General features: G+C 46.9%; 1 protein-coding gene and 1 pseudogene across 1 annotated transcript; one reads left to right on the forward strand and one right to left on the reverse strand.

The window, feature by feature from the left end:
* Positions 1-48861: 48861 nt before the first annotated feature.
* LOC120840282 lies at positions 48862-49560 on the reverse strand (annotated as a pseudogene).
* A 6444-nt stretch (positions 49561-56004) lies between these two features.
* LOC120840578 lies at positions 56005-114331 on the forward strand. Its single transcript, XM_040211152.1, has 5 exons — positions 56005-56030; positions 62866-62918; positions 70255-70270; positions 112288-112663; positions 113972-114331. The coding sequence occupies exons 1-5, from the start codon at positions 56005-56007 to the stop codon at positions 114281-114283; spliced, it is 783 nt and encodes a 260-aa protein (XP_040067086.1). The 3' UTR covers positions 114284-114331.
* The last annotated feature ends 29848 nt before the right edge of the window (positions 114332-144179 follow it).

Consider the following 144179-nt stretch of genomic DNA (forward strand, 5'->3'; position numbering starts at 1 on the left):
TCGAGGTTCTAGGCATTTGGACGAACATAATCATAATTGAAAATGTATATTTGGATTCATATAACATACTTTTATCTTAGTTAACAGGCAGTCGAGCTGATTAAGAATAGACGTGGTAACCCGGGAGCGTGGGGACAAAAAGGGACAGACAGACAGGAAGCTCCCGAGCTTCGTGTCTTCACGTTCCTTTTAGAGCGCAGCTCTTACGCGCCCGTTTCCGGCATGAGGGGCGTCGCCGTCGGTGTCGGCGTCGGCGTGACCGTAAGGTCACATCACCCCCAGGTCACGTGACCCCCCAGGTCACGTGACCCCTCAGTACCGTTCACCTAAGTACCCTCCCTTCAGTGCTCTTCCCTCCTCCTCCTCAAGAGCTGGGCTCCAATTCGGCGTTACAGCGAGTTGTAAACGGCTGTCATTTTGTCGCCCCGCTCCAGCGTTTATAATTTTTATAAACACTAAAATGCAAGGAACACACTGTTGCAAGGAAACTTTAAGTGCATAATTGTGGAAAGTCACACTAGGTCTTTTCGATTGGCCGATCTAGGTCACATTGTGCAAGAACTGACGCATTAGATTCAACCGGAATTTCCATGGACGCTGAGCTGGGCTGTTCGATTTATCCCAGTGCTGCACAAGCTCAGCCTCAGTTCCGCAGAATCCTGCGCTGGCCGAAGTCGGTTGAGCGTTCATGCAGTAACAGACGGCAACTCTTCGGTCTTTCGGAAGCCAATTACTGCGTCGTTTGTAACGCTACAGCTTAACGTCACGCAGCCCGGCTTGCTCACTGCTTCTGCGCTCCTCCGAACTCAGTCTGAACTGGTTAAAACCTTCTGGCAGAATCATGCCTACCTGTTGTTTTAAGCAGACTGCGTAATCGTAAGAAGTCGCTCTTGGAGACTACATGGTATCACAAGATATTGAAAAAGCATAAATTGTAGTGGAAATAGCTTTCTTATAATTACAGAAAGTAAGATACTTAATTTTTCAGGAGACTGTAGATATATATCACATTCTGTTGTATTGTTTTCCCCTGCTGATGCCTTCAACGAGTATATACGGAGGCATCCTCGAGAGGCCTCTCCAGGCAAGAGGACGGCTCACGTCAACCACTACGTGCGGGAGGTGCTGCAAGATATTAACAAGAAGCTTGACTTCTAAGCTTGCTTGGCGGTTACGCTTCTTGTTGATGTTCTGCAGTATGCCAATTTGCCTTCTCTAAATACACATATAACCTGAAATGACCTGGCTCATGCTCATTCTTTGCATGACAAATGCATGCGAATCATTGAAGCTGAAAAGATCCACACGTTCAAGCGCTTAACACGATGTTGATTCCTATTACTGCGTCGGAACGGGTAAACCCGTAAAGATATATGTTTCTCTATCTGAACAGGTGAACCTGTACAAATATTGGTTCCTATATCTAAGTGGGTCAACCTATAAGGTACGGGTTCCTATATCTATGGGGGTGAACCTGTACAAGTACGGGTTCCTGTATCTGAATGGGTGAACCCATACAGGTACGGGTTTCGATTAGCATACGGGAGACACGTATCCCATAACACCGTATGATCTATACGGGTCAACCTGTATGCATTTTTATACAGGTTTTTTCAGCAGGGTATGAACCTCTACGGCAGACTACACGGTTGTTTTCAATAGCAAAATAGTCAGCAGAAATTATCTATGCCCTGTGAATTATGCTCCAGTGCACATTCTTTTGGTTCCCTCTGACGGAACACTCTGACGACGACTACAGGATGCAGCTGCCCCAACTCCCTGCCCAAACTGCCCCAACTGCGCGGGAGGCCGTACAGGACCCAGGGCTTCGCTGAGGCGCTGGAGGAGACCGTGGGCATGAAGCACGTGGTGGGGCTGGGAACCTTCCAGTACAGCCACGTGCTGATTTGCACACTCGACACGGCCGAGGCGAACGAGCGCCTCGCTGCATTTAGGGAGCTCACCGTGAAGGGAAGATGGTGCGTCATCATCGACCCTAACCAGACGGAGGTGACGCTGCGAGTACATTGGCTGCTTACCTTCGTGACGGACAGCGAGGTCGAAGGCGCTCTTGCCTCTCTTGGCAGGTTGAAGTGTTCTACGCGGGAGAAATGGCGCGCACAAAACGGCGCATATGAGGTGCACAGCACAACGAGAAGCGTCGTCCTCGTTCTCTGTGAGGGGGTCAACAAGGAAAACCTTCCTCATCAGGCCTCGATCGCTGGCTACCCGGTGTTGCTCTCAATGCCTGCCGACCGCCGCTGTGTCTCCGCTTCAACCAGCTGGGGCACATGCGGAGGCAGTGCCAGGCTCCTTGGTGCCGCAGGTGGCGTGGATATAGCCACGTCGAGATTGAGTGCGTGCCGACAAACGCGGCCAAAGCCAGGGTCCAAGTTAACGCCACCCCCGAAGACGTACTTCTGGACGACGGTGACGAGCCAATGCAGCTTGCCTTCACGGAGCCGCTGCCGCCGCTCGACCCCGATGACACATTTCGGGATTCAGGCGAGCATCCGGAGGTGACGGAAGGAGAGTGAGATGCCAAAGAAAACAACGGAAAAGTGGCCCAGATCGACGACGTCGTTCAGCTGACAGACGGGCTGGCGGCATCCCCTGAAGCAACCGGCTCGAGGCCGGCATCGAAGTCGGCCGCCCCTTCAGCGGAGGCAGCCGCTCCGCGCAAGTCTCCCCAAGCGAGCAGCCCAGGTGCAGCGGAGCAGCCCAAGGTCACCAGGCAAAGCCAACGGCAAAAACTCAAGAAACCGGACAACCCCCCTTATAATAGGGATTAGCATCTCAGCATCTCCCTCATTCTGGTAAGCTCGCCCGTCACATCCCTCAAAGCTGCCCTGTCAAGTACCTTTTTCTTTTTTTTTTTCCTTTCTTATTTTTTTTTTGGGGGGGGGGGGGTGGTAGGGTGGAGAAAACGCAAGTTTGCTGCAGATGAACGTTTTAGAAAATAATGTGCCATGAACGACGATCAGTGCTATTATGTGCAGAGTGATGTTGACCAGCTTGTGTCTGGGCTGCCACCTGCTTTTTCTGAAATGTATTCATTTAAATACGAGCTCTGTAAAGAACAAGCTAATTTGTTTGGAAGAATTCTTTACTGAATTTTTATTTCAACTTTATGCCATTATGTTAACTGAGACTTGGAGCACGAGTGAACATGATGTGCTCAGGTTACCAAACTATACGACTTACTACTTAAACCGATCCAATGGACGAGATGGTGGAATTGCGTCACTGCTCTGCGACAATGCTGAATGTCTGTTACTTGATTGCTACAGTTTGATTACGCCTGACTACGAGATACTCCCTTTGTGTTCAAATAAAACAGTATATTCTGTTTGTTACCGGCCACCTAATGGAGATATGTCGACATTTTTAAAATTTTACGATCGATTTCTAGCTTTCGTTGGTGAAAACAAAAACACCTTAATTGCTGGAGGAGACTTCAACATCGACATGAGTAACAATAGGCAATCTGCCTGGACTTTTCGCACTGCAATAACATCTAATGGTTTTGTCAACATGATTAATGTTCCGACTAGAGTCAGCCGAATGCCAATCCGTCCTTGATCTGTTTATTACAAATTATTTGCAGTCGTACGCTAAGGCTGGAGTTATAACCTGCAGCGTTAGTGACCATCTCCCTGTGTTCCTTTGTGTGGAAAGAACTCAACTAGTAGCTAACAAAGGCCCTAAAAATCTATACCAATCAATTACGGAGAAAGCCCTTGATTTTTTCCGCGTTGCATCGCTGCGAGGAAATTGGATCAGAACAGATACATTCAGTGAGGCGAATGATGCTTACGATAAGTTTATTGACATTTTCAAAAAGCTATATTCCGACCACTTCCCTACTAAAGAACGTAAACACAGTCGAAAAAACAAGGAAGCCGTGGATTACCATAGAGCTGCGTAAAGAAATGAAATTAGAGACAAGCTATTCAGATGCTTCTTGAATACTCGTGCACCTGATGATTTGAACACGTTTAAACAGTACCCCGAAATAAATTGAACTAGAAGCTGCGATCTGCGCGGACAGAATACCACTCCTCTACTTTAAGCCATAAAAACAATCGCCCATGACGTGTTATGGTCCAGACTAAACGAACTATTAAATCGTGGTTCTCCGCATGCTCCTATCTCGAAACTACGAGTGAATGGAAGGGAATTGTCTGAAGCCGAATTAGCTGACGCTTTTAATGATATCTTCGCAAACCTGACTACACGTGGTAACTCGTCGGCTGCTCTCGAATGTCTGAGCATTCGAAATGACAAATCAATGTTTCTACAAACGGTCACCCCGCCTGAGGTGATATCAGTAATCAAAAGTCTAAATAATAGCAGTAGCTGTGATATTGATGGTCTCCAGATACGGCCCGTAAAGCATGTAGCTGATATAATCGCGCCTATCCTCACTGATATATTTAACACCTTTTTAGAGACAGCTGACATCCCATCAGGGTTGTAAAGTACCTAGGTACAAGTAACTGTAAATCGGTATCTAGGTATTTTCGTTGTACCTGAGGTACAAACCTAGGTACTTTCATTACAGTATCTGTATCTGTATCTTAGGTACATTTTCCAGTAACTTGTAACTAAGTGAAGTTACTTTTTACAGGTACTTTCCTATTCACTTCGTCAAAATCGTTGAAAATACAGTATAACATATAACTGAAAATAAATTAAAATTAGAGTCGTAAAGCAATTTAACATCACGTAGTGTTTCCACGCATTAAATCGAACTCCAATTATGCACTTTACAAATCTGAAAATGTTTGTGAAGAAAAAAAAACAAAAAAACTGGGAGGACGATTAACCTTCGCCTTTAAGCGTTGAACGCGATAGGGTTATCGGGCCCCATTCGCATGGCCTTCTTAATCGCTTCTCATGCTCTTGAGTCACGCAACGACCTAGTCCTTATGATACAACACTCCCGGCGTGATCAAAAAGCTTTTGCCAGTGCTTCGATGCCATTTTACCCCGCAAGGTTTATTTATATGTTTGCTCGGCACGCGCTAACAACACTCGGTGCGATAATGCCTTTACGCTGACACAGACATCGAGGCACTCTAATGATGGCAGGATCGCAGTGTCATTTCCAAGCCCTCCGTTGCCTAGTCGGTAGCGTGTCTGGCTCGCAACCGAAGGGTCGTGAGTGCGATCCTCCGTAAATTCTTCGAATTTTTCTTTAAGGCGAATGAATTAGTTTGTCAAGTGGAAGTTTGAAGGAAGTTTGCGAGAATTTTAAAATTCCACGATTCACGAAGTCAGCCATCGACTTTATTGATGAGTATATTCAGGTATTTACACCTCTCGCACAAGCCATAACTCTTCTCCAGCGCGAAAACGGCATGATCATGATCATGGCATATCTCCTGCCTACAGTGGCTTCACTTCGCAAAAAATGTTCGCGTCTGCCGTATGCCATCCAATATCTGCCGTATGCCATCCAAAATTAAAGGTTGCATGGATAGACAACGAAGTGGAATGGAAGCGGGCCTGGGATTATCTAAAGAACGAACTTCTGCGAACATCAACTATAGAAAAAGCGTCGTCAGGCGAACAAAGTGGTGAGGATGGAGAAGACTGTGAGCACTTCTTTAACTGCGAAACATCGTCCTCATCTGCTTCATGGGAGCAGGAGTTTGTACAGTACACCGAGCTTGCTCCGACAAGAAGTCTGGACTGTGCCAAGCACATGCCGCTGCTGAAAAACGTCTTCTTAAAATTCAACACAGGGCTTCCAAGCAGTGCGGCGGTGTAGCGCGTTTTTAGCATAGGAGGAACAATTGTTACCAAACTGCGATCGTAGATGTCGGATGAACATTTCGAAGAAGTCCTGATTCGGAGGTCAAATCGAGCACTCAAGTGAAAAAGACAAAGTCTTCGAATGCTCTGGTGAGAGCGTTTTGCTTTATTTCTCCCATTGACACCAATAAAGCACGTTTATCAAACTTGTTTTTGTGTACATCCCAGTATACAAAGAATTTAAAAATACTTGACGTGAAAATAAAAAGTACCTTTGAAGAAACTGTACCTGTACCTAGGTACATTTTTAAGCCAGTAGCTAGATACGCACCTAGGTACATTTTCGTATAAGTAACTGTAACTGTATCTTAGGTACATTTTTGAAGTAACTTTTACAACCCTGCTTCCCATCAAATATGCAAAAAGCAAATATTACAGTACTTTACAAAAAGGGAGATAGAAATGATCTGGGAAATTATAGGCCTATTTCCAACCTGCCAGTTTTTTCAAAGGTATTTGAAAAACTTTTTCAGTCGAGACTTTTGGGATTTATTGATAAGTATAACTTGTTGACGCCACACCAATTCGGCTTTTGTAAAAACAAATCAACTGAACTAGCATTACTTGAACAAAAAGAATATATACTCACACAATTTATATTTGGAAACAACTTTCCGCGGCAATGGATCCAAAGCTAGAGAGCCAAAGCACGCCGTTTCACTGCGCAGCTGAATATAGTTCAACCATAATAAATTCGTGGGTGAGACTTAACCAGTTAAAAATATATAAAAAAGTTCCGTTTACCTTGGATTTTAAAATATTAGCAAACTTGCAAAAGGCAAATGCCAAACAAAACACCACAAAAAGGCACAGAATGCACGACCGGAGTTGTGTACGAAATCCGAATGTCATACGGTTCTGTATGCGTTGCTCACACAGGTTGATATTTTAACGATTGCGCTCGCGAATGTGACGCGGCAACACGAAACACCCCCATCAGGACATCTGGCAAGGCACTGCAGATGTCCTGCAGTGCCTTGCCAGATGTCCTGCTGGGCCGCCAGGTCCAATCCCATTCGACGCTAAACTATGACACGCTTAACATTGGTTAGGGGTGGACCAATAATGCCCCGAATCCAAAAGCGCCGCATCATTGCTATAGCTTCGACGCTGTGCAAAGAGCCTATTAGTCATGGCTTTCTTTGCGATGTAAAATTGTTGAGTCACTCAGTGCTCTTCGATTCGAGCCATTCTGCACCCACCCCCTGATCAGTGATCCCAGACGGCGGATCCGATAGGTGCATCGAAGCGAAATACCGCACAATTTTAAGGGGGCTCGTGATTGGATCTGGCGGTCCGTAGCCTTTGCCTTTAGTCCATCGTAGGGTGAGACGAAGTATAGTTGCGATTTCGCCATTGTTTACATCAACTTCTAGTCCCAGTCTATTTATTCGGCGTCTGTCTACGACGATAAAGTTTGCAGCATTTCCTGAATCGACGCTGCCCCTCTGCAGCAGTTGCAAGACAACCGATGCAGTTGTCTTGCAACTGCACCATGGTGAAATTTACCTTGCAAGTCTCTCTGAGTGCTTCAGTCAAAGTGTTGGCTTGCGTCCAACAACATGGAACGTTGGCAGGTACCTAGAATGTGAGGAACCAATGCGGCTTTTATCTTATTCTGGGCTCGCTTTTGTTTTTGAGTGTTTTTACCTGTGTGCTTGTGTTTCTTGTTTCTTTTTTTAACATATACACGCGTGTATTTCTAACTTCACGACTCACTATATACCTCCCTTCCCCCCCCCCCCCCCCCCGCCTGCAATTATGCGTTCGGGCACTGCAGGGTAACCCAAAATTAAGAGATATGAATGTGCTTGCGTGCTCAGCAATCCCAATTCAACCCCCTCCACTGCGATTCTCGTACAAAAAAAAAATGCACTCTAGCAACTGCGTGGTTGACAAGCCAAAACCCAAACTGAAACCGAGACCAAAAGATGTTCAGAACTACGAGGTGCGCTAACATAAAGATTGCCTGCCTCGCCCCGCTCCCCACCCCCTCCCTAGCTTTCTTTTTAGTGCCACAGAAAGTTGTGCCCAAAAAATGATCGGTTGCTCTTCTGTTCTAAATCAGAAGAGTAAATTGAAGGCTTTAGTAACAGAGACAAGGCAATGCTAATCGAACACGTTTTAAAATGCTTCATTGTAAAAAAAAATAAAAAAATTGTCGCTTTGGTTTTTGTGTTTGCGCAAATAACTAGCAAGGCAACACCTGACCATGGACACCTTCGCTATCGTACCTACCAAGTTGGCATCCCCCAGCTCTCCATGATTATCTACAGTTTAGAGTGGGCGCGTGTTCGGTATTTTACAGTTTGCAATGTTGTTGTTCATTTAGAAAAACAAAATGTCAGATAAATCTAGCAGGGCCCTGCAGAAGCAGTGCATGGGCCCCGTTTTACCTTTTACAAAGCATCTTGTCTCGAATGGCAGAAGATAAACGGGTGGGGCTGATACGCCCGCATGCCCTTGCCAAGTTGATTGCTGCTATCCGGACAGGTGGTTCATCCGCACCTTCTAGCCACCTGCAGTTTTTCCATCATCATACAGACTTCCTGCAACACCATGAATAAGACTCCGACTGACATTCTTGAACGAAAAAAAAACCAGAACTTGCTTCAGAGATCAACAAAAGAACAAGTGCAACATTACGCTTCTCTCGTCGTCGACAGTGCAAAGAATATATGATGACACCACCATTAAACTCAATCAAATAAGAAAAAAATTAACTTCTGCACGAAGTAATTATATTAAGAACAGTCTGCATGTGGAGCTTAGATACCTACTGGTACCTTAAAAAATACCGGCAACTTCAAAATAAATTAATCACCACTTAGAAATAGCACAGCCCGCTTGATAGGCACATGCACAGCAATCAACAAGCCTCTTGACATGATCTGTAGTGCTGGGATACAAATCAAGAATCAACACCGGAGATGTGGGCAAAATACTTTGGAGTAGTACAATGCGCAAGTATATCCTGAAGCTACTGTTACATGCACCTAAGAGGTGTTAAAGCTGGTTCACACTGCTGCAACCGACTATGACCAAGTTGAACAAAACAGGGTTTTAAGTTGCTTGCGACTAACATTGCTGCTGCGCAGCACGGTCATCAGCTGTCACAAGAGGCCTAAAGACTGGTTTTGTAGGACTCAGTCCTATCCTGTAGCAGCAGTGTGGACCAGCCTTTAGACTAAAATTGTAAACAGCATTGGGTCTTCGACATGGATCTAAAAATGTTTTAAGAGATTCCCTTCAACTTTAACAGTACCTAAAGTATTTGAAAGTTGAAGTAGGGAGCCTTCACATTTAAAGCTGGATCTCCTTGATTATGAATGCGTCTCCACTGTACAAGCGAGAGCGCCTGGAAGGTGAGTGAGTTTCCACTGTAACCCCTCCACTGTAAAAGCGAGAGCACCTGCCAGGTGCGCGAGTTTTCACTGCAAACTCTGTACCACTACACATTCTATACCAGATCAGAGCATTTTAATCAAATCATTTAAACTCTTCCTCAGCCGTGTAAACCACGTGTCACAAATATGACCGGGGTAAATTAAAACGCCACAAAGCCAAACAATAATAATCTTTATTAGAGAGAGTAGTAGTACCCTGGGTGGCTCGCAACGCTAGGCAAATATGCAGAGGCCCATAAAGGAAAAAACAACGGAGACGATGAGCTTAACAGGGTCCTCTCAACACTTTTCAGCAACTTTAGGTCCAGGCGCCTGAACACCGACGACACGCAGAGCAGGCCGGCGCGGGGCACAGACCGTACGCCAGCGCTATGACAACGCCCAGCTAGTAGCGTGTTATTTTTTTTTATTTAGGAAATACTGCCGGCTGCAAGCCACTATACGCCAGCACCACACCGTGCCCAAACCGAGCCATCCCGCTGAACGCGGCGCAAAACGCCAGTGAGCGCTGACCGAGAGATACGCTATCGCTAGCGTGAGAAAGGACGAGACGACACCGTCAAAGTAAAAACTATCCAATTCTTCACGCGTGTCGCCGTCCAGAACAGATTCAAGGCGTTCGTTCTAAGATCCGTATCCAAGCGTTTGACAGCACAGCTCAGTTTAGCGCGCCTGGCACTTACAGCGTGTCCGAAGGACTCGCCGATAGCAACGCGAACTTCCGAAACAATCTGATCAGCGTCTCTGGAGTGCTCCGGTATCGCAGAACATACGCGGGATTCTCAAGATAGCGGCAAGCATTTACGCAAGGTTTCGAAGAACAGCCTCCACAAGTGGTATCGATCGTTTTCCTAAAGGCTGCCAGCATTTCTCAGAACTGTGACGCGACAGGAAATCGCGGAGACCGCTCAAGCGTCGAGAAAACTTAGATAGCATCCGAATTACGGTGGCAACGTGAGCTACGGTGCTCGGAAGATCATCCAGCACATGTAGATACTCTCCGGGCAAGCATTATGAATATGAAACCGGCAAAACCTTGCCTAAAATTTGATCCACGCACGTTGATAGTTGAAACAGGCCTGACCTTTGTCTGCACGGACGGATAAGAATCCAGGAGGTGCTTGTGGCTTTGGATTGGGGCAAAGTAATGGCTGCGGCTTTGGATTGGGAAACTATACGACTGAAGCATATAATTAAACATGAGGAAGATACATGGAAAGTGGGGGGCGGACAACGAAACTCCCCCCTTTCTATGTAGCTTCCTCATATTTAATTACTGTTACCAACACGCTCGTCTTGCACTTAAAGGAACACTGACAGGGTATTTATGCTCGCCGAGGTTTTTAGTTGTACGTGACATATGAGAGCTCAACTACCCAGAACAGAAGTGGCGGCTCGAAATTCGGTTTCTTTCCGCCCGAAAACCGCCGATCAAGAATTGGCCGGTTCGAGTCTCGCTCACTCTCTTTTTCGCGGTCACGGGCCGTTTTCTAAGGTATCGATGCGACCACCAAATTTAATCAAAGTCGTGGGTCACTGAAGGCACACACTCAATGTTAAAAATAGAAAGAAATATGAAACCCATTTTTTGTGGCTTCTAAAGAGCTGTAAATACGTTGATTGAAAAAAAAAAAGTTCCACAGACAACCGGAAGCATTCTGTGCGTTCGTCGTTTCGCGTATCGTGGGACTCGCGGGGACGGCGATGGCAGCGGACGACGGGCGTGGGACCTCTATTTCAGAACTGTCGTTCGCGGTACCGGCGAATTCTGTCTACCGTTAAAAGAGAAATTTGGGACTGATAAAAAAAATTGGTATTCATCTCGTACGACACGCCCGGCCACCAAGCCGATTTGCACGAAGACGTCGCCGAGCCGTCGCTCCCTTCTCGTGGCTGAAGACAACGCTCGCGCAAACGTCAAGCACGACGCGTCTACTTCGAGTTGAATATGCGCGCGTACGATTTCTTTACTAAGTGCGAATGTCCCCAAAGTGTGGTGCTTCCCGACTTCGACCCGGGAGTGCTTTTGCTAGAGAAAAATCGACAGCAAACTTTCCAACTTACAGTTTACCGGCTGAATTATTACTAAGGAAAGAGATCCACCAGAAACGAGAGCTCAGTGGGAAAGACGTCCACTTCAAACGCGGTAAGACCGGGTTCAATCCCCCGTGAATTTTTTTTTTTCAAGCATTTTCCGATGTTTACAAATCTTTTTCTTTTTTTTACAATCATCACTGAAGAAACGAACAAAAAAATAACAAACAAATGTTGTGGACGATGCTTCGCTGATTTAAACGGTATGGGATTTCCGTTTTGACACCTGCGAACTCAATGTAATCACTTTCCACAAAATGCAAGGAGCATATAAATCAGGTAGCGTCCGCTCTCCGAGTTGCCCGTAAATGTTCTACAGGAATTGCAGCCAGCCATTGGTCCCGATCCCGTTGATCTTTCGACAATGCCACTTTTTTTCGGATGCAGGACATGTGAGCCAGCTCTTCACGCAACATCTTGGGTTTATTCTTTTCGGAGCCGATCATGGAAATTCACCACGGGGACTCACTACTCATCTCCAACTCCTCAATGTACAGAACAACTCATCTTGGGCTACAGAACAGCGAGCGGAACAAACATAACTGCAAAAGAATCGCACGGCAAGCAGTTCCCGCACGCCGCATCGCACGCCGCATCGCACGCCGCATGTCGTGTCGTCTGCTACCGGAGAGGAGGACAAAAAAAACAAAAAAAAACCCGCACGGTCGGGTGTAGCCACGTGACTTCCGCTAGTCACTCTCTTCTCTCCACGTCTCCGACCTCCGTCGGGTTTCGGTTTCGGTTTCGAGCAGTTGCGTCTTTTGGCTTTATTAAAGAAATACGCTACTCTGTTGCAAAATATTAATTGGGTAGTCCTCCGACAACATAATGAAGCGCCTAGCAAAAAATGAAAAACATTTTTTGGGGTGTGTCAGTGTCCCTTTAAGCAGCTTATAGTTTCGGTTCCGACCCAACTCTATTGCAGTTTATATTTCGGTGGCCGGTTTCACTACCGTGGTCATTACTGGAGTTATCGTGTTCTCTACGCAGTTCGAAGTCAGTTTTTTGGGCGAGCAGACATAATGTACCAGCTTCTCCTGTTACACATTCCATGATAACCTTTGTTTGCTGATCGAAATCTACATCAACTTATATGCAAAAAAACAACACAAAAAAACAGGGTGTTCGACATGTCAATTTAAGTTGATTTTTTTTTTTTTTTGAAGACATGCAATTGATTAATTAATCATTGAATATTTGTTTTAAATTTTTATTTTTTGCTTAAAATTATTTGTATCTTTTTCCGGTTTGGTCTGAAACTTTGGTCGTGTTGCGCGGCTCAGTAAAACCGGGTTGTTTTGAGATTTTCAAGATACCGTACAGCCAAGGGGGTTATAAGTAATAGGAGGGGGCACGTTGCAATATGTGTGAAGCCTAGTCATAAAAAGTTTAAACGATGTTGCGCCCAACGTGACTCCAGATCTCTCTGGCAATTGGTGCGCGTGAAATTGTCACGTGCGAGATGGATGGCTGATTGTAGTAGGATTACTTGCAGACTTGCGCGCGCTCCGTACGGTAGGTTTTATCAGATCGAAGGCTAGACGTGAAGCAAAGCAGCTCCGTCCGGTAGGTCACCTGCTGGGCCGATAAGTGAGGAGGGTAAGGAGGAAAATGAGAAAGACGCGAGGCGTCAAGGGAGCTTGGTTTTTGGAGACTACACGGCTGACGTCATGCCCCCTCCTACCCTCCTAATCTCCTTGCATACAGCCGACAACGCACCAGTGACGTAGGTAGAGGGGAGGCGGGGAAGCTTTCAGGGGGAGCTCTCTTCCTCCTGCCTTTTCTCCTCCCCGTTCCTCCTCCTCCTCCATCCTCGTCCCTCTTCTCACCCTCCTCCCTCCCGCTTGGTGCATTATGGGAGACGTCCCATAATGCAACGCGCTCGTCACCGCGGTGCATTATGGCACGTTTCCCGTTATGCACCGCGCGGTTACGCCGACTGCGACGGGTCACGGCTACCATCGCCGTAACGCGTCGGCGTAACCGTAAAGGTACGTTTATAGACCGTTATACTGAAAGAGGGCGAGAGAGAAAAGGGGAGAGGCTACCGGCGCTTTCCCCCTTTCTGATTGTGTAGAAAGAGTGAAAGTCCCGGATGAGAGGCTTGGCCGGTGTTGGGTGTCTGCTATGCCCAAACTTCGTTCGCGCTTTCTTTACTGTTTTGAACTCGCAAGCTTAATTAGAGTAACGGGTTTCGACGGCAACAGTTCCCCGGTCATCGGGACACCATTGCTCGGTCATAGGGTGCAACAATAACGAGAGAAAGTGTCGATTACTGTCCGAGGACCTTTGTAGCTTGCAATGAATCCGGCAAGGCGAGAGCGGCTGCGATGTCTTTAAAGGGGCACTGACACCCCAAAGGTCGTATTTATTTTTATTGTCTAAAACGATGCAAGTTGCAGTCATAGACACGCAAAAAAAAAACCGCAACGCGAAAAAAAATTTTCCCGCGCGCGCGCGTGCCTTTTTATTTTTGGCGTTTGATTTTCCCGCCTCTCGCCTCCTCGCTTCTTTTGATCGGTGACGTCAAGGATCATGAAATTTAGAAGCTTTGTAGGCGACATCTCCATAACATTTAATTACGGCAATCCTAAAACATGTTTTTTAACGCAATTGCGAACGCACTACGGCCCTTCTTTTTGAAATACCGAAAATCGGGAGTTCGTTGTGGTGCCGTCTCCTGGATTTGTATCCTCCAACGGAAAACAGGCGACACCGCTCAAAACCGGTCCGCCGGAACGCCGCCGCTCGCTCCTTTCCCCCTCGCTTTGGGTCGCCATTGCAACAGCAGGGAGTGGTGAAAGAAAGGGGACTCTCAGGTCTCCGCAATTTTTGACGTCAAGGCACCGGCGCCGATCGCGCGGGAACTTCGAATTCGGCATTTGGAAATTGTTTTTTTACTTCACGAATACCGAATTCCCAAATTTCAGATTTTGAGGGTAATGTCCCGGCATCGTTTTCAATCGTTTCGGATAATAAAAAAAAATATGATTTTGATGTGTCAGTGCCCCTTTAAGCTCCATCGCTTTCTACATGACCCCGGTCTTGGCGGCAGTGTATTGCGTTCGTAAACCGAAAAGACATTTCCTCAACACCATCTCGACTGTGCTCGGAACAGCTTGTGAATGGAGCGCGCACCGAACGCTGTACCGCAGGTGAACATGGGGTACGCTCGCAAGGTGCGTGCCAGTTTTCTCGTGATAATTGCTGTTTCAGCTTGTAAAATTTTGTAACTGAATTTATCTTAATATTGTTAATTTGCAGTGGTGACTGACTTGATTTCATCATTTACAACACTTAGTTGAAGGCTTATTTCCGCTGCCGGGTGAGGCTAGAAATTGTTGAAAAGGTAGTTCTATCGGTTTTCCTGAATAGCGATCCCCTGTGCGATACCAGAGAGCCGACAAGAGCGCTCCTTGGAGTGCCGCTGGTGGGTTGTTTGGGTTGTTTCCGTTGATTGGGTGCTTTGAAGCGCAGGATAGTCGCTCCAGGGTACGACTCGTGTGTTGCGATCTGCGTCTTCGAGCCAGTGTGTACGTCTCTTTGTTCGAGTCATGGCATCCGGGAACAGCGGCAGCGAACGTGTCAGTGGTAGAATTTGGAGGTTAGTACTCAAAATATTGCATCAAATAGTAAAATAATTTGTGGCTGGTTTGACGCTTTCTCCGGTTCAATATAAGCACATCTAGAACGTCTTCGTCGTTCATCCACAATGAAACATGAGAACACGGACACGCAAGATAAAAGCAGCGCAGCAAAACGATATGTAGCAGCTCCGGGTGTTTACAAAAGTTAATTGAGGTTCCCGTTTCGTGTATCGCTTGTTCATTACTAAAAACGGCTGCGTTGAAATAGGCTTATTGCAAGCAAAACTTTATGAATGGTTCATCATTTTCGGTCACGCGGATAGCGGTGGAGCTTCGAAACATTGCAGCCGCACGTGCCTTGCCGAATTCCATGCAAGCTACGAGGTCCTTGGGCGGTATTCGACACTTTCTGTCGTTATTCGTGCAGCCTATGACCGAGCAATGGTGTCCCGATGACCGGGGGACTGTTGCCATCAAAGCCGGTGGCTCTAATTAAGTTGGCGAGTTTAAAACAGAGAAGAAAGCGCGAAAGAAGTTGGGGCATAGCAGACACCCAACACCGGCCAAGCCTCTCATCCGGGACTTTTACTCTTTCTACACAATCAGAATGGGGGAAAGCGCCGGTAGCCCTTAACCCTTTTCTCTGTCGCTCTAAAAATGGCGCTACCCACGAGAAAACGGTCTATACTCCAACGCAACGTCGACAGGCGCGGCGTAGCGTAGCGCGCAGAAATACTGATTGCTCGCAGATATCGAGTTCCTGGTAGCCGGCCAAGTAAAGTCGCGCGTTCTGAGATACGCTGCGCTCACTGCGCTAAACGTCGGAGTATAAACAGCCCTTAACACGTCGACGTAACGCGTTTCGAGACGCGTCGGCGGCGCGTAACGCTTTTGCTTGACGGGTCGGCGTTGCGTAACGCGTCGGCGTAACACTTTTTCGCGACCCGACGACGTCGCGTAACGCGTCGGCGTAAAGGCCCATACGCACATTCGCGTTTGAGCGCGGTGCGTTCCGGCCAGCGGGCGCGTTGCGTTGCGAAGACCGCTTGCGCCAAACTTGTACGCACAGTTGCGTTGACACGCAGTCAACCGCAGCCAAGAGCCAATAAGAACGCGCTATCGTCGCTAGTGGCTCACCAATAGTAATTGAAATCCAAGTCAACATGGCGGCACACGCCGACAGCGTCGAAGTGTTCGATCTTGGGAGAATCTCGCCGGTTTCCATGACGTTTTGTCAAGCTTGAACCATCGCAGCCTTGGAAAATACAGTCCCCACCGCTCCCCAAGACGAAAAAGCAAGCACTGCGACCGGCGAACCGGATACGTCTCGCCGAACCGGCCGGGTGGGGCGAACGAACACGTCACCCCCTCTCCTCTTTCGGCTTCTGATTGGTCGAACGCACCCGAACGCACCGCAACGCTTCGGAAAGTTGAGCGAGCCTCTACTCGCTTGCGTCGCGCCACCGAGCGTTGCGGGCAGGCTCGCGTCGCTCCGCAAGCCACCGCGCCTGGCCGCAAGGACTCCTCAACGCACTCAAACGCGTTTAAACGCGAATGTGCGTATGGACCTTAACGCTTTTTCGTCACGGGCCGGCGTCGCATAACGCTTTCTCGTGGCGCGTCGGCGTCGCGTACAGCGTCGGCGTAACGCTTTTTCGTGACGGCCCGGCGTCGCGTAACGCGTCGGCGTAACGCTTTTTCGTGACGTGTCGGCTTCGCGCAACGCGTTGGCGTCCGCTTTCGCGTGACGCCTCGGCGTCGCGAAGTGCGTCAGCGTAACGCTTTTTTGTGATGCGTCGGCGTCCAGTGACGCGTCCGCGTAACGCTTTCTTGTTTCGCCTCGGCGTCCCATAACGCGTCAGCGTAACGCTTTTCCGTGACGTATCGGCGTCGCCTAACCCGTCGCCGTAACGGTTTCATATGACGTGTCGGCATCGCGTAACGCTTTGTCGTGACGCGTCGGCGTCGCGTAACATGTCGGCGTAACGCTTTTTCGTGACGCGTCGTTGTCGCGTAACGCTTTGTCGCGACGCCTAGGAGTCGCGTAACGCTTTCTCGTGACGCGTCGGCGTCGCGCAACGCGTAGGCGTCAGGCTTTTTCGTGATGCCTCGGCGTCGCGTAACACTTTCTCGTGACGCGTCGGCGTCACGTAATGCGTCGGCGTAACGCTTTTTTGTGACGTGCCCGCGTTGCCTAACGTGTCGGCGTAACGCTTTCTCGTGACGCGTCGGCATCGCGTACCGCGTTGGCGTAACGCTGTTTTGTGACGCCTCGGTGTCGCGTAACGCGTCGGCGTAACGCTTTCTTGTGACGCGTCGGCGTCGCGTACCGCGTCGGCATAACCCTTTTTCGTGACGCCTTGGTGTCGCGTAACGCTTTTTCGCGACGCCTAGGAGTCGCGTAACGCTTTCTCGTGTCGCGTCAGTGTCGCGTAACGCGTCGGCGTTATGCTTTCTTGTGACGCTCCGGTGTCGCGTAACACTTTCTCGTGACCTGTCGGCGTCACGTAATGCGTCGGCGTAACGCTTTTACGTGACGTGTCCGCGTCGCGAAAAGTGTTGGCGTAACGCTTTTTCGTGACGCGTCGGCGTCGCGTAACGCTTTCTCGTGACGCGTTGGCGTCGCGTACCGCGTTGGCGTAACGCTGCTTTGTGACGCCTCGGCGTCGCGTAACGCGTCGGCGTAACGCTTTCTTGTGATGCGCCGGCGTCGCGCAACGCGTCCGCGTAACGCTTTCTCGTGACGCGACGGCGTCGCGTAACGCTTTTTCATGACCTGTCTGCTTCGCCTGACGCGTCGGCATAACGCTTTTTCGTGACGCGTCGGCGTCGCGTATCGCTTTCTGGTGACGCGTCGGCGTCGCGTGTCGCTTTCACGTGACGCGTCGGCGTCGCGTACCGCGTCGGCGTAACGCTTTTTCGTGACGGCTCGGTGTCGCGTAACGCTTTTTCGTCACGCATTGGCGTCGCGTAACACGTCAATGTAACGCTTTTTCGTGACGCCGCGGCGTCGCGTAACGCTCCAGCGTAACGCTTTTTCTTGACGCCTCCGCGTCGCGTAACGCGTCGGCTTAACGCTTTTTCGTGACACCTCGGTGACGCGTTACGCGTCAGCGTAATGCTTTTCCGTGATGCCTCGGCGTCGCGTAATGCTTTTTCGTGACACGTCGGCGTCGCGTAACGCGTTGGTGTAACACTTTTTCTTGACGCGACGGAGTCGCGTAACGCGTCGCCGTAACGCTGGTTTGTGACGCCTTTGCGCCGTGTAACGCGTCGGCGCAAAGCTTTTTCGTAACGCCTTGACGTCGCGTAACGCGTCGCGGCAACGCTTTTTCGCGGCGCGTCAAAAAAGCGTTACGCAATCGCGTTACGGTTACGCCGACGGCGACGCCGCTCAAGCCGGAAACGGGCGCCTAAGAGCTGCACTGTAAGATGAAAGAAACATCAATCAATTAATCTTTTAAAGTCTGATGGTTTAGGTTTTATGGCAAAAATGCTTTTGTGTCTAAATATTGCTAGAACATGGAAGCATCCCGGCGATGTTGCCGCTATTTGGCTGGTGCGGTGCCGTCATTCGCAGTTGCAAAGCAGAGCCCGATATACCCAGATATACCAAGGATAGAATATATATTTCCAGCAATATCGTCTATACTCGGCGACAACTTTTCTTGGCAATGCAGTGGAAGCTAGTACCTTCCAGTGCATTGCCAAAAAAAGTTGTCGCGGAGTATTGAAGCTGGCAGAAACGGCAAACGTTGCCGCCATGTGGCCGTCATGTAGCCGTCATGTAGCCGTCATGTAGCCGACATGCAGGAATATCTTTTCGAAGGTGGCAGAAACGGGAAATGTTGCCGTCATGTAGCCGGGATGCCGCAATATTGGTTGGACGCTGGCAGAAACGGCAAATGTTGCCGTCATGTAGCCAGTTCAGTGCCAGACTCATGAAATGCTGGCTCTAGACTGGTCAAGCTTGCACCATATTGGGACACTTTAACCATGCTGAGACCAATGTTGGCAGAATAGCTTGTGCTGCCTGGGTTCCGGTGATGTATTTATTTGTTCATCTGCAATGCATTGCGTGCTTCGCGTTACGGATTATACCCTTATATGAACATGCTTGCGTTCCGAGCTCTACAGGAAACAAAAGGACGCAAAAGATGAAAACCGGAAGCGCGCAGGGGTTTGCCAATATTGGGTGGTCGTGAGCATGTTTACGAACAGACAAATATATAGCTGACACGATTATCCCACCGTTTCACGGCCAAACCTATACATCGCCTCATCTCAGCATGGAAAATAAATAAGGGTGTACGTATACAGCATAGAACTCTGTCTCCCTCAACGGGCGACGAGTTTTCCAGCTGCAGATGAGAAATTTAGCCAGAGCAGTACAACCGTTAGCTTTGAGTCTTTAACGTGCATCACGCTGTAGTGATGCACGACCGCACGCCGGTACGATGCTCATCCAGATGTAAACGGGCAGTGGTGGGGATTTAACTCATGATCCTGGGTCCACCGATCCCAGTTTTAGAGAGCAGCTCTTGGGCGCCCGTGTCCGGCTTGAGCGGCGTCGCCGTCGCCATCGGCGTAACCGCGCGGTGCATTATGGGTAAATTTCCCTGCAAAAGTTAGCGGAAAATTTTTCCCGCTAAATCTAGCGGAAAAATTTCCCCGCTAAATTCAGCGGAAAAAGTTTCCCGCTAAATCTTGCGGAAAAGATTTCCCCGCTAAATTTACCGGTAAAATTTCCCCGTAGAACTAGCGGAAAAATTTCCCCGCTAAATCTAGCGGGGAAATCTTGGTCACGTAACCGGGGGGGTCACCTGACCTGGGGAGTCACGTGACATCACCCCCTTGGTCACGTTACCCGCTCCGGAGGTCACGTGACCACGGAGGGGGGCACGTGACTCCCCCCCACGTGACCCCACTAAGGTCACGTGCCCTCGGCGGGGGGGGGGTTCACGTGACCCTTTCCCAATCTCACGTCACCCCCCCCCCGATAACACGTGGCCCTTAGTACCCTTCCCTCCTCCTCGTCAAGAGCTGCGCTCTAATTCGGCGTTACAGGGAGTTGCAACCGACCTTTCACTTATTGTTTTCTTTTTTTCCTTTTTATTATACGGGAGAAGAAGTCGGCCACCACAGCATGGACTAACTCCAAAGGCTGTGCACGCGTGCGTGCACTCTCAAGAAAAAAGGGTGTCAAAAGGTGTATTCTTACACCCTTTGTCCCATATAATACACCCCCAAACTTCAATTCGACGTACAACGCCCTACAGGCAAACAGACGGCGCGAAATTTTACGAGGGACTTGATGGCCGTGTGGTACAACTTATTAAAATAGCTAATATACGTTTTACTGCCAACAAAAAAAATAACCGGGGTTTTCTTGGCCCTACTGTAAAAACTCGGTGTTTTCTTTATGTGGTCTTTGATGCGTACTTTAGCTATTTAAAACGTTGTACCACACGGCTATCAAGCCCCTCGTCAAATTTCGGGCCGTCTCTTCGACTGTAGGGCGCTGTACGTCGAATTGAAATTTTGTGGTGTATTATATGGGACAAAGGGTGTAATGATACACCTTTTGACACCCTTTTTTCTTGAGAGTGTGGGTACCATTGGCCACCCCGACTGGCCCTCGCTGCACGCGCCTTTACCATGCATGGCTAAACATAGTCAATGCTAAGGAAAGACGAACTTCAGCTCAATCCAGAAGACCCTGTCTAACACACTCCAAAGATAACAATCAGAAAGCCCAGCCTCACACAGACGTCTGCACATTAAAGCACCCTTAGCATCGTTTTACTATACAGTGTACTAGAATACGGGGTAGTGTTTGGACCACGGTGTAAGATAGTGGTTTGGACTCAGCATGTGAGGCTACGCGCGTAGACAGCAATCGCTGCGCTGCAGTCGATGAGGCTGCAGAAAGTCACTGCAGTCCGCACGTTCCGCCGCACGTGTAGGTGCACGCGGCGCACGCGCACAACAACCACCATATTGACCTTACGTCGATGCGCCGTTGTCAACACCTATCGCGATCTACACCACACGCCTCACACGAGCCGCTCCGGTCCCAAGACTACATCAAATTCTAGTACACTGAAGTTTTTACCACGGTGTAAGATACACTCTTTAGGTGAGGACACGGCGGGGCTAAATGCGCGGCGCGAGGAGTCAGATAGCGTTCGTTCGACGGGCATCCGAAAGGCTGCATCATTCCGCGGCCACCGTGCCCGCGGCTGACAGTGTCGCCGGCGGCCAAATGGCGAAACTGTGTGAGAGCGGAAAAAAGTCGCTGTCATGAGACACCGTTACACTGTTGTCTTTCTGCACGAGCGACAACCTCGCTGGAGCTCTGCGCGTGTGGAGCATGAGGCGGCACGAGCCGTCTTGTGCACTGTTGCCTGCCTCCTGTGTCTTTCACCGTGCCCATAGGTGCCCACGGGGCGACGAGTCACCTGCCGGCGCCGCTTTAAACCATAGTGAGAGAGAGCAAGAGAGAGAGTGAGAAGCGAACTTAATCGGCACGTCGCGAGGAGCGCGCTATCATCACCTGAAGAGTATTATCTTACACCGTGGTTTTTACTTTATGTGCGAACGAAGCCGAAGCTACTCGCGCAATCATGCTTCGTGAAACAATTCCTGCACGAGCGGGTGTGCGAGGTAGGAACATCCAGCGCGTTCGGCTCGCGCTCCTAGCTTCAACTTCGCTCGTACATAAGACGAAATTCTCTATGGTGTATATTTTTCGCTAAAAGTGAACATTTAGTGCTTCTGCGCTATACGCGCTCAGCTCTGGCCTTGGAAGGTTCCGAGGTCCCGAGCCTGCTTTAGCATAGTACGCCCTTGCGGCATTACATGCTGCCTCCTCTTCGGATCCGAAGATTGGCGGACCCACGGAGGAGGCGGAAAGAAAAGGAAGATAGTAAATTGGAAACCTATTCCTCTTAAAGAGGAGGGAGGGGGAGGGGGGCTTGTAACAATTTCCGGACTTCGGTCAAACATTTGTGGAAGTTACCCTCTGACACTTCTAAAGTAAACAACACAAAACCGATTTTGCCTGCGTGTCCTAGTTGTTGTGTGAAAAAAAGATAAACATTGGCATTTCTGCCACCCCTCCAGTCCCTCCCAGTCTTCAGGGTCACACTTGGTCCCCCTCCTAGTGACATAATTCGGGGCGCCGTGCAGCTTCCCGTAAGCTCTCTCGGAGAACGCTTCCTCTCCCTTCCCCTGCTGACATTAGCGGGCTGCAGCTCAGAGCCGAGCGAGGTCTCGTAAGCTTGTCGCTGTAGTTCCTTCGGCTGCCACTCGCGGCTGCAGGTGAGGAAAAAAAATCGAATTTTTTGGCTTTGCGATTATGCAGCAGAATCGCGACGTTTTTTAATGAAGGAGATGTTTTCTGCATCCTCCGGGACACGATGAACAACGTAAAAATGACGAGATGAAAAGTGCGTCGATGAAGGAGACACGTGCAACGTGCAGCCCTTTAATGATCATGGCGGCACAACGCACCACTGAGCTAGATTTCAGGCGCCGTGTTCTTCCCAGCAGTGGCGTGCGGCACGTGCTTTGAGCATTTCTAACACAATGCATGGCCCCACGTTCCCCAGGATTGAAGGGCTTTAATTCCGATCGGGCTTGGACGCCACGTGTCGTCGCGCAATGGAACTAAGGCGAATGTCTAGGATTCCTGGCCATGTCAGTTTCCCCGCCATAGTTAGCGGAGAAACTAAAAGGATCTAGGTCTCCTGACGTCGATTTCCCTCTATATTTAGCGGAAAAGGTATAAATTGCTCTGTAGGTCTTGTGACATTATTTTCTACTCTAGATTTGCCAGGGGAGCTAAATTCGTGTTTACGCCTCGTGAGGTCAATTTTCCGCTACATTTAGGGAGAAATGAAAGAAAGAACGGACGGGCGGACTAAATTTTGGCATTGAGCGGTTTCAGCCAGAAAGCATTTCAAGCTTTAAAAACTCGGGGGACGCTTAACGGACAACTCAGCTTCATTTTTGTTATTGAGAAAACCACGCAGACCTCTTCAGTATCATCTAAGAAGACCCCTTGTCAAATATTACGATCTAATTCAGCCCATATATTTAATAAACTGGTCATCAAACTTTCAAATGAGCCAAGCCGCCGAAATCTGCTAACTCTAGCGTGCGACGTTAGGCGCAATCATCAGCGCAGTCAATGCCACGGAGTTGGAGCAGCCAACATTGAGCCACTACGTCAGAGACTGCCTACGTGATGCTCACGTTTTGTTTGTTTTTACTTCCCAGAGAGGAATTGAAAGATGACATCATGAGCGTCTCCTCCCAAAGTTGACTCAACGGTGTCCACGTTATCACCGAAACCCGGATGCGCTAGTTTGAACTGCCCTGCGCGCATCTCGGAGCTGAGAACTGGGAGCTGGGAGCAGTCTTTTTCGTCTCGCCGCTGTTTTAGTTAGAGAACAACGTTTTGTTTACGATACGAGTGCGGCCCGTATCTCCGATGCCTAGCTGTGATGCCTGGCGAAAGATCCGATCACGATGTTGTGTTGCTGCCTGCTCGAACTACCAGTTGACCAGCCTGGGAGTTGTCTTTCACAAGTTTCCACGCGGCACTGCGCATCTAAATGTATAGACGGACATCCCGTGCCGGTGGAAATCCGGGAAGCCGTTGTCGCCAGACTGCAGGACAACGATCTGTTCTTTCTGCTTACGCTCATGACACTAACTAATATGCTGCTACCAGCCTAAAAGAGAAACGTGCGTGAAAATATCAGTTAATAATAATAATAATAGCTTTATTTACCATGTAAAGCATGGTGGGGGCTGAGGAAAAAAGCTGTCCAAGCAGCTTAACTGGTCCTCAGCCCCCCTCAGGTACATACAGTGGCGAGAAAGACATTTAAAAGAACATAAGAAATTATATAATAATACAAGGTACTTTCATCATAACAATGAACACCAGACAACTATCAGCAATGCATCAAACAAGAGTAACACTCGCCTATAAAAGAAATCGGGAAGTTGTACACAAGAAAGGGAAAACTATCCAAAATATTCTAAAATGCTTCTACACAATAAATATATTTACATATATATGCATACATACACACATATACGCACACATACATATATATGCACACACACATACATACAAACACACACATATATGCTATGCACACGTACATACACGTACAGATACATACATACACATAGACGCACATATATATATATATATACACGTACACACAGACATACATATGTGTGTTTTTATGCTTCGTACATTGCGCGAAGTTGACTATATCTGCAAGTGTACAGATCAAAATGAACGTGGTGATAGTTGTTTAAAATGGATGGTAAAAGATAACGGAGACATTCTTTTCCGGAGTTTAGTCGAGTTGTAGGGACTACCCAGCTCTCTTTGTGTCTTGTACAGTAACTAGAGGTTTTTATTTGCAGTTGGGAAAGATTGCATATATTACTTATATTTCTCTGTGTTTCCAATTTATAGCGAGCACTCAAACGATATCTGTACAAGTTGTGTGCCCTGATAACGCGAGAACGACGAAAGAAAATTGAACTTGGTGTTCCATAAGGGGTGTTATAGATGTGGCGAACATATTTCTTTTGTAATAAATAAATACACTGTAAATTTGAAGATGTAGTTGTCCCCCACCCTAGTTGACAATAGTTTAAGTGTGAGTAAAAGAGTGAATTGTAAAGAAGCAATTTAACGTGTACGGGAAGGAGGTATCGAATGCGTCCAATTATGCCAGTAATTTGCGCTATTTTTGTTAGCAAGTAGTTTACATGACGTCCCATAGCATGTCGGCGGAAAATATAATACCGAGACACCTCAAATTATCTACCTCTTCTATACGACGTGAATTAAGGAAGATTTCTGGATGTGTAGGAACGGGCTTGTTTTTGGGTCTGAATATAACCGCCCTTGTTTTTCTTTCATTTACTTGCATAGCATTAGCTGCCGACCAGTTCTCGAGTCTTTTCATTGTATTATTACATCGATCTATAAGTTCATGAATGTCATGAACAGAGAAAAATATGCTAGTATCATCCGCATATACTATAAATTTGGCTATGGGGCTAATATTTACAATATCGTTAAGATAAACGTTGAAGAGTAGTGGCCCTAATATGTTGCCCTGTGGCACACCACAAAGTACTGGTTGCGCCTTTGAGCGCATATTGTTAATCTGGACAACCTGTTTCCGATTAGATAAATAAGATTTTAGAAGCAATAAAACCCGTCCTCGGATACCGTAGCAGTCCAGCTTTTCAAGCAAAATGTCATGATTTACTAAGTCAAAAGCATTTGAAAAATTCACAAATACACCAAGAACGATGGCTTTGTTTTCAAATTGTGTGAGTATATATTCTTTTTGTTCAAGTAATGCAAGTTCAGTTGATTTGTTTTTACAAAAGCCGAATTGGTGTGGCGTCAGCAAGTTATACATATCAATAAATCCCGAAAGTCTCGACTGAAAACGTTTTTTCAAATACCTTTGAAAAAACTGGCAGGGTGGAAATAGGCCTATAATTTCCCAGATCATTTCTATCTCCCTTTTTGTAAAGAACTGTAATATTTGCTTTTTGCATATTTGATGGGAAGTCAGCTGTCTCTAAAAAGGTGTTAAATATATCAGTGAGGAGAGGCGCGATTATATCAGCTACATGCTTTAAAGGCCGTATCTGGAGACAATCAATACCACAGCTACTGCTATTATTTAGACTTTTGATTACTGATATCACCTCAGGCGGGGTGATCGGTTGTAGAAACATTGATTTGTCATTTCGAATGCCCACATATTCGAGAGCAGCCGACGAGTTACCACGTGTAGTCAGGTTTGCGAAGATATCATTCCCTTCCATTCACTCGTAGTTTCGAGATAGGAGCATGCGGAGAACCACGATTTAATAGTTCGTTTAGTCTGGACCATAACACGTCATGGGCTATTGTTTTTATCGCTTAAAGTAGAGGAGTGGTATTCTGTCCGCGCAGATCGCAGCTTCTAGTTCAATTTATTTCGGGAGTGTTTAAACGTCTTCAAATCATCAGGTGCACGAGTATTCGGAAAGCATCTGAATAGCTTGTCTCTAATTTTCTTTTCTTTACTCAGCTCTGGCGTAATCCACGGCTTCCTTGTTTTTTCGACTGTATTTACGTTCTTTAGTAGGGAAGTGGTCGCTATATAGCTTTTTGAAAATGTCAATAAAGTTATCGTAAGCATCATTCGCCTCACTGAAGTCCAATTTCCTCGCAGCGATGCAACGCGTAAAGAATCAAGGGCTTTCTCCGTAATTGATTGGTAGAGAATTTTAGGGCCTTTGTTAGCTGCTAGTTGAGTTCTTTCCACACAAAGGAACACAGGGAGATGGTCACTAACGCTGCAGGTTATAACTCCAGCCTTAGCGTACGACTGCAAATAGTTTAATAAACAGATCAAGGACGGATTGGCATTCGGCTGTGACTCTAGTCGGAACATTAATCATGTTGACAAAACCATTAGATGTTATTGCAGTGCTAAAATTCCTGGAAGATTGGCTATTGTTACTCAGGCCGATGTTGAAGACTCATCCAGCAATTAAGGTATTTTTGTTTTTACCAACGAAGGCCAGAAATCGATCGTAAAATTTTAAAAATATCGACATATCTCCATTAGGTGGCCGGTAACAAACAGAATATACTGTTTTATTTGAACAAAAGGAGAGTATCTCATAATCAGGCGTAATCAAACTGTAGCAATCAAGTAACAGACATTCAGCATTGTCGCAGAGCAGTGACGCAATTCCACCATCTCGTCCATTGGTCGGTTTAAGTAGTAAGTCGTATAGTTTGGTAACCTGAGCACATCATGTTCACTCGTGCTCCAAGTCTCAGTTAACATAATGGCATAAAGTTTAAATGAAAATTCACAAAAGAATTCTTCCAAACAAATTACCTTGTTCTTTACAGACCTAGTATTTAAACGAATACATTTCAGAAAAGCAGGTGGCAGCCCAGACACAAGCTGGTCAACGTCACACTGCAAATAACAACACTGATCGTCGTTCATGGCACACTATTTTCTAAAAAGTTCATCTGCAGCGTACTTGCGTTTTCTCCCCCTACCACCCCCCCCCCCCCCAAAAAAAAAAGGAAAAAGAAAAGAAAAAATGTACTTGACAGGGCAGCTTGGAGGGATTTGACGGGCGAGCTTACCAGAATGAGGGAGATGCTAATCCCCATTATAAGGGGGGTTGTCCTGTTTCTTGGGTTTTCGCCGTTGGCTTTGCCTGGTGACCCTGGGCTGCTCCGCTGCACCTGGGCTGCTCGCTTGGGGAGACTTGCACGGAGCGGCTGCCTCCGCTGAACGGGCGGCCGACTTCGATGCCGGCCTCGAGCCGGTTGCTTCAGCGGATGCCACCAGCCCGTCTGTCAGCTGAACGACGTCGTCGATCTGGGCCACTTTTCCGTTGTCTTCTTTGGCATCGCACTCTCCTTCCGTCACCTCCGGATGCTCGCCTGAATCCCGCGATGTATCATCGGAGTCGAGCGGCGGCAGCGGCTCCGTGAAGGCAAGCTGCATTGGCCCGTCACGGTCGTCCAGAAGTACGTCTTCGGGGGTCGCGTTAACTTGGACCCTGGCTTTGGCCGCGTATGTCGTTACGCACTCAATCTCGACGTGGCCATATCCACGACACCTGCGGCACCAAGGAGCCTGGCACTGCCTCCGCATGTGCCCCAGCTGTTTGCAGCGGAGACAGAGCGGCGGTCGGCAGGCATTGAGAGCAACACCGGGTAGCCAGCGATCGAGGCCTGATGAGGAAGGTTTTCCTTGTTGACCCCCTCAGAGAGAACGAGGACGACGCTTCTCGTTGTGCTGTGCACCTCATATGCGCCGCTTGGTGCGCACCATTTCTCCCGCGTAGAACACTTCAACCTGACAAGAGAGGCAAGAGCGCCTTCGACCTCGCTGTCCATCACGAAGGTAGGCAGCCAATGTACTCGCAGCGTCACCTCCGTCTGGTTGGGGTCGATGATAACGCACCTTCTTCTCTTCGCGGTGAGCTCCCTAAATGCAGCGAGTCGCTCCTTCACCTCGGCCGTGTCGAGTGTGCAAATCAGCACGTGGCTGTACTGGAAGGTTCCCAGCCCCACCACGTGCTTCATGCCCACGGTCTCCTCCAGCGCCTCAGCGAAGCCCTGGGTCCTGTACGGCCTCCTTCGCAGGTTACCGTGTAGAAACACCATCGTCTCCAGCCTCCTTCCATGCGGGAGTTGTTGCAGCTGCATCCTGTAGCCGTCGTCAGAGGGTTCCGTCAGAGGGAACCAAAAGAATGTGCACTGGAGCATACTTCACAGGGCATACATAATTTCTGCTGACTATATTGCTATTGAAAACAACCGTGTAGTCTGCCGTGGAGGTTCATACACTACTGAAAAAACCTGTATAAAAATGCATACTGGTTGACCCGTATAGTTCATACGGTGTTATGGGATACGGGTCTACGGTATGCTAATGGAAACCCGTACCCGTATGGGTTCACCCATACAGATACAGGAACCCGTACTTGTACAGGTTAACCCCCTTAGATATAGGAACCCGTACCTTACAGGTTGACCAACTTAAATATAGGAACCAATATTTATACAGGTTCACTTGTTTAGGTAGAGAAACCTATATCTTTACGGGTTTACCCGTTCCGACGCAGTAGTAAGAATCAACATGGTGTTAAACGTTTGATTACGGACGTATGGATATTTTCAGGTTTAACGATTCGCATGCATTTGTCATGCAAAGAATGAGCTTGAGCCAGGTCATTTCAGGTTATATGTGTATTTAGAGAAGGCAAATTGGCATACTGCAGAACATCAACTAGAAGCGTAACAGCCAAGCAAGCTTAGAAGTCAAGCTTCTTCTTAATATCCTGCACCACCTCCCGCACGTAGTGGTTGACGTGAGCCGTCCTCTTGCCTGGAGAGGCCTCTCGAGGATGCCTCCGTATATCCTCGTTGAAGGCATCAGCAGGGGAAAACAATAAAACAGAATGTGATATATATCTACAGTTTCCTGAAAAATTAAATATTTTACTTTCTGCAATTATAAGAAAGCTATTTCCACTACAATTTATGCTTTGTTAATATCTTGTGATACCATGTAGTCTCCAAGAGCGACTTCCTACGATTACGCAGTCTGCTTAAAACAACAGGTAGGCATGATTCTGACAGAAGGTTTTTAACCAGTTCAGACTGAGTTCGGAGGAGTGCAGAAGCAGTGAGCAAGCCGGGCTGCGTGACGTTAAGCTGTAGCGTTACGAACGACGTAGTAAGTGGCTTCCGAAAGACCGAAGAGTTGCCGTTTGTTACTGCATGAACGCTGAACTGACTTCGGCCAGCGCAGGATTCTGCGGAACTGAGGCTGAACTTGTGCAGCACTGGGATAAATCGAACAGCCCAGTTCAGCGTCCTTTGAAATTCCGGTTGAACCTAATGCGTCAGTTCTTGCACAATGTGACCTAGATCAGCCAATCGAAAAGACCTAGTGTGACTTTCCACAACTATGCACTTAAAGTTTGCTTGCAACAGTGTGTTCCTTGCATTTTAGTGTTTATAAAAATTATAGACCCTGGAGCGGGGCGCAAAATGGCAGCCGTTTACAACTCGCTGTAACGCCGAATTGGAGCGCAGCTCTTGAGGAGGAGGAGTGAAGAGTACTGAGGGGAGGGTACTTAGGGGAACGGTACTAAGGGGTCACGTGACCTGGGGGGTCACGTGACCTGGGGGTCATGTGACCTTACGGTCACGCCGACGGCGACGGCGACGCCGACGCCGACGCCGCTCTTGCCGGAAACGGGCGCGTAAGAGCTGCGCTCTTAAAGGAACGGAAAGACACGAAGCTCGGGAGCTTCGTGTCTGTCTGTCCCTTTTTGTCCCCACGCTCCCGGGTTACCACGTCTATTCTTAATCAGCTCGACTGCCTGTTAACTAAAATAAAAGTATGTTATATGAATCCAAATATACATTTTCAACTATGATTATGTTCGTCCGATTGCCTAGAACCTCGAACATATTTCATGCCCAACAATCCACCATGGAAACGAGTGAAAGCAACACTTAACACACAATTCTCGGCCGGCGGTATTTGTGCGAAAGAACGATTTTGAGCCGCAACTGTTCTTTCTGGGCATGTATGTAAATCGCCCACACATATTTCATATCAAAAATCATCGAACTAATTTAATATCCGTGTCATGACCCTTCAATGGTCCATTCATACGAGATAGTTCCCTGGTAAAAAATAAGCATGTCATAGACTAGAAAGGAGGAACACCCACGATGAGAAGGCGGTTCAGAAATTATTTGGAGAACTCGTAGGACAGAAGCAAACATAGTTGGGTTGCAGCAGTTCTAGTGAATAAACAGACTGACTTTGACAACTTTGCTAGTGCCAGCTTTTCGGTACAAAAAAAAAAAAAAGTGCCTCGCAGTCCTGCCGGGGAGCCAGCAGAAAGTCTTGTGAGCGGGCCACTGATATCATGGACCTCCCCCAAAAATTGCAGGGATTAGCAGATATTTGCGACGCGGGGCATGTTACTGTAAAACATCCATAGTGTGAATACATCAGAAACCACCAAGCGACCCAGATGACCGTGACAAGATCAGTCTATTTTTCTTCACATACTAAAAACAAAGAGGAAAATAGGGCCTCCTCATTTCGGCTTTGCGCTCGGAGCTTCACACTCCTAAAGCTCGAGCTTCTATGTTATCCCCTTAATTTTGTCGTAGCAGATTGCAACTTCGGAAGCCATCGGGCCTGAATGTCTCACCCAATATGAGACGTCTGTGAGAAGAGGGCACTTACTGCTGACTGCTGCTAACTTGACCGGTGTCAGGGCCCTTTTGGCCACGGCGCCCTTGAAGCGCCCGCATGGCACCCCGGTCACGCTCCGCCTATGCAGGTTATCCCTGACAAAAACCAGCTTCGTGGGCTCTTTGACGAACATGGAGTCTCCCCGGGCTCCCATGACATAGGAAAGTTTGTCCTTTTGCACCTAGGCACAATGGCCAAGGTGAACCTAAAAATCCGTGAATAGGTTAATTAGCATATAGCACATAAATCTGATGCTATGATGGCCGTTTGGATGGACGGACTAGATAAATCAGTTTCCTAACAGATTGATTGCGTTGAATTTTAGTGCACTTTTTCCCTATACCCAGTTGGAAAATCTTGACGATGGAAAGATGATGGAAAAAGCCTCATACAAGCCTAGCCGTAATATGGGACACCATATACCAGCGAAAAAGCGGCTCCAACACAGTGGATTAGGGCAGAACGATACAGGCGGACGGAACCATACAAGCATTACGTATTAGGGGACGTCCTATGTCAGCGAAATGGCGATACCAGCTTGGTGGAGCCATATGACTCCACCATGCATGTATCGCCTTTTCACAATTATACAGGGTGATTTTTTAAGCTTTACATATTTGTGTAAAAAGTTCGTGAAAGCTACCCTTATGCGGTTTGTGCAGGTGAGTTATACGGCCAGGTGTACGTAATATAGGGGCCTAATCATTTTGATCAGTAAGATAATTAAATACAATTTGTTAATCAACTTAATTTAGTAAAAATTAACATATGGTTTCAATTAGAAACTTGCTGAGTCATCGTAAACGACTGAATCATCTCTTTTTAGAAAAATATAACACAGAGGTAGCATTTTACGCGTTCTGTAAAAACGCTTTATTTGGATGCGTTTTTAGGTATTGGTTTCTTATCGGAGCGCAGCTCTCCGCCCACCGTCCTGTTCCCCAGGGGCTTAGACGCGCAACACACGTGCGCCCTGCTTCCCTCCATCCTACGAGGGAGGCGAGGGGTGGCTTCGCACTGCGGCCACTGGGCAGCAGGATTGCGGGCACAAAGATGCGCTCTGATAAGAAACTGAAGCCTGTAAACGCGTCCAAATTGGGCATTTTTTTAGAACACCGTAAAATGCTGCTCTTCTCTTATATCTTCAGAAAAAGAGTCGATTCAAGGTTTTAGAGCGCAGCTCGTAGGCGCCCGTTTCCGGCTTGAGCGGCGTCGGCGTAGGCGTCTCCTTCGGCGTCGCCGTCGCCGTCGGCGTAACCGCGCGGTGCATTATGAGAAATGTCCCACATGCACCGCGCGAGCCCCCCCCCCCCCCCCCCCGAGGTCACGTGACCCCCCCCCCCCGCGAAGTCACGTGACGCCCCCCCCCCCCGGAGGACTGAAGAATGAGGGGAGGAGGACGAGAAGGAGGAGGGGGGTATACCCTCCCCTGAGTACCCTTCCCTCCTCCTCCTGAAGAGCTGCGCTCCAACTCGGCGTTACAGGGAGTTAAATGTCTATTTTCACTAATTAACAATTTAATGAACATATACTTAAAGGGAAGCTGAAACGGTTTTGTATTTGAAGAAACGCATTTAAATCTTAATCTTGGCCTCCAGGATCTCAAATGCCAAAATTATTTTTTAATTTGGTTAATCGAGGCTGCATAGAATCATTTTTATAGCACCGCTGAAGGCACTCTTTCCCGGAGAGTGACGGTACGAAAGGACGTTTCGAAATCTCCGTTCACGCATCTTCAGCGCCTATCAAAGCTATACAGGCACACGCTGTTTTTAAAAAGGGCAGAAAAAGACGTCACGACTGGTGCCAGTGTGGGAGAAGATGGTTATAAAGCTTGCGATTGGATGCGCGGCCATTAAGCGACACACACTTGGCGGCCGAAAGACCGTCTTACGATGTCACTACTGGTCGGATGTTTTTTATTTGTTTTGTCATGTTTAGTTATATCTTTGCGGGAAACTAATGTGATATTCAGATTCACAGGATAAAACTATACTAGAATCAACCTCCATCTAGTTTTCTGAAAGAAGACTTGCACTTCCCTTTAATAAGCCGACTCATCATTACAATTAGCCCTTTATACTATGCCCCCTGGCCATATAAGTCACGTGCACATAACGTGTAAATGTAGCTTCTACGGCTTTTTTGAAGAATCTGTGAAGCACACAAGAAAACACTCGGTAAAATGTCCCCTAATTCGATATAATGGTATGGTTTCTTCACCGCTTGCATCATCCAAAAGAGACTCGCGGACATCCAGCGTTCCATTGGAACGCTGGGTGTCAGCGAGTCTCTATATCAGCGAGTGGTTTCAAGCAAGCATGATGTTTACACACCAATAAGCTCTCGTCTGAGGTCCTCGAGGTGCGCAAATAGCAGTGGTGAAATGTAGTGACGTGGTAAATTTGGTAACAAGTATTTATTTCAAGAAGAATTGCATGCAACAAAGCTTAATTTGCTCAAAAGATGATAATTATAAATTCAATATTGCTCAAAGGTGTCCCTTGAGCTGTCAGACCAACCTCCCACTCTTTTCTTTTTTTTTAATTGGTTTTGCGGATTTCAATCCGCAGAGGGGGCAGAGATAAAGGCATGATGCCTGACAGCGCCTCTGCCCCCTGCAGTTCATACAGCAGAAATAGCATTTCAAAGAAGTCATAGTGATAATAAATAACAAGACAGCCATCGTCATAAAAACAAATCGAAACAATTATTATAGAAATATCTGAAAACACATGAAATACAATGACTCAGCTCAAACAACTACACAAGCGGCACTGCTTGAACAATGCGGGGCGATATGCTTATCATAACCCAGAAGTCAAATAAAATAAAAATAAAGATAAAGACAAAAATAGACACCGTTTTTTTTTTTACATATCCACTAAACATTTATAAACAAGGACTTATAAGAGAAAGCGGAAACAAGCTAAATCAAAACCAAAAATCAGGCTACAAAGCCAAAATTGAGAATTCCGAAGTTTCGTAGTACGTTACGTTTTATTGAAAATAAATATAAATAGATTGCATGCCTTAAATAGATGAAAATGCGATATCACTGCAAACCAGAGCTCGTCTGCAGTCTCTTTTGAACTTTGGAAAAGGGGAAGTGAAATTAACATCAATGCCAGGGGAATTTAATAATTTAGTACTCATGTACGATAAACTTTGCCTGCCATAATTTGTTCGTATGCTTGGGATTCTACGTTTCGGGTCTCGTAATGTGTAGGCACTAGACGGAGGTGTCTGTGTCAAATAGAGGTTGTTTTTGTAGATCCATTGAAATAATTTGAAGTGATATATCTGGTCTGCCTTCAATATATTATATTTAACAAAAAAAGTGAAAGCCGTTTACAAATCCCTGTAACGCCGAATTGGAGCGCAGCTCTTGAGGAGGAGGAGTGAAGGGTACTGAGGGGAGGGTAGACCCCTCCCCCTTCTCCTCCTCCTCCCCTCATTCTTTAATATGCTCCGGGGTGGGGTGTCACGTGATTTCGGGGTGGGGGTCACGTGACCTCGGGGAGGCGTGACCTGGGGGTGACCTCAAGGCCACGTGACCCCAAAGGTGACCCCCACGTGACCTTGGGGTCACGTGACCTGGAGGGGTCACGTGACCTCGGGGGTCACGTGACCTTGGGGAGGCGACCACGTGACCTCGGGGGTCACGTGACCTCAGAGGGGTCACGTGACTTGGGGGTCACGTGACCTTCAAAGGGTCACGTGGGGTCATCTTGGGGTCACGTGACCTTGAGATGACCTTGGAAGGGGTCACGTGACCTCGAGGGGTCACGTGACCCTCAGGGGGTCACGTGACCTTGAGATGACCTTGGGAGGGGTCACGTGACCTTGGGATGACCTTGGTTACGCCGACGCCGACGGCGACGGCGACGGCGACGCCGACGGCGACGCCGCTCAAGCCGGGAACGGGCCCCTAAGAGCTGCGCTCTAAAAAGTGGTGGAGTGCTCAAATTTCTGACATTACCTCTGTAATTTTCGCAAATACGAAGAATTTTTTTCTGAAGGATGATTAGTTTGTTGTAGTTAGATGCAGTGGTTGTACCCCAAACCAACAAACCATAACTGATCTTAGAATAAAAGAGAGAATAATACAACGTCATTTTAAGCCAAGTGGGTATCAAATTTTGCATTTTATATATAATACCAACAACTCGAGACAGCTCTGCCTTCATTCTATTTACATGGGTGGACCACGTGAGCTCTTCGCTAAACCAGACCCCCAAGAACTTTTGCTCTGCAACTTGTTCTATAACGGTGTTTTCAAATATAATGTTAATAGGGCTGTTGTCTCGCTTACTAACAGGTTTGAAGATTATGTATTTTGTCTTACTTGTGTTTAGCTTCAATCTATTTACTCGTAACCAATTCGATAAATTAATGAGGTAAGCATTGCAAGCATTTTCTAGGTATTCTTTAGTCACACCAGTAAAAAAGACATTTGTGTCATCAGCATACGTTACTAACTCAGGGGAGCCTGGTATTATCGTTATGTCATTCACGTAAGCTAGAAATAATAAAGGACCGAGAATGGAACCTTGAGGAACGCCGTGCTGTATTCTCAATTTACTAGATGCTATGTTGTTAATAGAGACGTACTGCTGACGATTTTGTAGATAAGATTCTATTAGTTTTAGCGCTATTCCTCTTATACCGTATCTCTCAAGTTTTTTTAGCAGGATATCATGTTGAACAGTTTTTAGTTTTTTAAAATCTAAAAACAAACCAAGCGTGAGCTGTTTGTTTTCAATGTTTTCTACAATTTTGTCCTTAATGTCTAGGAGTGCTTGCTCGGTTGATTTATGTTTCTGAAAGCCATATTGCTCGTTCGTTATTATGTCATACTTCAGAAAAAAGCTAGTTAATCTATCATTGATCACGCGTTCATAAATTTTTGAGAATATTGGCAGAAGAGAAATTGGTCTGTAATTATGAATATCTGTTGCACCACCTCCCTTGTATACAGGAATAACTTTTGCTAATTTTAGTTCGTCAGGAAAGTCACCACTCACAAGCATCTTGTTTATAACGTCGGATAGTAATGAACTCAGCAGAGCTGCTTTATATTTAATCGGCAGTGCCTTTATTTCGTCATCACCGGCGGCAACATTATTTTTTAAGCTGTCAATTATTTTATTAACTTCCCTTGGCGTTGTCGGAGCTAGCATTATAGATGCAGACGCCACTCAGGAGTTTCTAACTTGCGCGTAGAGGATCAGCACAACCCAGATTTAAGCGGCGACTGCAGCTGCGATAAAAAAATTTAATAAACATGATATGAAAAGCGAAAGACGTTTACAATTCTCTGCCATGCGAAATTAGAGCGCAGCTCTTGAGGAGGAAGATGGGAGGGTATGCCCCTCCTCCCCCTCCTCCTCTTCTGCTCCCTCCCATTTAGCGGGAATTATCCCTAAATTAGCGGGAAAATTTTCCTACTAAATTTAGTGCCGGGTTACGTTTCCCCACTAAACTTAACGGAAACATTTATGTCAAGTGACCTCAACACCAATTCAGTTTGTTTATTGTGGAAAATGACGTCGCATGACCGTGTCACGTCACCCACAAACAAATTCAGTTTCTTCCTAGATTTAGTGAAAAAAAAATAACGTCACATGACCTCAACAATAATTCAATTTTCTGCCAAGGTTAGCAAGGCGGTTGCGCCGACGGCGACGCCACGATACGTAGAAAAGGGTGCCTAAAAGCTGCGCTCTAAAAAAAATAAATGCCTCCGATCAAATAAAGTGAAAATTGGATATACGACAAAGGAAAAATAATCTAAGATACCGCTTTAATATCATTCCTTTTGTCCGTTCTCAAATATTTTGAGTTCAAAAAATGTTTATCTCTTTATTCACACCCAGAGAACTCCTCCGAGTTTCAGCATGAATGCAATAAATCAGTGCAGACTAGACATTGTAAACAATAATGCAAACGAAAATGAATGTCTGCCACATAGTCATGCATGAGTCGGTGGCTCAGATCTCTAAATACATTTGTAGTGAGGAACGTTCTTGAATGAAACTTCTAGGATTCGAATTTGACAATTTAAACATCCTTAAGGAACACTGTGCACCACGTAGGTTTTTGTGCCATATCAGAAACGGCACAGCACTGTCATCCTTGCATACCTAACGAGAGTTTGCCTTCTTTTAGCAATGAATGGGGGGAGGGGGGGGGTGCTATTCTGATACTCATACAGCCCCCTTTACCAAAATTTTCTTTGTAGAGATTTTTACTGGTACTTAACTCGCACGACAGATTCGGTACCTTGAACTGTCACTCTGCACTAACACTTGTTTTGTTGATTGGAACTTTCGACAATACAGTATGGTGATGGTACTGAAGAAAAGGTGACAATAAGTCACCTGACCAGGCCCCTAGCACCTAGCATATATATTGATGTAATAGTGAAAGACAAGATGTGTGGGCTTGAGTATGGCTCATCACGCACAGATGTGTAGAAAAGTACTCTTGAAAACTCAAATATGAAAATAAAAATTATTAGCTAGATTGTGAATACAATGATGGATATGGTCACGAATACAGTTAACACATTCAATATTAAGAATATGTGTTAGATGGACACTCAAAGAAACCTCTTGCATCTATATTTATGCAAATTACTTCGAAGAATCAAGCACTGCAGTCTCGGGAGGGAGTTTGGTGAATGATTCTACCGACAATCAGTGTAGACGAAGAAGCACTTTGATCTGTGACAATCAGCATTACATAACCAAGTGAGATGTAATTATTACTGTTACAGTGCCGACTGTTTCTTATAGATTTAAACAAACTGTCAGCCGCATCATTCGGTGAGTTCCCTCCATACATTACAGGGATTGGCTCTCTCAAATACTTGCGAGGAAGTTGATGAACTGGAAATATCTAGCGTAGTTCTAGAAAACCAATTTCCAGCGTCTTATCTCAGCATCGTAAAGAATATGAAAATGTTGTACAGAAAAGGTTAGGGCAGGACTTCAATAAAAGAACTACTTAGTTTTGTGAAATCATCTTGCCGTAGTAAACGTACAAAGTTCGCTTAGGTAGAGCTAGTCCTTACGGACGATTGTGCGCATTGCATAGTATAAAATTTTCATTTGCGACCTACAATATTTACAGGCTCAACCAACTCTGAATTAGTGGAATACGTAAAGATCGGTCTCACCGTGACTCTCTGCAAACATCCACATAATAATTTCCATGAACCTATGTATTTCAAGAAGATACTTGGTGCCAGCTGTTTAAAACACCATTGCAATTTTTAACACTAATACAAAGCTGTAGTGGGCCACAGCATAAGCAGTTTTCCCTTCATTATGAAGAGCAATTGCACATATGTGAACATTGAAACTAGGCCTGCACTGAATTGTTTTCTTAAGTTGAACGTGCTATGCCCTGTTCACTATATAAATCTTTCCACAGCTGACGATGTGCGAGTTCCTGTTTTTTTTATATTTCACATCTCTCAACTGCTGGGAGCGATATGTACATCATATTGATGACACCAACGTAACAGAATGATTATTTAAAGAATTTGTATGGGTATAGTACGAGCGAAGCCATCTGCGGGAAGTTATTTGTGTGACACCCTCAAGCCTGCATCTGCGGGTTTCACATGGTTCACATGTTATTCATGTCTGCAGAGTCCTTTTTGTAATTGTAACTCCATCCAACCCAAGATTTGAATTTGTCTTTTGCATCTTAGACTTAGTAGTGCTTTTGCTCTTTCACTTAAGGTATAGGTAAGAAGAATTTCGAGTGGGATACCTAACGCCTGTTGGCACTAGGACTCCACTGTCGTGACGCTAATCAAAAGTCACTGGCAGAGAGATGCTCTTGTTGCTGGTATTATATCCCACATGGTCCTGCCCAGACCACAGAAGAAGATAGCGTCCAAGCTTGTGGCCACTAGGATCTCCAGATCTTTAGGCACCCAAGTAGCTGAAAATGAAAACAAATCACGCACAAATGCTTCACAGAGAAACATAACAATGGCTAGCATATTCTTTCGTGATCTCCACACAGGTCCTTTTATTTTCATACTTTGTACTTGTACTTATAAAAAAACTGCTCCTTCACTGCCCCAGCCATAGTCACCCCCGAGGAAAAGGCCCTGTAGGCCTTGAAATGACGGGTACCTAATAAAGGAAAACGATTAAGTGCGTTCGTTTAACCCTCTTTCGCCCCAACCTGAGAGATTTCTGTCGAATATTCAGATTCAGCTGGAAAGACTATAAAAATCTACTCCTGCAATTGAAAAATTCTTCTAGCCTCATGCTCAACGAGTATCGACTGGGGATACTACTCCAGTTCATACACTCCCTGAGCATGAGGGCAGAGTGTACCAGCAGAGGGCAGGGGTTTACATAGTAAGATTTTAGTTGGCGCACGATGAGGCTAACCAATAAAAATGGGTACATTTCTGAGCAAGATGCCAAAAAATAGCCGATCTCGACTTGGCACTAACACTGGCGCACAGTATCTATCTACTGCCTGAAGGGTACTCAATCATTATTTTCATCTACCTAATCAAACTAACCACTATTCCCGGCTTGCTTTTTAGGATAATCTCTAAATTTACAAGGACTATTAAACAACTGCTAAAATAAGCATTGCCAAAATCAACTATCGAATTTGCCTGCTCTCCAGTAGCGCGACGTCTATGGCAGGCAGATGTGCAGAATGAGCAAGCAGTTTAAAAAACAGGGTATGTCCTATGTATAATTTTCTTTTTGTGCTGCGGAGAAGTGCTGGAAGGAGGCTTTACGGCATCCATTTTTCACAAGCGAATTTCTCGCACTCAGCTGAGAACAACTTCGAGCAGTGAACTTGTCCTCGCCACCGGCATAACGTTTTAGGGCTGCCCGTCGAGACTCAAATAAATTTGTAAATAAAAAAAGAAAGACAACCTCTTCATAAAAATGTATAGAGATACATGTTCTAGTCGTCAACACGTTTGACTGAACTCCATCTACACTGTAAAAAAATCAGCTCCCTTTTACAGAAAAATCCTCTGGAGAAAAGGGCTGCCATAGAATTTATCCGTAATCCAATTTAGTGAGTTGAATTCATCCGTAACCCAATTTAGTTAGGGGTCCGCTAAATTACGGACAAAGGTTAGAACGGAATGTGCTCCTTAATTGGAGAAATTAGATCATCCGTAAAGGTGTAACGGAAAGTGCTCCTTAATTAGTTGCAAGCACGGCCCCCGGGTGCCGCCGTCTTGCTAGCTGGGGTGCGCTCTGGGATGCACCATAATCTGATACCGACATCTTAGAAAGGCAATGTAATCAAATTATGGTGCGTCCAATGTGCACCCCAGCAGGCAGGATGGTGGTGCCCAGTGGCCGTACTTGCAAACGTGTTTTCACAAAACCACCTGTAAGGAGGTGAACACAAATATGTCTTTTGTAAAGAAACAACATTAACATTGTTATTTAAAAATGTTTTGAGTTTCTTATTTTGTGTTACTCACAGAAGGCATTATTGCATCCGAAGAAATGGTATGAAAATAAAAAAACTTAGTCACCTTGGAGTGCTTTATTTACGGTCCTCAAAGGTTTCAGTCAAAATGGATACCCTATGCCGTTTTGCGTCTGTTCTCACATTCTGTGTCGGATTTTGTCCATCACGCCCAGCTAGACAAGAAAAAGAGGAGAAAAATAGGTGTAAATTGAAGTAAAATAATAATAATAAGAATAACTATTTCATCGATTATGATGGAGCCGTAAGGAATAAAGCTGTAGCACGCAGCTTGACTGGTCTTCTGGCCCCTTAGACTAGTCAGTGACAAGCACGCAGCAAATAAAAAGAGCCCATATAGAGTAGGAGGACTGCACATCTAAGATTCATATGCATACAAACTAAGGTTTCCCTACATACAAAGCATGAAGCCCAAGCATCAGGCACATCCATACTCCCACAAACATTATAACAGGCAGGAGCGGCGGCGGATAACAAGCAACCTAAAACTTCGTCATATATTTCCCAGGACCGCACGCGCCACAGTCCGGACCATGACCAGCAGAGATCGTGCCAAAAGTACAAGACATCAGGGCTGACACAGGACTTCAAGGGTACAATCTACGAATACGTCACCAACAGAAAGCCAATCGTACAACATCATCGGAATTCGCCGCAAGGCAAGACACAAGCTGCATAAGCACCTGTTCCCGGCCGGTCCCGACACAGGCAGCAGCGGCGGCGGATAACAAGCAACCTAAAACTTCGTCCTATATTTTCCAGGTTGGTAAACAAACCTTTTCTTTTTCTGCTTTGATTTGTTTGTTGCTGCTGCTGCCATACAGCCTTAGAGTGCACTGCTTCCGAGCTGAGTGTTTTTTTTTGTGCTGATGTGAAAAAAAAGAGAAAATAGAACTGCAAACATAAGTAAGGACAACAAAGAACTCGATAGAGCGATTGATGATTTGCGACGTGAGATTAGAGCCAAAATTCGGGGCGTAAAGGAGAGTGTAAAATTCAGTGGCGACACTCACGGCAACGTCAAGGAACTTATAGATGAGGTAAAAGAACTGCGTAAGGAAATTCAGCAGTTAACCAACCGAAACCAGGCGCTCGATACGGAGAACGCTATGCTGAAAACAAAGATTGCGGAAATGGAGATATACCAACGTTCCAATAATCTGGAAATCAAAGGAGTGCCTCCAGAAGGAGATCCGCTAGACGTGGTAAAAAGAATCGGCACCATTATAGAGGAGCCTATTACGGAAGGTTACATTGACATCTGTCACCATGTTCCAACATTCCAAGAAGGACAGAAAAACATTGTTGTCCGGTTCGTACGACGCGCAAAAAGAAATCAAATACTGGCAAAATCGAAGAGTATTAGGCTAACGACAACGGCTCTCGACTATGGCGGCGCAGGTACCCCGGTTTACGTGAACGAACATCTAACAGGCTTAGGCAAACAGTTGCCTGGGGCAGCCAGGGCACGGATAGGAGTAGTGAGGTGGAAGTTTGTGTGGACTAGGGGCGGGAATATTTTTGCAAGTAAGGACCAAACTTCGCAAGTAATACAGATCAACAGTCAAAGTGACGTCGAAAAAATAGCCAATTAGACCTCATGAGTCTCTCGCTCTGGCGAGCTTTTTATAATGGAACACCAGCACGAGTGCAAATATCACAACTGTTCATCTTTCAATGAAATGTACAAAACTTACCGGACTCGCTTTTCTGTCATGCATTTAAACACACAACGTATTAGAAACAAACAGGACAAGCTTGACCTCTTTTTTTTAAGAACTATCAGTTAATTTTGACGTATTGTTATTTACAGAAACGTGGCTCTCTGCGAACGAGGCTCCGTCTTATTTCGAAAGATACAAATTTGAAACTTTATGCAGAACTACAAAAAGGGGTGGTGGAATAGCCATGTATTTTAAGAAAAACTTAAACTACGAGGCACTGGAAGATTTTAAATTAATGAATAATAATATTGAGTGTCTAGTTGCCAAAGTATAGTGTATATTGCAGCTGTGTATAGGCCACCCTCTGGTAATGCTACTGACTTCTTAGCAATTTTTGATAACTTGCTGCAATTTTCGAGTGAATTTTCTCTACCATTTATGATACTTGGAGACATTAATCTTAATAAAATATCTAATGATGGACACGCCAGAGAGTTTTGGGACATTTTCAATCAATATGCTTGTAGCAACAAAATAACGCTGCCTACCAGGGTGAGTCAAAGGAGTACAATTCAATTGACGTCTGTATTACAAATGTGCTTGCAAATAAGCTTGTATCTGGTGCGTCCATAAAGGAAATCAGTGACCATCTTCCTAATTTTAGTCTCTGCCCTTTCATGCGTGAAAAAAGCACGAAGCAAACTGAAACACTTTTTAATAGAAAAATTAATTATGAAACGCTGAATACCTTTACTTGCCTTTTAGAAGAAACAAACGGAGGGAAAACCTTGTTCAGCATTTAATATCTTTCCTGGGAAGTATAAGGCTGCTTATGACGCATCCTTTCCTTTAAAACAATCAAAACGGAAAAGTAATAAAATTAGGAGACCCTGGGTAACCGCGTGTTTAGTAAAGAAAATAAAAAAAAGGAATAAACTATATCACGCATTCGTGCGTTCACGCGACCTGAACGTACTAAGAGATTTAAAAAAAAATGAGGAATAAAGTAAACTCTGATTTGAAGGCGGCCAAACGCCAGTATTACCAAAATAAATTTATGTCTGCTCACGATGGGGGACCAAAGGAAAGTATGGGAGGTTTTTTTAATACTGCGGCAAACCTGAAAGAACAGAAAAGTGCAGTGAAAGAAATCCTAATCAACGGAAATGAGGTGACGGGCGATGAAATGATAAACGAAATGAACACGCATCTTTTAAATATCGGCGGAAGTATGGTATCGCAAGGCAATACAAACGCCGACGTGATGACAATAACGAAGATACAAAATTCAATAATGTTCTTCCCGACAACAATACATGAAATAGAAACGCTCATTGATAAAATAAAGATAGACGTAGCAGCGGGTGACGACGGGTTGAAGGCTCAACCACTCAAGTATGTAGCCAGAATTATAAGCCCTATACTATCATACCTCGCGAATAGCAAGTTAGAAAGCGGTTTTTTCCCGACTGATTTGAAGCTGGTTAAAGTTATTCCTATTTACAAGGGCGGTAGTAAAAAAAGTATCGAAAATTACAGGCCCATGTCTGTACTAACAGTATTTTCTAAAATATTTAAAGGCGTAATAAAAAACCGCCTAGAAAGTTTTTTCACAAAGCATAGTGTAATTTCCACCACCCAATACGGTTCCAAAAGGAAAAATCTACAGAGCAAGCTCTTCTCGACATTAAAGAGAAAGTGGTTGCAAATATTGAAGACAAGTTACTTACACTCGGACTGTTTTTAGATTTGAGGAAAGCGTTCGACACCGCTCAGCATCCTATTTTACTCAACAAACTAGAATATTACGGCATCCGCGGGGTCGCGCTCGCATTAGTAAAAAGCTATTTAAAAAATCGGCATCAATACGTAAAAATTGACAATCTAGAATCATATAAGGAAGAAACGCGTCATGGTGTCCCACACGGTTCAATAATAGGCCCTTTACTTTTTCTAGTCTATATAAATGATATTGTAAGCATTTCTAGTTCCCCGGAGTTAATAATATATACAAATAACACTAATATTCTTTTTAGTGAAGCAACTCCAGAATGCCTGGAGGATAGGGCAAACGCCTATCTTGTAAAGCTTTCAAAATGGCTGAGTTCCAATGGGCTACAATTAAACACAAGCAAAACAAAATATGTGATTTTTAAACCAGCAACAAAACATCTTACAAGCTTTAGGGTTTAAAAGCGCTAAAAACGACGGACGAGTAGGAGAGACACACACCACAGAGCGCACTGCGGTGTGTGTCTCTCCTACTCGTCCGTCGTTTTTAGCGCTTTTAACCCCTAAAAATGTTCAACCAACTAGCCCAAATCCAAACCCTTCTGTCTTACAAGCTCCATTAAGATTACGTTTGAAGGTGATTTAATAGATTAGGTAACTGAGCAAAAATGTCTGGATGTGTGGTTTAACGAAGAGCAAAAATGGAATACACATTTAGGTAAACTAAAGTCAGAATTATCACGAGTCTTTGGCTGTAATTATAGAGTGGAAAGCCTTGGTGCCGAGGTGGTTAGTAGAAACATTTTATTACTCTTTATATTTTTCCAAAATGTGTTACGGGATTCTTATATGGGGCACAACTACAGCATTTGATTACTATAAATTACTAATCCTACAAAAAAAGTTCTACGTATATTCGCAAACTATGGGGGGAAGAATAAGAGGACTTCGGACGAAACCACTTTTTAATAAATACAAGATCTTAAAGGGAAATCAAGTATATTACTTCAAATTATTTCAATTAATTTATCTAAAAAGATTATACGCCACCCCAGTCGCAACAGAACAACTGTACCCGTTGCGTCATGTTAAAAGGCGGGAACCCTATACAAGATCAAATTACGGAAGGCACAGTATACACTATCAAACAATTAGTCTATTAAATAACATGCCCTCTATGAACTATGAAAAGTTGTTCCCTTTATTTAAAAAAAAGAATGTAAAGCACTGCTGGTAGGCAGCGATATAAAATTTATAGAAAATTTATAAAATTTATCTAAGCTTCCTAATCACAATGTAGTGTTGTATTATATTTTATACCTTCAAAATTTATCCTCGTTTTATTTTATGTGCATGACTCGCCTTGATGGGTGTACACTGTTCAGTTTCTGTAAAGTGAGCGTTAATGATGTTTGTTATTTGTGTGTTCCTTAGATGACTTGATTTTTCTTTCATATAGATTATAGTCTGTATTCTTGTTTTTTGCATGTAGTACCCATTTTTCTCCTTATATACATGGCTTTTATTGCTGCATTTGTGTAATGTATGTGTGCCTCAGTTCTTTAAAAGTTTTTTTATTCTGCTGTATTATTTTGTTAGATGGAATGCATTTTCATGATATTTTTTTATGTGTGGACTCTAAGGGACCAGTGCCACGTCAGGCTTTTTTAGCCTTTTGCACTGTCCCTTCTTTCGGGCTCGGCCCGAAGGAAAACAAATAGAGAAAGAAAGAAAGAAATCCATTAGAAAAGTGGTCCTAAACACTCATGGCTGGAGGCAACTCTTCTGGTCTGGTAAAGGTGATGTAAACCCCTCCATGACAAAGAATCAGAAGGGTGGGGAGACTACAATGGTAAAAGAAACACCCTACCATAATTGCTGGAACAAAAAATGTATGAGGAGGCCCCTAATTAAAATAACTGAGCATAAATGAAGCAGATCTTTCAATGTGGGCAGGCCCAGCCTTCAAAGAGAAAAATATATTTCACAGAGCGCTCGCTGATCCTAACGAAAATTCATTTATCGATCGTGCTGGTCACATCAGCCTCTGAACTTCCAGAACCAACCACATGCCTCTCCAATCTGTGGTGCTTGCAATGAGACACTCACGTCAAGCTTACTGCTTTGCACCAGTGCTGCGGTGCACAGCTTTCCCGCATTGCACCTCTGCTTGCGGAGAAGCGGAGCCCTGGGGGAAGCGCATCCTCGCAGTCAGCTAGATGGAGTACAATTTTTTTTTTCTCAGGAACATAGATCGATCCCTAACTTCAGAAACCAGTGCTAAAAAAAGTAGACCTCTATTCGAACCAACCGTCCAATTTTATCATGAAATCGACTTGTTTTATATTAGTGATATTAAGAAACATCGCACAAAGTGTGACATTTGTTGTGTCTGTAATAAGAGCAGAAAGTTCCATTGCTTAGCTCCATTAACAATTAGGGGGTATGCAGACTTCCATTTAGGAACCACTGTACTCAAAGTCAAGCAATGACTTACGGTAAAAAACAACGAAAAAGCTCCGGGCTGCCAACTTTTTTTCTGATTCAAAATATCACAAACTGCAGACCTTTCTCCAGACACTTCAATATACATTGTTTGAAGTTTTGTGACCAGAATCCAACATCCTTAAAAGTAATAAATAGATGAATATAAATGCCAGTACGCCAATATAAACAAGTTATATCCATGCTACACAGGCAGCCTTAGCCTCAGTTAAGCTAACCATGGTTTGTGGCCTCTAAACTGAACCGAGATGCTATTACATGGCTGCCTAGCTCCAAGTTGACACGAAAACAAAACCGAGTGTGGGGTAGTAATCACTATGGATACTGAAGCAGATTAATTTTCAAGGCATATTGTATTGTTCATAGGCCTCTGGAATCACTTTTAACTGATTTGAATTAAATATCTAACGTAGAAGCCTCACTCCATCGGCAGCATTAACTCTCAAAAACAAAACAATAACAAAAAATAAAAATAGATTTCTCCTTGTTCCCAGACGTGCTGCGATTGCTATAACTGCAGCTTGAACCCATGGGTATGGCTCGTTCAAGAATATTTGCTGCTACGATTGTTTCTACATGACTCCCCCAGCATTCTCAAACAGTGAGTATGTTGCCTCAACTTGCGGACGTGGCAAGGTGGTGGACGGCGCCATATTGAACGCGGTTAGCACGCCGAAAGCGAGCCTGCCAACCTCGGTCTGCTTTAGCCATGGTTATCGGGCTAACTGCAGCTTGGTTTGCTTAAATGAGGTTAAGGCTGCCCGTGTAAGAAGTGTTTTAGAGTTGCATAAATTGCAACTGACACGATAGTTATGTGAGTCAGTCTTTCAGTACACGCATGGGTGCCAAAGACTATCAGAGAGGAGATGATGTCTGCTGTGACCAGACCGAAAGCACAAAAAGGAACCATCATGCAATTCCCTTTCTCAGAACTCATGATATGATGTATCAAGAATAAAAATATAAAAACAATGGCTTACAGACGCTTTTTAAGATTCACCATGGTGGTGTTCGCACAGAAGCAAACGTTTAGGCCAGCTTGATTATGCTGACAAAGACCGGGAATGCACAAAATGTTTTGACGTCACTCAAACGCATGCTGTGCGTGCTTGGGGACAATAGGTAATTGTGACGTGACCATATGACCACACTTGGTCACTATTTCCAGTGTGATCACATGGAAGACTGGAATCCACTGACCGTGATAACGTGAACACCAATGGATGATGATCTCGGGCAAAGATGCGACTCTCTCCTGTTTTCCATACCCTTTCCTGGATGGTGGTCACAGAAAATGGGGATCAACAGCCAGCAGGGACGAGGTCTCTACCTCTCTACTGAGCTGATTAAACAAAGAAAGGAAGGGCAGCATGAGTGAAACTGACACCTTATGCCGAACAGACCAAAAGGAGTGGGTTTCGGGCCTGTTGATTCTTTGTTTATTGGCGTCTCAGCTCTCGCAACCATGGATGGTGCACTTCTCTCTGCCTGACAGTGAAGAAAAGGCTATATTTTGTATAGGCCAATAAGCTGTATACAATTTCCTACGTGACTACCCTTCTAGAGATCCGCATGCAACGCCTTATTTATTCCGATTCTCTGCACATAAAGAGTGCAGGCCCATGACATATGAGAAAAACGTTGAACAAGAACTTCTTCTTTGGCATTTGGGATTGCATGACAAGGATAGTTTTGCTGGGTCGGTGGTTCCACACTTCTCCGAGAATTATGTGGGTGGCAAGTCATTCTGACACATAGCTTCTTTTTTTGATTGTGGAGCTGAAGTTGCCCAAGTGGAAAAATGCCCGTAGATCGCCCGAGCTGGCAGTCCAGACTTCTCGTTCAGAGAGCGACAATAAGCACGCAGGTTGCTCGTGATGCGTCCGACTGACTCCCGACATATTTATGTTTCACAGCTTTTTAGAGCGCAGCTCTTAGGCGCCCGTTTGCGGCTTGAGCGGCGTCGCCGTCGGCGTAACCAAGGTCACCCCAAGGTAACCCCAAGGTCAGGTGACCCCCAGGTTACCCCAAGGTCACGTGACCCCAGGTCACGTGCCCCGCCCCCCGAGGTCACGTGACCCCCCGTCACGTGACCCCCCTCCACCCCCCCCGAGGTCACGTGACCCCCTTCCCCCCGAGGTCAGGTGACCCCCCGGAGCATATTAAAGAATGAGGGGAGGGGGAGGAGAAGGAGGAGAAGGGGTTTACCCTCCCCTCAGTACCCTTCCCTCCTCCTCCTCAAGAGCTGCGCTCCAATTCGGCGTTAGAGGGAGCTCTAAATGGCTTTCACTTTTTAGAGCGCAGCTCTTAGGCAGGGTTGTAAAAGTTACTTCAATAATGTACCTAAGATACAGTTACAGTTACTCATACGAAAATGTACCTTAGTGCGTATCCAGCTACTCGCTCAAAAATGTACCTAGGTACAGGTACAGTTACTTCAAAGGTACTTTTTAGTTTCACGTCAAGTATTTTTCTCAAATTTGTCACATTATTATTGGAAGTAAATTCTTTGTATACTGGGATGTACACCAAAACAAGTTTGATAAACGTGCGTTATTGGTGTCAATGGGAGAAATAAGGCAAAACGCTCTCACCAGAGCATTCGAAGGCTTTGTCTTTTTCACTTGAGTGCTCGATTTGACCTCAGAATCAGGACTTCTTCGAAATGTTCATCCGACATCTTCGATCGCAGTTTGGTAGCAATTGCTCCTCCTATGCTGGAAACGCGCTCCACCGCCGCACTGCTTGGAAGCCCCGTGTTGAATTTTAAGAATACGCTTTTCAGCAGCGGCATGTGCTTGAGACAGTCCAGACTTCTTGTCGGAGCAGGTTTGGTGTACTGCACAAACTCCTGTTCCCATGAAGCAGATGAGGACGATGTTTCGAAGTTAAAGAAGTGCTCACAGTCTTCTCCGTCCTCACCACTTTGTTCGCCTGACGACGCTTTTTCTATAGTTGATATTCGCATAAGATCGCTCTTTAGATAATCCCAGGCCCGCTTACGTTCCACTTCGTTGTCTATCCATGCAACCTTAAATTTTGGATGGCATACGGCAGATATTATCAAATGTTTTTCTTCCTCCATACCTGCAAACCTCTTATTGATCGCCGTGATTAAGCTCTCGACCACCGGGCGGCAGTACCTCAAGTTCTCCGTCAGCAGCGCGGACATTTTTTGCGAAGTGAAGCCACTGTAGGCAGGAGCTATGCCATAAACATGCTGTGTTGGCGCTGGACAAGACTTATTGCTTGTGCGAGAGGTGTAAACACCTGAACATACTCATCAATAAAGTCAATGTCTGACTTCGTGAATCGCGGAATTTTAAAATTCTCACAAACTTCCTTCAACTTTCCCTCACTGTGAACAAGCATTCCGTGAAGCGATTTGAGGCGTATGTAGAGTTCCACCGCGTGAGGACAGGCGTGGGCAAATATCCTTCACAGTTTGAAGAGATGGCGTCAACAACCACATTAGACCTCGCTTGCTTCTTCCATAATGCCGAGTACTTGCTGAAAGGATCGGAGTTGAGTCCTCACGTGCCTTACTCTCACGCTCCAATTGGCTCACCGAGGACACAGCTTCCACTGTTTACGGCGTCCCGCTCAAACTCGCTTGTTGACGTGGCTTGCCCTTTAGCGCCAGCACTGGCATCGAAGCCATCGGCGGGCCCAGAAGACGTCGGCCGCATGGAGAAACGAAGAGTCGAGTGCACACGCACCTAACCTTCGCAACGCAACGACGAGCGAAAGTCTTCAAGCTTTCATGTTTTTTCTTTCTTTTTAGGAAGAAAGAGAATATTTTAACGCGAGCGCGTTTAGGAGCTCGTGTCACAGAAAATCCGTCGGATGTCGGTGGCGTCGGTGGCGTGACGGGAAATTCCTGAATGGTCGATAGGGTCGTGACGTCACAGCCACATGACTTCGCGCGGGAATTTCAAACAACCCACAACGCTCATGTGAAACGTGACGTCACGCGTGGAATGAAGGTGGTCAAAGACATATGAATTAATGATCGCCGCATGTTTCAATTGATCCCACTTGATAAACTAATTCATTTGCCTTAAAGAAAAGTTTGAAGAATTTACGCAGGATCGCACCCACGACCCTTCGGTTGCGAGCCAGACATGCTACCGACTAGGCAGCGGAGGGCTTGGGAATGGCACTGCGATCCTGCCGTCATTAGAGTGCCTCGATGTCTGTCTGTGTCAGGGTAAAGGCATTATCGCATCGAGTGTTGTTAGCGCGTGCCGAGCAAACACATAATTAACCCTTGCGGGGTAAAATGGCATCAAAGCAATGACAAAAGCTCCTCGATCGCGCCGAGAGTGTTGTATCATAAGAACTAGGTCGTGGTGTTTACTCGAGCATGAGAAGCGATTGAGAAGGCCATGCGAAGGGGGCCCGATAACCCTATCGCGTTCAACTCTTAAAGGCGAAGGTTAATCGTCCTTTCAGTTTTTTTTTCTTCACACACATTTTCAGTTTTTTAAAGTGCGAAATTTTAGTTCGATTTATTGCGTGGAAACACTAAGTGAAGTTAAATTGCTTGACGACTGTAATTATAATTTATTTTCAGTTATATGTTCGATTGTGTTTTCCACGATTTTGACGAAGTGAATAGAAAAGTACCTGTAAAAAGTAACTTCACTTAGTTACAAGTTACTGGAAAATGTACCTAAGATACAGATACAGATACTGAGAAATGAAAGTACCTAGGTTTGTACCTCAGGTACAAGAAAAGTACCTAGATACCGATTTACAGTTACTTGTACCTAGGTACTTTACAACCCTGCTCTTAGGGTCCCGTTTCCAGCCTGAGCGGCGTCGGCGTCGGCGTCGGCGTAACCGCGGGGGGGTCACGTGACCCCCCCGAGGTCACGTGACCCCCAAAGTCACGTGACCCCCCGAGGTCACGTGATCCCCCGAGGTCACGTCATCCCCCGAGGTCACGTCATCCCCCGAGGTCACGTGACCGCCCCGGGGTCACGTGACTACCCGCAGGTGACGTGACCCCCCTCAGTACCCTTCCCTACTCTTCCTCAAGAGCTGCGCTCCAATTCGACATTACGGGGATTTGTAAACGGCTTTCATTTTTTATGCTAACTGTTAACTTTTTAGAGCGCAGCTCTTAGGCGCCCGTTTCCGGCTTGAGCGGCGCTGTGGTCGCCGTCGGCGTAACGAAGATCACCCAAAGGTTACGTGACCCCCCAGGTCACCCCATGGTCACGTGACTCCCAAGGTCACTTGACCCCTCCCAAGGTCATGTGAACCCCCAAGGTCACGTGACCCCCAAAGTCACGTGACCCCCCAAGGTCACGTGGCCCCCTCCGTGAGGTCACGTTATTATTATGCTCCGGGAGGTCAGGTGACCCCCGGAGCATAATAAAGAATGAGGGGAGGTGGAGGAGAAGGAGGAGGAGGAGGAGGGGTCTACCCTCCCCTCAGTACCCTTCCTCCTCCTTCTCAAGAGCTGCGCTCCAATTCGGCGTTACAGGGAGTTGTAAGCGGCTTTGACTTTTATTCAAGAGCCTCACAGAATATGTGGTGCATCATACTCGCAATGCAGGACGTCCTTTTGATGCTCTGCTAAAAATAAGTCATTTTCCCCTTATGTATCACTGGATGACCAACTAATTTCGCTTAATTGGCACATTGAACTCTATGCAGGTATTCCAAACTGTTATTTTTGCGTACAGGGGAAAGTTAGCATAAGCATACATTCCAGAAATAATTAAACATTGTAGAGGACACTACCATGAACTCATGCACGTTCAAGTTGACGAGGTGGCCAATACAACATAGTGTATTCACACAATGTCAGACTGCCTTTGAATGTGAGTTACTACGCACAAACATGGCCACTAAAAGTACAATAGGCTATGAGTCACTCTCCTTATGCAGCTGGCTATAGTTGACCTTGTCTTCCTTCAGTTCTCTCAAGGATTCTAAGTATATGTTTAGATTTACCTTTTGGCACTCATGTTTGTAGGTAATGACTCAGCCTGCAGATCATCGGCAACGCGGAATCCATGGATCAATTTGAAATCCCGATGTATTAAGAATATGTGGATAGTGTGAAATATTTCCTGGTCGACATGCTGCACTGTGTTGGAGTATGAATCTTAAACAAGCTATGTATGAAAGTGTCACCCCCTTTCTCTTCCCTCCCCCAAAAAATAATGTTGGTTTGCCCCCACCGAGAGAAAATTGTGCTGACACTCACTGGTGTCAGACAAGGCTTACTCTCACAAACATGATAAATATATTAGAACTGAAGCTATCGCTTAGCGTAAGTAAAAGCAGTTCTGCCAACTATCCTTTTGATCCATAATATCACAAGGTGGAGGCATTTCTCCAAACATTTGACTATAAAACATTGCTTGATGTTTTACGACTCGAAGCACACCACCTGGAAAGTAAAAATTTACTTTAGCATAAATTCCATAATGAAAATATAAATAAGGTAGCGTTTCATATTTTCGAATAACACTTGCTATGTGAAGCAATGTTGCAGTGTATAAGCATGGATGCAGAAGACTGCCAGGGATAAGGTGACGTGTGCCGTGAAACGCCTCTGAAAAACATTTACCATAAAAAAATTGGAAAAAATGGCTTAAATAATTTTTGAGATAGTCATGGTGATGTTTGCACATATCAGGACAAAACCAATTTCAGAAATTTGTGTACAGGGCCCTTGCTTGTGAACTGTGATTCAAATGAGGCAAGGTCCTGAGCTATTAGGAGTCAGCAGCTACTGCCTTGCTTGTCATGTGCAGCATCCCCAACATTCTGGATTTCCATGCGCTGATCGCTGTTGTATCCATTGTGTCAACTGTCAACACCAGCTAAGGTAAAAATATTCATTTGACCAATAGTGTCATTCTCATATATCACACCATATGAAAGAACAATATTAGACCCAGCAGATTAGTCTTACCCTCCAAGAAATGATAGATCTGCAAAAATATCACTTTTCTCTTACTTAAAAAGTTCAGTGTTGCAGCCTCTACTTTAAGCTCTTCAGCAGCTTCAAAATCTTGCGATGTACAGCTGTCCGCTTCCTTGCTCCCGTGCTCCTTGAGCCCTTCTCTGGGTTGATTTCGCAGATTTGGCTAGGAAGGCACGACATATGGTCAGTTAGACTTTGCCCTGTAGATATACAAGGTGGACCTCCCAAAAGCAATAAGAATTTTTTTAATTATTATATTTCTCAATACATTTCTAAAATTTATTTACCCTCAAAGTACACTCCCTGAGATGCAACACACTTTTCCTGCTGATTTTTTCATTGTTCAAAACAGTTCTCGAACTTGTGCATTACAAGAGAATTCAGTGCCTTCGTCGTTTTCCTCTTTACCTCCTCCACATCTTAAAAACAATTACCTTACTTTTCAGTCAGAATAATTCGTAATGAAAAGTGACACCAAGTGTGTCATTGTCTGACGTCTCTGTGTACTCAGGCATTGCCGAATGATTGCCTCACCATCGAATGAACTCGAGGGTCGTCGAAGTTTCCTTTGGCTAGGAGAGGTTCAGTACATTAAATGTGGCGAATTGAAGACATACTGCCTCCAAGAAGGGCACAGGATCAATGTACACCTTTGATGCTCTGTTATGACAAAACAGAAGCCACTGAAGATGCCTCCTGAAAAGAAATACAAACTTGTTTCTAAGAAGTAATGTATGGGCAATTCGAGACCCTGAAAATTAAAATTCAAAAGCAATTAATAGTGCTATACTAAAAAGCTCCCGAGGCAAAGTCAGCGGTAACACGGAATGTATACCATTTTTTAGACCACCTAAGACTGGGTGGAGGAAACACGACGACGACGTCGTGTTTCTTCCACCCAGTCTCAGGTGGTCTAAAAAATGGTGAAATTACACCAGCTCGCCTGCGCCCTAACTGTTTTTTCACGGAATGTATCATGCGCAGCCCTGGAGGGCGTGAAAGAGAGCCTCGTATGGCGATATTAAAGCGGCACTGACACATCAAAATCATATTTTTTTTTTATTATCCGAAACGGTTGAAAACGATGCCGGGACATTACCCTCAAAATTTGAAATTTGGGAATTCAGTATTTGTGAAGTAAAAAAACAATTTCCAAATGCCGAATTCGAAGTTCCCGCGCGATCGGCGCCGGTGCCTTGACGTCAAAAATTGCGGAGACCTCAGATTCCACTTTCCTGTCACCACTCCCTGCTGTTGCCATGGCGACCCAAAGCGAGGAGGATAGGAGCGAGCGCCGGCTAGCGCCGGCGTTGCGGCGGACCGGTTTTGAGCGGTGTCGCCTGTTTTCCGTTGGAGGATACAAATCCAGGAGACGGCACCACAACGAACTCCCGATATTTGGTATTTCAAAAAGAAGGGCCGTAGTGCGTTCACAATTGCGTTAAAAAACATGTTCTAGGATTGCCGTCATTAAATGTTATAAATATGCCGCCTACAAAGCTTCTAAATTTCCTGATTTTTGACGTCACCGATCAAAAGAAGCGAGGAGGCGAGAGGCGGGAAAATCAAACGCCAAAAAGTGCGCGCGGGAAAATTTTTTTTCGCGATTCGGTTTTTTTTGCGTGTCTATGGCTGCAACTTGCATCGTTTTAGACAATAAAAATAAATACGACCTTTGGGGTGTCAGTGCCCCTTTAAGCCGTTTTGTTTCACAACGCTTCTTTTTCTTCTGTGCTGCACGTGATGTTCCCCGGCTCGAGCTTGTACATGCACCTGCCCAATGATGGCTATATGTTACCTGCTATTTTGTCTATGTTTTTCAGTCAGTCCTTGCTGTATGCATCCGGTACTACAAAGGATGACACTACCCTAAGTAAAGCGGACATGATGGCAGCCTTTCTCCTTTTCTATCAATACTGTTAATCTCTTTCGAGATTGTATATAAAGCATATAAAGAAAACGAAGCATACATTTTTGCGGTCTCTGGCAGTTTTAATACATTGGTTTACCAGCTGAGGGTCCCAGGTTCGAATCCAAGCATGACCAGTGCTTCTTGATACGGTTGGAATTTTAGTGTGTGCGCATCCATAGGCGAGACATATTACGGGAAGTGCTTAAGGCCAGCCTCATGACATATCCTGTGCAAAAATTAGGACAAAAACGATACATACTCAGTTTTATCACCGTCATGACTGATACCTGTCACACGGGCAGCCTTAACCGTGGTTAAGGCTGGCCGGCACGCAGCAACGAAAATTCATCTTTGGCAGGTACAGAAGCACTTGGGTAGAAACGGTCTACATTCTAATTGAAGCCGACGGTAGCAAACCACAGCGCCCTCGCGTAGTTTGAAACGCCGTCAATAGATGGGGCAAATTTTAAAAGGTGTATCTTCCAAGTATAAAAGATGACATAATTTTTAATTGAAAATCAAAGAAAATGTTCACCTGACCAGTAAACAACATTATAGTGGCATCAGTCACACACACCTACGTTTCAATATTCTTATTAATATCAAGCAGAGCGAAAATCATTCAGCCTTTTCACTTTTGTGAAGAAGGAAGATTAGCGGAGCTGTACTCGATACGCTGTGTGCTTCTTCGTCGTCGTCGTCTGTTTTTCGCGCTCTTTCCTACGATGAATTCCCACCAACCCCCCCAACTATTCATTCTTCTGTCATAGATAGAAGGGTTGCCGCTACCTAGGAGCGACGGCGGAATCCATACTGGTTGTGTGCTTGCCGCCGTCGCTTATAAATGACGGTAGCTGACCAGGTAGGTTTGTGTCGACGTACACGGACCCGATACTGGGGAACCTAGCGCTTAACAGCTCCGCTGTAAAAAAATATCTGCGCACTCAGCTCATGAATTAATGCATATAATGGCTTTGGCAGTATATGTGAAGAAGTAAGTAGCTAAGCACCACATATATGACATATACGCTGAACTCGCAGAGCTGTCCTATCACTTTGATATGCGCTTACTCCGAAGATGTGAAAACGTGTCCTTGTGTGCTCTTTGAAGTGGCAGCCCAGAATCGGTAGGAGCACCTTTTCCTTGGCCCTGGCATCCCCACGCTTCTCTGCGACCTGTCTAGATGACATGCAGTGCAGAACTTCCCCATTGTGCTTGCTAGTGTGGTACCCCATCAGGACGTTTGCACACGGGCTTACTCCTTCAGTGAAACACTTCTGTAGATATAAAAAGGCTATTCAACATTAGAAAAAATGCTCACTAAGGCATTTCAGCTTGATATCCTAGCCAAGGAGTCTGTCAGCGTGGTGATCAGTTCACTTTGCCCGGATGCACACTATTTTGAAGGAGAAAAAAAAATACTCATAACCTCTGTACACTGTTGAAAGGAGCCAGTCAGATACAGCTTGGCTTGAATAACTCATTCACCTTCAATCGTCTTCTCTTAGGCGTTCCCAGGAAAGCCCAATGATTACGAAAAGGACAACAAGAATCAGTCTGAGCATACAAGTTATAGTTACGCCAGGCATGTAGCAAAGGGGGTGGGGGGGGGGGGGGGCGAAGCAGGGAGCCGACACCTCCTCCCTGAAATCCTCCAGTTTTGCTGCCACCTAATCCTCTCCCCAACCCAGTGTGTCTTGAAAAAGGTTCCCCCGTCCCCTCCTAGAGCCCCCTCTCCCCTTACCTGAAATCATGCCCATGTGCGTGGTGCACGGAATTCTGAAATCTGCGCAGGATTGTACGAAGCTATGTGGGCAAGCATCTGATCGCAGGCCATTTGAAACGCACGATGAAGCAGGGCGGTTAAGTCTGTTTTACGATTTCTCCTAAGCTCGGGAAGTTCGAAACTCATACCTAAGGCTCCCTGTTTTTGGTGGTTATTTTTCTTCAACTTGGGGGGTGTTTTTTCTGTGTTCATTATTGTATCCTAAAATCTGTGTTTTCCGGTATCTACTTTTAGTGCCGGCCAGAAATCGGTTGTTATCGGGGCTTAGGCCATAAATGCAAATGCATATCCACGGCATTTGTCGAAAGCACAACTCTATTTCTGCAATTCATTGCTAAGCGGAACATATATAAACAATTTCTGAAGGAAGAAGCAGCGACGTGGACAGTTCAGTGCGGTCAGGGTCCGGGGTCAACACAAATAAGCTGATGATAAAGGTTGCTTCCGTTGAAATGGGGTTTTTCTTATTGAAGAAGAGTTGTCAATTTGAAGTTATTCGGATTTTCAAAAGAGACGAATGTAAGGTAGGAAACACCAGTTTGTGAGTTTAGTAAAGCAGCCTTTTTACAATCAAGACATTTTCGACTATAGTTGTACTACCGACAGCACCGTTAGCTACGGGCAGCCGTGGCTGTTCCGTACCCCCAGCGCCACATAGCGGGCGCCCTTTGAAGAACTGCGCCCTCCTTGTGCGGCGGTATATCATACTCTCTCTCCGTCATCTGCTAGGCAGAAAACAGACGCCGCCACAGCGGTTTAACTACTCTGAAAAGAAATAGGAAATAAATAAATGAAAGTTTCTGCCCATACCCATAACAAATGTAGTGCTAAATGCTTACATTACTATTCTGTGTTTTAAAACCAGTTTTGGAATTGAGGAAAGACTGTCAACAGCCATCTGTCCAAATAATAAAAGTAATCTACCTAGATATGTATGCAACCATCGCCAACAATTATCTTAGCTCGGTGTGTCCCCTTCATTCGAAGTTCGGCCGAGTTGTTTACAGGAGTCAAAGAATCATCGTACTGAAAGAGGCACCTACAAAAGCCTGTGAAGGAAACAACGGCAAGCGCTGTGGCGGCATCTGCTTTCCGCCAAGCAGACGACAAAGAGAGCATGATATTTTGCCGCACATGGTAGGTGCGGTATTTTGGAGGGTGCCTGCTGGGGGGACGAAATGGCCACGGCTGCTTTGTAATAGCTAACACTGTGTCGGTTATAGTATCTAGTTTTTGTGATGGGGATCAAAAATACCCTTTTGTGGCGCTTACAAACAAAAGTTGTAACTAATAAATAAGGAAATGGAAAACATGTCCGAGGGTCAGAATAAAACATAAAAACTTGTCAGATTCGAACAATTTGCAGTCCCAAAATTAGCATTTTTTTGCATAAATTTGAATCTGCCCGATTTGCACTGGCAGGTATTTTTTCGGATTTTATCTGATTTATCTGAGAACGCAGAACTCTAGCCATAGCCAAATCTTGTCAAGAGGTATAGCTTTAGACTGCCGGGCACTCTCCCCGGTCAGCTCGAGCATGATAGTGCAAGGCTCCCGTTCAGGAGAAATGCCGGAAACATTTAGAACACTCGCCCAACACCCCCATAACACTCCCCTAAGCTGAGTCCAGCTCCCCTCCCCCCTCCCCCGCCCCTCTCCCAAGAATTTCCTGCGCAAAGTACACACAAGGCTATACACCCCCCTTCCTCCCTTACCCACCCACCCTCCCTCTCCCTCCCCTCCCCCTCCTTCCCTCCCTCCCTCCCTCCCTCCCTCCCTCCCTCCCTCTCTCCCCCTCCCCCCCAAAACCCGAGTTCAAATTTTGGATAAACCCCTGCCCTTCTGGGTGCTGAACCAGCCCTTGGCATCGTTATCGCGGTTCTAGGGACGGTAAGGTAGATCTCGACTAGGGATGCAGCGAACCACCCTAGGCTCGAATTCGAAAGGTTTCAATATTTTCGAAACGAACTGATGTTCCAATTCGAAAGGTTTCAATATTTTCGACTATACGGATGTTCGAATTCGAAAAATTCGCAACTTTCAAAAATCGTGGAGTTTCGAATTCGAAACGTTCGAAGCTTTCACGGTTTCTGAAAGTTTGGGTTCGATTATTTCGAATATTTTTTTTTTACTTGAGGTTCGAGAAATTCGAAGATTTCGAACTTTCCTAAATTGAAAATCGAGAGAATCGAATTTTTCGAATTTTCGGGGATCTGAAATTCGAAAAATTCGGACGTTTCGATTTCTAATAGACATAAAGTTCGATCAATTCGAAGATTTCGAATTTCTTTCTACTTAAAGTTCGAAAAGGTAGAAGGTTTCGATTCTCTTTTAGGGCTAAATTCGAAAAAAAAAGCTTTGAAGATTTCGAATTTCTTTTAAGTCCAAGTGCGCAAAGTTCGAAGTCCGGTTTTCATGTTCCGCCACAGTTTCAGTTTCAAATAACGTTTTCACGCCTTGCTGGTTTTCACGAAATCCAGTTTCGAAAAGTTCGGGTGTGATATTTAGACACCGCGAAGTCGGGTCAGGGAATTAAATGAGACGACGAGTGTCTCGGATGTGCTTGAATATTTGCCAGTGCAGATTGACGTGTGACCATAGAAAAGTAATTGTGACCGCCAGCCCGAGGGAGTCATTAACGTTCATCACGAAGTAGTGATCACACGAACGCACTGTTCAAAGATACTCATTCAGTTCGAAGCGGCCAGGGGCAGGCAGGTGGTTGCGGCTCAGAAAAACCTTGAAGCGATCTGGCAAACTGCCTCCCTACCCCCTGGCAGGCTGGTAATAATCCGATTTAACGCCGCCCGAGTGACGCTGGTATATAGTAAGTTTGTTTTGTACATGATGCAAAATCCTGAGACTGGGAATGAAATTTGAAAGAAAAAGTGGAAGGCAGAAAAAAGGGGACAGGACATTGTCACAAATTCAGCTCAGGACAACATCCCAAATTCAACTCAGCTGAACATTTAGCTAAGGACAATTTCTCAAACTCAACTCAGCTGAATTTGAGACGTTGTCCTGTCCCTTTTTCTTTTCTTCTGACGCTATTTCTTGCGAAGTCCATTCCCAGTCTCATGATTTTGCATTATGATCAACATACACCAGCTCTCCTGCACCTTGACATTTTTTTTAATTTGTAATTGCTTTGGAGGTTTATTTTCCCGGACGAAAGAAACACTGAGAAGTAGCTGACACAACTTGAGATCGAGGAGCGTTTTATTATACCAGTGGCGTCGAAAGGGGACAAACGGGGGGGGGGGGGGGCGGGGGGGCTTCAGTCTCTCTCCCCCCCCCCCAGATATTTCGGACTATTAAAGAAAAACAATACAGGGAAAAAGGGTATGGTCGTGCTTATTTTAATCTGAAATTATTTATGCATATGCAGCTACTGTTGCTCTTCACTGCATAAGAGATCCCGTAGATGGTCATTGTTAGAAACTCGTTGTTAGAACACACGACTCGTCACATCCTGGGTGGTTCGGAAGTTCGAAGCTATGTCTTTTCGACCTAAATAACTGTCTCATTTGTAAAAAATAATAAATAAATAAACAAAACAATTAATTCAAAAATAAAAATCTGAAGAAAAAACAAAACTATCAGGAACCCACCGGAAGTGTTGTATACTTGCATAATCAGAGGCCCAGAACTATGAAACAAGTTTCTCCTACCAAAATTTGTACAGGCTAATCATATCTGAAAGGGGCGCTGCAAGGACTTTTTTATTGTTTTTTAGTTTGCACCGAACATGGGCGCACTGATCTTAGTAACTTAGTGAAACTTTCCTTTTCTCGAAGTCCGCTTTATTTTAAAAGTTAAAGGCAACTTTGAATTACGAAACAAGCGAAAATCAAACTCCCTCATGACGTCCTTGGTTGCTTGAGTGACCATGAACTAGAGGAGGGGCAGTGAGCTCATCGAGCGCTCACGGCTGACGCACTCCGTGTCGACGGCGCGAGAGGGCGCCACTAAAGCATATTCTCGATGGGCTGTATGCAGCGGGCAGCCAAATCGGCTTTCATTGCATTTGCTGCGCGATTAAACACTAAGTCGGCATGATACTTCATTGGCCACAAACGAAAACAAACACGGGGTAAAGAAAAAATAGTCAGAGTGCAGGCGAGCTGGTGTAAGTTGAACATGATTGTAAACCTGAGACTGGGGCAGAAAAGAGAACACAACAGAAGGTAGTAACGTTGCCTCCTCTTTTATTACCTTCTGTTGTGTTCTTTTTTCTGCCCCAGTCTCAGGATAACAATCATGTTCACGGGGTAAAGATCAGTTCAGAATGGGAGCCACTTGGCGCTGCCATACCGCGAAATGGCCAACCGCAAGACAAAGCCTCTCGCCAAAAGCCTTCGGAACGCTCGGAGCCGGACTGATCCTCTTGTCCATACGACCGCAGCTCCGCCGCGTACATCCGGGACCTTTCCGTGTCGGCGGCTGATCCCACTGCTCCTTTCTAGTATGCGCCGCATTTTCCACCGCTTGGTGGCGGGTATGTCGACGGGTCATTTCTTGTTTCTGTACTTTATAAACTGCATTGGTTTTTTTCTGATTGAAAATACTGAACAAAAACTACTTTTATAAATAATTGAAACGTTTCGCGCCACTTATATTTTGTATTTCGACCAAAAAGAAGCTTTCAGCGGCTCTGACGAGTAGTAAGCCCAGGACCAAAGACGTCACATTTTGCGCGGTTTCGGTACCGCGGCTCGCCCTCGTCGGTGGAGGAGGTTCCGCGTCGTCCGGTTAAAATATGACGCACGGATATTTAGTTACTCTCTCCGTGCCCGCTGGCTTGCCCGAACCCCAAGAGACGAGGAGACTGCAAAAAAGGTAGACGCTTAATTATGATTGCAGGGCCCCTTTAAGACGACACATCTCCACCATAAATAGCTTCGGCTAAAGCGTGCTTCAAATATGGCACAAACGACAATGGTCAAAAAACCGTCGTCCTTCTTCGCTCCTTCGGGAATCTATTTCTTTAAAACCAAGCATGACAGATGATTGAAATAAACGGCATTGTCTTTCGCAAGGAATGGGCCACCCGCTGTAAAAATGCAAAAAAAAAAAAAAATTGCGAATGTAACTTATTGTTTGAATCCAAATGAAACCGCCCACCGATCTTTCGAAGTTCGACGAACTTCGAACTTTTACCCTAAAAGTTCTAAGATCGTCGAATGTTTGATTTTTCAGGAATCGAAAGTTCAACAATTTTCAAATTCTTTAGATCAATAAGTTCGAAAGTTCAAAAATTATCTAAGCCCGGGAAGTTCGAAAGTTCGAAAAGCTTCGAACCTTTTAGTGCAAGAGGGTCGAAAGTTCGAAAATTATCGAACTGTTTAATGTATCAAGTCGAAAGTTCGACACTCGTCTAATTTTGCAGCGTAATAAGGTCGAAATTTCGAAAAGCGTCGAACTTCTTAGTTTAGCAAGTTCTAAAATTCGAAATCTATCGAACTTTTAGACCACTTAATGCGATCATCTAACCTTGGGTTCGAAAATAAGTTCGCGGCATCCCTAATCTCGACTGTCTCGACCTAAAATCCAGTGTTAAAAAAACTATGTGAGTTTTAAAAGAACGTACCAGAAGCTAGAACTATTATTATATTAAAGAATTGTATTAATTTGATAACCCATTTTTAACGTTCTTTTGATTTTATTAAACACAAACTCTTTTAGGACTGGTTTTCTACAAAGATTACTATTTTTTTAATTTTCCGCTACTTTTTTTGTCAATCAATCTTATCCGGACATGCGCACAATGAATCAGCCTGACCCTTCTTTCAAGGAATCCAGCCAGAGTGGTTGATTGCCGCCGAGAAGCGATCACAATATCTTTGCGGAAGTTCCGTGAAAGAAAGAAGACAATCTATGGTGCAATACTTTGTCCAATGCCGAATCACGCCATTTTTTATCGTTCCTTTCTCAAGAGGTACAGCACGTCGATGACGAGCGGGTGATTGACACGTGAGATTCAGAGCATATAAAACGCGCATACCGCATCAAGGTGTAGAACAGACATTTCTAGAGTCCCAGGCATGGCCTCGCCCGTTTCCTGCCTTTTCGCTGTAGCACTTCTGCTCGTGCTGGTGAGTGTGCCTTTCTAGCTACTTGGGTCTCAGCAGCCACCTATGTGGTACCTCATTCCCGCGTTTTTATTCAGAACTCATGTAAGGTTTTATGCTGGAACCCTCCGCAATCTTGATCTCGCGTAAAACCTGTTGCGTCGTTCATGTGACCTTGCGTGCTTGTTAGCATCACTTCCCGATTTCGTTCCGAGCGGGCTGTCTAACCGAACCGTACCCAAGCCGAACAGAAAATCAAAAATATTATTTTTGAACAATCTGGGGCTAAACCGAAGCTTTAAATAAACATTTGGTATTCAACCTCAACCGGAACGAATTCCCTATTAGATGTGGCGGTTAGCGGCTCACGAGAGAACAGTTCGGTATAATGAAATGTGAGCCGCCTTGTTTTTCAGGGTAGCGGGAGGAGGGGGAGTGAGCAGCGCATTGTATTTAAATAAGCGGCAGTGACGTGTAGACAAGTAAAGACTACTTCAACAAATAAATAATTTTTGCGCTTATGTGGATCACAACGTGGCGTCGGCGATTTGGCCTGGAACGGTGGCGTACATCTATAGCTATCTATACCAAGAGGCGAATGAGCTATTCTTTGTTTTGTTTTGTCGCTACTAAACAATGATCCCCGAAGAAAGAGAAGGGGAACATAGTAGACAATATAATATAATTAACTGCATGTTTGGTCATTCTGCGAAACACGTTTAAGGGCGGTAGCGATACAAGGTGGGTGGTGTTCTTACTTCGGGTAGTTCCTACTGGACAGGATGACCCTTAATCTTTCAGTGCCTGGGGTGAGTTGTTTTTTTAGTTCAGGTGGTGCCTAGGGCAGGGTTTGAATGGAAACAGTTTACGTCACACCCTTCACTCCTCTTGACGCTGCGCGTATTTCCCTTCAGCACCCGATACTAAGTCCTTCCACTGAATTGTCTGGGTCACCGAGAGTGCTTCGTTGTCTTTTTCACTTCTCGTACCGCGTGGCATTTCGTCACTAGCTATTTCTGCTTCTTTCTTTCTTGCACTTTCCACCAACACCTAGGACGGAAACATCAATACATCAGACATTGGAATCCATGATGACTTTTGTCTCTTTTTGGCCCATTTAACGTGCATAAAACGCGCGCTTTCTTCTTAGTCTCGAGTATTTTGTAGCAAGGCATTTGAATAGATTCGTGACCGTGTAACTCAATAGTTCCAAGAAGCATTCGTACAGCGTGATTAGGCTTTTAATGCCACTTTTAAATATTCTATGCTTGACTCAAAGGCGGGCTAATCGAACCTGGTAAATTCTAGCCAGTGAAAGAAAAAAAAAAGACCGTATAAATCATAATTATAATGTTATATTCCACAGTATATGAAAAAGTTTGCTCTGGAATTGTAATCGGGTTTGTTTGAATTTCTACATTACCATAAAGTGAACTTGTTCTTGTTATGTTGGGTAATTCAGGCGTTATTTCTGAAAGCAGCAGCAGCAAACAGATACACGAGATCTGTTGCAACTGAATGACTTCAGTTAAAGTAGTTCTGTGCAGACCAGTGGCGAATCCAAGGGGGGGGGGGCGGTGGGGGCGATCGCCCCCCCCCCCCCCCCCAAATGCCTCGCCAGGCAACACCCCCCCCCCCCCCCCCCGGGGTTCTTTGTCAGCTCGAAGAAAGACGTAAGCAATCGACGCGAGGGACAAAATATTAAAACAGCGGTGGGTGGACGTGCCTGCTGGGCGCTTTCAAAGTGGAGTTTATCTCCGCCAAGGTCACGGTACGTCCTCCCGACAGGGACGGCGCTAGGAGTTTCGAAGTAGAGAGACAGTGGGGAGGCGCACCAAATATCAGGGTCCTCGACTGCAGGCACACTTCCAAACAAGGCCAGCACGTCGAGCAGAGGGGGAAAATACCTTCAACATATCTAGTCCCCTTTCTCTCTCTCTTTGGAGGTTGTCTGCGAAAAATGTGTGCCCTGAAAGCTCCTAAACGCAGACGCCAAGCAGCCTTTCCAAGGGTAGAATCCTATACACAACGGATTATCCTTCCTCTCTAGCAACCGCCTTTTCATCACTTTTGTTTGATGGTTTCTTCATGGTTCTGGGCTTGTCTTTTGGCATGTCTTTTTTGGCTTGCTTTGAGATGCTGTCGCCCACGGGCTCACTAAAGGTATCTTATTGGCATGGTGTGCTCATTGCCAAGGGAAGTGCGGAGGGGACGTACCAGGAGGAGACGTTCTAGGGGGGGATGCAGCTTGTACAACCAGGTGGCCAATCGCTTTTCTTCTCAACTGAGAGAGGAAGCAAATGCTCTGGGTACAGTGTAGTCTGGGACTGGGCTTCTCCTGAAGACGCTCCGGACTTCCCCACGACCTTGGCTTAAACATAAGCCCGCTTTCGTCCTCGCCTCCATCCCTCACTGAGGATCAGCGCCGCACCGTGGAGTACAGAAAGAAGCCGACGGGCGCCAGAAGGGGGAGATATTTCCTCTAGTGTGCTTCATACTGCCTGCGGTACGACTTCTCGTGGCGGGAAGCTAATAAAATAAAGATAAACGGTACGAGCACTCTAAAAGCTGGAGGCTGCTTACACGCGGTCCTCAAGCCGACGCCGTAGGCATTTATTTGTATACAATGCCGTTTCAACTTAGGGTGGCGGGACATATTTCAGGAAAGGCGCCCGCTACCCCTTGTCTCCCCTTGGCGCCGTCTTTACTTTTCGAGTTAAACGCGGCTTCTGTGGATTGGCGGCAAAGCTGTCGCGCGGGTTTGCCGGAGAGATTATGTGTGTGTCGAACGGAACAGAGGCGGAGCTTGCTGGTTTGCAACTGCGGCTTCGAATTCCCTACCTAGGTACTTGGGGAAAACGAGCCTTTTCAAAGATGCGACTATACATAAATTAAATAGACAGTGCCTGTGCCCGTTCGAGTGAACAGTGACTCCCAAACATCCATACTGCAGTTGTGATCGGCCTTTAGCCCAATTGAGATTCGCCGACCGGACAACCACTCTGCCCCATCATATCTCTGCACCTGTCCTCTCGACCCTGGCGAATGAGCTAACTACCCAGAAACAAGTAAGTGTTCCTTTCATACAGAAAATATCCAGACGAAGTACAATTGAATATAATTTGGAAGGATCCATTGCTGGTTTAAGGTCTTGTCTAAGTTTAAAAGTTATAGTTGCCGAAGTGCAACATGCTTTCAAACATATTCAACAATTATTCGCTTTCGTTCTCTCGAGTTGCATCCAGAACACGTGAAAACACGAGTTTGGGTTGGCAATGCCGCATGTGTTGGGCTCTGGACATTCCAAATATACGGCGAACAACCGACGCCTGGCAGCGTTCGTTTCGCTCGCTGCGTCAGCAGTGTTTTGACGCCGCGAGCAGCGTCGAAGCCGCCGGGCCATTTTTATCGCTTGTTTGCAACGTACTCGCTACATTTATTTAAGCCGCTCTTCCCGTTGCCGCAGCAGTTGAGCACTAGCTCCAACCAGAATGTCTGTCAAGGCAATGTCTTTAAGCTGCCCTAAATCGACTGCTCACGTAGTGTGGGTCTGAAACCCAAGATAGCCTCGACATCTGGCCCCGACAGGTAAACCGATACAAAAGCTCTCAAGATCTATACTATGTTATCAGAGTTTAGTAAAAACGATAACTCCACAAAAAATATAACCCCCCCCCCCCGCCGTTTTACACTGAGGAACCGCCCCCCCTAAAATGGAGGTCTGGATTCGCCCCTGGTGCAGACCGAAAGCTAATATTATAAGGTGACTTGACATCTTGTCGCATCTGATGTACATTTTATATTTATTCAAGTAACACACTAATTTTGATAATAAAACATACCGATGTATGCTACCAAAACATTTATCTTAGAGGCAGTAAAATCTTATACACTCCATTACAGAAACATGAGCAGCTCTGGCGCCCATAGTAGCATTGTGAGAGGAATGAGCGATGATCCAGCTAGGTTCACATTCAGTGAAACCCGTTTAGAACGAACCCACGTATAGCGAATTATTGTCCATATCAAACTCACGGAAAATTTAAATATAAATGCATGTACAAAGTATGACTTATAACGAACAACATATTGGCTATATCTAACTTTTCCCCCCGGGAAGGCTTCCAAAAACGCGCAGACTATCGTCTTCTAGCCTGTCCCTTTTCCCAAAAAAGAAGTAGGAAAGAAAGAAAATTCCAAAAGCTCAAGTTGCGAACAAAATTGAGCGAAAAGAAGCGATTAAGAAGGAAAGGTAAAAAAAATTCACACTGCACGCACGGAAAAAAAAAAGAAAAACTTTTCATTTAGAAGCGTTTGCTCACGATGAGAATAGATTTAGAAGGAAAGATAAGCTAAAAAAAAGCTTTTAGCACGTTTTTACAAGGCGGAATTGAAGAGATGATGAAGAAAGAGGAAGGCTCTCGCATTACAACGAACGCATCGTGGAAGTTCGTTGTAAATATTTTTTGCTATATCGAACTATCTGCTGTATCGAACTGATCGTAGCGTTTCCTGCTGTTTGTTATAAGCGGGTTTGACTGTAAATGGATCAAACTATGATACATCTCTTATTCTAAAGGCCCGTTCACACTCTTGCGACCGAGTACGACTGAGAGAGACGATTTCTCTTACAACTTCTTAAATGTTTCTGGAATGAGGGAACACACTGACATTGTGGCGCCATCTATGCGGTGACCCTAGAACTGCATTTCACAAAAGCGAAGGTTTTGCGGGATTTCCGAGGTCAAATGTGCGTAATACCCATAAAAAGGCTCGTTTATAACATTGACAAAAGCTTTTCGAGCCAAAAAAGAAAGGATATTGCGCGAGAAATAAAAAAAAAATATGCCGGACCGCCGAGTTTACACTGCTTCCCAATAGATGGCGCCAGTGTGTTCTCTGGCTTAAGAAGTTTTAAGGAACCCAGGTTTAAGAGGTCGCAAGCAGTCGCAAGAGTGTGAACGGGCCTTAAGACGTTTTCGTTTTGTTCTAAAAATATTACACCTCGACTTTTTGTCTCACTACTGAAATTAGTGGGTGCTCAGCAAAAGCTGCAGAAAATGCGTGGGCAACAGTCTAGGTAGATATATAAATTAATGTGAACAGGTCAACGTTTAGAGTAGAGGATGGTAACTAAACAAATATTTTTTAATGCGTGACTGAACCAACCCAAAGCGGATCAAAAAACAAAAATACCGCACCTGAACCGAAGCGATGAACAGTTCGACATCTTTGTTCTGATTGAACTACCGTTGGTTCCAGCTGTCCGCTAGACTTTTCTCCAATTCTAAAAAGTTAACAAATAAGAATGCACGGGTTTAGGCTTTAATGCAATGCCGCATAAACTTGTTCCCGGTGGTACTTAGTCGGTATCCTGAAAGGCGGAAAACGGTTTGATTTCAAACTTGTAGGATTGCATATTATGAGCTGTTTTTATCATATTTTTTGGTGTTACAAGCTTATTACCCCTAAACGTTTTATGTAAATTTTTGTAAAAAATTACCACTCATTTTATTTTTCAGTTACAACGGTTCAGTTAAAAAAAAACATATGCGGGGGGGACCCATAAGTAACCAGAATGAATTTCTGGGAGACGGGCAGATCGTATTACCACCTACCACCGCTGACAGTCTTTGCAACACCCCTTCCGACTAAGTTTCCGACTGACGTCGTTTGACAAAGTTCTTGCGGCATGTTTGTGTTCCAACTTTATTGTGAAAGTGACGTTCAGTCCGGGGCAAAGAGGGGGCATGATGGCCTTCGTCACTCGGGGCTCTTAAGTGTTGTCTGGTCGTGAGTGATCGGGGCCCGCTGGAAGGGGAAAAATAGGGACGCCGAGGGAACGAGCCACTTTAACAGTGTCACGGAGCGCTGATGATGGGTGGGAGGAGAGGCTGGAGTGGTAGTTCAAGAGGACGTTAGGGGTATTTGGAAAGTCACCGCAGAGGGGACCATTGGGGTGCCCAAGGAGTAATCTTTAACAGGGAAGCAGGTGGGTAAAAGGGGAAGAGGTTTAGCTTAGCGACATAAGGTACCTTCTAACCTAGATAAGGATGAAAGGATTCTGACACTCATGCAAGTAATTCAGGGCTTCACGTCGCTCAGGCCGTTCTGAAATTAGATCCTCTTGCGGGTCATTCCAACTCACTCCAGCACAAGGGTGTCCTTGTAATGTGTAACAGGCCATGGAGTGGGCTGCCTCATTCCCATAAACGCCTGAGTGATTTGGAACCCACTGGAGGATCACCTCTTGAGTGTAGGATTGCTGGTCAAAAACACGAAAATTTGGAAACAAATGCATGTTGTAGGCTTTTTTTCACCAGAGGATTTCAAATTCATTCTCCGTCTTTTGCAATATCTGATCAGAAAAACCTTTAAGATTCACAAAAGGTTTCACAGTTCCAGACTTTTTAAACGGGTGAACAGAAAAAAGTCAACCGCGGCGAGGTCCGGTGAACAAGCCCGGGGGGGGGGGGGGCGGATTATTTAAAGCCATTTTTGTTGAAAAATTGTTGCAGTGTCAGGGCAGTGCTTTTTCTGGGTATTGTCGTGATGGAACCACCACTCAAACCTTTTCCAGAAATTGGGGCATTTATGCTTCTCAGAGTTGCGCATGCGTCGCAAATCTCCCTGGTAAAACACCTGATTAATAGTTTTACATGCAGGAACAAACTCGCAGCGAACCATTCTTGAAGTCTCTTGGGAACTAGGTTGGCCGTCGATCAATAGTTCAACTCCCTTGAAGCGAGGAAATCCCTCGTAGAGCTGAGATTTCTGTATTGCATTTTCCCTGTATGCTGTCTGAAACATATCAAGAGTTTTCGCCACCGGCTTCACAAAAACAAAACAGTAATTTACGGCCACACACTGTTCCTTCAAATTAGACATTGCAAAAACACGAGTAATGATTTTGAGGCGCCTAGAGAAAAAGTTCACAACATGCCGCTACAACTTTAGCAGACGACGCCTGTCTGCAAAGTGTCTCAAAATCGGTGCAATTAGGCGCTCCTAGCGGCGGAAGTCGGGACTACGAATGGCGCGACCTTCAGATATTTATACCGGTCACTTTTACGTCCCCCCTCATATGCCATACAACAACTAAAAGGTCCTTCTTAGAGAATGCAGCTGAAAAATCGGCGAACCACATCCAGCCGACTAAAACTCGCGGACATGAATTGCGAACAAATTCGCTCGTGGTTGCGTTTAAATAAATGCCATTCGAAGTTCTTATGTTCAAGATGTGCAAAACGGATTCATAGGAGCGCTTTTCCATTCAAGCTAAATATCAAGAAACTTACTGTGGTTATCCTAACTAGAGACGTTGCGCTCACCAAAATGTATTCATATTTCTTGATTTCAGGTCCATCAGCACGCCGGTGAGTACCCCAAACTCTTACCTTTTACATCTAGCTTTGAGCTCAAAATAAAACGAGAATTAACCCTTTCATGTCCATTTTACCGAGGAGGAACATTGCAAACTAAATTTTTTTTCTATCAAAAGGTCGCTTTCAAACAGAAATGCCCATTGTATCTCTAAAGCAACTTAAGGTGTTTCACCCACAGCAACGTAGATTGCGACCTGCGTCTTCTTCCAAACATACACAACGTTTTGTATGGGTTGACAGTCATATGTATTTAAAGGCGCCACCAATGTGGACACGATTATAAATATCACGCCCAGCATTGTTCGTTTATTAAAATTGATCTGAAAGTTATCTCGAAATATATGGACAATGGCGCATTAGCATAGATAGTAATATTTCATGTCTGGCTAACTCCCACGTGAATTATGAACTGTTGTTGCTGTGAAGCAACATTGGTAATTCGCGTCACTGCTTCTTCGGAGGATTATGCTCGAGACTTATCCGTGTTATTCTATTATGATACACAGTGTGCACATTCAAAACAGATGCATTTTGTAGATTCGTGATGATTTAGTGAAACATTTGTGAATTACAGGTTGTTAGCGTGCTTACACATCTTTGAGTAGCTTCTTATCTTTCTGAATTACTTGTTTGTTTTAATTCTTTTTAAGCCGCCGCCTTTCGTGGCAAAAAATTAAGTTCCACGCTTTCTTGGTTTTTTCACTGCCTGGATGGAGAATACGAAACAAAATCGAAGTCTTGCTAAAAAAAATTCAGAGCTAATATTTTTTTTTGTCTGACGGGAATGTGTATTGCGGAAAATGCACCATGTATGCTTGCCTAGTTGGCAACAAAAACTGCTTTAAAATTCTGTAATAAAAAATGAAATAAAAGCCAAAAATTCCCCAGGTACAACATATCACGATGGGGCAACCAGTAATATAAATTATTATTGTTCTTGAAAATTGTCTTATTTCTTATATTCCTGAACCAAACCTGGTATTTTTATCTGTATTTTTATGAAGACGGATTGACGCGAAAGGGTTAACAGAAACTGAAGATCAAACAGATGTTGACCACTTTATATTAGATATCTTTTATTTCATTCTGCAGCACACACAGCTGACGTTTCATACGTTAAATTAAATCAAATTGTTTGAAAGCATTCTTGTTGACATTGCATTTAGGAAGTTACGTTTCAGGTACTTCGCTGCCTTTTCCTGCAGTCATATATTTTATATTTTTGCTGATTTCTTATCTTGGAGCGGTTAAGTATATATAATAGTTATATCCTATTACATAATTTTAAATTCACATACAGTGAGAATATTTTAAATATAAGAGGCCTTGTTTCAGGCTACGCGGCCGTTAGGTTTTGCTAACGAAAGATAAAGCGAAACATTACGGCCTTAGAGGTGCGCTAAATTCAATACAGCAATACAAAATGCATAAGAGATGTGGATGACAGAGCTGTTCCTTGACATGCGCTTGAATTTGTGAGTCCTGAATGGTCAAAAAAAGATACGTCAGGCATTTCCGTTTGAGTGTGACTGAGCGCGTTACGACTTCCTAAGACTGCTTACGACCCTGGCCTACTACCGTTTTGCCTATGATTTCAAATCGTGTACGCATTCTTCCTCTACCCTTAGCTTAAAATGATTGTGTCAGTGTTATAAGCGACCATTTCACATAAATAATGCACGGACTGGACTTGGAAAATAGTTCGAAACTTTAGGTCCTTTCCAAGACCGGAAGCGTTAAAGTGCTTTTTTGTACGCCGATGCCACCGGGTTCGAAGTCCACGCAACGTATGGTTGTAAAATGCAAAGTGTGGTAATGCAGCTCCACATATTTAGACGCATATGTCTGATTTAGGCTTATTTTTCAATGAACATATTTCAACACGTCTGAACTACAACGTTAATATTTCATCAAGAATTGATTCAAATTGTTAAAATATGTTTAGCATGGCGATGCACGAAGCAAAAAATTTATACCGATGAGTTTTTTTATCTTTGGGCGGTGCCTGTAATTATGTACCAAATAATGCCGGCGAGCTGAATATTTAATGACATATTGGTTAGGAAAGAGTGTAGATTAATTTAGACTGTTTATTTACAGCATCACGAAACCCCGTGTAACAGTTGCTTCCCTTAACAGAAGGAAAACCAGATACCTTTGATCTCGACAAGGAGATGGACAGGTTCGTACAACGCGACGCCAAGGAAAAAAATGTGAAAGTAGTCTGGTGGGACGTTCATGGGAATCATGCCGAGATCATTACACTACGCTTCAAGGGACCACCTTGAGTCATTGTAATATGTTGTCGAATGTTCACGTAGCCGATTGGCTTGGTCTTGTTGATTTGTTTCTACGCCAGGTTGTTCCTCGATTTATTTTGTACAGGATCAAAATAATAATTTTCTTAGGGCCGTACTAGAAGTCAGATTGGGTGATGCTTTGCATGACTATGTCGTTTCGACTGACAACCTTCAACGAACAAGAGTACGAGGCTTTTTGTTCGAAGTGGTTAGGGCATTTCAGTTTTTAAAAGTACGTTTCTCATTAGAGCATTTAAGTGTCGTCGAACGGAAGCGTCTGTGCAAAGATATTGTTGATGCATTGATGCCAATACCAGTATACCGTTCTATATTCTGGGATGATCCAAGGAAAGATTTCCTCAAAACTCAAGAGGATGCCGGTAACGCCATCTCTAAAGGCGTTCGTTTGTCAGTTACATAGTGGCACACTCCCCGTAAAGCCTTGGCTTCAAGAGAAAGGCCTTTTTCTGCCGTGGTCGGTGGACTGCCTGTTATGTCGAGAACCTGAAACTCTAAAGTATATGTTCCTAGAGTGTTGGAATGCTGTTTTGCTGTGGGATATTCTGCAACGTACCTTGAAGAAGGACCTGTCGATAACAGCGTGTGGTATTAGTTTCCTCCCCATAGAAAGCAAAAATAGTACCTTACGACATGTTAATGCTCTTGGGCCTTCACAGTCTAGCGAGAAAAAAGATAGCTCTTCGACATGCGGATGTGAACCCTCGTCAAGCAAGGGAATATATCATTGAAAGCGTAATTCTTGTTAAGGAGGTTTATGGGACGCTGACCGAACAACTTGAATCTGCTCCAGTACTGGACAGGTCGGTTACCCTGACACCATTTTAAACCATGCATGCCAGGCAAAGACTTGTTGAAGGTTCTGGCATCCTTGGGGACTGAATGTGCTGTTCATGTAAACAAAAAGGTAATAAAGAAAAAAAAAAAGCTTACTTATCTGAGTAGGCAGCGCCCTGAGCTAACACGCAGACGGCTCGGATTCGACTTTCTTCCTTGAATGCCCTTTACCTTTTTTTCGAAGTAGAATGTTCGAGAAGGATGGAGAACCGTCTAGATTGTTCATGTTGAGATTGTGTAGTTGGAAAAGGATTGAGGAAGGATAGAAACCCTTTACAAAGACAGCACCCTGATGACAGGTTTGGAATATCTACACAATCGTGAACTGAATTCAGAACGTCACGGCACAGCACTACTAGCTCGCGTCACCTACTGGTTGTGGCGAATATCAGTGGCTTTTGTGAAAATCTTTATGGAAAGGGGGGATCAGGGTACTCGCGCTGCCGGGATTTCGTGACGCAGCGCGGAATACATTTGAGCTTGAGAAAAGCTTTCTGTTTCTCGGGCTACAAATAATGGGTAAGGTAAACCAAAACACGCCCATGTTTGGCAAATATTCAATGTTTGGCAGTTGGAAGTTGGGACAAGCCTCGTTGAGATGTCCTTCTCAGTGCGAAGAGGTCGACGAAATTCACTGCTACAAAAAATGTAGAAGAAGTGAGCAGCGAAGGGCGGGCGGCACACCGACAGTATGCATGGCTGTCCAGCATGTAAGAGCTGCACATAAGGTCTTCTTCGTAAAATGAAAATCATGTACTTCGGCTCCTTTGGAATTTGGCACACAGTCTGCTTCTGCGTGTCATCAATGTCCGGCCGATCGAGTCGAGACAATCCACTGGGATCCCAATTCCGTTGCCATATTGACAATTTCCGCGTTCCTTTAGGCTTAAGAATGGTAAGAATCGAAAGACGATACAAAAATGGTGCGAGATGATTGCTTACACTTTGCAATTTAAGGGATGCAAGGCAAAGCGAAAGCCTCCTGAACCATTCATTGCTTACAAACGTGCCCTCTAGTGTAGTTACTATGACATACTAGTTCCAAAGCGAGCGACTCTCGCTGGGAGGTGAACCGCCCAGTTTCCCCGCCGTTCCTGCTCTGCTAGTGACGTGACCTAATATTCCCCCTCTTAGGGAAATGCGGTCAACTTTCTGCCTCCGTTAAAGTTAACGAGCTTGCAGCAAACGAGCCCTGGTTTTTACTTTAATATTCGCGATCGCCTTCGTAGCTTTGCAGAAAGGTCAAAAGTACCAAAGACCCAAACCCAATTAATAAAATGCTTTGTATTAAATAAGATAAAATTATAAGTTAGTTGTGTCGACCGTTTATCAGGTTTTGATTGCGATTTGACCCTTAGTGACCATCAAAGAGCTGTATAAACTTAATAATGAGCGACTTTGTATTTAGCGCATCAAAAAATAATTAGATCCTTTTTCTGACAATCTTGAATCGACTTTTTAACCTCAAAGAAACCGTGTGAACTACACCAAGTCGAACGCATACTGTGGAATCAAGCCTTCCAGAATGCGTATCTATTTAAATGTTTTGGTTCACTGCTACGCGCAACCCCCTTTTGTTTGAATGGTCCTGGTTTGGACTCGACTCGTCCAAACTGGAATGGACTTGTATGGATGGGTTTCGCCGCGCCGGAATTCCCGCCGTGTTCTTTGGTTCCATTCGTCCCTTCGTTGCGCCCTCTTTCCCTCTTGAGTCTTGCGTAAGCCCCGTCGTGCTCTTTCGCTCTGTTAGTTCGCTCGATTTCCTTCTCAGTAAACGGCAGTGATGTGCGCACGGTGTTGCACGTCCGTTTCCATCGTAAAATCACGGCACGTTAAACGGCTCTTGGGTCGGCCGCGTGTGCGGCTTGAGGTATCTGACGCTTCTTAAACGGACACGAAATGAAGCGTAAATGCTACCGCATTTCGTCGGGAGTCAGCGTAGCGACACCTGCGATTTAGGCATCTTATTGTGGGCTATACTTAAATCGTAGAATAGTCTGATTTGAGACATTTTTGGCAGCGGACAGATGCTTGTTTGTTTTTAAATACCGAAGTACAATGCTATAAAAATATGTCACTAAAGCATCTGTACTTTGTATTGTAATATATAAGAAAGAAACAGAAAAATGGTCGATGACAAAACAAAACAAAAATCTCGAGGAGCCGGTAAAATTCCTCTGAAATATTAAACTGTACGTGCACCACGTTACACTGCTAGCAAAAATGTGACAATGATGCAATTATAAGGTTTTCTCGAAAATTGCGCTGAAGAACACAAAGATTTACTGCACAACATGGTGCCCCAGATAACAACTTTTCACCGTTCAAATAAGTTTAATGTAAGCGCCCGCCGTCAGGATAGCAGTGGGAGAGGGGAAAATGGGAATTGTGGCGGAGATGGTTTTATCCCTGGTATTAGAAACATATTGCATATATGTCTTAAGCCCGCGTTACTAAATTTTTTTTCTTGTATTTTCGATAGAAGCGATCAAACACACATACACGGATTCGAATCAAGAATAGGGTATTTGCTGAGGTTGGCTTTACTGCAAAGATGCTGATTGGCAGGGGGTCGGAAGCTGTTGGAGGTGAAGGGGCGGTGGAAGATGTCGGTTAAGAGAGATATAAAGAGAGACTTGTATGGAAGTACCTCCTTCAGGGAAAGATGTCTGCTTTGCACCTTTGCTGCTACAAATAAACCGACAAAATTCGTTAAGTACACGTAGGGGCATACTGTTTGTCTTGAGTTCATTTTTATTCATTTGAGACGGAGTAATTAAGATATTGTAATCGCAGTTGAGGCTTTCACAAACATCAGATATGTCTCCGAAATAAATAATTTTGTATATATTTAAACAACGCCTTGCGTCTTACAATCCCTGATGACTTTCATAGCATATTTCAAGTTTGAACTACGAATATAACAATAAATATCCTTGTCTAATATTCAGTGTCTAGCCTAGTAACTGGACGATGACCAAATTCACAGCAATCCTTTGGATGCTTTGGGCATTAATTGGGTAGTAGCCTAATGCTGAAAGAAGTTAGTATCTGAATCTGGCATTACTTCTTGTGAATCAGCGGCTTGACAAAATGTTGACGCACATTGAGCCACAACTTACCACACGCGAGGCAGGATAGATCAGCTGAAAAGCCTCAGTTGTTTGCTCTTGTTTAATAGGCAGCAGATAATTTCATTACAGCATATGGACAGAATACGACTTTTAGTTTGTCTTATGAAAAAACAGTGAGTGCGCATGCGAGCTGGTGGATGTTGATCATGATGTAGAATACCCGAGGCTGTGGTAAAAGCTGGGAAACATGGTCGACCAAGTTTTCCAGCTTTTACCACAGTCTCGGGTATTCTACATCATGATTAGACCGTCTTACTTTCGTTTCAGGTCTAACTGTTTGAATTTTTTGTTATTCGCGGGTAAACATCTTCGTGGAATCGTGCCTTGTGCGCCGCCAGGAATTTCCTCCTTTAAGTTTAGGAAACATCACCTGGTCACAAACGTGTGCTCAACTTACTTGCACAGACGCAGAAGGTTTTCAGCAAAGATGTGCTATGATATTCTGGCGACAGCTCGTCTCTATTGCTCATCGCAGCAGCGCTGTTAGGGGACAAGACTGACCTCAGCAGATACAAGTTGAGGAGCTTTTCACAGACCGAAACCGTTCATTTGGATTTAGTTGCTGGTTATGTCGAATCGTAAATGCTCGAACAAAACAGCGAAAGAGAGCCATTGATATAGCTGTGCACCAGCAACTTCAAATGTAAAGTGAACGAGATGAGGATGGGAATGATAGCTGCGACATCAACACTGCCGGTTGTAGATCTCGTCTTATGTTTTTTTTTTTAATTCTGTTCAGATCAAGTCGGTGCACTCTTCGGGGAGCCGAAGCTGGACATGTAGATAAGAAAGGCTAAATACACAGGCGAGCTGGCGAAGAACTTGCATATTAATCAGCCACATGGAACGATTAAAAAAACTGACAAAACCACAAGTCTCAAACGGAGGATGTAGTTTATTTGAACGACGAACCCTTTTATATATAAGTCAAGACCCTCATCACATAAAAAAGAAACCCCTCGACGCCACTAGGTCACCGAAAGCCGGACACTCAGTGAGATCAGAATGATACATGTTGTCCCCTTCTCTCACATCAACTACCCACACTGACGACTTCATTTGAGCCTGACCAGCCACATGCGATAACTGGCAACTGAAGCACAACCCTTAGTGTTCTTGAAAAACCCACAAAACAATACCATAAAGGCTTAAGAACGCTCCATAACACTATCCCATGCCAAGGACGGTGTACTTACACAGTCGCCAGAAGTTGAAATAGGCATGGTCTCCCGCAGAACTCTCCTACCATTTTCTTTCTCTTTGTGCAAAACCTGGGTTTCCTCCCACTTAGGCTGACAGTCATTACAGCCTACAACATGGAGATAAGTACAGACGAGGTGAAAGATACAGAAATATTAAAGATACCAATGGAGATAAGAAAGCATTATGCAGCCCGACTTAAGGGTTTTACACTAAATACCCCCCCCCCCCCCCCACCAAAAAAAAACATGTGAAACGGTCGGAACGCCGAGGCCGTTCCGACCGTTTCTAATGGGGGCGCATCGGCATTCCCCTTTGTCTTCCCACTCCTTCAGCGCCACATTCCGTCGCCCCTTCACCCCGCAAACATTTCCGAGCCGCCCACCTTTATATGTTAAGGAAAAGAGCTGCTGCAGGAAAGAAAACTTGCGAAACAGCGCTGATATAAATTATGGCGTAAATAATGAATGAGGATAAGGTAGTAGTAGTCTATTGTGACTCCCAAGATTTAAGGGTGTATGGTTTTTAGTAAGAACATTTTTTGACAAATCCTAATATACTGAGCTCCTACATTCGGTGTCAGCTGAAGAGTTCAGGGCGTGGGAAAGGAAGGCTGGGGAGGAGGAACAGATGTAATGTTAGAGAGAGGGGGTTGTCTCGTCCCCTTCTCTCGAGCAATCCATCTGCTTCCTCCTCCCCAGATTTTCTTTCCCTCGCACTGAACTCTCAACCTGCCACCGACTGGAGTATATGTTACCAAAGGTCATATACCAACGCATACCTGCCAACTCTCCCGAATTGTTCGGGAGCCTTCCGAATTTTGATCACATCTCCCGATTGTACGGACGCGACCTCGAATCTCTCAAAAAGTATCCGCCGTAGTTTTTTTTTTTTCTTTTTTTATGACGCCTCATTGCTATAATCATCACGCGTGTGTCATTGCGAGCTACTCGAGAGTAAGTTTAGGTTACTCCGGCGGGTTACCACTTGACAACTCAGAGCTGCAGCGTAAAACAAGGGTAGATTTTCAAACGCCAAGGTACGAAACCTCTACTCCTGAAGTTAGAGCGCATTTTGGAACACGGCTTATATGACCGTGGGTGCACTAAGCTTCAGTTGGCTTTGTCAGTTTCGTCGAGTGAGGTGCGGAACGCCGAACTACTCTTCGTGTTTCCTCGAGTTTAGTTGGAACCACTGATATGTTGGAACGATCGATGGCACTTTCAAAAACCAAGGGGAAGTACTTGCAAGCATTTCTGAGATCATACGCGACTGAGTTTCCGTGCTTTGTCGCTTCACGGAAAGCTGTCAAGTATGGATTCTGTACCTTGTGCGCCTGTGATGTGTGAGCGTTTAGCACGGCGGCAAGCTTGACATCAAGATGCACATCGCTTCACGAAAGCATCAGAACCATGCTCGTGACGTAGAAGGGCAGGGCACCACCGGCCGTTTACTCCAAAACAACTGCCAAGACAGTGCGATTCGCGCAGAGTGCCTCTTCACAGGGTGTCTTGTCGAACTACAAAAAGAATAATAATGCTTCAACCCCCCCCCCCCCCCCCCCCGCACGGCTGTCTCCCGAATTTTTATGTTGCTAGGTTGGCCGGTATGGCCAGAGTCAATTTAAATTAAATTAAAATCTGTAGGCCATACGTTATACATTTCCAACCGATATGATAGTGGATGTTTAATTTTTTATCTATTTATGACAACCGAAAGCACGGGGTGCAAATATCACGCAGTCAAAATGTAGCGTTTCACTTTGCTCCACTTGAGAAGTGTTTTTATGCAAAGGCTTTTGTTCTGAAATGTTCTGGAAAGTTGTTTTGTTCCCTATGTCTGCGAGGATATAGCACACACACACACACACACACACACACACACACATACATATATATATATATATATATCAAATGGCGAAAAAAATCAAACAAGAAAAAAGAAAGTGCCGAAAAAAAGTGGTATTAGTTTGCAAGAATAATCAAGACTAGTCACAAGAACGCCAGTTACGCGGAGAAAAAAAACTTAAAAAAGGACGGGATCAAAGTCAAAGTTAAACACAAGAACTTACGAAAATCAATTGTTAAATGGAAAATAGATAAAATAATTAAAAATAAGAAAATAAAAATGAGAAAGGGGCCTGACGTCCGTCGACGTTTCGACAGTGGCACTGTGTTCTTTATATATATATATATATATATATATATATATATATATATATATATATATATATATATATATATATATATATATATATATATATATATATATATCATAAAAGGTTTGCCCTTAACAGCTGTGTCAGAAGCGAGGGGAGGAGGCGATGTGAAAGGTTTCGGGCCTGCTAGGTCCTTCGTCAGTCAATCGTTCTCTTTCTCTTCTTTTAAGCGGTTTCAAAAAAAAAAGAAGGCAACGCAACAATCCGCGTTCGACATGTCTGCATAGGCGGTTATTTTAAATATGAAACTATAATTCGCGTAGATGTATTTAAGTTGCTTACGAAGGGAAAAAAATCTGCTAGACAAAAATCTCGCTTAATAGTTAGATACGAGTCGATACGAACAAAAGAAATGTTGAATTAGTTTTGGCAAAAAACAGTTTTGGGGCACCTGGTTGGCATAAAGCCAGTACCTACTGCCACTCTTATTCTGATCATAAAATATATATATATATATATATATATATATATATATATATATATATATATATATATATATATTTATTTCTTTTTTCCTCGCGTCGCATTAAACTATTAAGCGAGAAAAAAAAACAGTGCGGCACCTATTCGAAGATCGATATTAAATATCATGAAAAATAGAAGGTAACATTCCTTTTGATCTTTTAAGGCCCTTCGGTTGTAGTGTAATAAATTTATGAATAAACTGAGATTCCTTTTGTTTCGGTCTCTAGTGGTTCTAAAATTATCTTCATGTATAATAAAGGCGAAATCTGAAATACCATTTTGATTTGCGAAATTCAAGCGACGAGAAACTGGTCCTGAAACGAGAGTATGAATATTACTTTTATGTAAGTTCATACGTTTTCGTGGACTCGTTCCAGTCTCTGCTATGTATTGATTTAGGCATTTCATGCATTGAATTAAAAATATTACATTTTTTAGAATTACAAATAAAGGGGTCATTTATTTTCTAAGAAAAATTGTTTGCTATACTTCTGAGGAACTCAGCAACCATAATACTTGAACATAAGTTACATTTATTATATTCACATTTTACGCAACCAACAGGGACCATGTTACGTCCAGTGGAAATTCTTGACTGTCTAAAAATATCCGCAAAATTACGTGCTTTCTTAAAGGTGATACCTGGTGGCTGCGGAATTATGCATTTCGAGGATGTCTCTACATGTAATATATTCATATGACGTCTTAAAATATTAGTGAGGTTTCGTAGTTGGGATTGATAGGGGTAAAACGTGTCGTAATTTATAGTTATTTCGTTTCGGGTTTTGTAACACACCATCACTACAGGGAACCATTTGGCTTTTCGATATCGATTTATTTATTCGTGACTGCCTGGAGCTGAGCCGGTTGGTATGACATGATTTCTGAAGGTTTCCAGCTGAACGTAGAAGTAAAAACCAAGGAGTGGAGAAAAAGAGACACACACTGCTGGACTATTAACCATTTACTGAAATTCTTCCTTTTCCTTTTCATCTACATTCACGAATTAAACTATTCCCTGTTGGAAAATCTCGATGATGGAAAGATGACGGAAAAGGCTCATACAAGCATAACCGTAATATGGGACATCCTATACAAGCAAAAAAGGCGGCTCCAGTATAGTGGAATAAGGCGGAACGATACAGGTGGGCGGAACCATACAAGCGTGTCGTATTATGGGACATCCTATACCAGCGTAGTGGATATAGGCGGAACCATGTAGGCGGACGGAACCATACATGCATAACGTAATATGGGACTTCCTATACCAGCAAAAAGGCGATACCAGCATGGTGGAGCCATATGGCTCCAGCGTGTTGGTTTCGCCTTTTCACTGTTGTACAGGGCGATTTAGTTTCAAGCTTTACATATATGTTTAGAAAGGTCGTGAAAGCTATATTAATGCGGTTTGTGCAGGCGAGTTATACGGCCAGGCGTACGTAGTATAGGGACCTAGTCGTAACGATCAGTCAGATAATTAAATACAATTTGTTAATCAACTTTTTAATTAGTGAAAATGAAAATATGGTTTCAATTAGAAACTTGCTGAGTCATTGAAAACCACAAAATCAAGTTTTTTTTAGAAGGATATAATTCAGGGGTAGCGTTTTATGCATTCTGTAAAAAGCTTTATTTGGACGAGTTTCTAGGTTTCAGTTTCTTATCAGAGCTCATCTCTGCGCCCACGGTCCTGTTCCCCAGGGGCATAGACACGCAACACACATGCGCCTTGCTTCCCTTCATCCTGCAAGGGGGCGGCTTCGCACTGCGGTCACCGGGCAGCTGGACCGCAGGTGCAAAGATGCGCTCTGGTAAGAAACCGAAGTCTGGAAATGCATCCAAATTGACCATTTTTTTATAACGCCATATAATGCTACTCGTCTATCTTTACAAAGAAAATTGATTCAGTGTGTTTTGATGATGCTTAGCAGGTTTCTAATTGGAACCATGGGTCTATTTTCACTGATTAAAAATTTCACGAACTTACTATACTTAGAGAGAGGCTGAAGCAGTTTTGTATTTGAGAAAACACTTTTAAATCTTCTTCATTCGACCTCGAGAATCTCAAATATCAAAATTATTTGCTAATTTAATTAATCAAGGCTGCATAGTCATTTTTAAAGCGCTGTGAAAGCACCTCCCTAGAGAGCGACGTCACAACAGCAGCTTTCAAAATCTTTGTTCACGCATCTTCAGCGCCTATCAAAGCTATGCACGCACGTGCTATTTTTTAAAAGGGCAGAAAAATGTGTCACGACTGGTGCCAGTGCCGGAGAATATACCTAGAAAACTTGCGATTGGACGCGCGGCCCTTAAGCGACACACGCTTGGCGGCCGAAAGGTCTTCTTACGATGTCACTGTTGGTGGGATGTTTTTTGTGTTTTCTCACGTTTAGTTATATCTTTGAGGAAAACGAACGGGATATTCAGATTCGCGGGATAAAACTACGCTAGAATGAACCTCCATCTAGTTTTCTGAAAGAAGTCTGGCATATCTCTGTAATAAGCCGACGGATCATTACAAATTAGCCTTTTATACTATGCCGCCCTGGCCATATAACTCACGTGCACAGACCGCGTAAATGTAGCTTTTACGGCTTTTTTTTAAAAAAATCTGTAAAACATAGAAAAAAAACTCTGTAGAATGTCCCCCAATACGATACGATTGTATGGTTCCTTCCCCGCTTGCATTGTTCAAGAAAGACTTGTGGACATCCAGCGTTTCATTGGAATGCTGGATGTCAGCGAGTCTCTACATCAGTGAGTGGTTTCAAACAAGCATGGTGTTTGCACACCAGTAAGCTCTTATCCGAGGCTCACCAGGACCACTAAGAGCAGAGGCGAAATGTCGTGACCTGGTAAATTTGGTTGCAGGTATTTATTTTTACAAGAACTGCATGCAGCAAAGCTTAACTTTGCTTAAAAGAAGATTATTAAAAATTCAATACTGAACAATGGTGTCCCTTGAGCTGTCAGACCAAACTCCCACTCTTGCCACTCAGGAGTTCCTAACTTGTGCGTAGAGGATCAGCACAACCCAGATTTGTGCTGTGAGCGCACCTGCAATATAAAAGTTGAATAAACATGAGATGAAATATGAGACGTTTACAATTCTCTGTAACGTGAAATTAGAGCACAGATCTTGAAGAGGAGGATGGGAAGGTATGCCCCTCCTCCCCCTCCCCTCCTCCTCTTCTGCTCCCTCCCATTTAGCAGGGAACTTCCCTGAATTTAGCGGGAAAATTTCCCCACTAAATTTAGCTGGTTAAGTTTCCCACTAAATTTAGCGCAGAAATTGATGTCACATGACCTCAACACAAATGCAGTTTTTCCGCTAAAAGTAGCGGGGAAAATGACGTCGCATGACCGTGTCACGTCATCCATAAAAAAATTCAGTTTCTCAGCTAGACTTAGCGGAAATATTAACGTCACATGACCACAACGTTAATTCAATTTCCTGCCAAGTTTAGTTGGGTGGTTACGCCGACAGCGACGCCGCGAAACGCGGAAACGGGTGCTAAGAGCTGCGCTAAAAACTAAATGCATCAGGTGAAATAAAGTGAACATTAGAGATACTGTAAGAAAAAGAAGAGAATCTAAGATACCGTTCTCAGATCCTTCCTTTTGTCCGTTCTCAAATGTTTTGATTTCAAGAAATGTTTATCTCTTTATTCATACCCAGGGAACCCCTCCCAGTTTCAGCATGAATGCAATAAATCAATGCAGACTAGACCTTGTAAACTATAATCCACATGAAAATTAATGTTTGCCACATAGTCATGTATGAGTCAGCGGCTCAGATCTCTAAATACATTTGTATTGAGGAACATTCTTGAATAAAACTTCTGGGCTTCGAATTCAAGTTTGTACTTCCATAAGGAACACTGTATGGCACTGATTTTTTTTTTTTGTGACACATCAGAAACAGCACAGCACTGTCATCCTCACATACCTAACAAGAATTTGTATTTTTTTTAGCATGGCATGTGCTATTCTAATGCCCATACAGCATCCTTTAACAAAATTTCCTTTGTAGAGCTTTTTATTGGTTCTTATTTAGCTCGCACGACAGATTCGGTACCTTGAATTCTCACTCGGCATCAACAGTTTTATATATTAATGTAATAGCGAAAGACAAGATGTATGGACTTGAGTACGGCTCAGCAAGCACAGATGTTGAGAAAAGTACTGAAGAAAACTCAAATGTGAAAATAAAAATAAGCTGGAATGTGGAATTATGGACATGAATACAGTTAGCAGATTCAATATGAAGAATATGTGTTAGACGCACGCTCAAAGAAACCTGTTGCATCTATATTCATTCAAATTACTTTGCAGAACCCAGCGCTGCAGTCTCAGGTGGGAGTTCGCTGAATGAGTCTACTGAAAATGAGTGTAGACGGAAAAAGCAGTTTGATCTGCGATAATGAACATTACATAAGTGACATGTCATTATTACTGTTACAGTGCCGAATGTTCCAAACTGTCAGTCGCATCATTCTGTGAGTTCCCTCCGTACATTACAGGGTTTGGCTCTCTCGAATGCTTTGCGAGAAAAATGATGAACTGGAAATATCTAGAGTAGTTCTAGAAAAACTATTTCCAGAATCTTATCTCAGCATCGCAAAGAATATAAAAAGTTTCTAAAGACAAGGTTAGTGCAGGAGTTGAATAAACTAAATACTTTGTTTTTCGAAACCATCTTGCCGTAGTAAACGTATGAAGTTCCCCTAGGTAGAGCTAGTCATTACGGATGATTGTGCCCATTGCGTACCATAAAAATTTAATTTGCGACCTACAATATTTACAAACTCAATTAACTCTGAATAAGTGGACCACTTGGCATTAAAGATTGGCCTCACCATGACTGTCTGCCAACATCTACATAATAATTTCCATGAACCTATGTATTTCAAGAAAATATTTGGTGCGAGCTGCTTAAAACACAATAGCACTTTTTAGCAAGTGCTGATTGTTGGGCAAGTTGGTACGGTACGTTAGAAAACATGATTGTGCTTTGAAGACGGGGACATAGGAAGGACAGACACCACAGAGTGCTAACTTTCAACTGATTTAATTCAAGAACCTCGGCGTAGAAACACACTGCGTCACCGCACCACATCTCAACCAATCCGTGGCCCTGCCACGGACCGCAAGTACGCCAACTCCTTATCCGCCAAGTCAATTGACGCCACACTGACACAACACGTGCCGGAACTATTTATAGCATCAGCCTCCATAATCTCTCTAACAGTCATATCTTTGTGCCTAGCAAGAACAGTAGACTGAGCAAATAATGGTTTGCACTCGCAGTCATGATCTGTCGTGTCACTGTCATGACTGCGGGTGCAAACCATTATTTGCTTCGTCTATTGTTCTTGAGAGGCACAAAGATAGGACTGTTAGCGAGATTATGGAGGCTGACACTATAAATAGTTCCGGCACAAGTTGTGTCAGTGTGGCGTCAATTGACTTGGCGGATAAGGAGTTGGCGTACTTGCGGTCCGTGGCAGGGCCACGGATTGGTTGAGATGTGGTGCGGTGACACAGTCCGTTTCTACGCTGAGGTTCTTGAATTAAATCACTTGAAAGTTAGCGCTCTGTTGTGTCTGTCCTTCCTATGTCCCCGTCTTCCAAGCGCAATCATATTTTCTACCGCACTTTTTAACACTTATAGAAAGCCTGTTGTGGGCCACAACTTAAGCAGTTTTCACTTCATTATAAAGAGCAAATACACATATGTGAACCATGAATATAGGCCTGCACTGAATTCTTTTCTTAAGCTGAACGTGCTATGCTCTGTTTACTATATAAATCTTTGCAGAGCTGACAATGTGCAAGCTCCTGTTTTTTTATATTTCACATGTCCCGACTGGTGAGTGTGGTAGGGACATAAGATTGATGACACCAACGAAACACAATGATTATTTTAAGAATTTGTTTGGGTAAAGCACGAGCAAGGCGATCTGCGGGAAGTTATTTCTGTGACACCGTCGAACCTACATCCGCGGGCTTTAAGTTCACATGTTAATCATGTCTGCAGACTCCTTTTTGTAATTGGAATTTCATCCAACCCAAGATTTGAATACAGTTGAACCTCGATGTAACGAAGTCGGTAAAATTCGCAATTTACTTCGTTACATTGAAATTTCGCTAAATCGAAATTTGGCTTTAGCATGCGAAAAAAAATTCCGAAACATTTTACGGGTATGAAAACTCACCGAAAATGACATTTATTTAGGGGCGAAGTAGTCCGCGAGTTTTGCTTGCGCCTTGTCCGACAGTAGCAGCGGCGTCATACGGCGTTCGAGCGCCCAGAGCGCTTGCACGGCATCCTGCTGCCCATGCGACGCCGTGTACCTCCTCAGTACGTCCATTGCGTCGAGCACTTCCCGAGTGCTCGTGATCTCGGCAGTTTCTTCAGGATGGCGTCCAAAACGTTTGCTTTCTCATCCAAAGAAAGAACTTTACGTTTCCTTATGGCAGCAAGCACGTAAGTGAACCGCCCGGTTAAAAAATAAAGCTGTTTAGTTTAGGCAGTTTAGGCGGTGCCAATGTTTCCAACCTACACAGCACTCTTCACCGCACAGTTTACTTGCCCCCTTGCCACCCTTGCGCCCACAGTGATGCTTGCGCCGCTTGCGCCCACGCTCGCAAGACGATAATCGGTCTTTTCGGTCTTCTCCTAGATGGCACTGCCCGTGCGGTCGCGCCATCACGTCGCTCCCCCGCTGAAGTTGGCTCCCGCGCTACCCGCGGTGCAGTGGAGTGGACTATGGTTATCAGTGAATGTCAGTGGTGATGCTGGTATGCCGTGTTAACTTTTTGCTCGGCATTTTCTGGCCAACCTCGCGGAATCCGCTTTGCCGCATGCCTCGCCGGTGCTACCGGCGCCGCATCCTCGGGCAGCCTGGGAACGTTGGAAGGCCTGTCCCCGTTAAGTAACCTATCAAGCGCTCGCGTTTGCGCATAATTTTTTTTTTTTAACCACAATTTTTTTGCGAAGTCGTTTTTTAGAGTTGATTTATTTATTGCCTTCTATGGCAATGGCACTTCGTTATAGACTTAGACTTCGTTATATAGAGACTAAAAATACATGGGGTCTATGGGCAAGAAATTATGAAAAATAAAATACTTCGTTAAATCGAAGATTTCGTTACATTGAAGTTCGTTATATCGAGGTTCGACTGTATGTTTTTTTTGCATTTTAGGCTTAGTAGTGCTTTTGCTGTTCTATTAATAGGTAAGAAAAATGCTTATTTCAAGTGGCATACCTAACACCTGGTGGCACGAGGACTCCCGTGTCGTGACGCAGACCGAAAGTCACAGCCAGGGAGATACTGCGATGCTCTTGTTGCTGGGATTACCTCCCCCATGGTCCTGCCCAGACCACACAAAAAGATTGAGTCCAAGCTTGAGGCCACTAGGATCTCCAGATCTTGAGGCACCCAAGTAGCTGAAAATAAAAACAAATCACAATCAAGTACTTGGCAGAGCTACATTAGAATGGCTAGCATATTCTTTCGTGATCAGCACATAGATCCTCTTATTTTAGTCATAGTCACCCCCCCGGACAAAGCTACGTAGGCGTTAAAATGATGGGTACCGAATTTAGATGAATGATCAAATGCATTCATTTAACCCCCTTTCGCCCCAACCTGAGACTTCTGTCAAATATTCACATTCAACTGTAAAGACTACAAATAAAACTACTACTGCAATGCAAAGCCGTATAGTGGGAGAGTTTAGCCAGCGGGTGTGGCAACGAAGGCGCCGGAGAGGAGGAAAGGGAGGAGAACGCCGAAGGAGGGAGAGAGAAGGCAGCAGAGAAAGAAAGAGGAGACGACCACCATTTTGACGCAAAGCTGTCTGCACGGAGCACTGTTGAGGCTACGTGTCGTCTGCTACGGGCTTATTTATTTTTTTTGCCTAAATAAAAGTGCGTTCAAACATGGAGGAACTTCTTTCTTTAGGTTTTTAAGCCACCGAGAAATAACACTATATCATTTTATTGCCAGAGCCTGCCAAATAAAAGGAAAGAACCGAAATTTGAATATCGATCCCATGCCGGGCGAATGAATGAAAATGGCGGCCCTCCCCGTTCAGCTGGGAGCAGCCTAGAGTTCACGCGCATGCGCTCACGCCTCTTGCTCTGTGCCGCGGGCTGATCAGCTCACTCGGAAGGGAGACGTTACGGCAGCGAAATCATAGACTGCCAGACTCTCCCCATATATGGCTCTGCTGCAATGGAAAGATTTTCCTACCCTCGTGCTCAGCGAGTGTCGACTGTGGATACAACTCCGGTTCATACACTCGCTGAACATGAGGGTAGAGTGTACCAGCAGAGCGCAGGTGTCTGTATACAAAGAGTTTAGTTGGCACACCAAGAGGCTAACGAATAAGAATGGGTACCACTCTGAGCAAAATGCCAAAAAAGCGTGGATCTCGGCTTGAGACTAACAGCGGCACACAGTATCTATTTTACTGACAAAGGGGTACTAAATCATTATTTTCAGCTTCCTAACGAAACTAAATATTCTTCCCGGCTTGCTTTTTAGGAAAATCTCCAAATTTACAAGAACTACTAAGACAAGACAACGTCTTAAAAAAAAAAAAAAGCAATGGCAAAACCAGCAATCGAATTCGCCTGCTCTCCAGTAGCACGACATCTATGGCAGGCAGACCTGCAGAATGAGCAAGCAGTTTAAGAAACAGAGTATGTCCCATGTATAATTTTTTTTTATGCTGCAAAGCAAGCGCTGGAAGGAGGTTTCACGACATTAACGAAATTTCTTGCAATCAGTTGAGAACAAATTAGAGCAGTGAACTTGTCCTTGCTTCTGGCATAACGTTTTAGTGTTGCCCATGGAAACTCACATAAATTTGAAAATAAAAACAAAAAAGACTAACCTTCATAAAAAAATCTGTAACTTTGGCAAAGAAAAGTTACCTTGGAAAAAATATGTACAATACAGTTGTACAGCGTGCATTTGTGTGCTTAACCAATTTTGAGGCAAATCGGCGACAATGAAAAGAAGACGTTTGAGTACAATTAAGGGAAAGACAGAAAGGATGCATACCTACAACAAAAACATTTAGAACGACCACGGGCAGGAAACTCTGGTGAGGCTCTCGGAGTCACTCCCTCATATGGGCCTGCGCAGACCACAGAACAAGATCGGTCAGAGCTTGCAGCCATAAGGGGCTTCATACCATGAAGTTACAGAAGCGGGTGCAATTGGAAGCAAAGTGCATTTCATTTCTCTGAAAAACGAAGAGTTTAATAGGTAGCTTGCATTCATAAGGTGATAGTCATGAATGCACAGACTTTTCAATGCAGCGCTATATCACCAACTTGTTAACCATGCCGGGCAACACTAAAAACTGAGAGCATTATTTTAAACTATCTCAGCTTAAAGTTAACCACGACAGAAGCTTCAAGCCATCCTTGCGAATTCAGTGCACAAAGCAAGCCATGTGACCTTCTAGTTGGACGCCATGGTACGTCGAGCTTATAATCATGCGTCATGCTGTTTTTGCTGCAAAGGCTTGTAGTTTTAAAAGTGGTCCAGCTTAAAGAGACTAAAAGTATAGACGTTTATGAGTGGGGCCCTCACCTAGTCTGCAGCTACATTGCGAAATAGGACGTTCCAACTGGGATGTTTGCTGCCTGTAACCACACGACCAGCTTGTGCCCAGCGATTGTTCGAGCTGAATACATGTCCTCGACAGTGCCATTATTTGACAAACATTTCTATGACTGTTAAACATGACTGACTTACAGAGAGACTCCACCTCAACGACTAATGACTTGGGATACCTAACTGAATACTGATATATCAACTAAATGCAAAACAATTACCTGGCAAGCATTAAATCTTTCAAGAGGCTGGGTCGACTCCGCATTAAGTTGAAGGAGTCGATGCGTAATAGGACAATACAAACAAAAATATGCCTTAGAATTCCTTTTGCACCCCCAAAATGATGTGTTTTTGAAGGTAAGGTACACAATGTTCTTGATTTAGAAAGTGCCTCAGCTGTACAAATGCATATGCAATAAGGGCACTTGCCAAGCCTATTCTACTCAGCTCTGTGCAGGTTAAGCTAAGTTAGAGTATAGAAGTACATGCTCACTGACACCATCAGAAAGGCAGGGAGAAGTCTCCGTTGTTCGACCTCCAGCCCGTCTGCTACCTTCGATGACGTTTCAGCGCCTGATGAGCCTGGAGCGAGCACATCTGTCTAAAGCGGGGTGAAAAGCACAAGCATGTGCTGGAGGACGCCCAGCCATTCTCTTTTTGTCATCGGCTATACTACATATTTTTAGTAAGACATATTTTTAAGTGAGGAAAAGTACTGCAAATATGCAGTCCACCTTAAAGATAGCAACAGTTGCCATTCACCATTTTCCAAATAAGTGCTCCCACGTACCGGAACATCTACACATGTGGTGCGTGAGTAGGTTCAGGACTGAGAGGCTAGAAAACGAAGCGCTCGCAAGGCTTGTCTGGCCCTTCCAACCATGCGGGTACATTCGTTGCAAGTTCCCGATTTGTAGACAAAATGATTTAGAATGAGCAAATCTTGTCTACGCCCGAGGTAGAACATTGAGTTGCGATTCCCCCATATTGTGCGAACCATCCTTCAAACTGCGGTACCACCTGCAAATAAACTATGTTGTGCTGCGGCACGCGTCCATGCTGCCTGCTTCAGAGGAAAACCACTGCTCGTGTTGAAGACGACATCCCACAGTGGACAGGCAACAATTTTTAACGAACAAAAACAAAATTGATATAATTCAATAGACACAGATAGGCTCACAAAGTGTCGGCACCATGATTGTTGTTGTTGGTTTTACTCTTGCATACAAACAAAGGTGACTTCCTCTCTCCTCCGATGGACAGTAAAACCCCCTTATCTATGTAGCCCCTATTTCTTCTCGAATCGGTCACAGAGGACATAATCGCAGCCACTGAATTCCGCAAAATTAAAGGCCGCGAAAATTAAAGGTTCGCCAACATTAAGGGGTTTACTGTTCTTCTGAGTGTCACATGATGTTAACATTTCAAGGAGGCTGAAGGTATTGGTTTAAGAAAAAATTTACCTATGAAAAAAATGCCCTTCTCCAGGTTAGGCACGCGAGGTTCTTTTGCACTACGTATAAGGTGGCAAGTTTATTTCGGCAGAGCTTTTGGTAAAACGGAGTCACAAAAGTAGCTATACTTGGCGTCAACTATTTTGTGCTGCATTATAAAGCCAGAGTAGATTCCACAGTGCGTGCTTCAGCAGAGCACTGTTTGTTGCGAGAGCATATGTGGTTTAGTGTTGCATCCCATTTGCATAATCTAGAGAAACTAGCGCTGACAGAGTTGGAGCACTCCAAATATTAACAGCCGACTGTAGAAGCATTGAGAGATGCACACATGCGAACTGTGCATTTCTTAAAGGTGGGTTCGAGCAAAGGTAAAAACAATATCTATACTTACGGCGGCCATACTTGCCTTTCCCAAGCACGACCACTTTTCCCTCGGTAGCACCATCCAGTAAGAAGCACCAGCAACACGCCCATGAGACGCCGCCGCCTCCTGGATTGAATGACGACCCGCCTGAGGTCTTGGAAGGAGATCCGGAACACTGCTTTAGGCCAGATGTTGTATCTGGTGGGGCAGAGACTAAAAGCAAAAATTAACGAATTTATCTGAAGCGCTACATTCCTATAGGACAGCAGTATTTTTTTAGGCCAGTGATTCGCTTTAATTAAACACAAATGGTTGGTTTATATGATGAACCATCAGCCCCTATTTTTCTTAAGTGTAACGCAGTGTCTAACGTTACGTCCGACGGAACCCGAAATAAAAATTAAAGTTACGCCCAACGTAACTGTCAAGCATTCGAGTTACGTCCGACGTAACCCAAAATAAAAATTAAAGTTACCGTATTTACTCGAAAATAGGTCGAACTCTATTTGTTGGACCCACCGAGAATAAAAAAAACAATTCAAATATAGGTCGACTTTTTTTTATTTTTAAGAACAGGGGAAATTTTGGGCAAAAGAAAGAAACCTTTATTTACATCACTTCACAGCTTGGTAGACATCCTCGCAAATCCGCCACAATACTTCACTGACACCGTTGTAAAATGACGACAAGAAACGAAAGAAGGAGCGAAGCAACGAAAGACAAACTACAAAGACGCAAACAAAGCCGCCGTGTCGCCATGAGCAACACGCGAGCCGAGCCGCCTCAAGCAACTAACAAAAGTAACATCTTTTTTTTTTTTTCTTTTTTTGTGCGCGTTTGCGAGGATGGAGGACAAAGTGCATGGCGCATCGCGTTCCTCTCCTTCCCCATTGCCCAGCAAGGGGAACGCTAGAGGTGCGATGGCGAAATCCAATGCCCCAAGAGGTGCGCGCGATAGCGGCACCAGCCACCGCTGTTGTTTTCGGTTGTTTAACAAAAGCTTTTGGAAACAAGCGGCGCAGCTCTACAACGCCGGCTCGGTGACTCGATAGCTTCATGCCTCCGGTACGGTCGCAAAATTTGGTCGCGAATGTAGGTCAAAATTCTTTAGTCACGATTTCCAAAAAAAAAAGTCGACATATATTTGAATAAACACGGTAGTCAGCTGCGCGACGAGACACACATTATGAAAGCGATTGGTGCGAGCGATCAAGGCGATGAGCGACGTTTTCTAGAAGCCCAGGAACCGAGCGGCGCAAGCAGCGAGAGTGAGAAATCTTCGTCGCTCGGCGCCGGCACTCGTAGCTTCTCGTCGTCGCTCGTCTCGTTGATCGCTATATTGCTTACATGCTGTTCAGAAAGGTGCTCTAAGTGGTTACCATTGCATTGGGACCAGCCTCGCATCCAACCGTAACCATTTTGACTTTTTTTTAAGCCGCCCAGGTAGAAGTTAACATCGTACATACATCGTTTTCAAGCATGGCTCCTCGTTCATTGCTCGATTTACTTTTTCGTAAATGACAAACCGCAATGAAGCACAATTATTCTAGTTCAAAATTGTCACGAACACTTGGCACGCATGCTTACACTGTAGCGCACCTAACGTAATTTAAAAGTAGAACGAAAACGGGGCGAGATTCGCTTACCGCTTCACGGAAACAGAGTCCTTCGGATCCTAGGCCTAACGGCCGAAATCGGAAGTCGCCTGCGGTCCGGCGATCGGACGAGTTGAGCCGGCCGCGCTGTGCTGACCCCGGCTGACCACGCCTGGTTGAACCATGAGAGGCGTCGTCGAGTTGAGAGCCAGAGACGCAGTAGAAACGGACCGTAAAACATCTGTCCCGTAAAACGCAGGAGCCAGCGCCAAAACCGCTACGTCTGGCTGCGTCGCCATCTCCGCGACGACCGGAAGCGTGTAAACCGGGACTGGCCGGGAAGTTAGAAAAGGCGCGGCAGCGGAAGCCACTGGGCGGAAGCTTTGCGTTTCGGTTTCGCTTTTCTCCGACATCGGCCACGGTCGCGGGCTGGTATGTTTGCGGCTGGTTGCGACGACGCGAGGGGCCACGAAAAGACGCCGAGTTGGCCGAGTACGAGTCACGGCCCACGATACGAGCAACGGGCCATTTGCCCCTGTCGACCGGCGATGCGGTATCCGCGGCTTAGTGTCACGATCGGTTTGTTGCCGTGCACGTTGACTCAAAGCTCGAAGTTATGCAGTTCCGTCAGTTCCGTTCCGGCACCAGCCGCACCACGTTTTCCGGTGCATCGCACGTGGAGGCCTTTCGACGCATTCAGTGAACGTAAAGATCGCGCCCGCTGTCTTCGGTGCTGTGGAAGAAGTTGGGAGACGGAAGAAGCATCAAAACCAAGGCGTTTAGGACTCCAGTCCGGGCCGCCGGTCCACTCTGAACGAGAGGCGACGTGTGTGTGCACGCTTTGAGGAAGCCTCCACGTTTCGCCGCGCCAGACCTCGCGATCGCGACCAGACCCCGAGTCCGAGAGGCTCTTGCGCAGCCAGGAACGGCAGCGAGGTAGGAGCTGCTCGTTCTGCGCAACCATGCAGTGCTCTACAGTGATCGGAGCTCTCGGTGTCATGCGTGCTTGCACCGAAGCCTTTGTGACCCCTTCGGACGCGCAAGTCGTACTTCGCAAAGGTTTGGACGGGGCCGCCCTCACCGAGCAGCTCCGCTAAATTCCGCTTACTTATGATCGCAATAAAAGCTTGCGTTTGTTCTCGAAAAAAAAATTGCGGGACCGCTCTCCGCGCCGCCGACGAGGTTGGCCGCCACCATGTTCTCAGCTGTTCACTCGCTCCCGCAGCGAGCGCCTTCCGATAATCCTCCCCGTTCCAAAATGCGATGCGATCTTCGTTTACATGGGCTGAATGAATGCGCACTCGCCATCTCGATCCACCTCTGTCTAGCGACTTTAATGCCATGCGCTTTGCGTATTATGCCGTTTACATGACCGCATATGCACGTTGTCGAGCCATTCTCCCCGAAAAAATAAAACTACAAATATATCATGCATTATTTAAATCCCAAATATCCTATTGCCATCTCGTTTGGGGCACGACCACAAGGACAAATCTGAACAGAATATTATTACTACAAAAAAAAGTTTTGCGCTTTGTTGGAAACGTTCATTTCTTAGCCCACACAGAGGCTCTATTTTCACAATACAAAATTATAAATATACATCGTTTTTATGAGTACCTTTTGACTCGATCATTTCTTTTTTCTTCCCCTGAATCTATTAATTTTCTGAAACAGACATCGGGATTAATCAAAAACATACCCACCATCTGCACCCGCTACTCCGAGGAATGGAAAGTGTTTCCGTTTCGCACGAACTACAGTTACCAGTCTTTAAAACATAATCTACCCTCATTGCTAAACAAATATTGCGTAGATGACGTGGACATCTACAATATAAACCCTAAGTCATTGTACTTACTTTTTGTATAGAGCTGTTTTCGTTAACCTGTGAAACCTAGGTCTCTTTTATATATGTATTTTACGTATTGCTGTAATCTCTGCAGTTATTTTTGTATCGCCATAGCTGTCTGCCAAGTGCACGGGGCCCGGACCCCGTCAAGTCAACATTTGTTGACTTTTTGTCCGTGGCTCCGGCGTCTGTAACCCATACGGATGCAAAAATAAAAATTATTATTATTATTATTATTATATTGAATGCGGCAACTGGATTCAATGCGACTAAGTCGCATTCATGTAAACGCGGCTTATGGTATTTTTCGACATGTATGATGTATGTAACGATACCGGTGGTAAACGATGGACGTTTTTGTTGGAAGATGGCGGTCGTCTTTCTGCATGTATGGTTTAGTTATACCGGTGGTCTTGTGGTATAGGCGTTTCGTTGGAAAGATGGCGGTCGCCTACGTCATCGGACGCAAAATCATACCAGCCATACCGAGTCATATCGGCGAGCAAACCGGCTGCCAGTATAGACAGACCCGGAGCCATAGCGGTGCCGGTATCTCCAGTTATGGAGAACGCAAAACCAAACTAGCTGCATGTATAATAACAATAAATTATGGTGGTGTCATACCAGGACTGTACAAGCAGCAGGTTTGTTTCTTGTACGTTTTTCCAATAGGGTTCACTGGAATTTTTTTCTTTTTTCTTTTTTTCTTTTTCATCTACCCTCATGACCTATACGATTGAGATCCCAGGGGTAACTTCTTCTTCTTCGGTATGACATTTGGTGGCTAGCGTTCACATGTTCATGACTTGGCTCCCCACTTGGGGCGCTCCCAGAAGATACAGTTTTTCTTTCGAAAATAGCGTGGTGGAGGCGGCACTCACGCAGTCATCCCCGTGTGCCTCAATAGCCAGAGATTCCAGGATTTCGCTTGCAAGCTGGTTTTTGTGCTTTCCGACGATGGTAATGGCATTACAGGCAACCAAAGCTCTCGCCTCGGCATTACAAAAATCTTGCCGCCATAGAGTCGGCCGTAGCTTTCAAAAACAGCTCTGTAGGCTTCAGGACTCTGGTTACGCAAGTACACTCCTAATACCGGTAGGTGAGACCCTCTGCAAGAAAGTGCGGCAAAAACAGGACACCAATGCACAACCAACGAAAAAGAAGCCCCCCAAACCTCTTGTGGTGATGCCATACATCCACGGGATAACGCATCGCCTAAAAAAGATCGCCGGCCGACAAGGCGTACAGGTCGTATGCTCAGCCCCCAACAAGGCATATGCTATGTGCCGTAAGGTAAACTGTAGGAATGACCAAAATCAGAGGTCCACCTGCGGCATCGCGCACCGAACAACGTACGCCCCGTGCGAAAAAGGAGTTGTGTACCGTATTTCGTTGTCATGTGGCAAAAGCTACATTGGACAAACTGGGCGGTGTATTAACGACCGCACCAGGGAGCATGCAGCTTCCGTTGGCACACTAATGTCAGCTGGCCATCTTCCGGCGCATTGCCGCATATGCCAATGTGCTCCTGATTTCGAAAACATTACCATCGTCGGAAAGCACAAAAACCAGCTTGCAAGGGAAATCCTCGAATCTCTGGCTATTGAGGCGCACGGGGATGACTGCGTGACTGCCGCCTCCATCACGCTATTTTCGAAAGAAAAACTGTATCTTCTGGGAGCGCCCCAAGTGGGGAACCAAGTCATGAACATGTGAACGCTAGCCACCAAATGTCATACCGAAGAAGAAGAAGTTACCCCTGGGATCTCAATCGTATAGGTCATGAGGGTAGATGAAAAAGAAAAAAGAAAAAAGAAAAAGTTCCAGTAAATAGTTTAATTCATGAATGTAGATGAAAAGGAAAAGGAAGAATTTCAGTAAATGGTTGATAGTCCAGCAGTGTGAGTCTCTTTTTCTCCACTCTTTGGTTTTTACTTCTACGTTCAGCAGGAAACCTTCAGAAATTTATTTGTTAATGGCAATGTATACCTTCAATTAATTAAATCTTCACCCAATGTACGAGTTTTATCTCCAAAATCAGCGTCTTCTGAACATAAACGTCGGAAGCGTAGCATTTGCTCATATGGTATTCCTTTCTCGTTATGTGCGGGATCACAATTATTATAATGGAGGAATTGAGGTCTGTCCATGGACTTTCTATATAATGTCGTTTTTAAACTATTTCCTGTAATCTTAGGTTTGATATCCAGAAAGTATATTTCCGTATCAGAGTATTTTACGTAAATTTAATATGTGGGTTAAAATCGTTCTCAAAACTAATGAATTTAAGAAGCTTGTCCTCTCCTTTATTTCGTATAATAAATATAATACGTAAGTAAGTAGTACTTATTTTCAGCGATATTGTGCTGAGGGCACCAGACAAAAAGCTTCCATGAGGTAGCTTGTCCGGGTCTGGTGCCCCTGCACTTACAAGGTATGGTAACTACTATACACTACACTTTGTCTAAATAAAACGAACGACGCGTACATCTTTTTTCGTTAAACAGTGAATATCATTGTGGTCTATAATGAGCTTGTTAAGTAACGTAGGCAGGTTATGCGCAATAAATTGCAGTGCATATTTGTACGAAAATAAGGCATATTCCAGAACTCTCTGCTTCTGACAAGGATGGGAGAGTCACGTTTTGTCAGGTGGGATACATTAGACAAAAAGAAATAAACTCTTCGGTCGAAAATAAGTAAGAACATAGCAAACGGTACTCGAATACACTGGCAATCCTAATGACACTGAATTTAAGAAATAAAGGTTCCGTATGTGTGTCGTAAGGCACGTTTGCAATAAAACGCAGCATTTTCTTTTGTGGGATCGTAAGTTTGTTAATATTAGATTTAATTGTTGTGCCCCAAAGCAAATGACAATAGTATATTTGTGAGCTAAACAAAGCATGATAAATTTGCATTTTAATATTTACAGGCAAGAAGGAGCGACAGTGACATACTATTCTAACTACTTTTGAAAGTTTCTTAACTAAGTATTCGATATAATCATCCCATTGCATATGTTCTGAAAATTGACACCTAGCGTTTGGTGCTGTTTCCTTATTTCAATCTAGTCTGTGCAAATCTGTAGAGCATAATGACTAATAACGTGTTTATTTCCAGGTCTAATGAAAATTTGTTTTGACTTTACAGTGTTTATTTTTTAGGACATTTATTGTTGACCACGAAAGAAACTTTTCCAAAATTATATTTCCCATGCGTATAAGTTCGCCCATATTCGATCCAGATAGAACTATACTCGTGTCGTCTGCATACAATATAAGACGTGCTTGGTAGAAAATATTGACTATATCGTTTATATACACATTGAACTGCAGAGGGCCGAGTATGCTGCCTCAGGGCACACCAAACTTCAAGATTTGCAAAGAGTGAACATGATCATTCACTGAGACCCATTGCTTATGATGTTCTAAATATGAATGAATAAGTATCAAAGGCGTGCCCACGTATGCCATAGCACGAAAGTTTATCAAGGAGCGTTGAATGGTTAAGCCAATCAAATGATTTACTAAGATCAAAAAATATTCCCAGTGTCAGCCATTAGCATTCTATATTGTGTAATATTATTTCTTTTTGTGATATCAAAGCGCTTTCCGTGGATTTTCCCTTGCAAACTCCTAACTGGGAGTCAGTTAGCACTCATTTCTGGATAAACAATTAGTCTACACGATATAACGTTTCCCAGCCCTTTGGGAAATATTAGAAGAACCGAGATGGGTCTGTAATTTGTAACTAATTTTTTTTATCCACCTTTATGCAAAACTGATACTTTCGCAAGTTTCATGCTATTCGGATATTGACCGCTCGACAATGTTAGGTTAAATGTATAATAATAATAATAATAATAATAATAATAATTTGTTTATTTAATGTGCCCAAAAACAACCACGCGGGTCTTCACATTAGCGCACACAAGACAAAAAGAAGAAACAAAGCACACGCACAGCTTCAAATGTACAAATTAGTATGACTACAAATAGGTCGCACACTTCGCACAGAATGTAAAAGAGATTCAACTTCCAACTACACTTGCCAAGTTCCGGCGAAAAACTGGGAGATCTGTGAAGATGTCCAAGCTAGAGGATACGAATGAATTAAATGAAATTTCCATACGGGACAGTGGTGAGAGTTTAGACATTATTTGAATATAAAAGACAGTGAAAGTTCTGGTAACGCAACAAGGAACATGAAAATCGACAGAATTCAGAAGTTGATTAGCATCAGTCCAACCATTCACCACCCTGTGACAAAAAAAAATCAGGTCATGTTGGAATCTACTATTTGACAAAGACTTAGGTAAAACGCTCTTACGAAGAAATTCATAATCATAATAAAAGCGACGCTGAAAGTGTCTATCATATAAAATGCGTATCATTCTTTTTTGCACTGATTCAATACTTAAAGACTGTGTACTTGTACACGACATCGATTACGAATTTAACGGGCTTTATCTGTATAGCGTCTCTGTGATAGCTTTTACTGGTATTCAATCCCTTAAATACAACCCTGTTGGAAAATTTCGATAATGGAAAGATGACGGAAAAGGCTCATACAAGCGTAACCGTAATATGGGACATTCTATACAAGCGAATCGGCTGATGGAGTATAGTGGATTAAGCCGGAACGATACAGGTAGGCGGAACCATACAAGCGTGTCGTATTATGGGACATCCTATACCAGCGTAGTGGAATATAGCGGAACCATATGGAACCATACATGCATAACGTAATATGGGACAACCTATACCAGCGAAAAGGCGATACCAGCACGGTTGACCCATATTGCTCCAACATGCTGGTTTCGCCTTTTCACTGTTGTACAGGGTGATTTAGTTTTAAGCTTTACATATATGTTTAGAAAGGTCGTGAAAGCTAAATTAATGCGGTTTGTGCAGGCGAGTTATACGGCCAGGCGTACGTAGTATAGGGACCTAATCGTAACAATCAGTCAGATAATTAAATACAATTTGTTAATTGTTAATTTCTATGTTTACAATTGTTAATTAACTTTTTAATTAGTGAAAATGAAAATATGGTTTCAATTAGAAACTTGCTGAGTCATTGAAAACCACAAAATCAACTCTTTTTAGAGGGATATAATGCAGGGGTAGCCTTTTACGCGTTCTGTAAAAACGCTATATTTGGACGAGTGTCTAGGTTTCACCTTCTTATCAGAGCTCATCTCTGCGCCCAAGGTCCTGTTCCCCCTTAGACACGCAACGCACGTGCGCCTTGCTTCCCTTCATCCTACGAGGGAGGCGAGGGGGCGGCTTCGCACTGCGGCCACCGGGCAGCAGGACCGCAGGTGCAAAGATGCGCTCTGGTAAGAAACCAAAGTCTGGAAACGCGTCCAAATTGACCATTTTTTTAGAACGCCATAAAATGCTGCTCTTGTTTTATATCTTTACAAAGAAAGTTGATTTAGTGTGTTTTGATGATGCTTAGCAAGTTTCTAATTGGAACCATGGGTCTATTTTCACTGATTAAAAATTTCAGGAACATACTATACTTAGAGAGAGGCTGAAGCGGTTTTGTATTTGAGAAAACACTTTTATCTTCTTCGTATGACCTCCAGAATCTCAAATATCAAAATTATTTGGTAATTTTATGAATCGAGGCTGCATAGTCATTTTTAAAGCGCTGGGAAAGCACTTCCCTGGAGAGCGACGTCACAAAAGTGGCTTTCGAAATCTTTGCTTATGCATCTTCAGCACCTATCAAAGCTATGCACGCACGTGCTGTTTTTTAAAAGGGCAGAAAAATGTGTCACAACTGGTGCCAATGCGGGAGAATATACCTAGAAAACTTGAGATTGGACGAGCGGTCCTTAAGCGACGCGCTTGGCGGCCGAAAGGTCTTCTTACGATGTCACTATCGGTAGGATGTTTTTTTGTTTTCTCACGTTTAGTTATATCTTTGCGGAAAACGAACGGGATATTCAGATTCGCGAGATAAAACTATGCTAGAATGAACCTCAATCTAGTTTTCTGAAAGAAGACTGGCACATCTCTGTAATAAGCTGACTGATCATTACAAATTAGCCTTTTATACTATGCCGCCCTGGCCATATAACTCACGTGCACAGACCGCGTAAATGTAGCTTTTACGGCTTTTTTAAAACAAATCTGTAAAACATACAAAAAAAAAACACTCTCTAGAATGTCCCCCAATACGATACGATTGTATGGTTCCTTTCCCGCTTGCATTGTTCAAGAAAGACCTGTGGACATCCAGCGTTTCATTGGAATGCTGGATGTCAACGAGTGTACATCAGTGAGTGGTTTCAAACAAGCTTGATGTTTGCACACCAGTAAGCTCTTATCCGAGGCTCACCAGGAACACTAAGAGCAGAGGCAAAATGTTGTGACGTGGTAAATTTGGTTGTAGGTATTTATTTTTAGAAGACCTGCAAGCAACAAAGCTTAACTTTGCTCAAAAGAAGATAATTAAAAATTCAATACTGAACAATGGTGTCCCTTGAGCTGTCAGACCAAACTCCCACTCTTGCCACTCAGGAGTTCCTAACTTGTGCGTAGAGGATCAGCACAACCCAGATTTGTGCTGCAAGCGCACCTGCAATACAAAAGTTGAATAAACATGAGATGAAATATGAGACGTTTACAATTCTCTGTAACGTGAAATTAAAGCACAGATCTTGAAGAGGAGGATGGGAGTGTATGCCCCTCCTCCCCCTCCCCTCCTCCTCTTCTGCTCCCTCCCATTTAGCGGGACATTTCCCTGAATTTAGCAGGAAAATTTCCCCATTAACATTAGCGGGTTAAGTTTCCCACTAAATTTAGCGCGGAAATGGATGTCACATGACCTCAACACAAATGCAGTTTTCCCGCTAAAAGTAGCGGGGAAAATGACGTTGCATGACCGTGTCATGTCATCCATAAAAAATTCAGTTTCTCAGCTAGACTTAGCGGAAATATTAATGTCACATGACCGCAACATTAATTCAATTTCCTGCCAAGTTTAGTTGGGCGGTTACGCCGAGGGCAACGCCGCGAAACGCGGAAACGGGTGCTAAGAGCTGCGCTAAAAAAACTAAATGCATCAGGTGAAATAAGGTGAAAATTAGAGATAAGAAAAAGAGAAGAGAATCTAAGATACCGTTCTCAGATCCTTCCTTTTGTCCGTTCTCAAATGTTTTGATTTCAAGAAATGTTTATATCTTTATTCATACCCAGAGAACCCCTCCCAGTTTCAGCATGAATGCAATAAATCAATGCAGACTAGACCTTGTAAACTATAATGCACATGAAAATGAATGCTCGCCACATAGTCATGTATGAGTCAGTGGCTCAGATCTCTAAATACATTTGTATTGAGGAACATTCTTGAATAAAACTTCTGGGCTTTGAATTCGACAGTTTGTACTTCCATAAGGACACTGTATGGCACTGATTTTTTTTGTGACACATCAGAAACAGCAGTGTCATCCTTGCATACCTAACAAGAATTTGTATTTTTTTTTAGCATGGCATGTGCTATTTTAATGCTTATACAGCCTCCTTTAACAAAATTTCCTTTGTAGAGCTTTTTATTGGTTCTTATTTAATTCGCACGACAGATTCGGGCCCTTGAATTCTCACTCGGCATCAACAGTTTTATATATTAATGTAATAGTGAAAGACAAGATTAATGGTCTTGAGTACGGCTCGACAAGCACAGATGTTGAGAAAAGTACTGAAGAAAACTCAAATGTCAAAATAAAAATAAGCTGGAATGTGGATACAATTAAGGGCATGGTCATGAATACAGTAGCAGATTCAATATTAAGAATATGTGTTAGACGCACACTCAAAGAAACCTGTTGCATCTATATTCATGCAAATTACTTCGCAGAACCCAGCGCTGCAGTCTCGGGTGCGAGTTCGCTGAATGAGTCCACTGAAAATGAGTGCAGACGGAAAAAGCAGTTTGATCTGCGACAATGAGCATTACATAGGCAAGTGACATGTCATTGTTACTGTTACAGTGCCGAATGTTTCAAACTGCCAGTCGTATCATTCTGCGAGTTCCATCCGTATATTACAGGGTTTGGCTCTCTTGAATTCTTTGCGAGAAAAATTATGAACTCGAAATGTCTAGCGTAGTTCTAGGAAAACTACTTCCAGAATCCTAACTCAGCATCGCAAAAAGAATATAAAAAGTTTCTAGAGATAAGGTTAGTGCAGGAGTTGAATAAACTAAATACTTAGTTTTGTGAAACCATCTTGACGTAGTAAACGTATAAAGTTCCCCTAGGTAGAGCTAGTCATTACGGATGATTGTGCCCATTGCATACCATAAAAATTTAATTTGCGACCTACAATATTTACAGACTCAACCAACTCTCAATAAGTGGAACACTTGTCACTAAAGATTGGTCTCACCATGACTGTCTGCAAACATCGACATAATAATAAACCTATGCATTTCAAGAAAATATTTGGAGCGAGCTGTTTAAACTGCCATAACACTTTTTAACACTAATAGAAAGCCTGTAAAGGGCCACAACTTAAGCAGTTTTTACTTCATTATGAAGGGCAATAACAAAAATGTGAAGCTTAAAACTAGGCCTGCACTGAATTGCTTTCTTAAGTTGAACGTGCTATGCTTGGTTCAATATATTATATTTGCAGAGCTGACAATGTGCAAGTTCCCATTTTTTTTATATTTCACATCTCCCGACTGCTGCGTGGGGTAGGTACATAAGATTAATGACACCAACGTAACACAATGATTATTTTAAGAATTTGTTTGGGTATGGCACTAGCGAAGCCATCTGCGGGAAGTTATTTCTGTGACACCGTCGAACCTACATCCGTGGGCTTTAAGTTCACATGTGAATCATGTCTGCAGACGCCTTTTTGTATTTGGAACTCAAACCAACCCGAGATTTGAATGTTTTTTGCATTTTAGGCTTAGTAGTGCTTTTGCTGTTTCACTTCAAGAATAGGTAAGAATGCTTATTTCGAGTAGCATACCTAACACTTGGTGGCATGAGGACTCCCTTGTCGTGATGCTAATTGGAAGTCACAGGCAGGGAGATACTGTGATGCTCTTGTTGCTGGGATTACCTCCCCCATGGTCCTGGCCGGACCACAGAAGAAGATTGAGTCCAAGCTTGTGGCCACTAGGATCTCCAGATCTTGAGGCAACCAAGTAGCTGGAAATAAAAACAAATCACAATCAAGTACTTGGCAGAGCTACATTAGAATGGCTAGCATATTCTTTCATGATCAGCACATAGATCCTTTTGTTTTTATACTTTGTACTTGTACCTATTAAAAAACTGCTCCTTCACAGCTACAGTCATAGACACACCCAAGGACAAGGCCACACAGGCCTTGAAATGATGGGTACCGAATTAAGGCGAATGATCAAATGCATTCATTTAACCCTCTTTCACCCCAACCTGGGAGATTTCTGTCAAATATTCACATTTAACTCTAAAGACTATAAAAAAAACCTACTACTGCAATGCAGAGCCGTATAGTGGGAGAGTTTAGCCAGTGGGTGTGGTGACAAAGGTGCCGGAGAGGAGGAAAGGGAGGAGAGCGCCGAAGGAAAGAGAGAGAAGGCAGAAAAAAGGAGACGACCGCTATTTTGACGCAACGCTGTTGGCGCGAAGCACTGCTGAGGCTATGTGTCGTCTGCTACTGGCTTAATTCATTTTTGCCTTTATAAAAGTTTACGTTTAAACATGGAGAAACTTCTTTCTTTAGGTTTTTATGCCACCGAGGAATAACACTATATTATTTTATTGCCAGAGCCTGCCAAATAAAAGCAAAGGGCAGGTGTCTGGATAGAAAGAGTTTAGTTGGCGCACCAAGAGGCTAACCAATAAAAATGGGTACCACTCTGCGCAAAATGCCTAAAAAGCGTGCATCTCTACTTGACACTAACAGCGGCACACACTATCTATTTTACTGACTAAAGGGTACTAGATCATTATTTTCAGCTAACTAGTCAAAATAGACAACGGCTAAAAAAAAGCAATGGCAAAACCAACAATCGAATTCGCCTGCTCTCCAGTAGCACGACATCTATAGAAGGCAGACCTGCAGAATGAACAAGCAGTCTAAAGAAGAGTATGTCCCATGTATAATTTGTTTCCATGCTGCAAAGCAAGTGCTGGAAAGAGGTTTCACGACATTAACAAAATTTCTTGCTATCAGTTGAGAACAAGTTAGAGCAGTGAACTTGTCCTTGCCCTTGGCATAACGTTTTAGTGTTGCCCATGGAAACTCAACAAAATTTGTGAATAAAAACAAAAAAAAGACTAACCTTCATAAAAAAAATCTAACTTTTGCAAAGAAAAGTTATCTTGAACAAAATATGCGGGATACAGTTGTACAGCATTCATTTTTGTGCTGAACCAATTTTGAGGCAAATCTGCTACAATGAAAAGAAAACGCCCGAATACAATTAAGGGAAAGACAGAAAGGATGCATACCTACAACAAAAAAATTTAGAACGACCACGGGCAGGAACCTCTGGTGAGGCTCTCGGAGTGACTCCCTGCAATGGGCCTGCGCAGACCAGAGAACAAGATCGGTCAGAGCTTGCAGCCATAAGGTGCTTCATACCATGAAGTTTCAGAAGTAGCTGCACTTGGAAGCAAAGTGCATTTCATTTCTCTGCAGAATGGAGAGTTTAATAGCTAGTATGCATTCATAAGGTGATACAGTCACGAATACAGATTTTTCAATGCAGCACTATATCACCAAATTGTTAACCGTGCCGGGCAACACTAAAAACCGGGAGCATTATTTTAAACTATCTCAGTTTAAAGTTAACCACGGCAGAAGCTGCAAGCCATGTGACCTTCTAGTTGGATGCCATGGTACGTCGAGCTTATAATCATGTCTCACACTGTTTTTGCTGCAATGGCTTGTAGTGTCAAAAGTGGTCCAGCTTAAAGAGATGCAAAGTATAGACGTTTGTGAGTGGGGCCCTGACCTAGTCTTCAGCTACATTGCGAGGTAGGACGTTCCAACCGGGATGTTTGCTGCCTGTAACCACACGACCAGCTTGTGCACAGCGATCGCTCGAGCCGAGTACATGTCCTCGACAGTGCCATTATTTGACAAGCAGTTTTATGAATGTTAAACATGACTGACTTGCAGAGAGACTGCATCTCAACGACTAATGACTTGGGATACCTAACTGAATACTGATATATTAACTGAATGCAAAACAAATTACCTGGCAGGCATTAAATTTATCAACAGGGTGGGTCAACTCCGCATTAAGTTGGAGTCGATGCGTCAGGCACGTAGCCAGAATTTTGTTTCAGGGGGGCCCCCTCATAACAAAACGCTGTATGAGGGGGAGGGGGGAGAGGAGGACCCATGCAAAATGGAAGATATCGGGGGGGAGGGGGGGGCCCGGCCTCATAAGCCTCCCCCTGGCTACGTGCCTGCGATGCGTAATAGGACAATACAAACAAAGATATGCCTTACAATTCCTTTTGCACCCCCAAAATGATGTGTTTTTGAAGGTAAGATACACAATGTTCTTGATTCAGAGAGTGCCTCAGCTGTACAAATGCATATGCAGTAAGGGCACTCGCCAAGCCTATTCTCCTCAGCTCTGTGCAGGTTAAGCTAAGTTAGAGTATAGAGGTACACGCTCACTGACAGCATGAGAAAGGCAGGGAGAAGTCTCCGTTGTTCCACCACCAGCCCGTCTGCTACCTTCGATGACGTTTCAGCGCCTCATGAGCCTGGAGCAAGCACATCTGTCCAAAGTGGGGTGAAAAGCACAAGCACGTGCTGGAGGACGCCCAGCCATTTTTTTTTTTTTTGTCATCGGCTATTCTACATATTTTAGTATGACATATTTTTAAGTGAGAAAAAGTATTGCAAATATGCAGTCCAACTTTGACCATAATACAAAAGTCTGATAAAGATAAGAGTTGCCATTCACCATTTTCCAAATAAGTGCTCCCACCTATCGGAACATCTACACATGTGGTGCGTGAGTGGGTTCAGGACTGAGACGCTAGAAAATGAAGCGCTCACAAGGCTTGTCTGGCCCTTCCAACCATGCGGGTACATTCATCGCAAATCCCAGATTTTTAGACAAAATGATTTAGAATAAGCAAATCTTGTCTACGCCCGAGGTAGAACATTGAATTGTGATTCCCCTATATTGTGCCAACCATCCTTCAACCTGCGGTACCACCTGCAAATGAACTATGTTGTGCTGCGGCACGCGTCCATGCTGCCTGCTTGAGAAGAAAACCACTGCTCGTGTTGAAGAAGACATCCCACAATGTACAGGCAACAATGTTTAACGAACTAAAACAAAATTGATATCATTCAATAGACACAGATAGGCTTACAAAGTGTCGATACCATGATTGTTGTTGTTGGTTTTACTCCTGCATACAAACATAAGTGACTTCCTCTTTCCTCCGATGTACAGTAAAACCCCCTTATCTTCGTGTCCCCTATTTCTTCTCGAATCGGTCACAGAGGACATAATCGCAGCCACTGAATTCTGCAAAATTAAAGGCCGCGAAAATTAAAGGTTCGCCAACATTAAAGAGTTTACTGTTCTTCCGTGTGTCACATAATGTTAACATTTCAAGGAGGCTGAAGGTATTGGTTTAAGGAAAAATTGACCTATGAAAAAAAATGCCCTTCTCCAGGTCAGGCACGCGAGGTTCTTTTGCACTACCTATAAGGCGGCAAGTTTGTTTCGGCAGAGCTTTTGGTTAAACGGAGTCACAAAAGTAGCTATACTTAGAGTCAACCATTTTGTGCTGCATTATAAAGCTAGAGTAAATTCCACTGTGCTTCTGCACAGCACTGTTTGTTGCGAGAGCATATGTGGTTTAGTGTTGCATCCCATTTGCATGATCTAGAGAAACTAGCGCTGACAGAGTTGGAGCACCCAAAAAAAAACAAAAAAAACAGCCGACTGTGGAAACAGTGAGAGATGCACACATGCGAACTGTGCATTTCTTAAAAGTGGATTCGAGCAAAGGTAAAAAAAATATCTATACTTACGGCGGCCATACTTGCCTTTCCCAAGCACGACCACTTTTCCCTCGGTAGCACCATCCAGTAAGCACCAGCAACACGCCCATGAGACGCCGCCGACTCATGGATTGAATGACGACCCGCCTGAGGTCTTGGAAGGAGATCCGGAACACTGCTTTAGGCCAGATGTTGTATCTGGAGGGGGCAGGGACTAAAAGTAAAAATTAACAAATTTATCTGAAGCGCCACATTCCTATAGCATAAACTCTAGGATAGCAGTATTTTTTTTTTAGGTCAGTGATGCATTTTAATTAAACGCAAATGGTTGGTTTATAAATTTATATGATGAACCAGCAGCCCCTAATTTCCTTAAGTGTAACGGAGTGTCTAACGTCACGTCCGACGGAACCCGAAATAAAAATTAAAGTTACGCCCAACGTAACTGTCAAGCATTCGAGTTGCGTCCGACGTAACCCAAAATAATAATTAAAGTTACCGTATTTACTCGAAAATAGGTCGAACCCTATTTATTGGATCCACCAAAAAAAAAATTCAAATATAGACGACCTTTTTATTTTTTTTATTTTTAAGAACAGGGGACATTTTGGGTAAAAGAAACAAACCTTTGTTTACATCACTCTCAGCTAAATCACGGGGCGATGCCAAAAACTTCATCACCGTCAGAACTTCTGGACATGTTATCATCGTCCCAAGCTTCGTCAGTTGGGTAGACATCCTCGCAAATTCGCAGCAATACTTCACTGACACCGTTGTAAAATGACGACAAGAAACGAAAAAAGGTGCGAAGCGACGGAAGACAAACTACAAAGACGCAAGCAAAGCCGCCGTGTCGCCACGAGCAACACGCGAACCGAGCCGCCTCAAGCAACTAACAAAAATAACTTTTTTTGTGTGTGTGTGCGCGTTTGCGAGGATGGAGGGCAAAGTGCATGGCGCATCGCGTTCCTCTCCTTACCCGTTGCCCAGCAAGGGGAACGCTAGAGGCGCGATGTCGAAATCCGACGCCCGACCGGCCACCGCGAGCGGCGAGCCATTTCGGCAACCAAAAGCTTTTTGAAACAAGAAGCGGCGCGGCTCTACGGCAACGCCGGCTCGGTGACTCGATAGCCTCATGCCTCCGGTAGGGTCGCAAAATTTGGTCGCGATTGTAGGTGTCGAAATTCTTTAGTCACAATTCCCGAAAAAAAAAAGAAGAAGAAAAAAAAAAAAAAAAAAAAGGTCGATTTATATTGAATAAACACGGCAGTCAGCCGCGCGACGAGACACACATTATGAAAGCGATTGGTGCGAGCGACCGAGGCATTGAGCGACGTTTTCTAGAAGCCCAAGAACCGAGCGGCGCAAGCAGCGAGTGTGAGAAATCTTCGGCGCTCGGCGCCGGCTCTCGTAGCTTCTCGCCGTCGCTCGTGGGTCCATATCAGAAGAGCGAATGACATTTTAGCGAAAGGCGACATTTGAGCGAATGGTCGTTTTAGCGAATAACGGGGGCCCGCGTTAACCCATCCGTCGCGCTGCGCTTTACGCCGCTTCGCGGCGACAGTCTACGGCAACTCGTTACAAAAATATGAACTGACTTGGACCACCCGAAAACGCCGCTTCGCGGCGTCTGACTTTTCGCTAAAGTGTCGTTCGATGAAACGTGGGCGTTCGCTAAAACATCATTCGATCAAGTGAGTGCCTCCCGTTTTCAAGCATGGCTCCTCGTTCATTGCTCGATTTACATTTTCGGCAAATGACCGCAATGAAGCACAATTATTCTAGTTCAAAATTGTCACGAACACTTGGCACGCATGCTTATACTGTAGCGCACCTAACGTAATTTAAAAGTAGAACGGAAACAGGACGAGATTCGCTTACCGCTTCACGGATCCTAGGCCTTCGGATCCTAGGCCTAACGGCCGTACTTGGAAGTCGCCTGCGGTCCGGCGATCGGACGAGTCGAGCCGGCCTGACGCAGGCTGACCACGCCTGGTTGAACTATGAGAGGCGCCGTCCAGTTGAGAGCCAGAGACGCAGTAGAAACGGACCGCAAAACATCTGTCCCGTAACCGTAAACGAGTCAACGACCCCCACCACCGCTCTATCTTCGCCATCTCCGCGACGACCGGAAGTGGAAGCCGCGAAGTTAGAAAAGCCGCGGCAGCGGAAGCCACTGGGCGGAAGCTTTGAGTTTCGGTTTCGCTTTTCTCCAACGCAGGCTACGGTCGCTACGGTTTCGGGCTGGTGGGTTTGTCGGGTTTGTGGCTGGTTGCGACGACGCGAGGGGCCACGAAAAGACGCCAAGTTGGCCGAGTACGAGTCACGGCCCACGATACGAGCAACGGGCCGTTTGCCGCTGTCGACCGTTGATGAGGTATCCGCGGCTTGGTGTCACGATCGGTTTGTTGCCGTGCACGTTGACTCAAAGCTCGAAGTTATGCAGTTCCGTTCCGGCACCAGCCGCACCACGTTTTCCGGTGCATCGCACGTGGAGGCCTTTCGACGCATTCAGTGAACGTAAAGATCGTGCCCGCTGTCTTCGGTGCTGTGGAAGAAGTTGGGAGACGGAAGGCGTTTAGGACTCCAGGCCGGCCCGCCGGTTCACTCTGAACGAGAGGCGACGTGTGTGTGCACGCTTTGAGGAAGCCTCCGCGTTTCGCCGCGCTAGACCTCGCCGATCGCGACCAGACCAACCGGACCCCGAGTCCGAGAGGCTCTTGCGGAGCCAGGAACTGCACCGAGGTAGGAGCTGCTCGTTCTGCGCTACCATGCAGTGCTCTACAGTGCTCGGAGCTCTCGGTGTCATTCGTGCTTGCACCGAAGCCTTTGTGACCCCTTCGGACGCGCAAGTCGTACTTCGCAAACGTTTGGACGGGGCCGCCCTCACCGAGCAGCTCCGCTATATTCCGCTTACTTATGATCGCAATAAAAGCTTGCGTTCTCGGGAAAAAAATTTCGGGACCGCTCTCCGCGCCGCCGACGAGGTTGGCCGCCGCCATGTTCTCAGCTGTTCACTCGCTCCCGCAGCGAGCGCCTTCCGATAATCCCCGTTCCAAAATGCGATGCGCTTTGCGCATTATGCCGTTACATGACCGCATATTGAATGCGGCAACTGGATTCAATGCGACTAAGTCGCATTCGTGTAAACGTGGCTTATGTTCTTTTTCGACATGTATGGTGTATGTAACGATAGCGGTGGTGAACGATGGACGTTTTTTTTGGAAGATGGCGGTCGTCTTTCTGCATGTATGATTTGGTTATATCGGTGGTCCTGTGGTATAAGCGTTTGTTGGAAAGACGGCAGTCGCCTACGTCATCGGACGCAAAATCATACCAGCCACACCGAATCATATCGGCAAGCAAAGTGGCTGCCAGTATAGACAGACCCGGAGCCATAGCGGTGCCAGTATCTCCAGTTATGCAGAACGACAAACCAAACTAGCTGCATGCGTAACACAAAGGAATTATGGTGGTGTCATACTAGAACTGTACAAGCAGCAGGTTTGTTACTTGTACGTTTTTCCAATAGGGAAGGATCACTTCCAATTCGTTAATTAACGATTTTTGAATAATTAGCCGACTGATCATTACGATTAGCCCCTTGCACTATGTCCCCCTGACCGTATGACTCACCTGAGCAGACCGCATTAATCTAGCTTTCATGGTTATTTTTCGAAAATTCTGTTAAGCTGAAAAAAAAACGCCTTGTATATATATATATATATATATATATTTATGAATATATTTAATAGCAAAAATCAAAATATCCGCGCCGAGAAGGTTGTTCAATTTCAAATGAAACCACCCTGGTAATAATTGCAAAACAGTAGGCCTCCATCTTTCCAAACACCTTGGACCCATATCTCTTGTCGCATTGCACGTTGCCGGTAAGACAAACAAGTTAACAAGCTCTTCTCCATCAACAGGGTGACTGCGACAGCGGGACCTGTGGTGTACGGTGCACCCAAGAGCTCAGCAATGCGACCAAACGTGGTCTATACTCAGTGGGTCCACAATGGGCAAGCGTTTTCGTCCGAGACGACCACCGTTGCAAGATCGACCGAGCACAAGAAGACAGCCACCTGGCACGTTGAAGGTGGTTTCAGTTATTCCGGCTCCGTGACAGCCAGTGCCAGTTTATTTATTGTGGACATTAAGACCACGCACCAAATAAGCTTAGACTTGAAAGGGGGATACCGTAAAGAAGTCTCTGATACGGACATATTCTCGGTAAATCATGTCGTCACCGTGCCTCCCATGAAGTCCGTCAAGATTGACTGGATCATCACAGATTCCGTGCAGGTATGTTACGCCCGGATGAATTTCGTTGTTGAAATGGCCATCACAGGCATCATGATTTTCTTGAGCGATGGAGTTGATTTCGAAGTTCGGGTATGTTGACCTAGGTGGTATATCAATGAGCCTAATACCCGTGCCACACGAGCAACTCGAATGCCTTTTACAACGAATGACATTTGTGTGATATAAGGAATCGGCTCGCGATCTGTCACGCGTGGAACGCCGTACGCTAGGACGCGCTGATTGGCCGATCGTTCAAATGTCATTCGTTGTAAATGGCATTCTAGTTGCCCGTGTGGCACGCGTATAACCACTCATTCACACTGGAAGCGGATCCACGTTTGCAAAGCGGTTGCGAACGCAGGTGTATAAAGATCCAGTACAATTGCACGCGCACCTGATATCATCCAGTGCGCGTGCAATTGTACTGGATCTTTATACAACCACGTTCGCAACCGCTTTGCGAACGCGGATCCGCTTCCAGTGTGACTGAGCGGTAAGTGAACCGGAGGTTTTTAGGACGAGAGAGATTGTTTTATTTCTTTGTTTTAAGTAATAGCACAGTGAATGGCTGTGGCCGAACATACAGACTAAAAATTCAAGGTCACGACGTATTCACTTCGCTTCAATATTGTAGCCGATGGTAAAACACATAAATAAATTACTAACGCAGTGACCTTGTGTTTTTGGAGCTGTTCGTTCATATTCCGTTTCACAATAAGCCCGACCGGAGCCAATGCTAGAATCCCACCGGAGCCAATCCAGCAGTTCTAAAAGTGCATGGACATGGAGCTTGTTGCATTTGTGAGCAACTACTAATTCACCGTGCGTGACTGTTTGACTAAATGATTATTCGAATGAATGGCCAATCGTGAATGTCATTTGACGTCAATGGTACATTTTTCGTGGCTCACGGCTTTATTCTCCAACTTACGAGGAGCGCAAGTTCGTCTGCTTCTTTTGTCGGGGTTGTGGTGACGTCAGAACGCCGAGCTCTGATTGGTTCTGAATGAAAGATGGTGTGTAGACCTCAAGGCAGCTTACTTTGAATTCTGCGCACTATTGTTCAATAAAAGCCGATCAGAGCTCGGCGTCTTTCTCACGTCACCGGAACTCCTACGCAGAAAGCAGACGACTTGCTCTCCGCATTATTGCTGCAAAGTTGTTGTTTTTTTTACTTCCTGGAATAAGTAGAAAAAAAAAAACATTGATATTGCAATGCCTTTAGATTGTTGGCCGTCTATAAGTCAAAAGATTATTTCTGGCGATTAGTGAATTAACTTTTTGTGTTGGTATTCTTTTTTCACACAGGAAGTTCCTTGGACGTCTACCGTGACCTTAACCGGATATATCCATATGAAGTGGAAGGAAGAACTCAAACTTCTCTACCACTACTATTATTGCACTCTCGGCTCTCTACGAGATTCCCGTCTTAAGCACGCAGGAAACAGCACGTTCCTATACACTTCTAAAGGAACGTTTACGGGAGTCAAGGGACACGAGGCTCATCTTCGCATCAAAGAGTACGATTATCGGCCGTACGGAGGAAGGTCTTCGCCGGTCAGGGCATACACCATCCCTTTGAGCCTGACACCGCATACGCCTGCGGCGAAGACTTTGTGATACTTGAAATCTTCTACATCGGAGGAAAATAAATATCCTAATGTTGGATTTTTTTTATATTGTAGTGTCAATGTAGAGAGTGACCTCTTTGTGTTCATTGAGGGAAAAGACAAGTATAAAATTATTTTCATACACTCACGTCTGATTTGATAAAAAAAAAAAGATAAATCATGAGGGTAAAAGTTTTTTCGTTTTAATTTCTCACTAATTCAAAACTTCCGGGGAAATTTCGTTGAAACTATATGTAGAGAATCAGTGAGTTAATCGTAGTCGCAATCAGAATCTTCATTGGCTCAAGAGAGCCGTGGCACCGCGGAAAGGCCCGTACCACAGTCGCCCGAGGTGCCACGTAAAGTGACGATGGTTATGAGATGATATATACAAGGGGAGGACGACGCGGTCTTCTCAGCATCGCAAGTGTCTTTGCATGAAGGTTAGGGGTTCGCCAAGACATTTTTACCAGAGTTGAGAAGTGTCTTGGCAAGGGGTGTGTCCGGAGGCTTCACCGTGCGTTGGGGCGAGGAAAGCCCTGGCCGTTTGATGGTGACGAGGACGACGTGCTCTTCTGATCCGCCGCACGAGTCTTGGAAGTTAGGCGGCGGTCCAGGCCAGTACGTCAGCGAGCCAAGGTGACCTTCGCCAGGCTGTTCAATGAACGTACTAGATTGTAAAGCCCTGGCGGTTGATGGTGCGCTCGCTCGCTTCGTTGAAGGCAGCGGCTCCAGGTGGTGGCCCTGTCGAAGTAGACGGCTGCCACTCCCCGATGCATTGACGTCCAGGGCTAGAAGGTAGCGCCGTGGTGATCCGGTGTAGCTTCCTCGAATCGTCGTCGTCGTCGTCCCTTAATATAAATAAAATGCTTAACAGAACAAACATTACGCGGACTTTGCTTCGTGATAAAAAATTCGCTTATTCGACAGCAGGTAGGGCAAAAGGGTGGTTCTCATTAGAACTCGTTCGCATTTATACCTTTCCCTTTCCTTATACTTTTTCCCTTTCTCACTTAAACCGTTCTGAAAACAAACTTTCGGGTTTTGACCCTTCTCAAAACGACTTTTTCCATTTTAATCTTTCTGCTTTCAAATTTTCTCAAAACATACTTTCTGGTATTGACCATTCTCAGAAAGACTTCTCTCATTTTAACCTTTCTCGTTTCAAAATTACAAAAAAACATACTTTCTGGTTTTGACCATTCTCAAAACTACTTTTTTTAATTTAACCGTGTACTTGATCAGGCTAGGGAAAAGCAATAATTTTAGCATACACTCACGAGAAACCTAAATAAAGGAACCAATGTCATTATGAAGACCAGGCACCTGAAGATTTATTACGCCTTGAAATGCTTCTTGCAGAATGACTTCTAGAGGTCATTCCAATCCACGGCATGACGGACTGCACATAGGCAAATATACAATGATCGTAGATCCATACGACCACTCCGACACCGGTTGTAGATAATTCGATATCCTCACACGGCATGCCAGTTGAGCATAATTCGCATCCGATGATTCACGACTGAAATGATGAAAAAAACCTGTGCCTGGTAAGAAAGCCCTCAAGCCACGCAACATTCGCAACCGCACATTTCGAAAAAAGCGCCGCAGCTCCCAACGCCTGTCTGCACCAATACGCGTCAAGGCGTCCAACCCCATAGCAATGAACAGCCCCCAGCGTAGACGTGCTCATCTCAAAGAGTATGCATATACTACTCGCATTTTGGACGTGACCGCATGCCCCGATCCCGAATGAACCCAAAATCATGATCTCGCAATCATTCTGCGGTGCTTATGGTTAATGCCGGTGGTCAATTGCCGGCGAGCCCCCTACCGGTGGCACCGGCGACCAAAAACGCGCCAGCGGCACACCACGTGACCCTCTTCACCCGAATACAAAGCACCGTGAACTGGCGTTTTTATTTGGCTTGGTCGCGAGTGAGCTCTGTTAACTTCTTCCTGGATCATTTTATGGTACAATCAGCACGCTCTATGCGCCAACAACATAAATTTCGACTCTTTGAGATGTGTGTAACACAAGCGGCTTCACAAAACTATTGAAGGTGTTTACATTACCACGGTCTGTACAGGTGACAGGATATTAAATTATAAAAGTAATGAGAGGGCAGATGTATAAATCAGTGTGGTACTGCCCGCACGCGCGTCAAATTTCAATACATTTCGAATCCATTTTCGATTGACTGTTGCCATGGAGGCTTCGCGGCGTCGCTTTCTATATTCTGTTTACTGTTACTACCTTTTTTCCGATCCTCAGTCTTCTCGTAGCGCCTATATACCTCCCTTGAAATTGTAATGCGTATTCAAGTTTCGCACTGCATCACTATGCATACCTTTTTTTTTTCTCAGTGGTGTAAAAACGTGTTTTTACAGAGTTGTAAAGTATATGTGTGTTGCAGCCCGTGTCTCAGAGCAAACAGACCTTGCTCAGGCTGGATAAATTCTTCCAAAAATGTTGACATTCTTTGAAACATAAATTATATTTATCTTCGTTGTTTTCGCGATCTTGTCTCGGAGCGCAAAAGGGTGTCTATCTTAATGGCTTCGTTTGCCAATCTAACCCGCTATTTGTCACTTTCAGCGAGAATTATTTCGTTTGGTTCCCTTTCCCGATTCGAATGTGACGATACCGGATAGAGTCTGGCTGGCAAGCTGCCCGACCTCTCGGAACTCGGGCAAGAATTGTGCTCTGTAAATTGCCGGCACATGCCTGAGAAGCGCCACCAGAACAGCTTGCATTCGCCAGCCTTTGACCATGCGAACGCCCTTGCCGAAGATATGGCAAAATATTTTGCCGGGAAATGATCACCCGAATTAACCATTACAGGCAAAAATACAAGGCGAGCACAATGGTCCACCCACTCCACAACGACGACATCTTAACGACATTAACAGCGCCAGAAGAGAAATGTAGTACCGAACCTGAGCTAGCACTTTTAAAACCACGTCACAATGTGACCACGTAGCTACGTCAACAGATTTGGGGGGCACGCAGGCATAAGGAAAATTGTTTCATCTTCTATGCACGATATGGTGCCACTTCACTTCATCGTCAACCTACATCCTCAACTGTTCCTTCTTCTCTCTGTACCTCACTGCCCTTTGTTTTGAGCACGTTGTTCAAGTATGGTGTTCAAATGAGAACGGCTTCAAATGAGAAAGGGTCGAAACACGAAGGGAGTTTTGCGCATTGGTTCAAACGAGAAGGGCTAAAATCAGAATGGGTTCAAATGAGGCGGGTACAAATGAGAAAGGGTTTAAATGCGAAAGGTTTAAACCCGAAGGGCGTTTCGCGAATGGTTTCAAACGAGAAGGGTTCAAATCAGAATGGGTTGTTTCGAGATACACCCGATCCAAAATGGTCAGTAAACTTATATATAGCAATGACAACGAAACACAAACTTCGTATTTAATGGCATTTCAGGGCTAGACGCAATAAAGGCACACAATTCCAACATCTCCTGACGTGTGTTTATCTCATTCAGACATCATGGGGTGGTCTCAATGAAATATATACACGAGAGAGAGAGAAATAATAAACCTCATATTTTCCACCCAGGGCTACTTTCCACCCATACTACAATGGGGTCCTATGTATGAATAAATGTCGTGGAGTTTACCTTGAAAAATTATACTTCTTCAATAATTGTTTGAGCGATTGCTATTTTATTAGAACGATATTCCGATTGACTGACACCTGGCGGAAGAATATTACCACTGGCCGTCTCCAGTGAATTGGCTCGAAGTCTGTCCCTGTTGCCGCCAACCTTTCCACGTCAGTTTGGACACCCGAATCTAGCCACTCAGCCACTTTCTACATGGAACAGAGTAAACTGCAGTAGTTGTTTCGGTCGCCAGTGTTTGGTTGCATGAGACATTCTCGGCTCTTGGCTCACTACATGTATACGCTAAACATATTAAATATAGAATGTTTTTTTTTAGAAATGGATTTGAGTGTACAAGACTCAACGTTTCCTTCAAAACAGCAATGAGCAAGTTTCATTTAACCTGCGTAGCGAGTGAGCAGGTTAAGTGTCACCGAACCTCAGTAGTGGTCCGGGTTAAGCGCCTCAAGGGCTGCGCGAATACCTCTGACCCTCAATGACCACTGGAACGCGATACTTCTCGCTGATTCACGGTCACATTATAGTGATCGGTGTTGAGAGCTCGATGATTATAGTCTCTTGCTGCATAAAAATAACTGGGGCATTTATCTCCAAATCGCTATAATGCTTGAAATTAGATATTTATGAAGCGGTGGTTTAAATTTGTTTAGTAGACATTTAACAGTCGGTTCGGCCAGTGAAGTACCTACATTAATATGAATTCCCGCTCTATTTGAACCAGAAAACGGACTTGGTACAAATGTCACGTGACGTAAATGTTTCGCTAAATTTAATGCTAAACTAAATTGGCTTATAGCCAACGTAACGTTAGGCCCCGTGTCATAGTTTTCCCGTAAAATTTAACGGAGAAACTGAATTGGTGTATAGATCTCGTGACGTCAAATCAGGTCATATCAACCCCAAGAATCCGGACACGGCGCTGCTTACAACTTACGCCATCTCTCGGCAGTCATGTCAGCGCCCCAGCTTAACTCAATGGGCAAAAACATTTATATATTTGTAATTCAGTAAAAAACCAGCCGATATTTTTGCACTCGAAGGATTATAATATTCACCTAATAGCCCGCCTATTTTAAGAAATTCAATGCCACCCCAGGTAGCACCGAGATCTGGGCCAAAACTTGGCTTTTGTCTGGAAGTTTAGGGCATTGAAAAGCCCGAAGAAGCCAAAGTATAGCCGAAGCCTGAAGTCCCTTGGCAACAGTCCGGGTATTTTGGCCCTAATTCGCCAAACGAGTGCCAAACTTAGGCTTGACTACCTGGTAGTCCGGCTGTCATCTGGCGCCTTCGGACCCAAATCGCCACAGATGTGCAAGAGTTAGGCTTACTACCTTGTAGTTCGGTTGACATCTGGCATCTTGGGGCCCAAGTCGCCAAACGAGTGCCAAAGTTAGGCTTCGCTTCCCAATAGTTCGGCTGTCATCTGGCAGCTACAGGCCAAAGTCGCCAAACAAGTGCCAAAGTTAGGCTTCGCTTCCCGATAGTTCGGCTGTCATCTGGCAGCCGCCGGGCCAAAGTCGCCAAACAAGTGACACAGTTAGGCTTCGCTTCCCGATAGTTCGGCTGTCATCTGGCAGCAGCCGGGCCAAAGTCGCCAAACAAGTGACACAGTTAGGCTTCGCTTCCCGATAGTTCGGCTGTCATCTGGCAGCCGCCGGGCCAGAGTCGCCAAACAAGTGACATAGTTAGGCTTCGCTTCCCGATAGTTCGGCTGTCATCTGGCAGACGCCGGGCCAAAGTCGCCAAACAAGTGACACAGTTAGGCTTCGCTTCCCGATAGTTCGGCTGTCATCTGGCAGCCGCCGGGCCAAAGTCGCCAAACAAGTGACACAGTTAGGCTTCGCTTCCCGATAGTTCGGCTGTCATCTGGCAGCCGCCGGGCCAAAGTCGCCAAACAAGTGACACAGTTAGGCTTCCCTTCACGATAGTTCGGCTGTCATCTGGCAGCCGCCGGGCCAAAGTCGCCAAACAAGTGACACAGTTAGGCTTCGCTTCCCGATAGTTCGGCTGTCATCTGGCAGCCGCCGAGCCAAAGTCGCCAAACAAGTGACACAGTAAGGCTTCGCTTCCCGATAGTTCGGCTGTCATCTGGCAGCCGCCGGGCCAAAGTCGCCAAACAAGTGACACAGTTAGGCTTCGCTTCCCGATAGTTCGGCTGTCATCTGGCAGCCGCCGGGCCAAAGTCGCCAAACAAGTGCCAAAGCTAGGCTTCGCTTCCCGATAGTTCGGCTGTCATCTGGCAGCCGCCGGGCCAAAGTCGCCAAACAAGTGACACAGTTAGGCTTCGCTTCCCGATAGTTCGGCAGTCATCTGGCAGCCGCCGGGGCAAAGTCGCCAAACAAGTGTCAAAGTTAGGCTTCGCTTTCCGATAGTTCGGCTGTCATTTGGCAGCCGCAGGGCCAAAGTCGCCAAACAAGTGCCAAAGCTAGGCTTCGCTTCCCGATAGTTCGGCTGTCATCTGGCAGCCGCCGGGCCAAAGTCGCCAAACAAGTGCCAAAGCTAGGCTTCGCTTCCCGATAGTTCGGCTGTCATCTGGCATCCGCCGGGCCAAAGTCGCCAAACAAGTGTCAAAGTTAGGCTTCGCTTCCCGATAGTTCGGCTATCATTTGGCAGCCGCAGGGCCAAAGTCGCCAAACAAGTGCCAAAGCTAGGCTTCGCTTCCCGATAGTTCGGCTGTCATCTGGCAGCCGCCGAGCCAATGTCGCCAAACTAGTGACACAGTTAGGCTTCGCTTCCCGATAGTTCGGCTGTCATCTGGCAGCCGCCGGGCCAAAGTCGCCAAACGAGTGACACAGTTAGGCTTCGCTTCCCGATAGTTCGGCTGTCATCTGGCAGCCGCCGGGCCAAATTCGCCAAACAAGTGTCAAAGTTAGGCTTCGCTTCCCGATAGTTCGGCTATCATTTGGCAGCCGCAGGGCCAAAGTCGCCAAACAAGTGCCAAAGCTAGGCTTCGCTTCCCGATAGTTCGGCTGTCATCTGGCAGCCGCCGAGCCAAAGTCGCCAAACTAGTTTCACAGTTAGGCTTCGCTTCCCGATAGTTCGGCTGTCATCTGGCAGCCGCCGGGCCAAAGTCGCCAAACAAGTGACACAGTTAGGCTTCGGTTCCCGATAGTTCGGCTGTCATCTGGCAGCCGCCGGGCCAAAGTCGCCAAACAAGTGACACAGTTAGGCTTCGCTTCCCGATAGTTCGGCTGTCATCTGGCAGCCGCCGGGCCAAAGTCGCCAAACAAGTGACACAGTTAGGCTTCGCTTCCCGATAGTTCGGCTGTCATTTGGCAGCCGCAGGGCCAAAGTCGCCAAACAAGTGACACAGTTAGGCTTCGCTTCCCGATAGTTCGGCTGTCATCTGGCAGCCGCCGGGCCAAAGTCGCCAAACAAGTGACACAGTTAGGCTTCGCTTCCCGATAGTTCGGCTGTCATCTGGCAGCCGCCGGGCCAAAGTCGCCAAACAAGTGACACAGTTAGGCTTCGCTTCCCGATAGTTCGGCTGTCATCTGGCAGCCGCCGGGCCAAAGTCGCCAAACAAGTGACACAGTTAGGCTTCGCTTCCCGATAGTTCGGCTGTCATCTGGCAGCCGCCGGGCCAAAGTCGCCAAACAAGTGACACAGTTAGGCTTCGCTTCCCGATAGTTCGGCTGTCATCTGGCAGCCGCAGGGCCAAAGTCGCCAAACAAGTGACACAGTTAGGCTTCGCTTCCCGATAGTTCGGCTGTCATCTGGCAGCCGCGGGGCCAAAGTCGCCAAACAAGTGACACAGTTAGGCTTCGCTTCCCGATAGTTCGGCTGTCATTTGGCAGCCGCCGGGCCAAAGTCGCCAAACAAGTGACACAGTTAGGCTTCGCTTCCCGATAGTTCGGCTGTCATTTGGCAGCCGCAGGGCCAAAGTCGCCAAACAAGTGACACAGTTAGGCTTCGCTTCCCGATAGTTCGGCTGTCATTTGGCAGCCGCAGGGCCAAAGTCGCCAAACAAGTGACACAGTTAGGCTTCGCTTCCCGATAGTTCGGCTGTCATCTGGCAGCCGCCGGGCCAAAGTCGCCAAACAAGTGACACAGTTAGGCTTCGCTTCCCGATAGTTCGGCTGTCATTTGGCAGCCGCAGGGCCAAAGTCGCCAAACAAGTGACACAGTTAGGCTTCGCTTCCCGATAGTTCGGCTGTCATCTGGCAGCCGCCGGGCCAAAGTCGCCAAACAAGTGACACAGTTAGGCTTCGCTTCCCGATAGTTCGGCTGTCATCTGGCAGCCGCCGGGCCAAAGTCGCCAAACAAGTGACACAGTTAGGCTTCGCTTCCCGATAGTTCGGCTGTCATCTGGCAGCCGCCGGGCCAAAGTCGCCAAACAAGTGACACAGTTAGGCTTCGCTTCCCGATAGTTCGGCTGTCATCTGGCAGCCGCCGGGCCAAAGTCGCCAAACAAGTGACACAGTTAGGCTTCGCTTCCCGATAGTTCGGCTGTCATCTGGCAGCCGCAGGGCCAAAGTCGCCAAACAAGTGACACAGTTAGGCTTCGCTTCCCGATAGTTCGGCTGTCATCTGGCAGCCGCCGGGCCAAAGTCGCCAAACAAGTGACACAGTTAGGCTTCGCTTCCCGATAGTTCGGCTGTCATCTGGCAGCCGCCGGGCCAAAGTCGCCAAACAAGTGTCAAAGTTAGGCTTCGCTTCCCGATAGTTCGGCTGTCATTTGGCAGCCGCAGGGCCAAAGTCGCGAAACAAGTGCCAAAGTTAGGCTTCGCTTCCCGATAGTTCGGCTGTCATCTGGCAGCCGCCGGGCCAAAGTCGCCAAACAAGTGACACAGTTAGGCTTCGCTTCCCGATAGTTCGGCTGTCATCTGGCAGCCGCCGTGCCAAAGTCGCCAAACAAGTGACACAGCTAGGCTTCGCTTCCCGATAGTTCGGCTGTCATCTGGCAGCCGCCGGGCCAGAGTCGCCAAACAAGTGACACAGTTAGGCTTCGCTTCCCGATAGTTCGGCTGTCATCTGGCAGCCGCCGGGCCAAAGTCGCCAAACAAGTGACACAGTTAGGCTTCGCTTCCCGATAGTTCGGCTGTCATCTGGCAGCCGCCGGGCCAAAGTCGCCAAACAAGTGACACAGTTAGGCTTCGCTTCCCGATAGTTCGGCTGTCATCTGGCAGCCGCCGGGCCGAAGTCGCCAAACAAGTGTCAAAGTTAGGCTTCGCTTCCCGATAGTTCGGCTATCATTTGGCAGCCGCAGGGCCAAAGTCGCCAAACAAGTGCCAAAGCTAGGCTTCGCTTCCCGATAGTTCGGCTGTCATCTGGCAGCCGCCGAGCCAAAGTCGCCAAACTAGTGACACAGTTAGGCTTCGCTTCCCGATAGTTCGGCTGTCATCTGGCAGCCGCCGGGCCAAAGTCGCCAAACAAGTGACACAGTTAGGCTTCGCTTCCCGATAGTTCGGCTGTCATCTGGCAGCCGCCGGGCCAAAGTCGCCAAACAAGTGACACAGTTAGACTTCGCTTCCCGATAGTTCGGCTGTCATCTGGAAGCCGCCGGGCCAAAGTCGCCAAACAAGTGACACAGTTAGGCTTCGCTTCCCGATAGTTCGGCTGTCATCTGGCAGCCGCCGGGCCAAAGTCGCCAAACAAGTGACACAGTTAGGCTTCGCTTCCCGATAGTTCGGCTGTCATCTGGCAGCCGCCGGGCCAAAGTCGCCAAACAAGTGTCAAAGTTAGGCTTCGCTTCCCGATAGTTCGGCTGTCATTTGGCAGCCGCAGGGCCAAAGTCGCGAAACAAGTGCCAAAGTTAGGCTTCGCTTCCCGATACTTCGGCCGTCATCTGGCAGCCGCCGGGCCAAAGTCACCAAACAAGTGCCAAAGCTAGGCTTCGCTTCCCGATAGTTCGGCTGTCATCTGGCAGCCGCCGGGCCAAAGTCGCCAAACAAGTGACACAGTTATGCTTTGCTTCCCGATAGTTCGGCTGTCATCTGGCAGCCGCCGTGCCAAAGTCGCCAAACAAGTGACACAGTTAGGCTTCGCTTCCCGATAGTTCGGCTGTCATCTGGCAGCCGCCGGGCCAGAGTCGCCAAACAAGTGACACAGTTAGGCTTCGCTTCCCGATAGTTCGGCTGTCATCTGGCAGCCGCCGGGCCAAAGTCGCCAAACAAGTGACACAGTTAGGCTTCGCTTCCCGATAGTTTGGCTGTCATCTGGCAGCCGCCGGGCCAAAGTCGCCAAACAAGTGACACAGTTAGGCTTCGCTTCCCGATAGTTCGGCTGTCATCTGGCAGCCGCCGGGCCAAAGTCGCCAAACAAGTGACACAGTTAGGCTTCGCTTCCCGATAGTTCGGCTGTCATCTGGCAGCCGCCGGGCCAAAGTCGCCAAACAAGTGTCAAAGTTAGGCTTCGCTTCCCGATAGTTCGGCTATCATTTGGCAGCCGCAGGGCTAAAGTCGCCAAACAAGTGCCAAAGCTAGGCTTCGCTTCCCGATAGTTCGGCTGTCATCTGGCAGCCGCCGAGCCAAAGTCGCCAAACAAGTGACACAGTTAGGCTTCGCTTCCCGATAGTTCGGCTGTCATCTGGCAGCCGCCGGGCCAAAGTCGCCAAACAAGTGACACAGTTAGGGTTCGCTTCCCGATAGTTCGGCTGTCATCTGGCAGCCGCCGGGCCAAAGTCGCCAAACAAGTGACACAGTTAGGCTTCGCTTATTGATAGTTCGGCTGTCATCTGGCAGCCGCCGGGCCAAAGTCGCCAAACAAGTGACACAGTTAGGCTTCGCTTCCCGATAGTTCGGCTGTCATCTGGCAGCCGCCGGGCCAAAGTCGCCAAACAAGTGACACAGTTAGGCTTCGCTTCCCGATAGTTCGGCTGTCATCTGGCAGCCGCCGGGCCAAAGTCGCCAAACAAGTGTCAAAGTTAGGCTTCGCTTCCCGATAGTTCGGCTGTCATTTGGCAGCCGCAGGGCCAAAGTCGCGAAACAAGTGCCAAAGTTAGGCTTCGCTTCCCGATACTTCGGCTGTCATCTGGCAGCCGCCGGGCCAAAGTCACCAAACAAGTGCCAAAGCTAGTCTTCGCTTCCCGATAGTTCGGCTGTCATCTGGCAGCCGCCGGGCCAAAGTCGCCAAACAAGTGACACAGTTAGGCTTCGCTTCCCGATAGTTCGGCTGTCATCTGGCAGCCGCCGTGCCAAAGTCGCCAAACAAGTGACACAGTTAGGCTTCGCTTCCCGATAGTTCGGCTGTCATCTGGCAGCCGCCGGGCCAGAGTCGCCAAACAAGTGACACAGTTAGGCTTCGCTTCCCGATAGTTCGGCTATCATCTGGCAGCCGCCGGGCCAAAGTCGCCAAACAAGTGACACAGTTAGGCTTCGCTTCCCGATAGTTCGGCTGTCATCTGGCAGCCGCCGGGCCAAAGTCGCCAAACAAGTGACACAGTTAGGCTTCGCTTCCCGATAGTTCGGCTGTCATCTGGCAGCCGCCGGGCCAAAGTCGCCAAACAAGTGACACAGTTAGGCTTCGCTTCCCGATAGTTCGGCTGTCATCTGGCAGCCGCCGGGCCAAAGTCGCCAAACAAGTGACACAGTTAGGCTTCGCTTCCCGATAGTTCGGCTGTCACCTGGCAGCCGCCGAGCCAAAGTCGCCAAACAAGTGACACAGTTGGGCTTCGCTTCCCGATAGTTCGGCTGTCATCTGGCAGCCGCCGGGCCAAAGTCGCCAAACAAGTGACACAGTTAGGCTTCCCTTCCCGATAGTTCGGCTGTCATCTGGCAGCCGCGGGGCCAAAGTCGCCAAACAAGTGACACAGTTAGGCTTCGCTTCCCGATAGTTCGGCTGTCATCTGGCAGCCGCCGGGCCAAAGTCGCCAAACAAGTGACACAGTTAGGCTTCGCTTCCCGATAGTTCGGCTGTCATCTGGCAGCCGCCGGGCCAAAGACGCCAAACAAGTGACACAGTTAGGCTTCGCTTCCCGATAGTTCGGCTGTCATCTGGCAGCCGCCGGGCCAAAGTCGCCAAACAAGTGTCAAAGTTAGGCTTCGCTTCCCGATAGTTCGGCTGTCATTTGGCAGCCGCAGGGCCAAAGTCGCGAAACAAGTGCCAAAGTTAGGCTTCGCTTCCCGATACTTCGGCTGTCATCTGGCAGCCGCCGGGCCAAAGTCACCAAACAAGTGCCAAAGCTAGGCTTCGCTTCCCGATAGTTCGGCTGTCATCTGGCAGCCGCCGGGCCAAAGTCGCCAAACAAGTGACACAGTTAGGCTTCGCTTCCCGATAGTTCGGCTGTCATCTGGCAGCCGCCGTGCCAAAGTCGCCAAACAAGTGACACAGTTAGGCTTCGCTTCCCGATAGTTCGGCTGTCATCTGGCAGCCGCCGGGCCAGAGTCGCCAAACAAGTGACACAGTTAGGCTTCGCTTCCCGATAGTTCGGCTGTCATCTGGCAGCCGCCGGGCCAAAGTCGCCAAACAAGTGACACAGTTAGGCTTCGCTTCCCGATAGTTCGGCTGTCATCTGGCAGCCGCCGGGCCAAAGTCGCCAAACAAGTGACACAGTTAGGCTTCGCTTCCCGATAGTTCGGCTGTCATCTGGCAGCCGCCGGGCCAAAGTCGCCAAACAAGTGACACAGTTAGGCTTCGCTTCCCGATAGTTCGGCTGTCATCTGGCAGCCGCCGGGCCAAAGTCGCCAAACAAGTGACACAGTTAGGCTTCGCTTCCCGATAGTTCGGCTGTCACCTGGCAGCCGCCGAGCCAAAGTCGCCAAACAAGTGACACAGTTAGGCTTCGCTTCCCGATAGTTCGGCTGTCATCTGGCAGCCGCCGGGCCAAAGTCGCCAAACAAGTGACACAGTTAGGCTTCCCTTCCCGATAGTTCGGCTGTCATCTGGCAGCCGCGGGGCCAAAGTCGCCAAACAAGTGACACAGTTAGGCTTCGCTTCCCGATAGTTCGGCTGTCATCTGGCAGCCGCCGGGCCAAGGTCGCCAAACAAGTGACACAGTTAGGCTTCGCTTCCCGATAGTTCGGCTGTCACCTGGCAGCCGCCGAGCCAAAGTCGCCAAACAGTGACACAGTTAGGCTTCGCTTCCCGATAGTTCGGCTGTCATCTGGCAGCCGCCGGGCCAAAGTCGCCAAACAAGTGACACAGTTAGACTTCGCTTCCCGATAGTTCGGCTGTCATCTGGCAGCCGCCGGGCCAAAGTCGCCAAACATGTGACACAGTCAGGCTTCGCTTCCCGATAGTTCGGCTGTCATCTGGCAGCCGCCGGGCCAAAGTCGCCAAACAAGTGACACAGTTAGGCTTCGCTTCCCGATAGTTCGGCTGTCATCTGGCAGCCGCCGGGCCAAAGTCACCAAACAAGTGCCAAAGCTTGGCTTCGCTTCCCGATAGTTCGGCTGTCATTTGGCAGCCGCAGGGCCAAAGTCGCGAAACAAGTGCCAAAGTTAGGCTTCGCTTCCCGATACTTCGGCTGTCATCTGGCAGCCGCCGGGCCAAAGTCACCAAGCAAGTGCCAAATCTAGGCTTCGCTTCCCGATTGTTCGGCTGTCATCTGGCAGCCGCCGGGCCAAAGTCGCCAAACAAGTGACACAGTTAGGCTTCGCTTCCCGATAGTTCGGCTGTCATCTGGCAGCCGCCGGGCCAAAGTCGCCAAACAAGTGACACAGTTAGGCTTCGCTTCCCGATAGTTCGGCTGTCATCTGGCAGCCGCCGGGCCAAAGTCGCCAAACAAGTGACACAGTTAGGCTTCGCTTCCCGATAGTTCGGCTGTCATCTGGCAGCCGCCGGGCCAGAGTCGCCAAACAAGTGACACAGTTAGGCTTCGCTTCCCGATAGTTCGGCTGTCATCTGGCAGCCGCCGGGCCAAAGTCGCCAAACAAGTGACACAGTTAGGCTTCGCTTCCCGATAGTTTGGCTGTCATCTGGCAGCCGCCGGGCCAAAGTCGCCAAACAAGTGACACAGTTAGGCTTCGCTTCCCGATAGTTCGGCTGTCATCTGGCAGCCGCCGGGCCAAAGTCGCCAAACAAGTGACACAGTTAGGCTTCGCTTCCCGATAGTTCGGCTGTCATCTGGCAGCCGCCGGGCCAAAGTCGCCAAACAAGTGTCAAAGTTAGGCTTCGCTTCCCGATAGTTCGGCTATCATTTGGCAGCCGCAGGGCTAAAGTCGCCAAACAAGTGCCAAAGCTAGGCTTCGCTTCCCGATAGTTCGGCTGTCATCTGGCAGCCGCCGAGCCAAAGTCGCCAAACAAGTGACACAGTTAGGCTTCGCTTCCCGATAGTTCGGCTGTCATCTGGCAGCCGCCGGGCCAAAGTCGCCAAACAAGTGACACAGTTAGGGTTCGCTTCCCGATAGTTCGGCTGTCATCTGGCAGCCGCCGGGCCAAAGTCGCCAAACAAGTGACACAGTTAGGCTTCGCTTATCGATAGTTCGGCTGTCATCTGGCAGCCGCCGGGCCAAAGTCGCCAAACAAGTGACACAGTTAGGCTTCGCTTCCCGATAGTTCGGCTGTCATCTGGCAGCCGCCGGGCCAAAGTCGCCAAACAAGTGACACAGTTAGGCTTCGCTTCCCGATAGTTCGGCTGTCATCTGGCAGCCGCCGGGCCAAAGTCGCCAAACAAGTGTCAAAGTTAGGCTTCGCTTCCCGATAGTTCGGCTGTCATTTGGCAGCCGCAGGGCCAAAGTCGCGAAACAAGTGCCAAAGTTAGGCTTCGCTTCCCGATACTTCGGCTGTCATCTGGCAGCCGCCGGGCCAAAGTCACCAAACAAGTGCCAAAGCTAGTCTTCGCTTCCCGATAGTTCGGCTGTCATCTGGCAGCCGCCGGGCCAAAGTCGCCAAACAAGTGACACAGTTAGGCTTCGCTTCCCGATAGTTCGGCTGTCATCTGGCAGCCGCCGTGCCAAAGTCGCCAAACAAGTGACACAGTTAGGCTTCGCTTCCCGATAGTTCGGCTGTCATCTGGCAGCCGCCGGGCCAGAGTCGCCAAACAAGTGACACAGTTAGGCTTCGCTTCCCGATAGTTCGGCTATCATCTGGCAGCCGCCGGGCCAAAGTCGCCAAACAAGTGACACAGTTAGGCTTCGCTTCCCGATAGTTCGGCTGTCATCTGGCAGCCGCCGGGCCAAAGTCGCCAAACAAGTGACACAGTTAGGCTTCGCTTCCCGATAGTTCGGCTGTCATCTGGCAGCCGCCGGGCCAAAGTCGCCAAACAAGTGACACAGTTAGGCTTCGCTTCCCGATAGTTCGGCTGTCATCTGGCAGCCGCCGGGCCAAAGTCGCCAAACAAGTGACACAGTTAGGCTTCGCTTCCCGATAGTTCGGCTGTCACCTGGCAGCCGCCGAGCCAAAGTCGCCAAACAAGTGACACAGTTGGGCTTCGCTTCCCGATAGTTCGGCTGTCATCTGGCAGCCGCCGGGCCAAAGTCGCCAAACAAGTGACACAGTTAGGCTTCCCTTCCCGATAGTTCGGCTGTCATCTGGCAGCCGCGGGGCCAAAGTCGCCAAACAAGTGACACAGTTAGGCTTCGCTTCCCGATAGTTCGGCTGTCATCTGGCAGCCGCCGGGCCAAAGTCGCCAAACAAGTGACACAGTTAGGCTTCGCTTCCCGATAGTTCGGCTGTCATCTGGCAGCCGCCGGGCCAAAGACGCCAAACAAGTGACACAGTTAGGCTTCGCTTCCCGATAGTTCGGCTGTCATCTGGCAGCCGCCGGGCCAAAGTCGCCAAACAAGTGTCAAAGTTAGGCTTCGCTTCCCGATAGTTCGGCTGTCATTTGGCAGCCGCAGGGCCAAAGTCGCGAAACAAGTGCCAAAGTTAGGCTTCGCTTCCCGATACTTCGGCTGTCATCTGGCAGCCGCCGGGCCAAAGTCACCAAACAAGTGCCAAAGCTAGGCTTCGCTTCCCGATAGTTCGGCTGTCATCTGGCAGCCGCCGGGCCAAAGTCGCCAAACAAGTGACACAGTTAGGCTTCGCTTCCCGATAGTTCGGCTGTCATCTGGCAGCCGCCGTGCCAAAGTCGCCAAACAAGTGACACAGTTAGGCTTCGCTTCCCGATAGTTCGGCTGTCATCTGGCAGCCGCCGGGCCAGAGTCGCCAAACAAGTGACACAGTTAGGCTTCGCTTCCCGATAGTTCGGCTGTCATCTGGCAGCCGCCGGGCCAAAGTCGCCAAACAAGTGACACAGTTAGGCTTCGCTTCCCGATAGTTCGGCTGTCATCTGGCAGCCGCCGGGCCAAAGTCGCCAAACAAGTGACACAGTTAGGCTTCGCTTCCCGATAGTTCGGCTGTCATCTGGCAGCCGCCGGGCCAAAGTCGCCAAACAAGTGACACAGTTAGGCTTCGCTTCCCGATAGTTCGGCTGTCATCTGGCAGCCGCCGGGCCAAAGTCGCCAAACAAGTGACACAGTTAGGCTTCGCTTCCCGATAGTTCGGCTGTCACCTGGCAGCCGCCGAGCCAAAGTCGCCAAACAAGTGACACAGTTAGGCTTCGCTTCCCGATAGTTCGGCTGTCATCTGGCAGCCGCCGGGCCAAAGTCGCCAAACAAGTGACACAGTTAGGCTTCCCTTCCCGATAGTTCGGCTGTCATCTGGCAGCCGCGGGGCCAAAGTCGCCAAACAAGTGACACAGTTAGGCTTCGCTTCCCGATAGTTCGGCTGTCATCTGGCAGCCGCCGGGCCAAGGTCGCCAAACAAGTGACACAGTTAGGCTTCGCTTCCCGATAGTTCGGCTGTCACCTGGCAGCCGCCGAGCCAAAGTCGCCAAACAGTGACACAGTTAGGCTTCGCTTCCCGATAGTTCGGCTGTCATCTGGCAGCCGCCGGGCCAAAGTCGCCAAACAAGTGACACAGTTAGACTTCGCTTCCCGATAGTTCGGCTGTCATCTGGCAGCCGCCGGGCCAAAGTCGCCAAACATGTGACACAGTCAGGCTTCGCTTCCCGATAGTTCGGCTGTCATCTGGCAGCCGCCGGGCCAAAGTCGCCAAACAAGTGACACAGTTAGGCTTCGCTTCCCGATAGTTCGGCTGTCATCTGGCAGCCGCCGGGCCAAAGTCACCAAACAAGTGCCAAAGCTTGGCTTCGCTTCCCGATAGTTCGGCTGTCATTTGGCAGCCGCAGGGCCAAAGTCGCGAAACAAGTGCCAAAGTTAGGCTTCGCTTCCCGATACTTCGGCTGTCATCTGGCAGCCGCCGGGCCAAAGTCACCAAGCAAGTGCCAAATCTAGGCTTCGCTTCCCGATTGTTCGGCTGTCATCTGGCAGCCGCCGGGCCAAAGTCGCCAAACAAGTGACACAGTTAGGCTTCGCTTCCCGATAGTTCGGCTGTCATCTGGCAGCCGCCGGGCCAAAGTCGCCAAACAAGTGACACAGTTAGGCTTCGCTTCCCGATAGTTCGGCTGTCATCTGGCAGCCGCCGGGCCAAAGTCGCCAAACAAGTGACACAGTTAGGCTTCGCTTCCCGATAGTTCGGCTGTCATCTGGCAGCCGCCGGGCCAAAGTCGCCAAACAAGTGACACAGTTAGGCTTCGCTTCCCGATAGTTCGGCTGTCATCTGGCAGCCGCCGGGCCAAAGTCGGCAAACAAGTGTCAAAGTTAGGCTTCGCTTCCCGATAGTTCGGCTGTCATTTGGCAGCCGCAGGGCCAAAGTCGCCAAACAAGTGCCAAAGCTAGGCTTCGCTTCCCGATAGTTCGGCTGTCATCTGGCAGCCGCCGGGCCAAAGTCGCCAAACAAGTGCCAAAGCTTGGCTTCGCTTCCCGATAGTTCGGCTGTCATTCGGCAGCCGCAGGGCCAAAGTCGCGAAACAAGTGCCAAAGTTAGGCTTCGCTTCCCGATACTTCGGCTGTCATCTGGCAGCCGCCGGGCCAAAGTCACCAAACAAGTGCCAAAGTTAGGCTTCGCTCCCCGATAGTTCGGCAGTCATTTGGCAGCCGCAGGGCCAAAGTCGCCAAACAAGTGCCAAAGCTAGGCTTCGCTTCCCGATAGTTCGGCTGTCATCTGGCAGCCGCCGGGCCAAAGTCGCCAAACAAGTGCCAAAGCTTGGCTTCGCTTCCCGATAGTTCGGCTGTCATTTGGCAGCCGCAGGGCCAAAGTCGCGAAACAAGTGCCAAAGTTAGGCTTCGCTTCCCGATACTTCGGCTGTCATCTGGCAGCCGCCAGGCCAAAGTCACCAAACAAGTGCCAAAGCTAGGCTTCGCTTCCCGATAGTTCGGCTGTCATCTGGCAGCCGCCGGGCCAAAGTCGCCAAACAAGTGACACAGTTAGGCTTCGCTTCCCGATAGTTCGGCTGTCATCTGGCAGCCGCCGGGCCAAAGTCGCCAAACAAGTGACACAGTTAGGCTTCGCTTCCCGATAGTTCGGCTGTCATCTGGCAGCCGCCGGGCCAAAGTCGCCAAACAAGTGACACAGTTAGGCTTCGCTTCCCGATAGTTCGGCTGTCATCTGGCAGCCGCCGGGCCAAAGTCGCCAAACAAGTGACACAGTTAGGCTTCGCTTCCCGATAGTTCGGCTGTCATCTGGCAGCCGCCGGGCCAAAGTCGCCAAACAAGTGACACAGTTAGGCTTCGCTTCCCGATAGTTCGGCTGTCATCTGGCAGCCGCCGGGCCAAAGTCGCCAAACAAGTGACACAGTTAGGCTTCGCTTCCCGATAGTTCGGCTGTCATCTGGCAGCCGCCGGGCCAAAGTCGCCAAACAAGTGTCAAAGTTAGGCTTCGCTTCCCGATAGTTCGGCTGTCATTTGGCAGCCGCAGGGCCAAAGTCGCGAAACAAGTGCCAAAGTTAGGCTTCGCTTCCCGATAGTTCGGCTGTCATCTGGCAGCCGCCGGGCCAAAGTCGCCAAACAAGTGACACAGTTAGGCTTCGCTTCCCGATAGTTCGGCTGTCATCTGGCAGCCGCCGTGCCAAAGTCGCCAAACAAGTGACACAGTTAGGCTTCGCTTCCCGATAGTTCGGCTGTCATCTGGCAGCCGCCGGGCCAGAGTCGCCAAACAAGTGACACAGTTAGGCTTCGCTTCCCGATAGTTCGGCTGTCATCTGGCAGCCACCGGGCCAAAGTCGCCAAACAAGTGACACAGTTAGGCTTCGCTTCCCGATAGTTCGGCTGTCATCTGGCAGCCGCCGGGCCAAAGTCGCCAAACAAGTGACACAGTTAGGCTTCGCTTCCCGATAGTTCGGCTGTCATCTGGCAGCCGCCGGGCCGAAGTCGCCAAACAAGTGTCAAAGTTAGGCTTCGCTTCCCGATAGTTCGGCTATCATTTGGCAGCCGCAGGGCCAAAGTCGCCAAACAAGTGCCAAAGCTAGGCTTCGCTTCCCGATAGTTCGGCTGTCATCTGGCAGCCGCCGAGCCAAAGTCGCCAAACTAGTGACACAGTTAGGCTTCGCTTCCCGATAGTTCGGCTGTCATCTGGCAGCCGCCGGGCCAAAGTCGCCAAACAAGTGACACAGTTAGGCTTCGCTTCCCGATAGTTCGGCTGTCATCTGGCAGCCGCCGGGCCAAAGTCGCCAAACAAGTGACACAGTTAGGCTTCGCTTCCCGATAGTTCGGCTGTCATCTGGCAGCCGCCGGGCCAAAGTCGCCAAACAAGTGACACAGTTAGGCTTCGCTTCCCGATAGTTCGGCTGTCATCTGGCAGCCGCCGGGCCAAAGTCGCCAAACAAGTGTCAAAGTTAGGCTTCGCTTCCCGATAGTTCGGCTGTCATTTGGCAGCCGCAGGGCCAAAGTCGCGAAACAAGTGCCAAAGTTAGGCTTCGCTTCCCGATACTTCGGCTGTCATCTGGCAGCCGCCGGGCCAAAGTCACCAAACAAGTGCCAAAGCTAGGCTTCGCTTCCCGATAGTTCGGCTGTCATCTGGCAGCCGCCGGGCCAAAGTCGCCAAACAAGTGACACAGTTATGCTTTGCTTCCCGATAGTTCGGCTGTCATCTGGCAGCCGCCGTACCAAAGTCGCCAAACAAGTGACACAGTTAGGCTTCGCTTCCCGATAGTTCGGCTGTCATCTGGCAGCCGCCGGGCCAGAGTCGCCAAACAAGTGACACAGTTAGGCTTCGCTTCCCGATAGTTCGGCTGTCATCTGGCAGCCGCCGGGCCAAAGTCGCCAAACAAGTGACACAGTTAGGCTTCGCTTCCCGATAGTTTGGCTGTCATCTGGCAGCCGCCGGGCCAAAGTCGCCAAACAAGTGACACAGTTAGGCTTCGCTTCCCGATAGTTCGGCTGTCATCTGGCAGCCGCCGGGCCAAAGTCGCCAAACAAGTGACACAGTTAGGCTTCGCTTCCCGATAGTTCGGCTGTCATCTGGCAGCCGCCGGGCCATAGTCGCCAAACAAGTGCCAAAGTTAGGCTTCGCTTCCCGATACTTCGGCCGTCATCTGGCAGCCGCCGGGCCAAAGTCACCAAACAAGTGCCAAAGCTAGGCTTCGCTTCCCGATAGTTCGGCTGTCATCTGGCAGCCGCCGGGCCAAAGTCGCCAAACAAGTGACACAGTTATGCTTTGCTTCCCGATAGTTCGGCTGTCATCTGGCAGCCGCCGTGCCAAAGTCGCCAAACAAGTGACACAGTTAGGCTTCGCTTCCCGATAGTTCGGCTGTCATCTGGCAGCCGCCGGGCCAGAGTCGCCAAACAAGTGACACAGTTAGGCTTCGCTTCCCGATAGTTCGGCTGTCATCTGGCAGCCGCCGGGCCAAAGTCGCCAAACAAGTGACACAGTTAGGCTTCGCTTCCCGATAGTTTGGCTGTCATCTGGCAGCCGCCGGGCCAAAGTCGCCAAACAAGTGACACAGTTAGGCTTCGCTTCCCGATAGTTCGGCTGTCATCTGGCAGCCGCCGGGCCAAAGTCGCCAAACAAGTGACACAGTTAGGCTTCGCTTCCCGATAGTTCGGCTGTCATCTGGCAGCCGCCGGGCCAAAGTCGCCAAACAAGTGTCAAAGTTAGGCTTCGCTTCCCGATAGTTCGGCTATCATTTGGCAGCCGCAGGGCTAAAGTCGCCAAACAAGTGCCAAAGCTAGGCTTCGCTTCCCGATAGTTCGGCTGTCATCTGGCAGCCGCCGAGCCAAAGTCGCCAAACAAGTGACACAGTTAGGCTTCGCTTCCCGATAGTTCGGCTGTCATCTGGCAGCCGCCGGGCCAAAGTCGCCAAACAAGTGACACAGTTAGGGTTCGCTTCCCGATAGTTCGGCTGTCATCTGGCAGCCGCCGGGCCAAAGTCGCCAAACAAGTGACACAGTTAGGCTTCGCTTATCGATAGTTCGGCTGTCATCTGGCAACCGCAGGGCCAAAGTCGCGAAACAAGTGCCAAAGTTAGGCTTCGCTTCCCGATACTTCGGCTGTCATCTGGCAGCCGCCGGGCCAAAGTCACCAAACAAGTGCCAAAGCTAGGCTTCGCTTCCCGATAGTTCGGCTGTCATCTGGCAGCCGCCGGGCCAAAGTCGCCAAACAAGTGACACAGTTAGGCTTCGCTTCCCGATAGTTCGGCTGTCATCTGGCAGCCGCCGTGCCAAAGTCGCCAAACAAGTGACACAGTTAGGCTTCGCTTCCCGATAGTTCGGCTGTCATCTGGCAGCCGCCGGGCCAGAGTCGCCAAACAAGTGACACAGTTAGGCTTCGCTTCCCGATAGTTCGGCTGTCATCTGGCAGCCGCCGGGCCAAAGTCGCCAAACAAGTGACACAGTTAGGCTTCGCTTCCCGATAGTTCGGCTGTCATCTGGCAGCCGCCGGGCCAAAGTCGCCAAACAAGTGACACAGTTAGGCTTCGCTTCCCGATAGTTCGGCTGTCATCTGGCAGCCGCCGGGCCAAAGTCGCCAAACAAGTGACACAGTTAGGCTTCGCTTCCCGATAGTTCGGCTGTCATCTGGCAGCCGCCGGGCCAAAGTCGCCAAACAAGTGACACAGTTAGGCTTCGCTTCCCGATAGTGCGGCTGTCACCTGGCAGCCGCCGAGCCAAAGTCGCCAAACAAGTGACACAGTTAGGCTTCGCTTCCCGATAGTTCGGCTGTCATCTGGCAGCCGCCGGGCCAAAGTCGCCAAACAAGTGACACAGTTAGGCTTCCCTTCCCGATAGTTCGGCTGTCATCTGGCAGCCGCGGGGCCAAAGTCGCCAAACAAGTGACACAGTTAGACTTCGCTTCCCGATAGTTCGGCTGTCATCTGGCAGCCGCCGGGCCAAAGTCGCCAAACAAGTGACACAGTTAGGCTTCGCTTCCCGATAGTTCGGCTGTCATCTGTCAGCCGCCGGGCCAAAGTCGCCAAACAAGTGACACAGTTAGGCTTCGCTTCCCGATAGTTCGGCTGTCACCTGGCAGCCGCCGAGCCAAAGTCGCCAAACAGTGACACAGTTAGGCTTCGCTTCCCGATAGTTCGGCTGTCATCTGGCAGCCGCCGGGCCAAAGTCGCCAAACAAGTGACACAGTTAGACTTCGCTTCCCGATAGTTCGGCTGTCATCTGGCAGCCGCCGGGCCAAAGTCGCCAAACATGTGACACAGTCAGGCTTCGCTTCCCGATAGTTCGGCTGTCATCTGGCAGCCGCCGGGCCAAAGTCGCGAAACAAGTGCCAAAGTTAGGCTTCGCTTCCCGATACTTCGGCTGTCATCTGGCAGCCGCCGGGCCAAAGTCACCAAGCAAGTGCCAAAGCTAGGCTTCGCTTCCCGATTGTTCGGCTGTCATCTGGCAGCCGCCGGGCCAGAGTCGCCAAACAAGTGACACAGTTAGGCTTCGCTTCCCGATAGTTCGGCTGTCATCTGGCAGCCGCCGGGCCAAAGTCGCCAAACAAGTTGCACAGTTAGGCTTCGCTTCCCGATAGTTCGGCTGTCATCTGGCAGCCGCCGGGCCAAAGTCGCCAAACAAGTGACACAGTTAGGCTTCGCTTCCCGATAGTTCGGCTGTCATCTGGCAGCCGCCGGGCCGAAGTCGCCAAACAAGTGTCAAAGTTAGGCTTCGCTTCCCGATAGTTCGGCTATCATTTGGCAGCCGCAGGGCCAAAGTCGCCAAACAAGTGCCAAAGCTAGGCTTCGCTTCCCGATAGTTCGGCTGTCATCTGGCAGCCGCCGAGCCAAAGTCGCCAAACTAGTGACACAGTTAGGCTTCGCTTCCCGATAGTTCGGCTGTCATCTGGCAGCCGCCGGGCCAAAGTCGCCAAACAAGTGACACAGTTAGGCTTCGCTTCCCGATAGTTCGGCTGTCATCTGGCAGCCGCCGGGCCAAAGTCGCCAAACAAGTGACACAGTTAGACTTCGCTTCCCGATAGTTCGGCTGTCATCTGGCAGCCGCCGGGCCAAAGTCGCCAAACAAGTGACACAGTTAGGCTTCGCTTCCCGATAGTTCGGCTGTCATCTGGCAGCCGCCGGGCCAAAGTCGCCAAACAAGTGACACAGTTAGGCTTCGCTTCCCGATAGTTCGGCTGTCATCTGGCAGCCGCCGGGCCAAAGTCGCCAAACAAGTGTCAAAGTTAGGCTTCGCTTCCCGATAGTTCGGCTGTCATTTGGCAGCCGCAGGGCCAAAGTCGCGAAACAAGTGCCAAAGTTAGGCTTCGCTTCCCGATACTTCGGCTGTCATCTGGCAGCCGCCGGGCCAAAGTCACCAAACAAGTGCCAAAGCTAGGCTTCGCTTCCCGATAGTTCGGCTGTCATCTGGCAGCCGCCGGGCCAAAGTCGCCAAACAAGTGACACAGTTATGCTTTGCTTCCCGATAGTTCGGCTGTCATCTGGCAGCCGCCGTGCCAAAGTCGCCAAACAAGTGACACAGTTAGGCTTCGCTTCCCGATAGTTCGGCTGTCATCTGGCAGCCGCCGGGCCAGAGTCGCCAAACAAGTGACACAGTTAGGCTTCGCTTCCCGATAGTTCGGCTGTCATCTGGCAGCCGCCGGGCCAAAGTCGCCAAACAAGTGACACAGTTAGGCTTCGCTTCCCGATAGTTTGGCTGTCATCTGGCAGCCGCCGGGCCAAAGTCGCCAAACAAGTGACACAGTTAGGCTTCGCTTCCCGATAGTTCGGCTGTCATCTGGCAGCCGCCGGGCCAAAGTCGCCAAACAAGTGACACAGTTAGGCTTCGCTTCCCGATAGTTCGGCTGTCATCTGGCAGCCGCCGGGCCAAAGTCGCCAAACAAGTGTCAAAGTTAGGCTTCGCTTCCCGATAGTTCGGCTATCATTTGGCAGCCGCAGGGCTAAAGTCGCCAAACAAGTGCCAAAGCTAGGCTTCGCTTCCCGATAGTTCGGCTGTCATCTGGCAGCCGCCGAGCCAAAGTCGCCAAACAAGTGACACAGTTAGGCTTCGCTTCCCGATAGTTCGGCTGTCATCTGGCAGCCGCCGGGCCAAAGTCGCCAAACAAGTGACACAGTTAGGGTTCGCTTCCCGATAGTTCGGCTGTCATCTGGCAGCCGCCGGGCCAAAGTCGCCAAACAAGTGACACAGTTAGGCTTCGCTTATCGATAGTTCGGCTGTCATCTGGCAGCCGCCGGGCCAAAGTCGCCAAACAAGTGACACAGTTAGGCTTCGCTTCCCGATAGTTCGGCTGTCATCTGGCAGCCGCCGGGCCAAAGTCGCCAAACAAGTGACACAGTTAGGCTTCGCTTCCCGATAGTTCGGCTGTCATCTGGCAGCCGCAGGGCCAAAGTCGCCAAACAAGTGACACAGTTAGGCTTCGCTTCCCGATAGTTCGGCTGTCATCTGGCAGCCGCCGGGCCAAAGTCGCCAAACAAGTGACACAGTTAGGCTTCGCTTCCCGATAGTTCGGCTGTCATCTGGCAGCCGCCGGGCCAAAGTCGCCAAACAAGTGTCAAAGTTAGGCTTCGCTTCCCGATAGTTCGGCTGTCATTTGGCAGCCGCAGGGCCAAAGTCGCGAAACAAGTGCCAAAGTTAGGCTTCGCTTCCCGATAGTTCGGCTGTCATCTGGCAGCCGCCGGGCCAAAGTCGCCAAACAAGTGACACAGTTAGGCTTCGCTTCCCGATAGTTCGGCTGTCATCTGGCAGCCGCCGTGCCAAAGTCGCCAAACAAGTGACACAGCTAGGCTTCGCTTCCCGATAGTTCGGCTGTCATCTGGCAGCCGCCGGGCCAGAGTCGCCAAACAAGTGACACAGTTAGGCTTCGCTTCCCGATAGTTCGGCTGTCATCTGGCAGCCGCCGGGCCAAAGTCGCCAAACAAGTGACACAGTTAGGCTTCGCTTCCCGATAGTTCGGCTGTCATCTGGCAGCCGCCGGGCCAAAGTCGCCAAACAAGTGACACAGTTAGGCTTCGCTTCCCGATAGTTCGGCTGTCATCTGGCAGCCGCCGGGCCGAAGTCGCCAAACAAGTGTCAAAGTTAGGCTTCGCTTCCCGATAGTTCGGCTATCATTTGGCAGCCGCAGGGCCAAAGTCGCCAAACAAGTGCCAAAGCTAGGCTTCGCTTCCCGATAGTTCGGCTGTCATCTGGCAGCCGCCGAGCCAAAGTCGCCAAACTAGTGACACAGTTAGGCTTCGCTTCCCGATAGTTCGGCTGTCATCTGGCAGCCGCCGGGCCAAAGTCGCCAAACAAGTGACACAGTTAGGCTTCGCTTCCCGATAGTTCGGCTGTCATCTGGCAGCCGCCGGGCCAAAGTCGCCAAACAAGTGTCAAAGTTAGGCTTCGCTTCCCGATAGTTCGGCTGTCATTTGGCAGCCGCAGGGCCAAAGTCGCGAAACAAGTGCCAAAGTTAGGCTTCGCTTCCCGATACTTCGGCCGTCATCTGGCAGCCGCCGGGCCAAAGTCACCAAACAAGTGCCAAAGCTAGGCTTCGCTTCCCGATAGTTCGGCTGTCATCTGGCAGCCGCCGTGCCAAAGTCGCCAAACAAGTGACACAGTTAGGCTTCGCTTCCCGATAGTTCGGCTGTCATCTGGCAGCCGCCGGGCCAGAGTCGCCAAACAAGTGACACAGTTAGGCTTCGCTTCCCGATAGTTCGGCTGTCATCTGGCAGCCGCCGGGCCAAAGTCGCCAAACAAGTGACACAGTTAGGCTTCGCTTCCCGATAGTTTGGCTGTCATCTGGCAGCCGCCGGGCCAAAGTCGCCAAACAAGTGACACAGTTAGGCTTCGCTTCCCGATAGTTCGGCTGTCATCTGGCAGCCGCCGGGCCAAAGTCGCCAAACAAGTGACACAGTTAGGCTTCGCTTCCCGATAGTTCGGCTGTCATCTGGCAGCCGCCGGGCCAAAGTCGCCAAACAAGTGTCAAAGTTAGGCTTCGCTTCCCGATAGTTCGGCTATCATTTGGCAGCCGCAGGGCTAAAGTCGCCAAACAAGTGCCAAAGCTAGGCTTCGCTTCCCGATAGTTCGGCTGTCATCTGGCAGCCGCCGAGCCAAAGTCGCCAAACAAGTGACACAGTTAGGCTTCGCTTCCCGATAGTTCGGCTGTCATCTGGCAGCCGCCGGGCCAAAGTCGCCAAACAAGTGACACAGTTAGGGTTCGCTTCCCGATAGTTCGGCTGTCATCTGGCAGCCGCCGGGCCAAAGTCGCCAAACAAGTGACACAGTTAGGCTTCGCTTATCGATAGTTCGGCTGTCATCTGGCAGCCGCCGGGCCAAAGTCGCCAAACAAGTGACACAGTTAGGCTTCGCTTCCCGATAGTTCGGCTGTCATCTGGCAGCCGCCGGGCCAAAGTCGCCAAACAAGTGACACAGTTAGGCTTCGCTTCCCGATAGTTCGGCTGTCATCTGGCAGCCGCCGGGCCAAAGTCGCCAAACAAGTGTCAAAGTTAGGCTTCGCTTCCCGATAGTTCGGCTGTCATTTGGCAGCCGCAGGGCCAAAGTCGCGAAACAAGTGCCAAAGTTAGGCTTCGCTTCCCGATACTTCGGCTGTCATCTGGCAGCCGCCGGGCCAAAGTCACCAAACAAGTGCCAAAGCTAGTCTTCGCTTCCCGATAGTTCGGCTGTCATCTGGCAGCCGCCGGGCCAAAGTCGCCAAACAAGTGACACAGTTAGGCTTCGCTTCCCGATAGTTCGGCTGTCATCTGGCAGCCGCCGTGCCAAAGTCGCCAAACAAGTGACACAGTTAGGCTTCGCTTCCCGATAGTTCGGCTGTCATCTGGCAGCCGCCGGGCCAGAGTCGCCAAACAAGTGACACAGTTAGGCTTCGCTTCCCGATAGTTCGGCTGTCATCTGGCAGCCGCCGGGCCAAAGTCGCCAAACAAGTGACACAGTTAGGCTTCGCTTCCCGATAGTTCGGCTGTCATCTGGCAGCCGCCGGGCCAAAGTCGCCAAACAAGTGACACAGTTAGGCTTCGCTTCCCGATAGTTCGGCTGTCATCTGGCAGCCGCCGGGCCAAAGTCGCCAAACAAGTGACACAGTTAGGCTTCGCTTCCCGATAGTTCGGCTGTCATCTGGCAGCCGCCGGGCCAAAGTCGCCAAACAAGTGACACAGTTAGGCTTCGCTTCCCGATAGTTCGGCTGTCACCTGGCAGCCGCCGAGCCAAAGTCGCCAAACAAGTGACACAGTTGGGCTTCGCTTCCCGATAGTTCGGCTGTCATCTGGCAGCCGCCGGGCCAAAGTCGCCAAACAAGTGACACAGTTAGGCTTCCCTTCCCGATAGTTCGGCTGTCATCTGGCAGCCGCGGGGCCAAAGTCGCCAAACAAGTGACACAGTTAGGCTTCGCTTCCCGATAGTTCGGCTGTCATCTGGCAGCCGCCGGGCCAAAGTCGCCAAACAAGTGACACAGTTAGGCTTCGCTTCCCGATAGTTCGGCTGTCATCTGGCAGCCGCCGGGCCAAAGACGCCAAACAAGTGACACAGTTAGGCTTCGCTTCCCGATAGTTCGGCTGTCATCTGGCAGCCGCCGGGCCAAAGTCGCCAAACAAGTGTCAAAGTTAGGCTTCGCTTCCCGATAGTTCGGCTGTCATTTGGCAGCCGCAGGGCCAAAGTCGCGAAACAAGTGCCAAAGTTAGGCTTCGCTTCCCGATACTTCGGCTGTCATCTGGCAGCCGCCGGGCCAAAGTCACCAAACAAGTGCCAAAGCTAGGCTTCGCTTCCCGATAGTTCGGCTGTCATCTGGCAGCCGCCGGGCCAAAGTCGCCAAACAAGTGACACAGTTAGGCTTCGCTTCCCGATAGTTCGGCTGTCATCTGGCAGCCGCCGTGCCAAAGTCGCCAAACAAGTGACACAGTTAGGCTTCGCTTCCCGATAGTTCGGCTGTCATCTGGCAGCCGCCGGGCCAGAGTCGCCAAACAAGTGACACAGTTAGGCTTCGCTTCCCGATAGTTCGGCTGTCATCTGGCAGCCGCCGGGCCAAAGTCGCCAAACAAGTGACACAGTTAGGCTTCGCTTCCCGATAGTTCGGCTGTCATCTGGCAGCCGCCGGGCCAAAGTCGCCAAACAAGTGACACAGTTAGGCTTCGCTTCCCGATAGTTCGGCTGTCATCTGGCAGCCGCCGGGCCAAAGTCGCCAAACAAGTGACACAGTTAGGCTTCGCTTCCCGATAGTTCGGCTGTCATCTGGCAGCCGCCGGGCCAAAGTCGCCAAACAAGTGACACAGTTAGGCTTCGCTTCCCGATAGTTCGGCTGTCACCTGGCAGCCGCCGAGCCAAAGTCGCCAAACAAGTGACACAGTTAGGCTTCGCTTCCCGATAGTTCGGCTGTCATCTGGCAGCCGCCGGGCCAAAGTCGCCAAACAAGTGACACAGTTAGGCTTCCCTTCCCGATAGTTCGGCTGTCATCTGGCAGCCGCGGGGCCAAAGTCGCCAAACAAGTGACACAGTTAGGCTTCGCTTCCCGATAGTTCGGCTGTCATCTGGCAGCCGCCGGGCCAAGGTCGCCAAACAAGTGACACAGTTAGGCTTCGCTTCCCGATAGTTCGGCTGTCATCTGTCAGCCGCCGGGCCAAAGTCGCCAAACAAGTGACACAGTTAGGCTTCGCTTCCCGATAGTTCGGCTGTCACCTGGCAGCCGCCGAGCCAAAGTCGCCAAACAGTGACACAGTTAGGCTTCGCTTCCCGATAGTTCGGCTGTCATCTGGCAGCCGCCGGGCCAAAGTCGCCAAACAAGTGACACAGTTAGACTTCGCTTCCCGATAGTTCGGCTGTCATCTGGCAGCCGCCGGGCCAAAGTCGCCAAACATGTGACACAGTCAGGCTTCGCTTCCCGATAGTTCGGCTGTCATCTGGCAGCCGCCGGGCCAAAGTCGCCAAACAAGTGACACAGTTAGGCTTCGCTTCCCGATAGTTCGGCTGTCATCTGGCAGCCGCCGGGCCAAAGTCACCAAACAAGTGCCAAAGCTTGGCTTCGCTTCCCGATAGTTCGGCTGTCATTTGGCAGCCGCAGGGCCAAAGTCGCGAAACAAGTGCCAAAGTTAGGCTTCGCTTCCCGATACTTCGGCTGTCATCTGGCAGCCGCCGGGCCAAAGTCACCAAGCAAGTGCCAAATCTAGGCTTCGCTTCCCGATTGTTCGGCTGTCATCTGGCAGCCGCCGGGCCAAAGTCGCCAAACAAGTGACACAGTTAGGCTTCGCTTCCCGATAGTTCGGCTGTCATCTGGCAGCCGCCGGGCCAAAGTCGCCAAACAAGTGACACAGTTAGGCTTCGCTTCCCGATAGTTCGGCTGTCATCTGGCAGCCGCCGGGCCAAAGTCGCCAAACAAGTGACACAGTTAGGCTTCGCTTCCCGATAGTTCGGCTGTCATCTGGCAGCCGCCGGGCCAAAGTCGCCAAACAAGTGACACAGTTAGGCTTCGCTTCCCGATAGTTCGGCTGTCATCTGGCAGCCGCCGGGCCAAAGTCGCCAAACAAGTGTCAAAGTTAGGCTTCGCTTCCCGATAGTTCGGCTGTCATTTGGCAGCCGCAGGGCCAAAGTCGCCAAACAAGTGCCAAAGCTAGGCTTCGCTTCCCGATAGTTCGGCTGTCATCTGGCAGCCGCCGGGCCAAAGTCGCCAAACAAGTGCCAAAGCTTGGCTTCGCTTCCCGATAGTTCGGCTGTCATTCGGCAGCCGCTTGGCCAAAGTCGCGAAACAAGTGCCAAAGTTAGGCTTCGCTTCCCGATACTTCGGCTGTCATCTGGCAGCCGCCGGGCCAAAGTCACCAAACAAGTGCCAAAGTTAGGCTTCGCTCCCCGATAGTTCGGCAGTCATTTGGCAGCCGCAGGGCCAAAGTCGCCAAACAAGTGCCAAAGCTAGGCTTCGCTTCCCGATAGTTCGGCTGTCATCTGGCAGCCGCCGGGCCAAAGTCGCCAAACAAGTGCCAAAGCTTGGCTTCGCTTCCCGATAGTTCGGCTGTCATTTGGCAGCCGCAGGGCCAAAGTCGCGAAACAAGTGCCAAAGTTAGGCTTCGCTTCCCGATACTTCGGCTGTCATCTGGCAGCCGCCGGGCCAAAGTCACCAAACAAGTGTCAAAGCTAGGCTTCG

The sequence above is a fragment of the Ixodes scapularis genome, unplaced genomic scaffold, assembly GCF_016920785.2.
Source record: "Ixodes scapularis isolate PalLabHiFi unplaced genomic scaffold, ASM1692078v2 PGA_scaffold3__209_contigs__length_174095766, whole genome shotgun sequence".
Taxonomy (NCBI): domain Eukaryota; kingdom Metazoa; phylum Arthropoda; class Arachnida; order Ixodida; family Ixodidae; genus Ixodes; species Ixodes scapularis.

Coding starts and splice junctions, on each gene's coding strand:
- LOC120840578 (XM_040211152.1), top strand. CDS start 56,005: ATGGCTTTGGCAGTATATGTGAAGAA. Junction 56,031..62,865: donor TTGGCAGTATATGTGAAGAA/GTAAGTAGCTAA, acceptor CTAGAGTCCCAG/GCATGGCCTCGCCCGTTTCC. Junction 112,664..113,971: donor TCATCACAGATTCCGTGCAG/GTATGTTACGCC, acceptor TTTTTCACACAG/GAAGTTCCTTGGACGTCTAC.